This window comes from Notechis scutatus, chromosome Z, assembly GCF_049901735.1.
Source record: "Notechis scutatus isolate UNSWTSFEM ecotype Mainland chromosome Z, rNotScu1.2, whole genome shotgun sequence".
Lineage (NCBI taxonomy): Eukaryota > Metazoa > Chordata > Lepidosauria > Squamata > Elapidae > Notechis > Notechis scutatus.
In genome coordinates, this window is record NC_142025.1 from 18,333,807 (window position 1) to 18,477,985 (window position 144,179).

Consider the following 144,179-nt stretch of genomic DNA (forward strand, 5'->3'; position numbering starts at 1 on the left):
CCCTTGTGGCCATCTCATTCTTTCCCAAGCAGAAACCTCTCCTCTCCCCCCCACCCATCACCAGAAAAGCACTATCAGAAAGCAAAAAAACAGAAAAATCATCAGATAATACAAGAGTTTCTTTTTCACCACATCCTCTGGCCTCGACTGACTGACTGACTTTATTTTATTTTTATTATTTATTTAATTGTTGAACATCTATCAATAACACTGTATTCCCAGATGATCCAAATGAGAGGCGAAGAGGCTGTTGATGGTGCAGCTGCTGTGGCAGTAGCACCTCAAAAATGGCTGAGAAAGAGGTGCTCAGTCCCCACTTGTAGCTTATCCATTGCTGCCTCTTTCCTTTTGTACCACTAGACCTTGACAACTCCTGTGGAGATGCAACACCCCCCCTACACACAACAAAGTTTTTGGAGGCTCTCCAAAGTAGGAGCTCAGAGTCTCTTTACCTATGGATCCCATAGTGTCTATATCTCTCCCATTTGTATAACCAGTGTATTTCTTGTAAAAATATAACCTCAAACGTGGAGATAAGTATAACGCTCTATTCATAACTCGATAACCCATGATTAATTCTAGTTTGTTGTTTATCCCAGTTTCCTGATTTTGTACAACATAAACTAGCAACAGACTGGTTAGTACAATGCAATAAATGAAACAAACAAAATGTTTAAAAGTTATGATATTTGTGTAGTTACTTACCAAGAACCTCTAAATTACATTAAAGTAACCAAAATATCTTTACGGTCCCCAAGGCATCACAACTTTTGAGCACTTCTAATCTTTGGAAATTGAAAGCTGATAGATTTGAAATGCCCTAACATAGGCTACTGACTACCTTTAGGGTGTGGTCAGTCTTCTGAAGCAAGAGAACTGGGATAATATATTAGATCCTTGGGATAATATATTAGATTTTAATTAACCTATGTTATAGTTAAGCCTACGTTATGCTTAAATCTATGCTTCTGCATCACATAACACAGCAGCTAAATTTATAATTTTCGTCTTCCGCAGCCCCACCTAGGCAAAGGCCGAGTTACACCTTCTTTTTATGGTCAATGCTTTCCGAAAGATGTTCAACTGCCCAGGCGCCACATCTCCCCCTGGCCGCACTCCGATTTATCCAGCCGCCGCTTCGGGTGTCTTGCTGATGTTTCTTCTGAGGAAAAGGCCGTTGCCCCGAAGGAAGGAGAGCCGGCGAGTTTGCGAGCTGCGGCGAAGCTCGCGGCCTTTGCGTCATCAACTGTCATTTGTTCAGAACGAGAGCTTGAGTTTTCCGCCTGCAGAAGCGCTACGAGAGTTCCGCGGAGGGGGGCGCGGGGGGCGAGCTCGGTGTCTGGCTGAAGACGCGTTGTAATCTGTTAGCCTTAATCCAAAAGACTAGTATCTTTACTTAGGATCAGTTAAAATCCTAAGAAAATAGTCGACTGAGTCCGAAGCCTTTATTGGAGCGTACCGTAAACACACAAAAGAAAATTAAAATTGTTAGAGTGTGGAGGATGTTGGACAATATCTCACCAGCATCTCTTTTCCTAATTGCTTTCTTTCCATATCTTTTTCATTAAGTCTGATTCCTATCAGAAGCATTGAAAATCCGTTTTACATTATCTTTATCCCCCAGAAAATATGAGTGCAAATTGCTACCAATCATCAAATTCTCCTAATTCCCTAAATACCGGAAAGACTCAATAATAAGAATAAGAATAATAAAGAGTTCTCTTTTCATTTGATTTATTTTGGATCAGGTTATTTACAACAAGTCGATTGTTTTAACATGGTTGCCTGCAGGAAACCAGGATTTAATTTACCTTCTAGTGGAGCCCAAATTCAGCAAAATCAATCTGGTGGTAGAATCGGAAAGATCATATTGGAAAATTATGTATTCTGTCAAATTACCTATACATAGGTGGATTTTATTTGAAGAACTGCCTATCTCCCTTAGCTTCTTTCCACCAGTAAGATCAAGCAGAGTTGACATGTTTGGGTTTCCTTTAATCAAACAATACCATCAATGGAGAGCTAGGAAGCATGTCTTCTCTGTTTTGGCACTTGCCATCTCGCATCCCCTCTGCCCATGTCGTTCTAGTAGTCTACAGAAACGTGGCTCTTCTCCCAGGCTGCAAAGTTGGATGCTTGAGAAACATCATTGGTTATGTTTTCTGTTACAGGGAATAAGTTTGTACGTGTGGGGATTTTTTCCCTCTTTATAATGGATAAGCTGCCTGGTGTCATTGTGGAATCAGTGGACTTCTGAATCTGATAAAGCAATTTCATTGTATATATGTACAATGACAATAAAGATTATTAAATAAATAAAACTAGAAATAAAACAATGATAAACAGCTCGAACAATAAATGGAACAACCAAGGCCAACCATTACATATTCGATTCATACCTAGACAGCCTGATGCCATGTTCCCTCTCAGCAGTTGGACAGGTCCCCAACATTTTAGCCTTCTGGAAGACCATAAAGACCTGGTTCTTCACCCAGGCACTAGGGTAGAGTGATGAGAGTCTGTAGATCATGGATGTCCAACTTTTTGGCTTGCCTGGGCTGCCTTAAATGAAGAGGAATTATCTTGGGTGACATATAAAATATATAAAAAGGATAACTAATATGAATTGCATTATCCTCATCATTTTAGCCATTGTCTATCCACTGAAGGATGAAAGCCAACCAATATTGTCCTGAGCTTTCTTTTGCCAACTGGGCCTGCAATACTTGCTGATGTCATCGATCCATCATGTTTTAGGTCTCTTTCATGGACACTTTTTATGAAGTTGGATCCATTCTATGACTGCCTTGATCCATCTGTCATCATTTCTTCTTGCTATGTGACTTTTCCATGTTCATTTCAATTCTTTGACTCTCTCAATGATAAAGAAAATTTAACAGTGTGTTCAATTTGGTTGGCAGGCATTTGGCAAGCTAATTTTCAAGAAAAACCTCCCCGTATGCCTGAAGAGAAAAGTTTTCAATCAGTATGTGCTACCTGCTCTAACATATGCTGGTGAAACATGGACACTAAATTCACAATCAATACAAAAACTATGAGCAGTGCAAAGAGCCATAAAAAGATACATTTGGCATTTTAATACAAGATAGAAAGACCTGCACATGGATTAAAGAACAAGCAAAATATATCATATCATGAATTGCATAATAATGTTAAATGTTTATGATATTGTGTGGCTGCATTACTTGCCAAGGCTTGTGGGCTACATTGGACATGTCTGCTGTAGATGATTGTTGGGGTATTCTAAGGGGATGAATGAGGCACTTGCTTTTAGTTTTCATTTTTTATGGTTTTCTGATTTTGTAATTGTATTGTTGTTGTGAGCTGCCCATAGAGGTGCTTCCAAGATGGTTAGTCTTACAAATCTCTTAAATGATAAACACCTGGAGAGAAGAACCAAGTTTTCAGGATCCTATAGAAAACTAGGAGGATCAGATTATCTGAATCTCAGAAGAAATATCATTCCATAGAGCAGGTGCTGAAACAATGAAGGTACGTGTTCTGGAAGGTGCCAGATTACATTGTTTCATAAAAGTGATCAGAGTATTATACTTGGCCAGATCTCATGGGACAAGCAGAGATAATTTGAGATTGGAAATCCTACAAATAATTCAACCCTGTGTCATGAAAGGCTTTATAGATGATAACCAGCAACACGAAGGGCACCTGGGCCCATGAAATACTCATATTAATGTGATTCACTGAAGCGTACCTATAAGTATTTGCACTACTGCATTCTGGATCAATCTCCCTTACAGTTGGACATTAGAAGCCAGACCAAGGAAAGTGAGTAACATATAAAATTATTTTATTTTTTGAAAAGTTGTCTGTTTAAGTTTTTTTTTTCTTTGCATATATTCTCAATTTTTAAAAATTTCATTTCATCAACTGTAATTTTCTCCAGCATGGAGCTGCATGATTATGAAGAGCTCCATCGGATAAAGTTTTACCTTGTTGTACAGTTATTAAAGCATAGATGTACAGAAATGTTTAAATCATTCATACAGTTGTTATAGAGTTAGCTCATTGCAAATAGATTTGTCAAGTCTCCCTAATACAATTATTCTCCTGTGCAATAATCTTATATGCAGCTTTCTAAAGTACAAAATGCCATGTCAAGGAAAGCAACTCTTACATGTCTTTCACATATCAAACCTCTTTAAGGCGAAAAATGTCAGCTCTATTTACAGTGTAAAGACCCTTCAGGGATTAGCTGATTTCTGTTAACATTGGCTAGAATAAATACATATACCAAAAGACTACATTTGAAATTTTTTCACTGCAGTTTTGAAGAGCTTTTCCTAAAGGTGTCAGCAAGGTATAAATATTAATGTGATAAAAATATGAAATATGTGAGGATATTTATTAGTTATTTGATTATATAAAATATAATGAAATGAAAATGAAATTTGTTTTACATTTGTGCTTGAACTCTAAGATTTTAATCTTAAAATCATAGAATCATAGAGTTGGAAGGGACCTATGAGGTAATCATCTAATCCCCTATATACTTCAGAATTCCCTACATTATTCCTGCTATATTACTGTCTCATCTCCATCTGAAAACCTCCAGTGAAGAGGAAAAAATCACTCTATGGAGTAATCTGTTCTACTGATTGACAGCTGTCAATAAAAGAATGTCTAATCTATATGAACATCCTTGAGTTTCCATGCCATTCATCTTAATTTTACTCCCTGGAGAAAGCAAAAATAAGTCTGAATCTTCTACAATGTGACAATCTTTTAGATATTTGGAGAGCTGTCATGTGCCTTCTCAATCTTTTCTTCTGCAAGCAGAAGGTAAAGGCTATTTAAGGAGATGGGAAATGCTCTGTAGAAATTTAGCAGTAAGAAGAATTTCTGACAATGTTAGCATACTGCAGAGAATCCTATATTTATTTTATTTGTACTCATTAGGATGTTACCTATTCACAAAACTCTAAGAATTATCTTATATTTAATTTATATTCAAATAATAACACTTGGTGAATATTTACTTGATTTATTTCAAAGGAGAACACTTGCTAGGGAATTCTAGGAGTTGAAGTTGCCAAATTTGAAATACACTTGTCTGGATCATTAAGAAATAGAACTGAATAAGAATGAATGTTAGAAGATTCTATATTGGGTTTCTATTGGTCCAGGTTATAAAAGATGTAATCCCAGACATCACAAGGATACCATGTTGTTGATCCTCCTATTTTCCAAAACAGATTTATTATAAAATTATGTGTAAGTAGGGGTGTCAAACTCAAGGCCCATGGGCCAGATTTGGCCTACGGGGTGCTTAGATCTGGCCTGTGGGAATGAGGTGCTTCTGCCAGAAAAAACAGAGCTTGGGCGGCCCTCCAAGCCGTTGCAGCTGAAAATGGAGTACAGGAGCCCGTTTTCGCTGGCAGAGTACTCAGCCACTACAGGCGCCCCTCACACGAGTGATATCAAGCTGGGCATGCCCACCCTGGCCACATCCACCCCCCCACTGAGGTCAAATGCAACCTTGATGCGGACCTCAATGAAATCGAGTTTGACACCCCTGGTGTAAAAAAAAACACCAAATATTTGATTAACACAATTTTACAGTAGTGAATTAAATATTATGAGAATATATGAAAAGATTTTAGGGGAACTACTACTTAAATTAAAATTTAAAATTTGATAATCCAATCTGGAATAAAAATGAGAAGTATAGGCCACTGTTAAAGCTGCCTGTTTGATTGATGAGTCAGTAGTATTTCAAAGGATACATATTTCAGATCAATCTGTATCACACAAATCAGTTTAGTGGCATGTATCCCTCTAGCAATGCTAGGCTGAAAGAAAGAGAGGCCCCTTATTCAATGGAATATCACTTGATCAAATACAATGTCAGGAAGTTCTAATCTCTGCAGTATCCAAAAGAGAAATGGCCAGATGTACAGAGCTGGACAAAGTGATTTTCCTGCACTTTACCACGTTTCTTTAGGCTCCTCCTCCTTGCCTCATTGAATACAGGTTCAGGCTGCTTCAGTGGCAACACAGTGCAGAACTGAGAAAGAGGCTTGGTGATGAGAACCTGCCAACAAACGGCAAGCGGCCCACTTAAGCCCAGTGCAAGGAAAGTGTGAGAATGAGCCCTAAAATCAGGAATGTCAAGATGATGGGCACTTGTCAGGCGGGACTCAAAGTTGCTTAAATCATAGTGTGGGAACTAAATAAAGATATCTGTAGTTACATAGCAATTCTAACATTTAGGATTGGCTCTTTTTAAATGTCAAACTGCAAATAGAATGTGTACAGTAACATTTTAAAAAAATTCAATGATCAGTTATCTCTAACTCCGGAGTAGTAAATCACCCGCCTTGTAAAAAAAATTCTTTGAAAAAAAGTGAAAGGAGAAGATTGAATTTGTCGAATTTGCCACTTGGTTTTTCCTTTGTTAGACCAAGCATTTCGTTTCCTTTTTTTTTACCAGCTCCCACAGCAGCCGAGTACCTGACTGAGCTCACAAATCGAGACTCGGGTTATCAAATTTCCTAGCACTCTTAATTGAAAAGCCTGCCAACGTAGGTGAAAGACCTTATACATATGTAAAGCAGGAAGTTCAAATTACATCGCCTGTGGAATCTTAATGATTGACAGCTGTTTTTGAAGAAGGACTCTTTGCAGCTAGGGCAAGACTTTGTGGGAGTCCCTTGCCCTTCCGATGATAAGGGAAGTTCGAACGTCCATTATACTTCGGATTCTGATTTCTTTGGGCTTTCTGCCCTCTCGCAGAGGCCACCAGAAGGGCGTGTTCGTGTATTGGGGGAGGAACACAGTGGGAGGATCCAAAAGAACTCGGCGCCACAGCCATTTTGTTTGTGGGCAGCATGGTCGAATTCTGTCAGTCAGTATGAGGAGGGGTTTTTAAATAGTCTTTGTGGAAGAATGATGCCTTTACAAAGGATGTTTCTGTTGAAATGAATATCCTTAAGTCTCTATGACGGTAGGTATAGGACAACGATTGGCGAGGGGGGGGAAAGAAAAAAAAACCATTCTCAATATCAACTCTTTGATTTTGTTTCAAACCCACCAGATTGTGGCGTATGTTATTCCGAAGTATTTGTGGGTTCGCTTTATATTCCACCAGGCGCTTAGGCAACGTAATGGAGAACGGAAAAAGATTAATGAAAGCGTCTCTTAGTTGAACATAATAGGTAAATAAACCTTTAGGATGGGAAGAGAAAAACACCCAAATCTCCATATGGAAATTGGGAGGCTGTGGTGGGCGGATGCGCGCGTTTTTCTATCCTTACCCCCTCTCTCCCCCAAGTATTTCCCCACTCCCGCCCATCAAGGACAGTTGATCATGTGAAGGAGACTTAGAGAAGGTTTTGAGCTCTTGTTCGGTACAATCGCCCAAATATAAAGCCTTGGCATTTGGTGGTTGGTTGTGTTGGGGTGTGTTTTAAAAGACTGTATAAAATGGCACACTGCATTTCTGCATTTTTTTCCAGGCTGCAGAAGAGGGGGGCGGGGGATAGTGCAGACTGTGTAGGGACACTGCCCTCCTAACCAATCAGAACACGCTTGTTTGCCATTACAAAGTTGTTAACCCCAGAGTCTTCTGGCTCCTGCTGCCTTTGCTTTTAATCTTTGGATATTTCTCAGGTTTACTCGAATCCTCCCCACCTCGCCAGATATGGAGAAAAAACCTTCGGAAGCGGCTGCCGACCATGGGAAGGAGATTCTATTTTCATTTGCAAAGATTTTTAAAGATGTTGGATAATTCTTTCGCTGCCTGGAGCTGGTTGATTGCAAGTGAGAAACTATACACAGACTGCTTCGTTCCAGTCGGGAAAAGGCAGCTGGCTGCTTCCTTTCGAGGTAAGTTTTCTAATCCTTCTCACACATACGCACAAATATACACAAACATGCATAAAAGACGTCGAAATATTTCTTACGTATATGAATCAAATGTAGATTTGGTGGGGTTTTTTCTTTTAAAAAATGAAAGTATTTAATTATTATGACAAACGTTGGTTCATTATTTTGACCATTAGGAACAATTGTGTTACTGTCTTTATGGGGAATAAATTAGACCCCTGTACTTGAGTCGTTGATGGAACTGCCAACAACAGAGATCTTTTCAAGGTGGAGTTGGAGTCTCCAGGGAGGATAATTGTGTCCGGAGCACAACACACATTTTTACAAAAGAGGAACTAAGTACATTGCTAAAGAAATGTGCTTCAGTTTATTTGAGTTTGAGATTAGTTGGGAAAAGACGCCTTAAATTGGCTTGTTGAAAACTGCCCTTCATATAATGGAGGAGATTGCTACAGCAGGATTTACATTAAGTTATGTCTGTTACTAAACATTGGCCTTTTTATTCACCAATTGGCTCTTTTTTTGTAATTTGCTTTAAAACCTTTCTATAAAAATATGAATGATGGTACTGCATTAAAGTGTCCTGCTCTTTTGAGAAGATTCATTTATGAGACATTTTGTAATTTTGGGCATTTTTCTGGTGTTTTTTTTTCATTTGTATACAGTGGGAAATCTGTTTTGTATTGATCTGTGTTGGTGGCGCTGTGGTGCTCCTAAACAATTTATGTTTGTTTCACCAAGAAAAGAGGGGGGCAGAGAAAGGTGGGGCAAGATTTGATCTATTGTATCATAATTTCTTTTTTTCTTCTAACAAACCCAGCTTTAAATATTAATACAAGCGTTATAGTTTGGACCATGTATAATATATGCAATAATCGATATACTTGGAAGTTCGGTGTACAGCATAACAGACATGTCGTCACAGTCCTTTGTTGTTCTGTGAGACTAGAGGCAGGGTTTGGATTTTTGTTACTTAATTTTAAAAAATCTGAGGTATGTGAACTAATTCATTATTTAGTCATAGTTTTATCCTTTCTTAACAAAGATTTTCTAGTAGCTAAAACCAATTTCTCATTCTCTGTAGAAAGTGACTGTTTTTATTGTTCATTATCAGACTTGGCAGAGTCTTAAACCCTTTCTTTTTTGTTTAAAAAAGTAAACAAAAACATACCAAATAACAGTTTGGGATTGGCTTTATAAAAAACATTGTGTGTATTTTTAAAATGTTCTGTAGATAGTGTATGTTTTAATTAAGAGTAGAAATAAAGCTGAAAAAGACAAATATTATATACATTTTAAAATTAAGTAGTTTTTCATCTATTTTGAGTACAATACATATAAACCATATATACATGTTTAGATACATATATTAAGAATCAAATACCTCTTTCATGCAAACATTTGTTAATTTACACAGTCTAAACAAAAAGATATAAAAAAGCTGAAAAAATATATACATGAAGTAAAAGGATTTAAATTATATAATTTGAAATGATCACAATATCTGAGAAAATGCAACAGGTTAATAAATTTATTGAAGTATAGGGAAGGAAGGAATTTTTTTTCTTTTTAATTTCTTATTGTAGTTAATGTGAAGTTCTTTGAATAATTTATATGAGTTTTATAGAAGACACTTTTAAATAGAAGATGTGTATATAGAAAAATCCTAGCTGACATTAAACATGCCCTTTCAAAATAGTTCTTTCTTGAAACTGAAGCAATATTTATGATTAAAGGTACCTTGTAGAATGTATTGTGTTTCAGAGTCAGTTAAATCACATTATTCTTAGTTAAAACGTATAACTAAATTGTAACATAAGAATTTATATCGTTCTGTTACCTATTTAGCTTATTAAATCTATATAAGTATATGAATAACAATTATTTCTATTAAATAGAATATGCTTTCATTGATTATGGTCTCACTATATAATAACAATGGCTCTTTGAAAAGACCAATCATGGATGTTCTCTTACAGATCTAGGAATGCAACTCATGCAGCTTCCATCTCAATAAAATGTGGCAGTGCAGCATATGATTGCACCATACAGTGAACAGCTACCTTAATATATGGGTGTGCAGCCTCTATAGCAATTGCGGGAAGAAAAGGTGTTTAAATGTTTGGCTTTGGAAAATCAGTTGTTATCCAGGTTGAGGTAGAGACTTCTATTTACTCACCATCCTGTATGCATCCTGACACAAAAGATTGCATTCAGACATACAGTGCAAAAGGTAGAATTTTGCTTTGTGTTAAACCTATCACCACATACTTTTTAAATCTTCAGAGAATCCAGAACAATATACGAGAAAGATACATTTACTTGTAGATTGTTTTTTATGTTTTTAAATCACGAGGTAGTTTTAAGAGGTTTACTAACAGTTAATTCCTTAAAAATTATTAGCTCTTCAGATTGTAAAACATTTGGAATTGAGTCTTTTTAATGACTCTAGACAAGTACTGACTAGTAAGATGAAACAGCTTAATGTGGAATATGTTCATACATATGAATTCATATATAAATGAATTAAATCACATCTTAAGCTATTTCATTAAACTACAATTAACAGACCCTTGACTGATATAGTACTAACATTCTTTTTTTCAATGGAATAGTAGAAAAGCTATATTTACTAGCAAATACAACTGAATAAATACTTTGTCCAGTTTATTACTTCATAAATAAATCCTTGAGTTACTCTCTTGCATTGTTTTACATCATGTTAGGCTGAATTATATGATGTAGAGATAACTGATATGACAGCTACACTTGTGATGATAAAAAATGAAGAGGGGAAATTATTAAACTGACTCTGGATGGATAGTGGTGTAAGTTTGATAGGATGATGAATGAACAGATCAGAAAAAGTACTTAACACGGACAATTCTAATGTATAATTGTGGGTGTTTTTTTCAAAGAAAGATATGAATAAAATGGCATAATATAAATCAATTTGCAAAACTAAATAGTGAAATTACTGGAAAGTGAAAAACTATTGAAAAGGATTAGAAACTTAAAAAGCATTAAAAACTAGCTAACATAAAAATAAGAAAAGTGGTCTTTAAAAAGTTGTGTTAAACAATACTTCAAGGCAGTGTTTCTCAATCTGTGGCATGCAGACCTCTAGGAGGCCATGATGTCATCACGGGGCCCACAAAAACTTGAAGAAATGTTACAGTTTAAATATTGAGTTAATTCTTGGGAGTCTGTGGCCATGGTCCCTGACCACAAAAGGTATTTAAAGGGAAGTCTGTGCTGAAGAAAGGGGTTAAGAACCATTGGTTTAAAGTTTAAGTTATATATTCTAAAGATGGCAGGAAAAAAAATCCAGAAAGTAAAAGTTCTAGTTGGGCAGAATTTAATTTAAACTTTAGGTTTCCATAGTCCACATTTCATAACATTTTGGAATCAAGGTTTAGCTTTCCTTCTGAATAACCCACAAATAAATTTACACATGTCTGAAATTCCAGAACAGAATTTGTAATTTAAAAATATTTGACAATTTTATCTTGCTGCATTAATATTTTCACAGCAGGATCTAGACAGATTACAGTTTTTGAATTTTTAGTATGGTGAAATTCTAATTACCTTTGCTACTGTTCTTGAAGATACTTTTTTCTGAATAATGGTCAATGTTCATTTTCTGAACTGAATTGATAGAAGCCTTAATTATACTTGTATTGGAAAAATGAACAACTGATGCTGAAAAGGTGCCATTTTGTATTTGCTGTGAGACGTAGCATAATAAATAACAAAAAGTAGGTTATCCTAAATTGTCATTTCAAAATGACTAGTTATAGATATTTCAGTTTTGGGCAGAATGAAGGAAAATATCTACAAATGGATCCATCTAGCCATATCTCCTTCTGCATTATAATTAGAGAGTCAAAATGGCATTTCTGCCACTGAATTCTCATTTTGACTAATATTTTGGGTGATTTAAAACCAATAACTCATAATGCAGGTGATAAATTGTAGCCCTTTGTGTATTCAACTCATAGTTATAATTCTATTTTCATTATTAACTGAATCAAAAGCACCTGTTAGTGTAATTTTATATTTTCTCAGAAGATAGTTACATTGCATTCTACTTCCAAATAAGTATTTATGAAACAGTGGCTTCAGGTTCTCCATGCTGTTCAAAAGGAAATCTCTTGCCCCTTTTTGTACAGAGATGAGTAGAAAGATTAAAAAGGCTCTTATATACATATTTCCACTGAACTTATCTTTCTATTGTTCAATCGTGAAGAACATTTTAGTTCCTATCATTTTAATAATATGGGATCAGTCTATGACTATAATAAAACTCTAAATTACATTGTGGGGTTCAAAATGGTTATAGATGTAGTAGAGATACCTGAAGGAGCCTGTTTTGCTTGTTTTCTTATCTAAATATGTGTGAATTTGAGTGATAAACTCTGGTACATCTTATCTGAGTTATCAAATACTTTATGAGATGTTATACTAATTGGATCATTGTTTCAAAAATATAAAATTCTATTTTCAACAGTGGAATGTGAAAATGTGTATCTAAGAATCTCAACTTTTAGTCTCTTATATTGTTATGGAAAACAAAAAAAACTGCTAAGAAAAATATTGTTCAAATATTGTATGCCTATGCCAGTGGTTATCAAACATTTTGGTTTCAGACTCCCTTTACATTCTTAAAAGTGATTGACTCCAAATATCTGGTTTATGTGTGCTATATCTTTCAATATTTACTGTACAATATTAGAAATTAAAACTGAGAATTTAAAAAATATTTATTTGACTTTGCAAACCCCTGAAAGGATCTGGGGGATCTCCAGGTGTTCCCAGACTTCACTTTAAGAACTGCTGATCTTTGATATGTACTTTTCCCAGGTCTCTGCTTTTTTTTGTTTTTTTGTTTTTTGTTTTGCTTTATGTTGCATTGTATTCTCATTACTACTATTCTAGTTGGTCACCATCTTCTAAATCAGGGCCACGCAATTTTCCCAACATGCGACCTGAGAAATTAGGACTGTTGTGGAGGTACAAATCAATAGGCTGTGAAGTTGCGTATGCATGCACATATGTAAATTGAAAAAAATAGCAATGCATGCATGGTATATACTTATTTACCTATGATTTTTAATTTCTGCTTGACTTCATGTGATCCAGAGGAAGGGAAAGACTGGATGTTCCCTGAGGGTTGTAAAATGCCTAGGTCTGTTCTAAATAATATTAACTGTCTCAAAATGTATTTAGAAATTGAGAAACATTGATAACAATATAAGATTCTTAAAATAATTAGATAATTTTGTAGTACCCCAAAACAAGATTGGGATGAAGTGTTGAAAAAGCAATAGATTTTTATAATGGTGACCAGATAGATAATTATAGTTGGATGGTATCATTTTAGTATGTCTGCACAGAATACAGTACTTTTCAGCTTCCACCATCTAGGAGACAAAGCCTTTTATATTTTAGGTATGTATGTATGTATGTATATATGTGTGTGTATACACAAACACACACATATATATATATACATATACATACATACATACATACCAGTCTAAAATATATAAGGCTTTGTCTCCTAGATGGTGGAAGCTGGAAAGTACTGTATTCTGTGTATACACACACAAACACACACGTATGCAGGTCTTGGCGTCTTCGGGTCTTTTCCCGTGTAAGATTGAGAGTATCTTGGCGACGTTTGGACGAGGTCCCACTCGCCATCTTCAGGCTGGTGTTTTCGGCTTCGTGCTTGTGCAAGCAAAGTGTGATCAGAGCTGCCGTCTCTCTATAAATACTGGTGGGGAGGTTGGCTGTGTTGTTATTTCTTGATTGGTTGATGGAGTTGATGTTTGTAGATTGGCTGGCTTTTTCGTAAGAACATGTGTGGTTGAGGTATTGGCTATGTGTCTATCAGCCTCCTGTGTTGTGACGACCTGGGTAATGGGCTGTGTGATGACCTTCTGAGTTCTATTGTTGTGACATCCTGGTTTCTTGTGCTGTAATCTCCTGGGTCGTTGGCTGTGTTGTAACATCCTGAGGTTTTGTGGTGTAACCTCCTGAGTTCCGTGATGTGATATCCTGAGTGAGTGGCTGTTATGTGACATTCCGGGTTTTGGTTTGGCTCCGAGTTTGAGGCCTGGCTATGTGTTCATGGCATGTGTCAGTTTGCTTGGTTTGGGGGTTGGGGTGTGTGGCAGCTAGTGATGCAGCCGTGGTCTGGTTTCTGGACAGTGGAAACTAGCCCTTTTCAACAAACGAGTCCCAGCCACGAAAACCAACACCAGACCCAAAACAACACATGTCCCTCACTCAAACCCATCTCCCTCACTCAAACCCAAACCCATCCCATAGACGAAAGGCAGAAACCAGACCACGGCTGCATCACCAGCTGCCACACACCCCAACCCCCAAACCAAGCAAACTGACACATGCCATGAACACATAGCCAGGCCTCAAACTCGGAATCAAACCAAAACCTAGAACGTCATATCACAGCCACCCGCTCAGGATATCAAATCATGGAACTCAGGAGGTTATACCACAAAACCTCAGGATGTTACAACACAGCCAACGACCCAGGAGATTACAGCACAAGACCCAGGATGTCACAACAATAGAACTCAGAAGGTCATCACACAGCCCATTACCCAGGTCGTCACAACACAGGAGGCTGATAGACACACAGCCAATACCTCAGCCACATCTTCTTACGAAAAAGCCAACCAATCTGCAAACATCAATTCCATCAACCAATCAAGAAATAACAACACAGCCAACCTCCCCACCAGTATTTATAGAGAGACGGCAGCTCCGATCATGCTTTGCTTGCACAAGCACAAAGCCGAAAGCCTGAAGATGGCGAGTGGGACCTCGTCAAAACATCGCCAAGATACTCTCAATCTTACACAGGGAAAAACCCGAACACGCCAAGACCTGCATACCTGTACCCGTGAAAACATATATACATACATACATACATACATATATATATACATACATACATACACATACATATATACACGTATAAGTATACATATACATATACATACATACATACACGTATAAGTATACATATACATACACATACATACATGCATACATACATACATACATACATACATATATGGATCTTTGGTTATTCGGGTTTTCTCCCGCATAAGATTGGAAGTATCTAGGCAACGTTTCGATGAAGTCTCATTCATCATCTTCAGGCTTGTGCCAATCAGAACACGGCCAACCCTCCAACCAATGAGAACACACCCCCACCCAATCAGAACACAGCCAAGCCCCCACCCAATCAAGTCACATACCCACTAGCAGTTAAAAAGGAAGAAGCAGCTGCAAGCTCACATTACTCTGAGAAGCACAGAGCCGAAGACACAAGCCTGAAGATGATGAATGAGACTTCATCGAAACGTTGCCTAGATACTTCCAATCTTACGCGGGAGAAAACCCGAATTACCAAAGATCCACATACAAATACCCGCGAGAACCTCAGAATATATATATATATTATATCAAAGCTAACACATTCAAGGTAAAGGAGAGAGCTAGAGCAAAAATGTTTAGAATATTTCTGGATGTATCTGCCATGTTAGAAATAAGGAAATTTTTCTTCAAAAACATCTTAATTGTGACTATAACCAAGATTCTCTGGTTATCACTGAAACTTAAGTCATTGCATCTATATTATAGAAATTCACTTAAGATTTAAAATGAAAACTAGAAGGGGAAAATTATCACCCTTTTGCACCAATGTCTATGGAGATTCTCAGTAATCCAGGGTCATGATTGTCCAAAAGGTGTTTTTTCAAGAAGCCACTGGACTTTCTGGTTTTTCTTTGAAGACGTTTTGCTTCTTATCCAAGAAACTTCTTCAACTCAAGACTGGATGGTGGGGAATGGAAGGATTTATATTCCTTGCAGACCAGCTGGTCGTTTGCCTTCTCTTAGAGAGTCATTGAGGCCACTTGGAAGTTTGTCTGTTTCCTCAGGGTCACCTGAGTGCAAACGGGTGTGGAGCATTCTTGGAAATACTGAAAGGACTGTGTTGTAGAGCTCTGCTTTCTGCAGGATGTTTTCTGCCCTTTGTCCTTCAGTGTTGAATACAGGCGCAGGGTATCTGGGTTGAGTCTTGTGTTGTCTGCATCTCGAACTGAAATGCAAATGATTCTGCAGTTTTCCTGAAAATCCATTCATACTCCCTCATCATTTGAAGGACATCCATCTCAGAGTACATAGTTAAAATGTCTTTGGCATCCTGCAGAAAGCACAGCTCCATAACATAGTTCTTTCAGCAGTTCCAAGAAGCTTCACAGCCATTTGCACTACTCAGATGACCCTGAGGATACAGACAAACTTCCAAGTGGCCTTAACAACTCTATAAGAGAGTGCAAATGACCAGCTGTCTGCAAAAAATATAAATCCTTCTATTCCCCACCATCCATTCAAAGCAGAAGAAGCTTTTTAGATGAGAAGTGGAATGTTTTCAAAGAAAAACAAGAACATCCAGTTGCCTATTGAAAAAGCACCTTTGGGTCTCTTGCACGAATCTATACCACTCATACTGCTGGTGCCCTGTACTAACCAGAACTGATTTAATTGTATAACATTCTGATAACACAGAAAAATCACCATTGAAGCTGAGGCTTAGTTCTGCATTAGAAAAGATGGAACAAAAATAACAAAAGAACAAATCTGAATAGGAGCATATTTTCTTTGCTTTTTTTCAATTACAGGCAGTGGTCTTGACTAAAAATGTCAGTTCCAAAACAGATCTGTCTAATCAAGCATATAGTCAATAATAGACAACAAAGTTATAAATACGAAATTAATACATCCTGTATTCGGTTCATCTCAGCATTTTGCATTCAGAGATATAGCTTGTGCTTACAAATAGCATTCCTGAATAGGAACAAACCTTATTTGCTTTTGTAAGGAAGGGCACCCATGGGGAATATTAGGAAATAAAATGACAAGGGCCTAATTATACAATTGATATACTTGTGCGATTTGCATGACATCAGAACAGGACATTTTGACATCTTTGCAGTTTACTACTGAGTGCAGACACATTATTTTGATTCTTACTTATTTTAGCTAATTGTGCATTTGAGTGGGATCAAGTAGAAGGGCATACTCACTAATGCTTCTGAAGAATTGTCATTTAAGGTTTATAGGTTATTCCCATAATTTAATAATTTGCCTAAACTATAAATAATTGAGCAATGTCTATAATCGAGCTTTAAGTAAATATGACTATGAAATTTGATTAAAATATGAAATTTTGTTACATCTTTATTAAGAGAATTTTTTTTAATTTTTATGTTTGTGGCTAATAGATTTTTGATAGCATCTTTTTCATAACTGATATTTTAGGGGCATTTTTCTTCAGTTAAAATGCATCTGCTACTATAGCTGTAACACAAATTTATAAAACGGGGAAAAAATGAGTCAACGTAGCAAAAGTTTTTAAAAGGTTTTATAGGATTATGCAATATTTCTTCCCAATATCTTATAAAAAGTTTATACCAGCCCAGTATCGGCCATGAGAATATTTGATAGACTGGCCTGATTTATATATTATCTAATTTGGCTTGTTAGGTTTTGGTTGAGTATTTTGTCCTAATCCTAGCCATTTTAGCTTAGTTAATAAAAGATAGCTTAGAAAATTTGAGCCCAGTAAGTCTGTTAATTAACCTGCAAATATTGTCATTTTTCTTTCAAAAGCAATAATCATTTTTATCTGAAGCAAAAAATATAACATGGTAAATCTATTAAATATATTTACCGAGACAAGTTCAGAAGAATATGCAGAAGAAAAACTTATGACTTGGGGTCTATGGAGATTCTCAGTCATCCAAGTCATGGTTGCCCCATTTTGAGAAAGCAACTGGACTTTCTTGTTTTTTCTTTGAAGATATTTTGCTTCTCATCCAAGAAGCTTTGTCAGCTCTGACAAGATGGTGAAGGGACACAGGACAAAAAACATCCTGTAGCCAAGAAGGCTCCAAACTCACTTGCACTATTCAGGTGATCCTAAGGACACAGATAAACCACCAAGTGGTCTCAACTACTCTCTAAAAGAATGCACATGACCAGCTGTCTGCAAGGCATCCCACCATCCAATGATGAATAAGAAGCTGAATAAGCTTCTTGAATGAGAAGTGAAACATCTTCAAAGGAAAAACAAGAAATCCTGAAAAAGCACCCTTGGGACAATAATGATTGGGAAGGGGGAGGAGAGACAAGGAATGTGGATTCTATAAAAATGTATAGTTACAACAATTAAACGAGACTTTCACAATTGTTTTGCCACCATCTTCTCTCTTAAGTCTTTCTGAATTCTGATTTTTACAATCAGCCATATTTGATTTGCTTGTTCTTCTATTTTTGTTAACTAACTTGGATACTCTTTAAATGGAAAAATCTAATATACAATACTTGCAACTTATAGATTATCTTGAACCCTTTATATCCATTGTGCAATATTTATAAACATTGGGTTTTTATTAAATGAGAAGTATTTTTCATATAAGACTCCACAAGGAGTTGGAAATGTATAATGAAGTTATGAGTTTCTTGTCTTCATCTGTTCTAGAGTAAGAATCTCAGCAATATGGAGTGGCTCTGGATTTGAAGGCCTGGTGATTCCAATGAGTTACCATTTTTCCTCCCAACTAGGTAACCCATGAACCATATTGGGTCATTGTTTCAGAGATAATTTCTTACTTAAATCAATAAACAGCATGAACATGGATGGGCAAAAGAGCAATGAGAATTAATTCCTATTTTCTGCTGGCTTCCCCTTTAACTTTGCTTATGGGAAGCTGGTTAGGGAGTTTTGGAAATCATGATTACCTGGTTGCAGCAGCACTGCAGGGTCACGTGGTGGCGCTGCAGCACCTACAACTTTGCTAATACATCTGGTGTTAAGATCCTAATCTTAAATTTTCAGTGCCATAGGGATAATGGGCCCTTGATTTTTGGATGCATTTTTTGTTTGTTAGCCCACTTGAGAGAACTTGATTCCAAAATTGTTGCATTGTTTTGCCCAGTTGAAGTTACAAAAGAGTTTTAGCTGTATATAAATAGAATTACTGTTGCTCAAATATCTGGTTCATTTGGTTTGACAACTCATGCTCAAGATGGAAGCTGTGGGGATTCCTGAAAGTGGAATCCCCACTCGGAGGCCATAATCACTGTCTTACTCACATCCAAGACATCTCAGTTGTACTATTGCAGTGCAGTCCATGTGGGACAGCTTTCCAAAAGCATTTGGAGTTACAATTGGTCCAGAATACAATAGCTGTGGACCAAGTACAATGAATGAATGCATATATCTTGAGGCACCCATATACCACCTGTAATTCAAGAGCTGCACTGGTTTCTAGCTGGCTTCTGGATGCAATTCAAGGTGATGGCTGTCACCTTTAAATTCCTTTATGATTTAGGACCTGGATATCTATAGGATTGCATTCTCTTGATGACATTTGCTGTCCAATAAGATATAGCAAGGCAGCTCTTTCTGTATTCCCTTAATTAGAAATTGTCTCCTTTAGAGACAGAACAAATATAAGTTTTAAGTCACCTCCGTCCCAACTCTGCAATAGTATCAGATAAAATAACATCTCCTAGTTTTCAGTCAATGGCCAGCTGTCCTAATCAGGCCTAGGGGCAAGTTTTTAAGGCTATCCTTGCAAACAAACAATTTTCACTGTATTTTAAATAAACATCCTGTTTTAAATGATTAAAATGTTTTAGTATTAAATTTTTATTGTGTTTTCATCTCCAATTATGGTTTTGTGAAGACTATTGATCAATTAATTGAAAGGGATCGTAAATAAAAATAAGAACTACAATTGAATATGCTATAGGTGTGTGGTGTATGGTCTTTTAATGCTGAAATAGGCTGCAGCACAAGTTGCACCCAAGAAGCTTGCCTGAAGTTTATATATTTGTCCCCAAAAAACCTCCTGCTTCTTTTGGTAAGTGCCAATAGGATAAACCTAAAAGAGTGATAAGGAATCAAGAAATTCCTCAACCTCAGCACCTCAGTACTGATATAATACTGATGATATAATCATTTATTTTATAATGTATCTTATTTGAATAAACCGACAATCAACTTTTTCGGCTGGAAACTGTTAACTGTAAAATATCCAATATGCGGTTTCAAATAGTGTGTATAACAGATTTGCACTCCTCTCAGTTAATTCTATAGAATTTTTGATGTCACAGAGACCTGTCTTACAGAGGAGAGAACAAAGTGGCCTGGGAAGAAATGAAAATAGGATTTAGAGAATATTGAGCAGTCATCCTTTCCCTGCCGCAATACGTTTAAACGGAACCGGACCATACGCGTCAACTGTCTCCCTCTAGCAAGGGGCTCGGGCCTGAGGAGATGCTCCCGGTTTCCCGAGGACTGAGGCGTGTATTCTCTCCCATACCTTCTTCCTCCAGGCGGCAGTGATGCAATGGTCCCTCCTTCACTCGTTTCCCAGCGTGTGAAAGGGGTGGGGGTCGGTGCCTCAGCGCCACCCGAACAACTACAGTGCTTCGGGAAAGATAAGAGCTACTTCGGCCCTGCGAGAGTGTCAAAACCGCCGTTCTTTCGTGCCCGTTTCTCGTGCTCGCGCTGCGCGGTCTTTTAAGCAGCGCCGTGTCCGCGCTTTTGCGCGATGCAGTGTGGGAATGGCTGTGGAGCTGGGGTTGGCTGAAAGAGGCGGCCAGTCGAGATTTAATGTCCGCCATGTTGGCCGTGGCGTACTGAAGAGACCAGGAGCGGCGAGGAGAGAAACCGGCATTCTAGCCTGGCTGCGCCACCCGGCGCCGCTGGGACCCGCCTCGGAGCGAGCCCCGCCCCGCCGCGGGAGCCCCGGTTCCTCCATGAGAGCGCTTGGCGGGGTCCGGCTCTCAGCTCGGAGCGCTCTCGCTGCCTCCCCCCCCTTTGCCGCAGCAGCAGCAGCCGCCATAGCAGTTGCAGCCGCCGACGACTAACATGAGCAAACTGTCGTTCCGGGCCCGGGCGCTGGACGCGTCTAAGCCGCTTCCCGTCTTCCGCTGCGAGGACTTGCCCGACCTGGCCGAGTATGCCTCGATCAACCGGGCCGTGCCGCAGATGCCCACGGGCATGGAGAAGGAAGAGGAGTCGGTACGTGAGAGACCCCCTCCCGTCCCTACTCCGGCCGAGCCGGGCCCCGCCATCGCCCTGTACCCAAGCCCCCACCATCGCCTCTGCGCAAGCACAAAATGGCCGCCATTTTCTCCCCGCTTCCTCCCCCTTTCCTTCCCTCCCCTTAGGGAAGAGGGTGATGTTGAACGCTAATAGCCCCGTCTGCCTTCCTTGTGGATGCTCTCCTAAAATATCTGTATATGTCGACTCGAGTGCAAATGCCGCCTGCTGCGCTCCCCTCAGCCTCCCGAAAGGCACAAAGGGGTCACGTGATTCGGCGGGCACCCGCCATTTTATTATGCCTCTAGTTCGTTGGGCTGGGCCTTAATACCGCAGCGAGAATGCGAGCTGAAACGGCGCCGAGGTTCCGCTCATTGGACACTAGGTGGCGTCTTTGTATTCTAATTAGTGGTGAGGCTACAGGCCTGGATGGTTTTGACGTTCACCAGTCTGGGGTTTGGTCTGTCAGTTCTGTAATTACCAGTTAAGTTATGGGAAGGAAAATGTAGGCTCTTGAACTGCACGGGTAAGTGGTAAACAAGATGCGTGGTTCAGTTTACAAGAAGAACTTACACGAAATGGGATGAAAAACCTGATTACTGGCTGATGATATTTAATTGAAGAGCCCCCTGGAAATATATTGCTGTTTTCCCCAAATAAAATTGGCTTGTTGACTACTCAACTGATATGGAAAATCAGTTAAATTAGTCTGGTCATTTCACCAAGTTTTTTTTTTTAATTCACATGATTGGCACTAATTTAATTGTTTTGAGGTGACTAGCAATAAAAGCAGAAATGGTATTTAGGAGTCATAATGTTCACAGTAAAATACTCATATTTTAACATTCTAATGTAATAACATTAATCATGTTTACTAATGTACATAATATAATTTCTTTAGCATATAGGAAGTGCATAATCTCAAAAAAACCTGGATAAATCACATAAAGGGCACATTTTACTTAAGAAAAGTTAGTGTATTAATACATGCATCATATTTGATTGTATCACAGTATCCTTGGCATCAAATGTTTAAAGATTGAATTGTAACATGTTTGTCTCATTGACAGAGTGTTTAAATGAAGAAAAAGCATGTTCTACCTAATTCATATATGTAGTGCATATTCAAAATCTATTTTTTAGTAAAATGTGCTTAATATCAATTTGAAAAGACCTGGTGTTTCTCCTCTATTTGTTCTTTGAGATCCCTGGGTTAATAATAAATTTGGGAACTAACAATTAGGCTGGATTTCTTTTATCCTGAATTTGTGCAGTTGTCCACATTTAGATACATAGAGATGCACTGACTCAATAGACTTCAGGTCCTGCTGATAGGAATTAATAGATTGATAGTATATGTTTGCTGAGATGTTAAGAGTCTTAAATTCAGTAAGACTTTTTTATAAGGTAGATCATATGAAATTGCATTTTAAAATTCTGGACAAGATGTTCAGAAGGAAGTCAAAATTATAAGGGATAAAAAGAATGCAAGCATAAAAGGCTTTAAATGAATTCTGCATAGAATTCCTTATAAATCATGTAGAAAATTATAGACTGGGTATTCCTAAACCATTAGACTTTGCTAAGTCCTAAAATTATGATCATTTAGAGTCCTGAAGTTGTTGAAATCTTTGTGCAAAAGCAATCCTTCAAAATAAATTGAAATTAGGCAATAATGACTGCATAATAATTTGGAATGTGAAGTAAAGAAACTCCTGTTGATTGGCATATTTAAGAAAATGCTGTCTGTAAAAATTAAAACTTTTCTTAAATATATAAACTATATTTGACTTGCAATAGCTTGATACATATGGAACAATATTCGGATTAAAGAATTTTATTGAATAAAGTGAGAAATAAGACTTTAAATAAATAAACATACTAAGCTTAGGAGAAATTAAATAGAATATAACCAAATAGATAATAACACAAAACTTTTAGGAGCCATCAACATATTATTGCAGTAATGTCCACAAGAGACAAGTCCACAGACAAGAACATAGTAATCTTGGCCAAGCTACTTTGGGAGAGAAATTTGAAAATGGGAAAGGAATAAAATTTTCAGATAGTTATCACTGGAAGTAGTAGCCCACCAGGCACCTTACTTATACTCATTTTAATTTTAATTAAAAGTGGGAAAATTGATAGATTGTGAAGCATAAACATATAGTGCCATATTTATTTCCAAGAATACTTATTCTTAGCCAACTTAAAAGAAATAAATGCTGGCTGCAGTTTGAGTGCTTTTTTTAAGATAAGGTTATAGGCGAGGAGGAAGAAGAAGAAGAAAAAGAAGAAATAGAGCTGTGACAAAGACAGGTTTCAATAATTTGCCATGTTAATGAATGCAACAGTAAATACAAATACATCCACAAATAATTCGTTCATCATGGTCAAGACCATCTCCTTTTACATCACAGGCCTTCAAACTCGACAGCTTTAAGACTTGTGGACTTCAACTCCCAGAATTCGTCATCCAGTCATGTTCACTCAGGAATTCTGGGAGTTGAAATCCACAAGTTTTAAACTTGCCAAGTTTGAAGATCTTTGTTTTACATAATCAGCATAATCAACTCCTGAACATATAACTGTAATAGCAAAAAATATACCAGATTCTGAACTACATCCCCAAGTCTCACACATTCTTTCAACTACAATTGGAGGAATTGTTATTGTCCTGTCCTGCATGTATCTTTCAGGTTTTTTGGTTATTTACAGTAAATATTCTAACCACTGTTTGGTGTCTTTATTGTTTGAGAAAACCTATGTTTCTTTGACAAAAACAAATCAAGATCTTGAATTTAAATTTCATAGTATATTCTCTCCACCAGATTGATTTAATTTGTGATCAGGCTTTGTCTATTAGCATGCTACTTGTGCATAGTAATTTTGGATAGGATTACTATCCTGGGCTTATGTGCTAACATGACCTGTATACGTGAACCCCCCTTAACCATAGCCTGGCTAGATTTCTTTAGATCTTTGCTTGCTCGCTTTGTTAACTTATTGCCACATGTTTCCTGTATAGATCCAGTGATTAATATTCTATAGTACTGTATTTACAGTATGTTATAATGTATAGGTCTACATATTGCCAGATACCCATCTCACCTACATTTACTGCGGTAGGGAGTACATGAAATTCAATAGTTTTTCTGCTTTGTATAGAAAGTGTATCCAGGGTTAATATATTGGTCAGTATAAATGCAGCTTCATATTCACTTCTTAAGACTTAATCGTTTTATTAGATTATTCTCATCTTGTTTATAGCATTTATAAGTGAATACATTTGTGCTTGAGTATAAAGAGGATTGCTGCAAAGAATGAAATTACTAAGGTTTTAGTCGTGATGACGTGTCTAATTCAGATAAATAGTACCGTGTTTCTCCGACAATATGTTCCCCCCCAACAGGAAGGCCCAGCATGTTTTCTAGGCATAAGGTGAAATTAAGCCCCTCCCCCAAAATTCAGGCCTATTTAAACCATGCATTCCTCACCATTTCTCACATCGCTTGAACTATACGAGATGAAGAGAAATGGGGGGAAGGGCAGGGGGAAACTTGCCTTTAGGAGTCCCCCGCAGGTAGCCTCGGCTAGAGCACCCCATGGGCAGACTCACCTCTATCGGCCGATAGAAGCACCCTGTGGGCAGAATTGCCTCGCCATGAGGCCGCTTCTATTGGCTGATAGAAGCTCCCGAGGGCAGAGTCACCAGCCACTTTCATTGGCCAATAGAAGCGGCCTCATGGTGAGGTGCGGCTGCATGCGGGGCACTCCTAACGAGCGCTCCGCAGGCAGCCATGCCTCACCACTAGGCCGCTTCTGTTGGCCGATAGAAGCGCCCGAGGGCAGAGTCACCAGCCGCTTCTATCAACCGATAGAAGCGGCCTCGTGGTGAGGCATGGCTACACATCGGGTTCCAATTGCAAATTCAATCGCGTACATATACCGTTGTCAGAGTAAATATCAGACGATCTCAAGATTCCTGCTGCATTTCTGCTTCCCGAGCCAGCCGCTTTTCTTCGTCCCCTCAAATAGCCCTATTTCCTCCGCCCCCGATTTCCCACTGCAACCACTTGGACGGAATGGGTCACAGGAGGGTCGCTAAAGAAGCTGATTCCACCTATCACCTGCAATGGGCAGTTCTGGGCCCCTCCGCTTAGGCTGCCAACTAAGGGAACTCGCAGTTTACTCAATTGCTCAACTGGTTTCAGCCCACCTTTCTCCTGACTTCTTTTCGAGGTTTTGCTTGCAGCCTGACAGGTGGTGGAGTCCGGCTTCAACTCTCCCTTGAGTGCTTGGTGGGATATTTTGGCGTCTCTTTTTCAGACAGTACAAGGACGAGGGTAATCCACAAATATAGTTTTTTGGCTTCTGCACAGACATTGTGGTCTGTGGCGTGGATTGCGCAAATAACGGTACCTACCTCGCCCCGTTCCTGTAGTTTGCCCATAGAATAAGACGATACACATCTCTTAAATCCCCCATTCCTAGGTATTCCAGGACATTCAAATAACTTAAAAAAAGAGTGGCTAATGCTGCCAGTCAGAAACACAGTGCAATTATTTCACCCATTATTTTTTAGTGGATTTTTGTTATTGTAAAAAAAGATGTGTATTGTCTTATTCTAGAGGGAAACTATAGGAACGGGGTGAGGTAGGTACTGTATTTGCGCAAACCACACCACAGAGCACAATGTCTGTGCAGAAGCCAAAACTATCTTTGTGTATTACCCTCGTCCTTGTACTGTCTGAAAAAGAGACGCCAAAATATCCCACTAAGCACTCAAGGGAGAGCTGAAGCCAGACTCCACCACCTGTCAGTGGTTGGGCTGCAAGCAAAACCTCGAAAAGAAGGCAGGAGAAAGGCGGGCTGTTTAGCTCGCAGTTTACGGACAGCAATCTCCGCGTTCCCCCTCGAAGCATACCTTCCCCCTGGAAGATGCTAGTGGATGGCAAGGGGCACAAAGATCCCCCTGACCTCCCTTTGAAACCAGTTGAGCAATTGAGTAAACTGCGAGTTCCCTTAGTTGGCAGCCTAAGCGGAGGGGCCCAGAACTGCCCATTGCAGGTGATAGGTGGAATCAGCTTCTTTAGCAACCCTCCTGTGACCCATTCCATCCAAGTGGTTGCAGTGGGAAATCGGGGGTGGAGGAAATAGGGCTATCTGAGGGGACGAAGAAGAGCAGCTGGCTCGGGAAGCAGAAATGCAGCAGGAATCTTGAGATCGTCTGATATTTACTCTGACAACGGTATACATACGCGATTGAGTTTGCAGTTGGGAACCCGATGCGTAGCCATGCCTCGCCATGGGGCCGCTTCTATCGGCTGATAGAAGCAGCTGGTGACTCTGCTCTCGGGGCGCTTCAGCACCCTACGGGCAGCCATGCCTCACCACAAGGCCGCTTAGAAGCGGCCTTGTGGTGAGGCATGGCTGCCCGCAAGGCACTCCACAAGGCTGCTTCTATCAGCCAATAGAAGCAGCTGGTGACTCTGCCCTCGGGGCGCTTCTATCAGCCAATAGAAGCTGCCTCTTGGCGAGGTGAGTGTGTGTGGCGCTCTAGGTGAGGGTGTGCGTGAGAGAAGGAAATTAAGTCACCCCCGTAAAGACGGCCTAGCCGTTTTTTCGGCGCTCAGAAAAAAATTAGGCCCAGCCTTATTTTGTGAGAAACATGATATAAGATGTTCTCAATTGCCAATAGAATAATAGGGCTATTCTTGATGCTGTTTATTTGCAAAATTTACTATCAGTTTCAGCAATAGTCCAATTTTCCTATACTAGTATTACATTATAGAATGGAGAGAGTTATGAATATAATATGCAGAATTTGAATATGCAGAATAGCCTTGTGAATAAATGAGGCTTCTTGGATATGGAACACATAGCTCAATTGTTCTTTTTTGCAGTGCAGAATTTTTTCCCAATTGCATTAGTGTTTGGATTTTAATTCCTTATATCTCTTCCTTAAGTGCTTCCATCTAATTCTTCTTTTTGAAAGCTAGACAGAGTAAGCAAAGAAATAATGAACCAGTTTCCCCAATGATATGTTAAATTGAAGCTTTTCTCTATGTGACAATAATGATTGGTTTCACACATTAAACCATGCTTTGCTTAATTGACAAGATTAATATAACAGTGTCCAATCCAAATAGACTATGTCTTTTTTTTAATGATCAAACAGAATTGTATAATGGCATAAAATACTTAGAATTTTATATATTTAACAGCAAAGTTGAATTTCATTCATTAGCAAATTGGCAATCATTACAGTAGCTTTAGCAGTGAAAACAATAAATGCAAGTGTAAACAGCCCACGAAAAACTTAGCCACCACATTTTTAAGAACTATAACTGATCAAGTATCACAGAGTGCTCTAATAATCAAAATATGTTGAGTATTTATGAAAAACTAGCTAGATTATTTCTATCCAAGAGAAGATATGATCACTAAGATTGGTAATTGGTATTTCTGATCAAGGGGTCACTTAGGCTTTCAGTGACATTGATGATTCTAGCTCCAACTTTACATCTCTGTTCATTCTGATACAATGCAACCCATGTAGAACAGGCAAATGTATATACCCAGAAAGCACTAACCAACAAGAATCTCTGTTCACAAGATTCAGAATTTAAGTCCGCTATATAAGGGTTCACCAACCTTTCCTGCTTTGTGGACCTGTGGGTAGGGGAGAGGGGATGGTTCTGCACGAGCGGCCTGAAAGCGCATGCACAACTCCATGAATGGCAGGCACATAGGCCCACTGTTCATGCAAATGGATCACTCACACACTGCTTGCACAAGTGAGGATGCACACAGGCACTCACCCACCACTTCCACAGCCTGGTTCCAAAAGACTGAAAGCCCGCTAGTGGCCTGGGGCTTGGGGACCCCTGCCCTATCCAATCACTGCATTCAGTCATTGCTTCTGGACATGTATAGTCTCTCAAGTTAGATGTTACAAATAAATGAATATATCAACATATTGATGATATCCGGCCATGAAAATTCTGATAAGTGCCTGAATCAGTTTCATAAAGAGAATAAAGTATCCATTACATGTATGCTCAAAAACCTAGTATGCATCCCTTGTTCACTGACAGAATATCTTCTGGACTAAATGAGTTCCATCACTCTGAAAACTGCCTGCAATTGATAGAAAACATGACAACCCATCTACTACAAGGTGATAACTACCAAAGAGATGTACCTGTCCTTAAGTCCCTGTATTGACTATCAATAGGTTTCAGAGTGCTCCTATAAAAAGCCTTTATTATTTTGCCCTGTGTTATCTCCAGAATTCTATTCTCCAATGCACTTGTATATACATCTCAAGAAAAACAAAAGTCTTGAGGATCATGCATTTTGTGAGATTTGGAGGCTCCAACAAAAATGGTTTCTTTTTTATGTAATGGCTTCAATATTGTGGATCAGGCATAATCTTCCCACTCTCATAATGAGTTTTCTGAGAAACATTAAAAACTGGATTGTTTTGAAAGCCCTTTGACAATTGATGTCATCTTGCTGGTTGATTAATAGTCATGCAGTTCTCTCCTATATCATGTGTGATTCATATACTGATAATTATAATTGGGGGTTGGAGTTTTTCTTACTGTGAACATTTTAATATCTGTTATTTGATATTGTTTTATATTTAACCATGCATGTTTATTACTTACATACTATATTATACCATGGATGTTTTAATTTTGTTGTACAGAGTTGACGACATATAAACCCAATAAATAAATAAATGGAGGCCAATGAACATCAGACAATAAATTTCTTCCTTCTGTGTGCAGATTTGACATTTAGCCCCTTGTTTGTGGATTGATCTTACCATTTCATGTAACAATTTGAGGTATGTGTTAATAGTTACAGACAATAAAAACTTCTGTTGCTGTTTCAATCAAATGTGGATACTTTAAATAGTAACAGTTAATTTTGTAATAAAGGTGGCATTTTGTAAAATGTTTTATAACAAAATGAGTCATAACAATAAATAGGAAGAATTAGTTTATTACAGTGACAGTTTGCTCCTCATGCAACGTTTGTCATGTTGACTTAATCCAGCTATTGTGGGTTGTATGCCATGGTTTGTGACTTTGTTACAGAAAACCATCACTATTGACTTTTGCAATGCTCGGTGCAAAAGAAGAATACAAAATAGAGAGCAAAATAAATTAAAGAAAATAGATGTGTAAATAAATGGATGTGTAAATAAATGGAGCTATTCTTTTTCTGTCTTTGCAAACCATTCTTGCTTCTCTCACATCTTTAAACCACTTCATACATTGTCTTTTGTTAAGTTTTTCAGTCTCACTTTTTATGATTACATCTCCATTCATCTATGGAGATGTATGGATTCATCTCATTCTTTTTGCTATACAGTCATACTTCATATAATTGTTTTTGAATTCTGATTTTATTCTAACATCATTTATATTGATCACTCAGTTCTATCCCAAAGGTGCTTTTTCAAGAGGCAACCAGACTTTCTGGTTTTTCTTTAAAGACATTTCGGTTCTCATCCAAGAAGCTTCTTCAGCTCTAATTGGATAGTGGGGAATGGAAGGATTTATACTTGTAGACAACTGATCATTTGCATTCTTTTAGAGAGTCATTGAAGCCATTTGGAGGTTTATCTATGTTATCAGAGTCACCTGAGCAATGCAAATGGGTGTGGAGCATTCTTGGAAATGCTGAAAGGACTGTGTTGTAGATTGGAGATAGATGATGTCCTATCCCTCCCCCTCTGTTGAGAGGGGGGCTTCAATTTTGACATAGATGGCCTCTTAACCCCTCTTTCAAACCAGTGATCATCTCTGTCCTATATGGACTTTGTTATCTTTATAAGAGTGGCCTGTGTCTTCAATGTAGATGGACTGCTGAATCTAGTCCTGATGTGTTTGTTCTCCTATGTTGTGCCATGTGTATAGGAGAACAAATAGACTAGTGCTTTGAATTGTATTTAAAAGATGATGAGTCAATGCAGAGTCTAAAGGACCAAGTAAAAAGCTTTTATTGATATATGCCAGCTAACAGATAGGCTGCTGTATTCGGTATAAATTGTAGCTTCCAAATAATCTTCAAAGCAATCCATGGTGCACTGCACCAATCCAAGTGAATAGCGAAGAGGAAACAGTTGTGTCTTAAAGTTCTCCTGGCCACATCTTCTTTTGACATATCCATTTCTTACTTCTAAGAATTTACTAGGTAAATGTACCCTTTTAGGTCCTTTTGATAAACATCCCAAAAGAGGTAGTCTTTATTTAGCAACCACAATTGGAACTGGCAATTCTGTCACTAGGTAATACAATCACTAAATGAAAAATTGTATGATTATGACTGGGCTTATGATTTTATTTCAATTTTTCTCACTCCGCTGCCTTGAAATTCTCACCCCATGGCTGGGATAATTAAGACTGGAATTAATGTTTGTGAGTAAAGAGGCACACAATGGGCAATATACATGGAAAGGAAGATCTGGTGCCATTTATTTATACTGCTTGAATCTGGAAGCCACAAATGCACTAGGCTAACCACCAATATATTTCCCATTGCATACCTCACTCTGCCAGGCAGAAGAGAGAAAAGAGTCATGCATTGAATGACTCATGCTAACTGACTGTAATAGCAAACATTTCACAGAGATTGTTTGAGAAATAGTATGTTCATTGCAAAAATATTTTTCATCACTATTATTTCAAATTGTCATTGCACAAAGCATTCAATATGCAAGATCTACCCGTAAACTATACACTATTCATTACACTTTTACCAGCATTTGTACATCACAATATTTCTCTTATCAATTTTTCCATCTTTACAAGTTTTAAGCAAGAGTATCATCATTCTATCTGCAATTCTTCTTACCATTTATAATAATCATTCACTCCATTTTCCCAATTAAATACAATTAATTTGGTTTTTGAGCCAGTAATTTTAAAATGTATAGGTAGTCCTTGACTATCAGCCACAATTGAGCCAAAACTTCGGTTGCTAAGTGAGACAATTGTTAAATGAGTTTTGCTGCATTTTATGGCCTTTCTTGCCACAGTTATGTGAATCACCTCATTTGTTAAGTTAGTACAGTGGTACCTCAATACTCATGATTAATTGTGGGAGGTGCAACAAGTACTAAAAACAAGTACCAAACAAACCTCCATATCACATGACCTTTTGTTTCGGCTGGGAAGGACTTCATGTTTGTTTCTTTCCCTATGTCAGGGATGTTCCAGCATGGTTGCCTTTCGGTCTGCCCTCTGTGGCTGTCCCCTGCTTCCTTTTGCAGCAACGTTCCTGGCATGGCCAACTTCGTGTCCGTTTTCTGCAGCCAACTTCCTGTTCATTTTACATGGTTCTTCTTCCTATCGCAACATGTTGAGTACCCAAAAAATGATGCATACCAGGACAACATTTTTGTGTCAAAATTCATTGAGTATCAAATTCAACAAATTTTGAACTAGTTGAATACCACAATACCATTGTAACACAGTTGTTAAGTGAATCTGGCTTTGCCCTTGATTTTGCCTCTCAGAAACTCTTAAAAGGTAATCAAATGACTCCAGGATACTGTCATAATGGTCACAAATGGTCATAAATAGGACCATTTACCAAGCATCCACATTTTGATCATGTGCTCATGGGGATGCTGCAACCATCAAAACTGTGAAAAATGGTCACAAATCGCTTTTTTCAGTCTCTTTGTAACTTCGAACAGTCACTAAACAGATGATTATAAGTCGACGACTACTTATATTCAAAAATGTGACAGGTATAATAAACATCAAAGAGAGTATCAGATTAAGATCTAATTGTCTGAAATGATCATAGCAGTGATGATACCTAATTTGATAATGAAATGTCTGCAAGAAAACAGTCATGCTCAGAGAGCACCAAACCCCCTATTTGACGCTGAACTACAAATACTCTCTTCTATCTAAATATTCATATTTAGTCAAAGAGATCACACAGAATGACTTATCTGGACCAATTGAGTATTTCTTCCTTGCCACCAGAAGTTTTTAAATCTTTCCTGGAATGATGAGAATGATGATGTGTAAGGAAGATTATCTTACAAGTACCGGTAATCCTCAAGTTAACAATAATTGGGACTAGGATTGCCATCACTAAGCAATGCTATGATAAAGAGCAATGTCACATGGCAGCATTGCTTAGCAGTGGTAATCAGGAGTCCTGACTGTTATAATCCAAGATGTGGTTCCTTAAACAGGAGCTCCAGGTAAGAAACATGATGGTGCTGGTGTTGGTACTGGTTATGCACAAGTCAGGGAAGTGCAGCACACTTGCAGAGAAGGTCAACACAGGGTGCATGCGAACATGAGGTTAGGGAAGGAAGATGCAGCAGATATGTGAGCAAAAAGAAGGCTGAGAAAGGAGAGCACTTGTGGGTGGATAGATGGGTGTGTGTGTATGGAGATCCAGAAAAGGAGGATATGGTGCAGTGACAGGAAGGCAGACAGTTGGAACTTATCAGAGAAACTTCCTGCCAGCTTTTTAATATTTAATATTTCTGAATAAATATGGCCTTAAAATTTAGTTTGTTTTCTATGCAAGTCGTAAACTCAGATACAGACAACCCAATTAAGCAAGTGAGTCAAAAATACGTTCATTGGTTTATTGAGAAAAATGCTCAAAGCTACTTATTTGTGTGTGGGGAAAGCATGTAAACTTTGGGATTATAATTTACATTTTTTAATCAAAAGGATGATTATCAGGCATGGGAAAACTTGCCTCCAGAAAACAGTTGTTAATGTTTTGGAGGCTGTAAAAGATTGTAAAATTATTTTTAAAGAGTTTTGAAATAACAGTGACAATGTTGTGATTTGGACCTGCTACACTGCTTTTGGATTTGGGCTTGCCATCATTGATAGGAATTCTGAATTATACCAGCAAATTCTACAAGAAGGTGTTGAGGTATCTGCCTATGAATTGAAATTCACAGAAAGAAAGTAGATCATGCAGCAAGACAATGACCAGAAAATGTTAAAATAGAAGATAATTACTGTTTTGGAGTGGCTAAGTCAAAGTCCTGACCATAATCCTATAGAAAGGTTATGGAAAGACCTGAAGCAGATACTTCATGCAAGGGAGCCCACCATATCTCAGTGTTCTGTAGAAGAATGGGCTAGAATTCTTCCAAGCCAGTGTACAGTACTGATCAACAATTATTGAAAGTGTTTAGTTGCAATGATTGATGCCCAATCCCCAGTTACTGAAACCTAAAGTTATATACTTTTACACACAATATGTAGTTTTAGATCATTTTCCTCAATAAATCAATCAATATGCATAATTATGCATTTGAGTTCTCATCTAATTTTAGGACTTGTATGGAAAATAGACTACATTTTAGGTCTTGTTTATGCAGAAAAAAATTCATAGTTTTATATTTTATAATCATTAACATAAACAATGTTTATTCTTGAATTAATGTTATAGAAATTATCCCTTCAGCAGCTACAGCAATTATCCCTTTAATACTTTTAAAGGGAAAGTAGTTGCCCATATGTTATATAGAGGAGAAATATGAAGAATGGACAAATTCAATTACTGGTCCTCAATTTAAAACCATTCAGAGTAAAAGTGACTTACTTACAACTGGTCCTCAACCTTACAACACTGCAGCATGATCAGTATTGAGGCGCTTGACAATGGCATGTATTTATGATCTGATTGTTGTACCATCCAGGCATCATTTGATCATCATTTGCAAATTCAGTGAAGGAAATCACGTACGCTTAACAATTGTGTGGTTAACTTAAAAGACTAGCAAAAAGGGGGGGGGTCAAAATTGGGCATGACTCATTATTTAATGATGCAAGTCTCATTCCCAATAGTGCTTGCAAGTCTAGGATTAATCTGGAAACAATATAAAATAAATTTATAAAAATTACTTGCTCTTCCCCAATATTCCTACTGTTCTTGTGAGAGAAGTGTGGGTGACGTTAATTACCAATAGAGTGATAAAAACTATTTCTTTGTACTATAAAATACTGCTTTATATGCCTGATAGTAGATTGCAGGGAGTGGATGAGCTCAATCCTTTTGTTAGTATTTGAAATGACATTTGATACCTGAAGAATATGTGTACCGGTATCAAGTCAATTGTAAAGAAATTTTCTTAGGGATTAATTTCTGTGGACTCTTTACAGGACTGATAATCAGTATATCAGTCCTAATTTAACATCCACTCATTTAGTGATCAAAGTTATTACTGCTGAATGAGGAATCTTTCTGACAGGTACTTGTAGTTGTCGTCTGCAATCCCATTACTGCTGTTTGGGTGCTTGGTGACCAGCTTGCATTTATGAGAGTTGCAGCATCTCACAATCATATGATTGTCATTTGCAACCTTCACTGCCAGCTTCCATCTATCAAAGTCAATGGAGAAACAACTAGGAAGCAAATAGAAATTATGAGGGGTTCACAACAACAATAACAGCAGCAACTAGAACTGCTGTAGTAAGTTGATGGGGGTTGTGTGATATTATGCCTTAGAACAATGCCATTTAATGATGGATTTCCCATTCCTAATTACTATCAGTAAGCAAGTAACTACCTATACTACTTTTCAGCTTGTTTTGCTGTGAAATTCTGTAATGGATTGCGCCTACTCAATCCTTAACAAGCTACTTTTTATATAAATTTTCATAAACATTCTTTTTTTTTTTACTGTTCCTCCAGCATATGTGAAGAGGAGATACAAGAGGGTTCCTATACCATAGTGTTTTTGTATTTCTAAAATGCCTGTTCTGGAAGACTTGATTTTCTACGTGCTGCTCTGTAAATTGTATCCACCTTCCGGGACTCATATTTATCTACTCAGTTTTATAGTTATACTGGGCCCTACCTAACAAAATGAAATTCAGTGATGAGAAAAGTAAGGCTTCTACATTTAGGCAAGAAAAACCAACTGCACAGGTATAGAATAGATGGTACCTGGCTCAATAGTGGCAACTGCAAGAGGTATCTTGGAGTCCTAGTAAGACAATCACTTAAATATGAGCTGGCAGTGTGCCAAAAAAGCCAACACAGTTCTAGGCTGCATAAACAGAAGGATAGAATCAAGATCACGTGAGGTGTTAATACCATTTTATAATGCCTTGATAGGGCCACACTTGGAATACTGCATCCAATTTTGGCTGCCATGGCATAAAATTGATGTTGAGATTCTAGAAAAAGGCAGAGAAGAGCAACAAAAATGATTACGGGACTGGAGGTTAAAACATTCAAAGAACAATTGCAGGAGTTGGATATGTCTTGTTTAATCAAAAGAAGGACTCGTGTGACATAGCTGTGTTCCAATATTTCAGTAGAAAGGGTCAATCTATTCTCCAAAGTGCCTGGAGGCAGGACAAGAAGCAATGGATGGAAAGTAATTGAGGATAGTAGCAACATAGCACTAAGGAGAAATTTCCTGGCAGAACATTTAATCAGTAGAACGACTTGCCTCCAGAAGCCGTGGGTGCTCCAACGCTGGAGGTTTTAAGGAAGAGATTGGAGAACCATTTGTCTCAATGGGTTGGACTAGAACAGGGGTCCCTAACACCGAGCTGTGACCCAGTACAGGACCAGAGCCTATTCTGAACTGGGCTGGGGAAGCAGCAGGCAAGTGCCCATCACTTGCACAAACAGAGCTGCGTGTGGCTCACCCGCCGCTTGCATGGAACCATCTCTCTCACCCACAGATCCACAAAGCCAAAAAGGTTGGAAATGATGGACTAAAAGACCTCCAAAGTTCTTTCCAATTCTGTTATTCTATTATTGTGCATACAGAAATATAGTAATCACCCTTTAAGTCCACATATGCTTGGTGCAGAATATAAAAATATGATCTATAAAGTGTAGTGGGGCTAAAAAAAAAATCTTCTTTATCTACCACTCTATGAGCAATCCTATATCTGTACAGGTAGCCTTTGACTTACAGTCATTTGTCTAGTGACCATTCAAAGTTACAATGGCACTGAAAAAGTGACCATTTTTAACAACTGTTGCAGCATCCATGCAGTCACATGATCAAAATTCAGATGTTTGGCAACCAGCATGTATTTTTGACCGTTGCAGTGTCCTGGGGCCATGTGATCACCTTTTGTGACTTTCTGAAAAGCAAAGTCAAAGGGAAAGCCAGATTCACTTAACAATCATGTTACTGATTTAACTGAAGTAATTGACTTAACACTATGGCAAAAAAGATCATAAAATGAGGCAAAATTCAGTTAACTGTATTGCTTAGCAGTGAAAAATTGGGGCTCAATTGTAGTCTTTTAAGTCAAGGACTACCTGTATTTGTGCATTGTTCTCTCTAGTATAAAATTTTTGATTATTTTTACTATTTTACTACTTATTAGCAGTGAGAAAAGAAATAGCCAGTTTCTTATAAAGGTCAAGGTATCAGGCAACCAGGCAACCATGATTCCTCTCTTAGACACAGTCTGCTACATGATTTTGGCCTAGGAATTCTCTGTCAGCTCTAGGAAAGAAGTAGAGGCAAACCAATTCTGAAATCTTGTCAAGAAAATTCCAGGAATTTATCCAGGCACTCTTCAAGAGTCAATAATGACTTGAAGGTACACACAGAGAGAAAAAAGAGATCTTTGTATTTTATTTATATGAAATAGACATGTTTGCTTTTTATTCAATATCAAGATCATTTTGAGGATAGTAGTTCATTAAATGTGGTTTTCTGTTTCTGAAGTAAGCAAAAAACAACACAAAAACCAAATTTGGCTGATCAGAAGAACTTTAAAATTATTTTAAAATCCCAATTTCTATTTTTCTGCTTTTATTTCATTTATCTCTGATTGTCTTTTGGTTTGTTATAATGGTGATTAATTTGTCATACTGTAAGCTACTCAGAGATTGTATAAATATGCTATATAAATAAATAAAATTTATAAATATGCTAACGTATAAATCTTTTAGCACTTTAATAATCGTAAACACTTGAAGTTTTAATGTTTGGAAACATTCTGATAGTGCATGGCAATTGTTTCTCCGATACTCCATAAACTGAAATGCCTGGAACAGGTTGAAGTGCAGTTGTCACACAGGAATCGCTAACGTGATGATAGGCAATAATTTTTAGTGGTCTGTTAAATACCTGGAACCAGAATCAAAATATAGAAGTTAAACTGATAGCCTTATGCCTTTAACACAGGGGTGTCACACTGGCAGCCCACAGGCCGGATGCGTCACGTGGAGGCTACGCCCACCTCAGCTCCCCAAAGGGAAAAAATGTCACGATACATCACAAGATGGCAACATGATTTCGCGAGTTTGACACCCATACTTTAACACATTTGAGATTATTCAGAAAATTATTTTTAGATTGATTGGTGCTCAGTATTTACTATATTTGTTTTGGTCCAAAATAACAATGAATATGAATTATTAAAATATGTATGGGTCCATAAGATGATCTTTCTGACATGTTGCAAATGGTTCAGAAAATAGTAGTAAGGATGCAGAGTTGGTTCAGTCCTTGTAGTTTGGTGAATAATATCTCTTCTTTCCTCTTGCCTAGTTAGTCACATTTAGACTATTTGGAAACTATTGTTAGTTTAGCAGTAACATTAGATTCCATTCCTAAACAGTATTGGAATGATTCTGTATTTTAATCTGTTAGGATTAATACTTTGTTGATTACTGAAAATGTGATTGGACTTTGCATAGATTAAAGCATGCTGCTGTAATAATTGTAACTGTATCTTAATTACATGATATAGGAAAGGGTGATCAGCATTAAGCATATATCCTCTCATTTCATTAAGGGATAGTTTTATCCTTTAAAATGGTGAATATGATAGCTTGTAATTTCATATAATTAAAAGAGAACAGCAGATTTCCTTTAGGGGGTAGAAAGTTTTTTTTTTAATGACCTGAGAAATGCATAGATTTCTGAGTAAGCTGAATTACTCAGCTTAGTTGGTGCTCTGCATGCGTGATTACTAGAACTACTTATTTAATTTACATTATTTTATTAAAAGACCTTAGGAACAAGTAACAATCAGTGCTTAATTTGTTTCATTTTATTTTTATTGTCTCTAAATATATTTCAAACAACTACCATCATAGGCAAAAATGACAAATGCATTCTGAAATCTTTTGACAAATTTTTCAGTTATATGTTTATGATTTTGGCTTACTTTTACCAAGAATGAAAATCAATTAAAATGCCGTAATAAGTCCAGCAGAGGCTAAGAACCTATACAAAGTTCAATATATATAGACAAGAATACCTGGCTGAAACAAGTTAATATTAATTCAGTTGTTCTGTTTCCACATTAACATTATTTAGACACACACACATTCACATACAGAGTATGTATTTCATCTGTCGTTTTTTGTTAATGAACTGTAGGAACATCATCTCCAGCGGGCTATTTCAGCACAGCAAGTATATGGAGAGAAACGGGATAATATGGTTATACCAGTCCCAGAAGCAGAAAGTAATATTGCCTATTATGAATCAATATACCCTGGAGAATTTAAAATGCCAAAGCAGCTTATTCACATACAGCGTGAGTATATATTTATACTGAATATTTAAAATTAATTTGATTGGTTTTTTAAAATAAAAATAGTTTTGTAGACTCACAATCTCCTTTGGATGTGAAAAAAGATTAGGGCTAGGGTCATGTAAGTAAGTAATTGGATTTACTAAATAAACTTGTTGCACAAAAATATTGAGTTCAAAATAATTAAATTTTTGTTATGTGTGTGCTTTCTTATATAATAAAATATGATAATGTTTAAAGAATGAAGCACAGGTTGTCCTCAACTTACAACCAATCATTTAAAAACCCTTCAAACTTAGAATGGCTTGGAAAGCATCTTCTACATTCTAGAAAGCATTTCCAGCTGTCAAAAAAATGTTACGCTGTGTTCCTCACAGAGTTACATGATCACAATCTGAATTTTTGACAACCTGTTAACATTTAAGATTAGATGACAAGTGCCCCATGATCATGTAGTCACTATTTGCAGTCTGTTCCACCTTTTCCAGAAGACAGTGGGGAAGCTGGCAGGGAAGATTGCAAGATGCTGTCACCTGCCAAAGATTTCCTCTCCCCTCCATTTAATAGGAGCGGGAATCCTTGGGCAGGAGAAACAAAGCAGGGATATTCACAATCTCATCTTGTTTCTCCAACCCAGTACATGAGTTCCCTTCAGCTCATGGAGGGAAGAAAAAGTCTTCCAAAGGGCTGCAGAAATGGAGGTCTGATCCCAAAGATCTGAGCCCCATTCTTGTAGTCCCTCCAAGAAATTCCCCTCCTTGCATGGTGGGCAAGGGAAAATCAGCAGCAAGCTGCAGGAATAAGCTTGGATGTCAAAGATCAGAGGTTTGTTTCTGCCTGATGCAGGAGTTCTCTTCTGTGCATGGAAAGGAGCTACCTGTTCTCCTTTGGAAGGCAACACTTTCACTCTGTCAACTTAACGACTCGTGTGGTCATTTAACAACCAATTGGGAGAGCCATGAGGGTGTCATACTTTATTATTGCTTCACACAGTGACTAAGATTCCAGTCCCAATTGTGTTTATAAGTCAAGGACTGCCTGTACAGATTATAACACTTTTTGATATAATTAACATTGTATACAATGTCATGGTACTATTTAGTTGTAAATGTAGGCTAAGCTAATTTGTAATGTGTTCAGAGATAGCATGAACAAACTGAAAATTTTTGTACTCACCTCACTAACAAACTTACATCAAACTTTTAATGTCAGATAGTTTTGTTTTTTTTAATTTGGTCAAAGAAAATGAAATTGGAGAGGTACTACTGATACTTCTCAACTTACAACCACAATTGAGCCCAAAATTTGTATTGCTAAGTGAAATATTGTTAAGTAAGTTTTGCCCTATTTTACAACTTTCCTTGCTACAGTTGTTAAGTGAATCCCTGCAGTTGGTAAATTAGTAATCTGGTTGTTAAGTATATTCGGCTTCCCTGTTGACTTAGTTTGTCAGAAGGTCGCAAAAGGGAATCACGTGACCTCAGGACACTGCAACCATCATAAATTAGAACCAGTTGTCAAGCTTTTGAATTTTGATCACATGATCATGGGGATGTTGCAATGGTCATAAATGTGAAAAACAGTCATAAGTTGCTTTTTTCAGCGATGTTGTAACTTTGAATGGTCACTAAATGAACTGTTGTAAGTTGAGAACTGCCTGTATACAATGGAAAACAATTCGAATTTTATTTAGTCAATTAATATCCCACAGATTACAAATTGACATTTTTTTCTTTCACATGGAATATAGTACAACAAATGATGTTGTAAATAAATCAATAGAGCAACATTATAAGTGCTTGCCTAAAGAACTGCAGGATCAGGGCCATGATACCATCTTACAATATGGGGAATACCTTGGGCTGCTTGCATTGTGTGCAGGTGGATGCTGGCACTAGCACATTTCTTCCTCTGTGTATTCCCCATTGTGTGCCTGTGTATTTTGTTGTAATCCTTTTCTCTCCGATTTCTCAATTCTGCAGGGAATTGAGAACTTGCTGTAGGCAATCTTTCTGGCCAGTACCATTCCCATCTCCAAAGTGGAGAGTTTGAAGAGAAAGGGATTATGAAAAAATAAGCAGGCACACAGTGGTGAATATACTGGACGGTTTGCATGGCACACTCACAGCTGCTGGCACATTTCTCAGGGAGAAAATAAGTATAACAATAGGTTGGCTATTGGACATAACATTATTACGGCAATCATGTGAATGATTACCAGTGTAAAAGGTTGTAAAGGACATTGGTTGTAAAATTATTTTTCCAGCACCACTGTAACTTAGAACAAAGCAGTTAGTGAGCAAGAACTACAGGTAATGGAATAGATCTGTCAAGTATTCTTATTTATCCTGAAAACAATATATTTAAATAGCTCTTAATGAAAAATTGATTTATCCAGTGAAGGCTATCTTATAAATATTGACAATTATTCATTTGATAATATTTCAAACATATTTACATTCTGTCTTATCTAGATAGGATTAGCTACCCTAAATTGATATTTTCAGGATTTGTTAAGAAATATAATTTTATAATCAGTAGATTTTAAGATGGCAAGAATATATGTGCATATTTTTAAATTCTTCTAGTTTAAATATTGTATTAAACTCTATTAAAATATTAAAACACATTAAAATATTTTTCTCTTTTCAGCTTTTAGTTTGGATGCTGAGCAACCGGATTATGATTTGGATTCAGAAGATGAGGCCTTTGTGAATAAGCTGAAGAAAAAAATAGATATTTCTCCTTTGCAATTTGAAGAAATGATAGATCGACTTGAAAAAGGAAGTGGTCAACAGGTATAGTATTATTTCTAATTTGAAATTGTTTTAATAATATAAATATATAAAAATGACGTACTTGGATTTTACCTTTAGCCAGTCAGCCTGCAGGAAGCCAAACTACTCCTGAAGGAAGATGATGAATTGATTAGAGAAGTATATGAATATTGGATTAAAAAGAGAAAAAACTGCCGAGGCCCCTCTCTTATCTCAGCAGTGAAACAGGAGAAACGTGATGGGTCCAGCACAAATGATCCTTATGTTGCATTTAGAAGACGAACAGAAAAGATGCAGACTCGAAAAGTAAGTATGGACTTAATATTTTATTGCATTTATAGATCGCTGTCCAGAGCCCTTTATATAATGACCAAATTATTTTACAGAAAAAGGGAAGGGGAAAAACACTGTGACAATGTTAACAAAATTCTTTGTAGATAAAAATCACTTTTTTCACTTGGAATCGGACTAGTTGGACAGAGTCCAGAGAAGCGAAGCTCGTGTATTACAAGATTTCCTGGGAAAGTTTGAGCATATTAATAGCAATAGCACTTAGACTTATATACCGCTTTTCAGTGCTTTACAGCTATTTACAGAATCAGCATATTGCCCCCAACAATCTGGATCCTCATTTTATCAACTTCGAAAGAATGGCAGGCTGAGTCAATCTGGTGAGATTTGGACTGTAAAATTACAGGCAGCAGGCAGGCAGCAAAAGTAGTCTGCATTACTGCACCCTAACCACTGCACCCCGGTGGCTCATATTGATCCTGTATAATTGGGCAGTTTGGGATGAGATGAGTTGATCCTACCCCATTTGACTTGTGCACGCTACCAAGGAGAGGATAGGGGAAATGGAGCCAGCCATGGTACATGCCTTCTGGGATATCTTTGAAAGAGGCGTTGTACATCCTTCCCTTAAGAAGCTAACATTTAACCCTGCAGTAAACAGCTATCACACATTGTTCTTGGGAGGTTGGGAGAAGGTGATTGTTTGATATCTGTAGATGACTCAGAAAGAAATGGATTATCTGGACTCTCTTCTGTCAGGTTTTAAGCCTGGGAAATAGCATTGGTAATAATTATATATACTTTATAGTAGGAGTATAATCCTATAGTATCCCTCTAGATCAGGGGTGTCAAACTGGATTTCTTTGAGGTCTGGATCAATATTATAGTTCTTATGAGGGGGGGGAAGTGATGGACACCTGCAGCACACTGCCGGCCAAAACTGCATGGGGGGGCTTGTGCAGGCCCCTCCATGCCCCATTTTGACTGCAAGAGGCTCCAGTGGGCCAGTCCTTTGCTGTTTCCAGGCCAGTCCCACGGGCCAGATTTAAGCACTCATGGGTCAGATCCAGCCCACAGGCCTTGAGCTTGACACTCCTGCTCTAGATCATCTGAGTGTTAGCTGTGGTGTGGGCATTAGTTCATGGCTTTAGCTGATATGTATGGGAATAGTTGCAAGGACACTTTGTTATGGGATGTGTCAGGGTTCAATCCTTTCCCCCTTTTATAGGTATATTATTGTCAGTATGCAAGTTACTGTATAAACCTCCATATCAAATCAACTGGGAGATGGATGGGAGTCTTGCCTCAGTGGTGACTAAGAGTCTAGATGGGGAAAAAGAGGTTGAAACTCAACCAAGGCAAAGCAGAATGCCTGCTATTTCAGAAACTAATTGGTTCTAGGGTAACACCAATATAAGCTCTTGATGGGGTTGTGCTTCTCCAGAAGCAGCTGATTTGTCATCTCAGGGTCCTCCTGGACCTCTGGTTCCTGTTCGAACAGGAGGTGGCAGTTGTGGCCAGAAGAGCCTTTGCTCACTTTTTAGCTTGTAAATTAGTTGTTCTTGTTTCTAGAACTTACAGCTATCACTCCTCATGTTACTTCATATATAGAATACTGCAGTATGTACTATAGGGCACACTTTGAAAATATCTATAGGCTCTAATTATAGCAAAATGCAACAGTTCATGTATTAACATAAACAACTTGATTTTTCCATATAACAGCAAATACAGCAAGAACTGTTGGTTGCCAGTCTGCTTCTGTGCATAGTTCAAGATACTAGTGCCACTTTTAAAGTCCTACAGAGACTGCTTACTCCAATTAACATCTCTCTGCCCAAATTGTGCTTGCAAAAATGCCTAATGAGAATCCCATGAAGTTGATAAGAAGCCAGAATTTTCTCAGTTGTACGGGTCGGAGAATCCAAAGCGTGGGCTGTCTCCTGCTTCCTTGCTTAAAGATGGAGTCAATCTAAGTTTAGTTCAGCCCCCGTTCCACTGCACATGCCCAGTTTTTGACTCCGTCTTCATGCAAAGAGGACACGAGGAGAGAGTGCTCAGAAAGAAAGATAGAAAACATAGTGATAACGCTTTGGATTCTTCGAGAAAAAAGGGAAAGAGAAAGAGTGAAAGTCAACAAACTGAGTAAACGAAAGAGCAGGGATCTCGTACCAAGCTGGGAAAGCCCCACACAGCTGCTTGGTGCTTAAAAGGCAAGCAGCAGCAGCCTCAGTAAGAGCGAGCGGGCCCTTGATCGGCTAGCAGAGAAAGAGGGATAATTAACAAACGTTTGGCCATCCCATAGTCGTAAGGCGAAGAGGAAGTGGGGAGGACCGGCAGACTGTTGTAGAATGGCAAAGGGAGCTTTTAAACAGCCAGGAGCCACACAAAGTCTCCAGCACTCCCTTTAATAGGAGCAAACTCAATCAAGGCTGAGCGAGTTCCCAAAACAGCCACATAACCCTACCCAGGAGAAAGGGAAGCTAGAGTCCATATTCAGTCTAGGCTGAGCATACTCGTAAGCTGTTAAAAAGAGCAACCGCATTTTGCTGAACCCCAGCGAGGGTGAAGCTGCTGAAAAGAGCAAAGGGAGATGATATGGCTGAATTTTCTGAAACGGAGGCAGGTCCAGAGGAACAGGGATTCCCCTACCCCCCAGCCCGATCAGAAAGCAAAGCACAAAGGGACACAGAGAGGCTGGGAGAACTTCAGAAAGGCCTCTCAGCAGGGTGTCCAAGGCAGACAGAGAGAGAGGCGTTAAGGAGACAAAAGGCCATTGAGAAGTGCTTCTCGAGGGCTGAAAAGGAGGCGGAGAAGAATGGAAATTCCCGCACTCCGACAGGCAGACCAATGGCAGCGAAACACCAGGAAAAGAGCGCAACACCAGAGGGCACTGAAGAACAGTCTTTTCAGCCTGCTCTTTGTGTGGAAGAAGGAATGTGTGAATCAGAAAGACAATGCTCTCAGGAATGCAATGAGGATCCCTCCCCCAAGAGAAGAAGGCTATCAACAGAGGCAGCCTTACTCCCACTGTCAGAGAACAGTCCTTTAAAGAGGAAATGAGGGCCATGATGAGAGAAATGATGTCAGAATTCAGAGAGAGTCAGGGTAACAGACCCAGCCTGATACATAATGAGAGGAGGCAGGATGCTCATCATCCTACTCAGGCAGGAGAAATAAGGGAGGAACTGGGTTTCCAGAGAGACAGTTCCAGTAGATCATACACGCACACTGAGGCCTCTATATCAGGAGAGGATGACTACAGGGAGTCAGCCTTTTCAGATGGAGAGGTAAATGAAGCCGAGACCCCAGTGATCACAGGCCTATTCCGTCACAGCTGTTTAAGGTGCTGCTGGCGAAGGCTAAGATAGCAACAGGTCTGGGGAGAATCACAGGGACAGAGGGTACTGAGTTAGAACCATCTGATCCCAAGGATAGACTCTTTGCTAAGATTGAAAGGTTGAAAGTGAATCCATACCTTCACCTGAATTGTTCAGGGAAGTGATGGAAGGTCAGTTGGACAGACCAGTCATTTTCCCCACGTCAGAGGGGAATGAGAAGAGATTTTAAAGTAGACCTAATTCCAATTCCTACAATAGACAGCCCAGTGACAGCCTCCACGTCTGCTACAATACTGGCTAACGAAACTGAGGATGGTCTAAAAGGGGAGGATAAGAAAATGGAACAGACCCTACAAAAGGTACACCAGGCCGTGGCATGGTCCATAAAGGCAACATCCACGGCATCCTTTTTCAGCAGAGCAGTCCTGATATGGCTTGAGCGGATGCAGGAAAGCATACCACCTGGTGATTTTCGATTGCAACAGGACTTAAAAAAAAATAACTGCTGCAACAGAGTTCATAGCAGACGCCATTAATGGGGTCAAGTATGCAACCAAGGCTATAGCAGCTTCAGTGGCTACAAGGTGACTTGTTTGGCTCCATCACTGGCAGGTGGATCTGAAACATAAATGGAAACTGGCATCAACCCCAGGGGACAAACGGGGGCAAACTTTTCGGGGATGCCATTGAGCCATTATTGATAGAAACCAAGGACAAGAAGAAGGTCTTACTGAGGAAATTTGGTCAGGCAGATAAGTGATCTTTACCATATACACGGCAACAGTCCTTTCCTATCTTGGGGGGGTGGCTTCAGCCACTCCCAGTACCCACAGAGGCAATATACACAGAACCCTACTACACACTTGGACAGGTCAGGGTTTAGGGATGGGGTAGACAACGGTTCCAGGGAAGACACTCTTTCAGGAGTTCGACCAGCAGGGTCTTCCAGCATAGAAAGTGATGGCTGGAACAACGGGCCCATCAGCGGGAGACTGGGCCTATTCACAGCATAACAACGGACAAGTGGGCCTTAGACACAATAAGAAGAGGCCTAGTTCTGGAATTCCTCTCCATACCCCCGAGCTCATTCAGAAGATGCCCAACAGCAAGAGACAGAGTCAAAACGGTAATTATGGAAACAGCAGTTCAACATCTGCTGGACATTTGAGCTGTACAAGTGGTACCGGAGAACGAACAGGGACAAGGGTTCTATTCAAACCTGTTCGTTGTGCAGAAAAAGGTTTGGGGGGTTGGAGAACAATTTTGCATCTCAAATTACTAAACAGGCACATAGTATACAGGAGATTCAAGATGCAATCCGTGCAATCTATACTGGGGAACATCCAGGAAGGGGATGTCCTGACATCAGTAGACCTCACAGACGCATACCTACACATACCTATTACCAAGAAGCACCTAAAGTTCCTGCAGTTTTGCTACGCAGGAGGACATTACCAATACAGAGCTCTACCATTGGGCCTGTCCTCAGCACCAAGAATATTTACCAAGGTACTGGCAGCGGTAGCAGCCTTTCTCAGGACAAAGCCCATACAGGTCCAATGCTACTTGGATGACATATCAATAGAGTCAATATCGAATCTTAAGAGCAAAGAGTGATATAGAAACCATAATACAGACATTACAAGAGCATGGATTTTCGGTGAATTTCGAAAAGAGCCACTTAGAACCAACAAGGCATTTACAACACTTAGGAGTTGTAATAGACACCAACTCCTGCGAGGTTTACCTGTTACAGGAAAGACAGGACAGCATAAGGTCATCAATACATCAAGCGATCACAGCTCCAAGAGTGACCCTGGACTTGCTGTCACAAATATTGGGAAAGATGATATCATGCATCTTGATAGTACCTTGGGCCAGACTGCAAAGTCTTTGCACACAAGGACTTTGCAGTGGTTCCTATTACCTTACCAGAGAGCAGGCAAGGGTAATGAGAGAACCAAGGTACAAATGCCCCCCCCAGAGTGAAGCAGTCACTCCAGTGGTGGACATCACAGGCCGTGACAAGGGGATCTGGTTCAAGGAACCCATCCAACTGACTATCACAACAGATGCAAGTCTAATAGGCTGGGGGGGCCACTGTCAGAACCAGATTACACAGGATCAGTGGTCTCAGTCAGACCTCAAGAACAACATCAACTGGTTAAAGTTCAGGGCATCTCACCTGGCTCTAAGGTCCTTCAATTCAGTGATAGTGGGACAGCATGTGTTGATCCTGACGGACAATGTGACTGCCAAGGGTCATATCAACAGGCAGGGGGGTACTCACTCCCTAATGCTCATGCAAGAAGCAGAGCGATTGGGCCACTGGGCGGAGTCATACCTCCTATCGATCAGGGCAGAACACATATCAGGAGTGGAGAATGTTCAGGCAGATTGGCTCAGCAGAAGAACGGTCGACCACTCAGAATGGTGCCTACACCCGGACCTGTTCAGGGAACTGTCGCACAGATTTGGGAGAGCAGTCCTGGACCTGTTTGCAACTCCAGCAAATGCAGAACTCCCGAGATTCTACTCAAGATTTCCAACACAGGGAGTGGAAGGAACCTATGCGCTCCAAAGAGCATGGCCAAGGGGTGGGGTTAATCTATATGTTTCCCTCACTTCCATTGGTACCAAGGGTAATCAAGAAAGTGATAGATGGGGGGGGATTTTAATGGTAGCACCTCACTGGCCCAGGAGGTCTTGGTACACGGATCTGGTAGATCTGTTGGTATCCAGACCATGGAGAATTCCCCCAGGCGGTAGAGCTGAGTCAGGGAGCCATTCGACATCTGGAGCCACAATGGCTTCAACTAACCGTATCTCACCTGAGAGGGCCACGCTAAAGTGATTAGAGTGTTCAGCCAATGTAATACAGGCACTGCAGGCCTCCAGAAGGCCGGCAACCAACAGAATTTATGATGCTACCTGGAGAGCTTTTGGAACCTGGTGTTCCAAGAAACAAATAGATCAAATCACAGTATTAGTGACTCAAGTGTTGGACTTTCTCCAGGAAGGCCTGGAGAAGGGTTTAACTCCTAACACCTTATGGAGGCAGGTAGCAGCAATAACATCAGTGTTGGGTTGTGGAACCTCAGAGTCTCTCTCACGACATCCCCTAATCCACACATTCATCAGGGGAGCAACCAATCTAAGGCTACCAGTGATATACAGGTACCCCACTTGGGACTTGACAAGGGTGCTAAGGGCGCTCATGATTGAGCCCCTTGAACCACTGAGATCAGTAGGATTACCCTCACTCACCCTTAAGGTGGCCTTCCTAATAGCCATTTTGTCAGCTAGAAGAATATCAGAGTTGGCAGCATTATCCGTGAGGGAGGACCTCTGTATAGTCCACCAGTACAGGATAGTATTAAGATTAGATACGACCTTTATCCCAAAGATCAATTCTACATTCCATAGAGCACAGGAATTAGTACTACCAGACTTCTGCCCGGAACCAGTCCATAGCCTAGAAAGGAAGTGGCACTCCTTAGACGTAAGGAGGGCTTTATGCATTTATATTAAGAGAACAAGGCCCATTAAAAAAATGGAGGCATTGTTCATTCATTTAGACCGAGTTCTTTGGGACAAAAGGGTTCACCATCAACGATTGGCAGATGGATCAGGACATGTATCACAAAAGCTTATGAAAGCCAATCATTGCAGTTGCCAGGTAATATAACGGTACATTCAACCAGGAGTGCAGCCACATCAGCGCATGGAACACACAGGCCTCGAAGAGATCCGTAGGGCAGCAACGTGGTCATCACCATCTCCACTCATCAGAAATTATAAACTGAATACATTTGCATGAGCGAAAGCATCCTTTGGAAGAAGGGTGCTACAAAGAGTTCACATGAAGATGGGGGCTTAGGACAAGTAGTTGGTCCACCCTCAGGACAGTTAGCTTGGGTACATCCCACGCTTTGGATTCTCTGACCTGTACAACTGAGAAAGAGCATTGGTCTTACCTGAAATGCATCTTCTAGTTGTACGGGAAGAGAATCCAAATCCCACCCTTAGATAGTTAGTCCTGAGCACAGAACGGTCAAGAAAGAGCACCAAGAACTCTCCAATTCTCCTTCATCAAAAACTGGGCATACGCAGTGGAAAGGGGGCTGGACTAAACTTTGATTGACTCCGTCTTTAAGCAAGGAAGCAAGAGACAGCCCACGCTTTGGATTCTCCTCCTGTACAACTAGAAGATGCGTTTCAGGTAAGACCAATGCTCTTTCTATAGGAGTTCCTCTCTTATGGAATGGCTTTCACTAGAAATAAGATTTATATGCTCATTATGGATTTTATGAAGTCTTAAAAGCATGGCAATTCCAAAAAAAGATTTGTGGACTAAATAATTGTTACTTCATTATATCTGGGATTATTGTGAGCATTGTTAATAATTGTAAGTGTATTTCACAATTTCTAGATTGGCTATTGCATTTTTGTACTGTAATACTGCAGGTTTTGTTTTTTTTGTTTTGAACTCCTTAGAGTCATAGTAATTTATGTGGCACACATAAGTAGTATTTATTTATAAATAATATTTAATATTTGTGGTTGAAAAATAAATATTCACAACATTGAAGTTTGAAAATATTTAATATTTTGGTGTCTAAAATATGTTTCATTTGTACATTTACTACATTTTGCAGAATCGAAAGAATGATGAAACTTCTTATGAAAAAATGCTTAAACTGAGGCGGGATCTGAGTCGTGCAGTAACAATTCTAGAGATGATAAAGAGAAGAGAAAAAAGCAAGAGAGAGTTGCTGCATTTAACGTTGGAAATTGTGGAAAAGAGGTAAAACAGTTCAGTTCTGCTTGTGAATTATCATTATTAAATAAATAGTTGATTAAATTGGCACATAGATAATATTTTATGAAATTGTAATATATTTTTATGTGTTCCACATTTGTACATAGTTTATAGCCATATTCACCAAATATGTGGATGTAGGGATAAAAGCAGTATTTTAGATTATCAAACAAACACCTTCTTTGTTATTGTTAGCAAATCTTGCTATTTTGGAGAAAATGATTATTACGGTTTGACAAGTCATGACATTCAGTCCTGTTGAACATATTCTTCTCTTAAGTCCTTGTGAGGCAGTGGCAACTAGACCAGTGGTGGGATTCAAAAAAATTTACTACCGGTTCGTGTGTGGCTTGATGGGCGTGGCCATGTAACTGGGTGGACGTGGCGCTTTGTTTTTTTTTTTGCAGCCCCCACCCGGTTTTTGGGCCTTCTGGGCCTCAGATGAGCCTCGGGGAGGGGGGGGCGTTTTTGCTCCCCTAAGGCTCCCCTGGAGTTCAGGGAAGAAAAAACAGAGCATGGGAGGGGCCCATAGCACCCCTCCAAGCTCCATTTTGGGAGCTTCCTGGCCTCAGAAGAGCCTCGGGGGTTGCTCCCCTAAAGCTGCTCTGAAGCTCAGGAAGGCAAAAAAATGAGCCATTTTTGCCTTCCTGGGCCTCAGCAAGGGGAATTCTGGCACAGCTGATCTATGTACGGCTGATTGTCGGGAGGGGAGAAAAAAGAAAGAAATAGCTTAGGCGAACGTCAGGCGGGTGGGGTGAGTGAGCATCAGGTGGGAGGGCAACCAGGTCGGGGGTGTGGCCAGCCAGAACTTACTACCGGTTCAGCGACCAATGCCAAATCCTTGCTACCAGTTCACCCGATCACTGAACTAGACCCTGCCTTACTGCAGTAGCAGATAGATTAATCTGGTTTAGTATAAGTTAATATCACAGGAAGGATATCCTTTGCTATTTTGAAATTAAGGCAACTTTAGCCATCTACCTGCAATTATATATACATACATACATACATATACGTATACGTATATGTATATGTATATGTATATTATATATATATTAATTTGCAGGGAAAGGTGTTTTTCATTCTAAAGGGAACATGATGCTTGATATATTAAAAAAGTAGTCTCCAACCTCTGGTCATTGAACTTACACTCGTCCGCGGCATGCCAGAAACTGGTCCATGCAAATAAGCAAAGCCCCATCAATGGGAAGTAGGCAGCACACAAAACTATACTTCCTCCAGACCGCAGAAATAACTCTTTCCATGGAATTGGTCCCTGGTGCCCAAAAGGTTGGGGGCCACTGTATTAAAATATCTTTAAAATAGATTCCCTATTAGACAACGATGCTGAGAAAGATTCAATTTTATATTTATGAAATCCATGTAATATTGGAAATGATCAAAGTAAAGTAATCTGCTTTGCTTGAAATAATATCAGTAAAAATCTATTACACTTTTAAGTTGAAAATATTAAATATTCTATTATCTGAGGTATATAAAATCTTTAACACTATAAACACTGGTTGTTTCCACTTAGAATGCTTTTGTCAAGGTGAATGCAGCATTAGAACAATCATGAAGTCAGAGCAGCCCTTTGTGAAAGTGATATTTTTTCCCAACTGAAAAGAGAGATGTTAATTTCGGAACATTTCGAATTTGAAAGTCTGTGGAGATTCTCAGTCATCCAGGTCATAATCGTTGCAAAGATGCTTCTTTTTTTCTCAAAAGGAAACTGGAATTTCTTGTTTTTCTTTGAAGATGTTTTGTTTCTCATCCTTTTCAGAAAAAAAAGCACCTTTGGGATTTCAAATTTGAAAAATGTGCATTCCTACTGCAATCATCCTTTCAGAATGTATACTCTGAGTATTTCTGTAATGAAATGTTTTCTTCTTGAGTAAAACTTGGTGAAACACTCGCTTCTAGATCAGTACTTTTAGCATGGACAATTTCCGAGAACTTTGAACTCCTGAATTGTCAGCAATATCCATGCTGATGGGAAATTCTGGAAATAAATTTCTGGAAAAATTGCTCAAGTAAGGAAATGCTGAAGTAGGTCCTCAAGAGAATAAAGATATAAATATTAAGCCAACTATAGGAGGTGACCGGGCTGAGCCCATGGGTAGAGTCAAACACATCATCAGTTTGGAGTTGCTATGCTACCATCAGAGACTTCAAGTCCAGTGGACTCCATTTACTCTTATCTATCACTACTTTATCCTGGTGCTTTAATAGATCAGATTCTTGTGTTTAGGTAGCATGGAACAAATTTGTAGCACTTTTGAACTCTGTCCCGGTTCTTGATTTCTTGTATCTGACCGAAAGATTAGTTCTAGTAAATTCAAACTTTTTCTTTACTTTCCAGATATAAGTTGGGTGATTATAATGGAGAGATCATGTCTGAAATAATGGTACATCGACAGCCTATGAAGCCTACTTATACTATTCCTGTTGGAATAGTTCCTAATAGCACTCAATTTAAACATCAGGAAAATATGGAAATGAAGGAATTTAAAATAAACAAGGTGACTCTATCTATTATAGATATTACTCTTTTGGGGGGGGAAATGCTGTGTTGTAATTCTATGCTATAAATGTGCTTAAACCATGTAAGTTGTCCTTAATTTCATTCCAAAAAACTTCAAGATAACTCTAGGTAGCTACCTCTTGCCACTATGGTAAATAATTTTGATAGTCCATTATGTTGAAGCTTCCTATGAAATAATCCTGGTTGATCCTGAAAATCTAAGCAGAGACCTTGTCAGTATTTGAATGCGAGATCACCAGGAAATCACAGGTTGTTTTATGGTTTTGATTGTGAAGTTGGAAAAAAACCCAAAATAATTCTTATTAGAAATAATTCATAAAGTCAACCATGATTTACATCATTTTGAAAAAGAGCTTACCTGATTCGATATTAGTTAAGGAAAAATCCTTCTTTTCCTCTTGTTTATCACGATGCATTTTTTAAAAAATATTCTAAAACTTACATCTTCTCCTAACTGTTATAATGTATGCCACTACATAAAATTATTAATGTATTTTCTCTACATGCAGCAAGAGAAAGCTGATGCTATACGGCCGAAGAGAAAATACGAGAAGAAGCCCAAAATTGTACCTTCATCTGCTGCTATTGCTTCTCAGCAGACAATTCCTGCTCCACTGCCAATCTTTAATGCTAAAGATATGAATCAGTACGACTTTCCCAGCTCTGATGAAGATCCTCTTTCTCAAGTATGACATCTGCAGTTTCTTTGGTTCAGAGGGAAGAAATATTCTTGCCTCCTTTTTCTTACCTATTGCTTTCTTTTTAAAGATCTTTTCTGGCTCTTCTGAAGCTGAGGAAGAAAATGATCCTGATGGGCCATTTGCTTTCCGTAGGAAAACAGATTGTCAGTATTACGCTGTAAGTCTCAAATTTCTACAGTATTATATTGTTACACTATACTAATCAAATTCTTGTTTTAACTGTTTTCAAATATTTTTTTTCAAAGCCTCATTTAGACCAAACTGGTGACTGGCCTTGGAATACTCCTAAAGGGAGAACATTAGGAGATGAGCGTTATAGATATTGCTTGACCACCCTTACTAGGCCGCAAAAGTGCATTGGGTTTTCACGTAGACGGGTTGGACGTGGTGGAAGGTAGGCTTATTTATCTTAAAATTCACTACAATAATACCATATAATATATGCACATTGAAATGTAGTAAATGTTTGCTCAGTTACTTAATTTAGTACATAAATTTTAATTAGACATCTATATTCTTAATCTATATCTTTGACTTGATTATGATCTTCGCCCTTCTGTTTATAGAAAGTGTTATAGTGACTTTGTTCTTCTCTTTCCTCCTTGAATCCATGATTTTTAGAGGCAAGCATTAATCGTATTTTTTATGTCATTGCACTCTATAAGTTACCTGAAAATAATGGGGAGATCCTGAAAACCTGTGATAACAATAGTTCATGGGTATGATAGTTTAGGTATGATGGTTCATCCTTTTTGAGTATAGATTCTTCCCTGTAGATCTGTGCAACTTCTGCTTAAAGGTGTACATGCATTGAAAGTTTTCTAAGATCTTTGTTTATGTACATAACCAGAAGCTTCGAAGCAACTTGATTTCCATTGGTATAACTTTTTTCTAACTTTTTTCTGTATAAAAATCTACATTAAATTACATCAGTAATTTTTACGATAAAGATTCTGTGGTAAAATAGTAATTAATCTTGTATAGATTCGTTTGCAAAGAGTAAACTGTAACATATTGATTTTAGTATGTAATAAGTTATTTTTCTTAAAGAATATTATCCAGCTAATCTGGAATCTTCAGCAGTGTTTTATTTCATAAAAATTAGATGTAAAGGTATTTCACATTGCTACTAGTGCAGATGCACCACAACATGGAAGGTATACCGTATATACTCGAGTATAAGCCGAGTTTTTCAGCACATTTTTTGTGCTGAAAAAAAAAACCTCGGCTTATACTCGAGTGAGATTCCCATCTGAAAAAAAAATGGTGTGGAGCTCCGGAGCTGGGCAGCAGCTTCCCTGCTTCCGTGTTTCCTTTGCAACTTTTAAGCATGGGGGTAATCGGAAGCAGAAAAGTTCTTGCATGAGGATATAGTTTTTTCTTTTTTTAACTGTTTTTAGGGAGGGGGAAGACCCACCGCCATGTGAGAATGCTCAGACACGAAATCTATCCGCCCGAAAATAAGTGTGTGTGGGGGGGAATTTTAACAGAGGGAAGATGTAGGGAGAAGGCAAAAGCGACGGAAGATCCTTCAGGGGAAACTGAGGGGGAGAATCACCCTTGGTCCAGATGAGCCCCTTCCCCGCCCCTAAGGAAGCAGAGGCAGCCAGCAAGGGCAGGCAAGCCCCACTTCACGGACTCCGTCCGTCCTCGCTCCCACCCACCCAAAGCCATGAAGTCCCCCAATCACGCAGCCCAGAATCGCCCTCCCCTCAGGGGGCAGCAACGATGCCTGGTGTTTCCCGAGACAAGAAGCTCCACCGTGCAATGAAAGCGCCCTGGCTCTAGGCTCAGAAAACAACGCGAGCCGAGGTCGCTCGGCTCCGCTCAGCTTCGTTCCTCAGCCCCAGCTGCTTTCAGTCCGCTTGGGAGGAGGGAGGAGGTGGCGGCGGCTCGTGTTGTTTTCTGAGCTCTAGGCTCGCGGGCTCAGAAAACAACGCGAGCCGAGGTCGCTTCGGCTCCGCTCAGCTTCGTTTCCTCAGCCCCAGCTGCTTTCAGTCCGTTCGGGAGGAGGGGAGGAGATGGTGGCAGCGGCTCGCGTTGTTTTCTGAGCTCTAGGCTCTAGGCTCGGGGTCGGAAAACAACGTGAGCCGAGGTCGCTTCGGCTCTGCTCAGTTTCGTTTCCTCAGCCCCAGCTGCTTTCAGTCCGCTCGGGAGGAGTGGGAGGAGGTGGTGGCGGCGGCTCGCGTTGTTTTCTGAGCTCTAGGCTCAGAAAACAACGCAGTCACTACCACCACCACCTCCTCCTCCTCCTGAGCGGACTGAAAGCAGCTGGGGCTGAGGAAACGAAGTTGTTTTCTGAGCCCGCGAGCCTAGAGCCAGGGCACTTTCATTGCACGGCGGAGCTTCTTGTCTCGGGAAACACCGGGCGTCGTTGCTGCCCCCTGAGGGGAGGGCGATTCTGGGCTGCGCAATTGGGGGACTTCGTGGCTTTGGGTGGGTGGGAGCGAGGACGTTGACTTTAAGCGCTGCCGACCAAGTGTTTCACAAATACCAGTGGGACCTCCGTCCACCACCACCCCTCCCTCTTTTGCCTCCTTCCTTCTGATCAATCAGGTTTTCCCAGTATTTGCTCACAGCTGCGTTTTCTCTTCTGCCGTGCTAGGCGTTGAACGCAGGGATTTCTGATTCCCCTTACACGCACGTGGATATGCCGCGGGGCGTTTTCTTCCAAACGCCCCACGGGCAGAGAACACTGACTTTCATGATAGTGAGATCATTTCCCAAATTAATTGATTCACTAACTCAAAAGAAGAAGATGTTGATGACAGTGGGAGGCAGGAGTCACTCTCTCCCTTGCAAGAAAAAAGCAAGAGCCGTTCTTATGATCTCTCTCTCTGTCTCTGTCTCTGTCTCTCTCTCTCTCTCTCTCTCTCTGTCTCTCTCTGTCTCTCTCTGTCTCTCTCTCTCTCTCTCTGTCTCTCTCTCTCTCTCTCTCTCTCTCATAGCCTGTTCCTATGATGCCATTTTTGTTCACTGCAGTGTGAAAAGTGTGAAAAAACACACTTCTTTTTCTTCATCTTCTTGTTCCCTATTTACTGGTCTCTTTCAAAGAGGAAATTGTGAACATCAAACTTATTCTCAACTGTCCTAGTGAAAGTTTTTATTGGTATCTATTTTTATTTTTGAAATTTACCAGTAGCTGCTGCATTTCCCACCCTAGGCTTATACTCGAGTCAATAAGTTTTCCCAGTTTTTTGTGGTAAAATTAGGTGCCTCGGCTTATATTCGGGTCGACTTATACTCGAGTATATATGGTATTTTAATATTTTTGAGCCCAAAATTCGTATTACTAAGTGAGACAATTGTTACATTAATATTTTACGACGTTTCTTGCCGCAGTTGTTAAATGAATCACTGCACTTTTTGAGTTAGTTGTTAAGTGAATCTGGCTTCCACATTGACTGCTTATCAGAACGTCATAAAAGGTGATATCATGACTCTGATCCACTACAACCGTCACAATATTAGCCAGTTACCAAGTGTCTGAATTTTGTTCACATTACCATTGGGGTGCTGCAATGATCGCAAGACTGAAAAACTGTCATAACACACTTTTTCAGTGCTCGTAGCTTTGAATTATCACAATGAATGGTTATATCAGTTGAAGACTATCTGTATTTATATGTACTTTTTAAAGACTGGATTATTTTTATCTAAAAGGATGAGGATTCTTTTTTTATCTTAATTCAAATTAGATTTGGCAGAATATTCATTCTCTAATTATCTTAGGCTTTTGACCCCTGCAGCTACAGGTTGACACTATTAGGCCTAATTTATTTTATTTTATTTTTTATTTATTTATTTGATTTGTCAATTGTTTACAAGATAATAAGTACAAGTGTATACATAGTTGTGAATATATGAAATGGGTACATATAAGAAAAATAAAAGAATAAGAGAAACAATAGGACAGGGACGGTAGGCACGTTGGTGCGCTTATGCACGCCCCTACAGACCTCTTAGGAAAGGGGTGAGGTCAATAGTAGACAGTCTAAGGTTAAAGTTTTTGGGGTTTGGGGAAGAGACTACAGAGTCAGGTAGAGTATTCCAGACATTGACCACTCTATTGCTGAAGTCGTATTTCCTGCAATCAAGTTTGGTGCGGTTTACTTTGAGTTTGTATCTGTTGTGTGCTCTTGTGTTGTTATGGTTAAAGCTGAAGTATTCATTGACAGGTAGGACATTGCAATGTATGATTTTATGTACCATGCTTAAGTCGGACTGAAGACGGCGTAATTCGAGGTTTTCTAGTTTTAGAATTTCGAGTCTGGTGGCATAAGGTATTCTACAACGGGTAGAAGAGTGGAGAACTCTTCTTGTGAAATACTTCTGGACTTTCTCAATTGTGTTAATATCACATACGTAATAAGGATTCCAGACTGATGAACTGTATTCGAGTATTGGTCTAGCAAATGTTTTGTATGCTCTGGTTAGTAGTGAGATATTACCAGAGAAAAAGCAACGTAGGATTAGGTTAACAACTCTTAATGCCTTTTTGGCTATGTAGTTGCAGTGTGCTCTAGCACTTAGATCATTAGAGGTGAGTATTCCCAGGTCCTTTACAGAGCTTGGGTCATCAACAAGATCTTGACTATTCAGCTTGTATTTTATTTTCTGATTTTTTTTACCAATATGTAAGACAGAGCATTTATTTGTTGAGATTTGAAGTTGCCATATGTTAGACCATTCAGATACATAGTCTAGGTCTTTTTGTAGGGTAGTAGTATTGTCTGTGGTATTGAACAGCTTTACATCATCAGCGAAGAGAACGCAATTGCTCTTGATATGATCACAAAGGTCGTTTATGTAGATTATGTAATTATCATAATTATGTAATTATCACATGTTTTAAATTTGTTTGTGATCCTCAAAATATAAAATACTAACTTTCACAATAAAGTTCACGTAGTTTTAAAGGGAAAAAAAACTCATGTGACTCCTTAGTAAACTTTGCATGCGATTGAGCAATGAAAGTGCTTCTAGTATTCTGGTATCCTGTTTTAATAGTGACATCTATCCAGTCTGTTTTTTGGTTATGCTGTCCTAATCTATCCTAAGGTACAGTCAACCACTTATACGCTAATATCCATTTCTAGTGGTTTGACATTTAGTTCAAGTAAATAAATATTGTCCTGTTTCATTTCAGCTTGGAAATTAGCATTCATGTAGCAGGTTAAATTTGTCAACCTGAGGCTTTTAGTTAAAATGTCTTATGATCATTTTTCACACCTCTGACTGAATCCCTCTGGTTATAGGATCTAAATTTGGACACATTGCAACTGGTGTGTATTTATGAACGTTGCAAGATCCCAGGGTCATGTGATCACTTTTTGCAATATTGTGACAAGCAAAGTCAATGGGGAGATCAGATTTACTTAACTGCAGTGATTCAATTAACAACAAAAAGTTGTTTTTTGAAAAACTAAAAACTAAACCCATGCAAGACTGAGTGGTTCTGGGTTTGGGGTTCACTGGCTCAGGGAGAATTACCACCTTGGGTGGGGTGGCACTACCCGCAAACAGATTCTGTGTGTAATCTAGGGGTTTTCCTGGACTTGGGACTCCTGCTCAAAGATCAGGTGCTGGTCGTAGCCAGGAGGGCCTTTGCGCAACTACAGGTTGTGTACCAGTTAAGCCCTTTCCTGGACCAACAATCCCTACTCACAGTCACTCATGCCCTAGTCACTTCCCTTCTTCACTATTGCAACGCGCTCTACATGGGGCTGCCCTTGAAGAATATCCGGAAGCTCTAGTTGGTGCAAAATGCAGCGGCCCACATGATTTTGTGCAGACTCTGGTGCACACATGTATGACTTCTTCTGCGGGAACTGCATTGGTTGCTGATTTGCTTCCAGGTGCAATACAAGGTGCTGGTTGTCACCTTTAAAGCCCTTCATGGCTTGGGACCATCTCTTGCCAGTCACATTTACCCAACCCATCAAAACAGGGAGGCAGGGAATGTTGCGAGGCCCACCCCGAGGGAGACATATCTGGTGGGATCCAGAAGAAGGGCCTTTTCCATGGTGGCTCCCTCTCTGGAACATCATTCCTTCAGAGATTAGCCACCACTCTAACACTCTTCCAGAAGGCACTGAAGACCTGGTTCTGCCAGCAGGCCTGGGGAACCCAGAGCGGGATTGAGCCCATTAAATGGCTTGTGTGATCTGCCGTCATCGGGGTGGAGGTGGGAGTTTGGGGGTGATTTTGATTTTGTTATATTGTAATATAAATGTATTTTATTCTTTTTGTTAGTTTTTATTGTTTTAAATGTGGTTTTATATTCTGTAAGCCACCTGGAGTTGCCATGGGCGAATAGCCAGCTATATAAATTCAATAAATAAATAAACAAGAAAAGTTGCAAAATGGGGCAAAACTCACTTAACTGTCTTGACTAGCAAAAGAGGTTTTGAGCTCAATTGTGCTTGAAATCGTGGACTACCTGTATGTAGTTCTTAAATAGGGCTGAACTCGTTTAAAAATTATTTGGAAGAACTGTTTTTTATCTCACCCAAGCATAAAATATCTTTACCATATCTTTAAAAGGGTCAGGTTTCTTTCAGGTTTCCCCATAAGCTTATTATTAATTCCCATTAAGTAAATTCATTTTAATTAGACAATCCCTTAAGTACTAGCATCTTATTTCATGTTAATGTGGAAGCATGAAAAAAAGATGCCTTAATAAGTAGAAGGTCAATAGAGGGTTTTCATGGGGTGTTTACTGTTTCTTCCAAATAATTTTCAAATTGTATATAACCCTGTTGTAAATCTTTTTCCAATGCTTGAAACAATCAGTTTGAAAAATAAGTTCACACAGAATTTCCCTGCTATTTTTTCCTAACATTTTAAGAATAATTTTTGGATGAAAATGTCTGGAAATTCTCAGTCATCCAGGGTCATGGTTGTCCCATAGGTGCTTTTTCAAGAGGCAACTGGACTTTCTGATTTTTCTTTGAAGACATTTAGCTTCTCATCCAAGAAGCTTCTTCAGCTCTGGTTTTGGATGAAGATTGGGACAACACTTTGCTTGTATGGAATTAAAAACAATCTTCTTTCCATTTTAGGGTGCTCCTGGACCGAGCATATTCAGAGAACAACAGTGCATTTTGTCAGCTGGATTCAGAAACACCTTCCTCACAACTACACTCTTCAGTCAATCAAATTGTCAATACCTCAGAAACAAATACCTCGGACAGATATTTATCTAAAGACCTCAGTCAGATACTAGTTGATATCAAATCACGTAAATGGCGTCATTTTAGGCCTCGGACACCATCCCTACATGACAGTGACAATGATGAACTTTCATATAGGAAATTGCACAGAAGTGTTAATCGAGCAGGCACAGCACAACCTGGTACCCAGACATGCAGTACCTCTATTCAAAGTAAAGATAGCAGTGGTGCAGCACACTTTGGTATGTTGATTTTGACTAATATAATTCTAAAAGTATTCATGCTGAAAACCTAATTGTTATTTATTTTTTCTATATTTTCCTTAGTTGCTGATGTTTATGCTGCATGATTAAATTACATGCTAAAATGAAAGATTGATATAGTAGATTTGGTCCAGATTTAGTTTGAACTTTATTTCTAGCTAAATTGTAATTATAGCTGTATTGAATCCAATCTAGTTTTCAAATCTTTAGTAAAATTTTATAGAGTTCATTCCTTACAATTGTTAATTATTGACTTTTTGTTTTATTTATATTTTTCAGTTTTGACAGTATATAATTTGCTGTTAAGAATGCAAAATAAGGAAATGATTTGAAATGTTCAAAGCACCACCACTTAAAATCCAAAAGTAATATACATAACCGTGAAAAGTCCTGCTGGTTTAAAGGACCAACTTGTCAGTTATTTTAATAGGACAAAAAGTTTAGAGATTGCCACTGAAATCTCTGCAGCCTGTAGCCCCTTTGGCAGTGTATTTACATCTATATTACATCTTAAGGAGATGGTATAAATAAAAAACTTTTGTTTTTGGCAAGCCATTAATATGTTGAAAGGAAGCAATCCTGATTTCTTGTAAAAGGATCTTGTTTTTTTTTTAAATATATATTACATACATGATGTCTAAAAATGAGCATGAATATTATTTTGAGACTACAGTGAGAGAGATTTGGGAAGTTCAGAATTAAATTTCTGAACTGTAAACTTTGATGAGTCAAGCAGCCTGGGATACAGCTAAGAAGGATATGGCTTTTTGATTGAAGCACATTGCTATAGAATTACTAAGGAGTTACTAAGATTTGTGTTGGTTAAATATATAATTTGTAAATGTAAATCTTGAGAGTGTAATGTTTCAATTGTGGTCATCATCTTTTGTTATCTTCTGTAATTGATATAAACCCTTTTTAAATTATGTTGGAACAGTTCTGTAGCAATGGATATTTGTTTCTTAAATAAAAGACAAGGAAATTATCTCTGACATAGATGAATAAAAAGAATATATATAATGCCGTAGCAATTTTATTAAGACTTTTGGTCATTTCAATTGTCTAATCATTTTGTTTACTATAATTGCTATTCATGACTTGAATAATGGATCAAGTCTGTATAAGATTCAAAGCTTATTTTTATAACTAATTACAACAGTCTATTTGAATTACGTAATTGATTCCAGGCAGAAGTATGAGGATATTGAAATAGTATTTCATTTGATACCAAAATAAGTTAGAACTCTTGGCCCGTTTTGTCAGATTACTGCGTTTGCTTTACTACCAAGACAATGTTTCAAATTAAAAAAAAAATTCAATGGGTTATCCTGAAACATTTCTTTTAAAAAATTTCTTTTAAAAAATTTCAAGCTCAAAACAGAATATATCATATTTGGAACAAAGCTGTTTTAATGTCAGCACTTTCAAAATATTGGAAATAGTTAGTCCTGAACTTACTACAGTTCGCTTAGTGAATGCTCAAAGTTACAACAGCACTAAAAAAAAAGTGACATGGTTGTTTTTCACATTTACAAACATTGCAACATCCCCGTGGTTACATAATTAAGATTTGGATACTTGCCAACTGGCTTACAGTTATGATGGTTGCAGTGTTCCAGGATCATATGATCACCTTTGCGACCTTCTGACTAGCAATGTCAATGGGGAAGCCAAATTCACTTTACAACCATGTTACTAACTTAACAACTGCAGTAATTCACTTAAAAACTACAACTGCAATAGTTCACTTAACAATTGTGGCAAGTGAGATCATAAAATAGGGCAAATAATTGAACAACTGTCTTGCTTAGCAACGGAAATGTTGGACTCAATTGTGGTTGAAAGTTGAGGACTACTTGAACATATTTTAAAAAACCAAAACATTGTGTACCACAAGTCTGAAAAGTAAACATTTTTGTTGAGGACAAATTTCATGTATGATAGTTTGATTCAAATTATAATATGTTGAGATTAAAATATGTAGGTAAAAGATGGTTTTAATTGAAAGCCTTTTCTGAAAGGTGTACCAGTAATAGCTGAAAGATAAAATAGACCATAGGAAGAAAATTATTATAATAAGTTCCTAGAGTCATCAGTTTGAGATGGGTGACTATACAAATTGAATTAATACAATGTAAAACTATCATAATCAACTAATTGGGAACATTGCAATAGAGTTGCTGTGCACTGATCATTTCAGTTTGCATACTTCCAATCCTTAAAACATGAAAAGATGGGCATACCTGAGTGGACCCGTATTCCTAACTTTTTTTAGAATCAAGGATTTGAAAACTATTTTAAAATCCAGACATATACATTTAGAGGAAAAAATTCAAACAAAATTTATATTTGTGAATTTATATGAAAAAAACAAAGAAACTCCTACATATGCAATTGTTTTTTGGTTAGGGGAAAAATACCAGGTTTGTGTGTTCCATACAATTTTGGCTTGCACATCTCAAACCATTGTTTCATTTGTCACATGAAAAATCATTTTTAAAACCAATGAAGTTTTCAATAGAAATTTAATATAACAGAATCCGTTTATTTAAAATGAAAAAAATTCTAAGTATTCCTTAAAAACTCTGATATAGCCAATACAGTTATTCTATTACTTGCATTTTATGAGTCTATACAAGCTTTGAAATCAGATGAAGAAATACTACCAACAAGAACAGTGATATGAAATACCGCATAGGTATTTTTTGTTTGAAAGTTAATTTATATTAGATTTTGTTCAATAATAGCAATTAGACCTTAGACTTATATACAGCTTCACAGTGCTTTTACAGCCCCCTCTAAGCGGTTGACAGAGTCAGTATATTGCCTCCAACCATCTGGGTCCTCATTTTACTGACTTCAGAAGGATGGAAGGCTGAGTCAACCTTGAGCCTGGTGAGATTCAAACTGCCAAACTGCTGGCAATTGGCAGTCAGCAGAAGAAATATTTATGCTGTAGCTAACAAATACATTTTCTTACATATACATTGTTCATTGGAATGGAATTAAGAATGTCAGAATTAATATGAATATCTAATTATTATTCTGACTAAATTTTCTTCCACCACTGTTTCCTTAATAACATTTATGTATAGGACTTACTTTCATTTCCATATTCCAAAAGTCAATACCAAAAAGTTATATTGGCATAATCATTTGTTATACAATATATAAATTATTGACTTTACAGTACTATATTTTTCTCATAAGTGTATTAAGCACAAATGGACTCAAATTAAATAGATTGATATTACGGCTATATCCAGCCAAATCTGTTTCAAATTTAAATGTTTTTGCTGCAGTTTAAAGCCTAAAAGCCATCATTCCTTGGTATCTAGGGGCAAGAGAAAGGAAATAAAACTCAAAACTCTGACATTTTTCTACACTGGAACACACTGAAACCTCTAGTTAGGCAAAAGTACTATGAAGGTTTGTTTGGGATTGTAGTAATGAAGGTTATATTAATCAAAGGTGTATAGTGCACCAATAATTGTTTCTCAACCATCTCTTTTACTTCATTTTATGTGTACAGAATAAAATGATACATAAGTAATTTGTTTTTGAAACTTGGCATGTATCTATATTGTGCTGCCTTGTGCATGGAATTAAAGTAGATTATAAATTTTAATTTTCTGTCAGGAAGTTTAATCTAAAATAATAATACTTGATGAAGTGAAATGTCCAAACTTCCATATTTAAAATGAATTGAATTTTAAAAACTTGCCATCTTGTTCTAGAAACAAAGTTTATAATTTATTCTCTCTAAATTCATTTAAAAAGTTGGCATTAGGGAGATTTTCATTAAGATGCAGTGAAACAAAAATTGCAATAAAACTTCTTTTTACTATTTTTAGAATTCTCCATAGACAATAACAGTATAATATAGTGTTTCTTCATCCCTCTGTAAATCAGCATAATTAACTGTGTTCTTATTGACCAGATTTCCCCCCCTCCCCCCAAGGTGTTTGTAATAATTCATTACAATGTCACCATTATATTTACATATACGTACACAAATTCTCAGTTGAATATCAACATTATCAAAATTTAGGAACAAGGAACACATTTTAGCTGATGTATCAGTAATTCTGCTACTATGATGATCAAAATACGGCAATTTGCTGATCTATAACAACAATTCAAATGTTTAATCCTTCATGGTTTACAACTAAGCTTTATTTTGGAAGTGTAGTTAGTATGAGATCCCACTAGAACTGGAGTACTAAATAAATATACTGTGCTTTAAGATATGTGCATTTTTAGAATTTAAATTAGGGGATGCACATGTTAGGTCTACGTATTTTGATGCAGTATTCTCTCATTTTATATTTTGTTCAGCATTTACAGCCGAACAATACCAGCATCATCAACAACAAGTGGCACTAATGCAGAAGCAGCAGCTTGCACAAATTCATCAACAGCAAGCAAATAGTAATTCTTCTGCGAACGCTTCACAGGTGAGGGAATTGCCTGTATTATGATTCATTCCTCATTTTTTCCACCAGGGGTCATCTCTAATTCTCAACTGTTGCCATAACATCTTGCAACTAACCAACAGAAAAATGGCTTTCGCTTGAATCTTCATCTTAGCCATATGCTAGTGTATAGAAGCGATGCTACAGGTGAGTATAGATGGCACTACTGCTGTCGCTTGTAACAGAAAAAGAGGTGATTCCAATTTGTAAATATGCACCAGAAGAAAACAAGAATTGTCTGGCTGATGTCAACAACATCATAATATTGAATGTATATTCCAAGGAACAGAACTTGCATTACTCTAGCAAATCTGGATGGATACGACTATACATATATTCTAAAGAATTCTGGATAACTCATTAATTTACATTGCATACACTTGCTTTCCCTTCTACCCTCAAATAAATTTACAGATCAATCCCTATTTATGGCATATATTTTAAACTCTTCAGTGTTTTCAGAAAATAAAGCTTTTTATCTCTTATTAGTAAATAACTTACTATGGGTTAGAGCAGTAATCACAATATACATCATTTGGCTGAGTTTCTTGATTTATTCAAGTATTTAAAAACTAGAAGATGCTATAGTTTAAAATTCCAGTGAAAAGACTCTTTTTATTTAATCAGAAAATACCAATAATTAAGTTTATGGTTGTGTATATTTTTACCCATGCTAGTAATCAAGTATTTGCTTTAAAAATGAAATGGGGTTTTAAAGCAGATCTTTAGTGCATGCTTTTGTGACTCTTCTCTTAGGATTGTGAACTGTTTCTTCCCATACATATTATACTATATTCTATAGAGCAGTTTTGAATTTAAAAAAAAAACATTCCATACTTACTCTTAACAGAAACTTTTCTATTGTTGGGTTCAGCTGTATATTATTGTAGTGTGTGATAATAGTTTGATGTTATTTTTTTTCTCTAAAAGGGTTTTGGTTCCAAGACGTTGGATTCTGTCAGTGCTCAGTTTGCTGCTTCAGCCTTGGTTACATCAGAGCAGCTCATGGGATTCAAAATGAAGGATGATGTGGTGCTTGGAATTGGAATGAATGGCGTCCTTCAAGCCTCAGGTAAGAAGTGGTAATGATTGTAGTGTCAAAAAGTATAATTGCATGTGGGTGGCGGTAGTGTGAGAGAGAGATAAATCAATAACATTGTTTTCATTGGGTTGACATTTTTTTCTTATTTCACAGGAGTATATAAGGGCTTACACTTCAGTAATACTACGCCTACAGCACTTATACATACAAGCTCATCAACAGCAGGTTCAGCCTTGTTACAGCCTTCAAATATAACACAGACTTCAAGTTCCCACAGTGCACTGAGTCACCAAGTAACTGCTGCCAATTCTGCAACAACTCAGGTTCTGTTTGGGAACAACATTAGATTAACTGTACCCTCATCTGTTGGCACTGCAAACTCTATTAATACGCTCAATGCACGGCACATACCTAGGACTCTAAGTGCTGTTCCATCATCTGCCTTAAAGCTGGCTGCAGCAAACTGTCAGGTGCCCAAGGTGCCAGCCTCATCCTCTCTGGATACATTACCAAGGTAAGTTCTTTACTTTATCATGTTGAATTCTTAAAATTGAAAAAGAAAAATTTTATGGATGTCTAAGCAAAGTAGAACCAGAAAATTCTTCCAAACGGTCTCTTAATTTCTGCATTAAAGTCTTAGTGAAAATGGAAGTTCTACAATTAGAAATATTGAATAATTTCTGAGAAGTTTATATCAAAAGTGGGACAGACTGCTTTTGTAAAACTTGGTTTTCAAAAGAAAAAAGCCCTTTTTGGTGCTGCTGAACAGTAACCTAAAAAAGTCTAATTAATTCACAACTTCAAATTTTCATTGCTTTCATTTAGTAAAATTTGAACCTACTACTCATTTATTGTAAAGAATTAAAAAGATCACACTTTCTATGTTTTTGATCTTATTCTCTTTTGTTTTTCATTTTTCTATTTTTGTTGTAGATTTCGGTACCACAAGTATATTAATACTTCCAACTTTGAAATGTGTATATAGTAATGCTTGCAACATTAAGGGTTGATGTGCTCAAGCTCTGAAAATAATAATGCATGTGGTCAAATTACCACCTATCGTCCCCCCTCCAATCTTTTTTTATTTTCAACATTAAAATCTGTGCTGTAATCATTAATTTGTTGGAATAGCTCCAAAGAGATTCAGGCCATCCTTGGCCATGAGAGCTTTCTCAAATCAAACTACATGACATGCTGGGTTTTTTGCAGAAAAATGAGACCGGGGTGCTGTGGATACCGCCTTCAGCTCCTGAACAAAAGGCGGGATATAAATCTGACAAATGATTAAATAAGAAGATAGGGATACCTAGAAATAGGTATCCCTAGATAAGATACCTAGAAATTCCAAGGCTGTAGATAGGAACTCAAATGAAAAATTCCAGGTTTCTCCATTGATTTCTTCAAGAGATAGATATTCAGGATTCACTCAAAGAATCCTACATTTGTCTTTTTATCAGTTTTATTGATATTGTCATTGCTCCATTGAAAGGTTGGACGGAATGGTGTTGGATTAATTTACTTATATCCAATCCTTACTACATTACAACTGCAGGTAGTGTATTTTCTTTGGAGATGTTTAGGAATGTGTTGAATCAACCATCTAAAAATAGATTATTAAATATTTGTTTTAGATTAGTACATGGGTGTCAGACTCGATTTCATTGAGGGCCGCATCAGGGCTGTATTTACGGTGGGGGGCCAGGGTGGATGTGGCCAGCTTGACGTCATTCGTGACGGGCGCCTGTGGCAGCCCAAGCACTCTGCCAGCAAAAATGGGCTACTGAGCTCCAATTTTTGACAGTGGTGGCCTCCTGCAACCCTCTGCCAGGGAAAACATGCCTTGGGAAAGCCATGCTCCCAAGCTCCGTTTTCCCTGGCACCACGGGCCAATCCTTCAGTGTTTCCAGGGCGGGCCCACGGGCCAAATCTAACCACCCCGCAGGCCTGATGCGGCCCATGGTCCTTGAGTTTGACACCCCTGGATTAGTAGTATCTCAGTTTGAACTGTAAATGGTTTATTTTTCCACAGTGTTTCCATAAGTATGCAACAACACAAATTTGAAATTGGAAAAAAATACATTATTACATGACACTTTTCAAAGATGGAAAATAAGCACTTTTACCATGTTTTTTTAAGTATGGCTTTTTCCAATTTAGATACTCAACCATGTATTTGTATTCTCTCTGCTTTTATTTTTCAGGGAAAACCATGAAACAGAAAAGTCAGCACTGAACAATATAGCAGACAATACAGTAGCAATGGAGGTGACGTAGTTTCTGTAGTAACGAAACTTCAGTCTTCGGGAACTTGTTTAGGTGCTATGCATCAGTAGCAATTTGAATGCAAGGGATGATGAAATGCAGCACATTGTATTTCCATGGCAGCTGTAGGGACTTGACAGCAATGCACATCTCTCATGCTTTGGTTTTTCTATTCTTACTGTTAATAGGAGGAAAATCAATACCTGTAAATTAAGACAACAGCAATTATCTGTACAGTACTGTGTATTTGTAATACCCTTGTATATATGTTACTTGAATACAGAACCGTTCATTTGTGATGCTTTGCACTTGGGAGGGGGGGAGGGAGAATTGCAACAAAGTAAGAGTGTAAGAAGTGAAATTGTATAAAGATGAAGTGTCATGACATCATGTGCATGGTGCGGAACCTGCTGTTTTATCTATTTATTGTGCTGTGTTTACAGTTTTTGTACACTGTACCTTCATTGGTTCCTGTGCTGTAGTAAATGTGTTAGGTAGCTGTGGACTCCTTGGTATTTTGTAAATGATATTAACATAACTTGGTTCCCCCTCTGGGTCCTTGAGTTTTTTGTGTATCATGTGAAAACTGGTGACATACTTATAGAATTTTTTAAAAGGCATCAGTTTAAAAATGGGGAATGTACTACTAAATATGATCTTCCTGTTTTAAAATCACAAGGCAAGTAACAAGCTAAAAATGAAGTCTCATGGATTCTATTCAACTGACTAGCTCACAAGCATGTGTGCAGTTTCTGGTACTTAAAGCACTAAAGTTATGTTGCTGCTCTTCATATAGTCCCTTCTGTTGTCCCATTTTCTTATGCACCAAAATAGTGGTGTCAAATCAAGTATGCAAATGGAGTCCTTACAACTGGAGTTTTATGTTGTCTTGCCATTCTTTTGATCACAAATTATATTTTTTTATTGTGTAATTGTTATTAAAGACTTCATTCTTGTTCTTTTTTGGGGGGAAAGCTAAAAGGGAAAAGAATGCAGTAATTGCTGTACGTGTCTCATCATTCCAATTTCTGAAAACAGCCAGCTTTCCTTCCTCGGCCCTTTTTCTTTTAATATTCTCCAAAAGGCTGAAAGACCAGAACCACAACTCTCGGGTGCCTTGGAAATATTTGCTTTCTCTTCTGTGAAGAGAATGGTTCTTAGGACTCTACTACTAGTGCTTTCTCAGTACCAGTCTGAATGCCCATTCTGATGGCATACATTATCCTTAAGGTTTTTAATTCCACCTGGAATTGTGATAGAACTCTCACAAAATAAACCCAGGGCATTACATGTTGACAGAGAAAGTGTGTGGTGTGTTATACTAATTTCATTTTATGGATTTATTTATTCTGAGAGAATGTGATCCAAAACAGCTGAGCATGCTTGTTTTAAAATTAAAATATTTTAAAAGTAATGCAGTAAATGAATTAATGGGGCTCACTGATTAGTGGCTTCTACTATCCATAGAGACTGTTGAGAGTTGTTGAACAAAATAAAATGGGGCAAAGAACTTCGCTTCGAAGTGGAGTGAAGCATTGGGTGAATAATGCCTGCTACAAGAAGCCAAAGCAGAAAGAGATATTGTATATGCTCTTGCAAAAATTTCCAGAATCTTTCAAAGTTCACGTTCACAAAAACATAAAAATAAAGTTACAGATCATTGCAGAGAGAAATATCTCAGATGGACTATGGTTTCCATAAAAAATAAGGTTTCACTGAACAATTATTCAGCGCAAAATAATGAAAATTTCTGATTAAAAATCCATTTCAAGCTTTTCAGGCAGAATACATAATCCTTTACATTATTAATTTGCTTTTATCTGCCTAGTAATTATATCTGAGAATATAGACGTAAATTATGATTTGGGGGAGGTCTGGAGGAAAGCAGTATTTTCTGGAATTAGAGGGATTCTAACAATTATTGGCTCTGGGAACTCCAGCATTTTTAAGAGAATATCCCCATCATCTGACTAAGAAAGCAAGAGTAGTATGAGTTCTAGGTCCCTCTTTAGCCATGAAAGTGGGGTAGGTGACCTACCAGTCATTTTTGGCCCAACTCACCTCATGAGGTGGTGGTTCTGGGAAAAATAGGAGCGTGATACGTTGGATATGTTCCCAGTCTTGAGTTATTTACAGAAATAATAAAGGCAGGATACAAATAAATAAAAGTAAAATCAATGAATTTGTATTGGCATTTGAAATAACATGGTTCAATATACATTTGGTGCCCCTTTTTCACTAAAAGTACTAATGAATCTGTAAACATGACATTTTGATGTCTTTCCTTTACCAACTGTAGCAAAGAAACCTAGAGAGGATAAAATAATGGAATAGTTAGTTTTTAGAACTCTTCGGCATTTAGAAGGAGACAAAATAGTTTGAATTTCATTCACAGATACTTGAAGATTAAAAAATAATTCACCTAAATGGTGAATGTCAGATGCCAAAACTGAGAAACTAGAGAATTACCTTTTATTGTGGCCACAATTTTTGTGTTGTAGCTACTTCCATTTCATAAATGGATGTTCCTTTTGCACAGTGTATTTTTCCCTTAATACAACACAAATCTACATTCTTAGCAGAGCTGGAAAACAAAGTTGTAATTTCTTTAAAATAATTATAATCTTATCTAATTAATGTGTAAAACAATAGTCAAGCAACTGAAAATGACATCTTTTTTCAGCAAAATCACAAGCATAATTCAATTACTTGGGTTTTCAAATAGTTTATAATAGTTGAAAAAACTGGGTGCAAAGTTGCTGTTTGAAGCAGGGATTGGGAGAACTGTTAAAAGTTTGGTTTGAGCATTACACTTCTTGGCACATGGCTCATAAAAAAAGGTGCCTAGAGTTTTCCTAGTGGGTATGATTGCTGAATCTCTCTGGTTCTTTGTGCAACTAAAATTGCCTGTTTCCAAAAACTGGAAATACCTTAATATTGTATTTAGTACACGCATCTAAGCAACAAGTATGCTGAAGTGAAAAACAATAAATATCCTTGCTTTGATCTCTCCCAAGGAGAAGAGAGTATTCTGCATGGCCTCATAATTTACATAATCATGGTGTACTTAGTGTTCCTTTTTGAATATAGACATACTGAACCATAAGTTGTGATTCAAAGATCTATATAAATCAAGTGCAATAGATGTCTTTTCCTAATAGGCACAGACTGGCAGAATGTATGCAGAATCCTGATATATCCTTATATTAAGATTCCTTCATTTTAATCATATAAAGTGATACATTAGTGATCTTAGCTGTTTCCTGACTAGCCCTTAGATCTCTGCAGGAAGTTAACATGACAACTATTCTAAAATTTTATTTTTTGTTCCATAATTTTCAGAGGCTGCATAAGAAGGGTGTGTGCTCTTCCACAGCCTCTGGCACTTTGAAAGTCATACAGAAGGTGGCATGCTTTACATTGAGGAGTTTAAAAAAAAGTTCAGCTCAATAGGAAAAAGTAGACAGGGCACAACATATACAGCAAATGGCTGGGTCCTAAAAAAGAAGCAAAAAAATATCTCCAAGGACCCTGCTTCTGTCACAGCCAGCTGTTTGCTACATGTGTTATGCTCTGGTTATTTTTCCTACTGAGGTGAACTTTTTCTTCAACTTCTCAATTCAAACAAGCTGCAGAAATACCTTTTTTGCTTCCTTCCTTGCTTTTCTCTGTGTTTCAACCTGGCAGTCATTCATCAAGGTAAGTCACTTACACATTTGTCACCCTCCTTCCAGGCATGCAATAAATTTAGCAAATTAAGTGGTTGAAATGAATTGAGATGGAGACAGAACAAATCTGTCCCTCCCCACCAGCTTTTGTTTTTTCACTGAAGAAATGTGGATTTCTGGAAGGTAAGCAATAGAAAGGTTTGGAGAAGTGCCATCTTTGCATTCAGGTGGCTGATTTCCCCAATTCTAGCAAGAGCCAGGAGTAATTTGCAGTCTTCCAAGCAGAGCAAAAAGTTCTTCCCGAAGCTACCCCCTTTCCATGTAGGTGGCTGGCTTCCTTAAAACCCAACAAGAGTTAGGAGAAGTTTGCAGTCTCCTGACAGCCAGGTGATTAGGGCAGAAAGCTCTAAAAACAGCTGTAATTTCTGCAAGGAATTGTCCGAACACTGAAAATAGTTGCTTTTAAGAGACATGGAGAGTGGATCCAAGCACTGCGCATTCCCAGCAAGATGGGATGAGAATAGATGGTGCATCCCTGTGGTCATTCATAAGGGTAAATGACTATAAAGGCAGGGCAGCCACTTTGAAATGGGGTTGTATGTATTTGGGGAGAGGGGGTTCTGTTGTAATTTTGGCCATTAAGTAACAGGTTGTATCTTAAGGACTACCTGTAATCAATCTTACCTTAAATATATACTCTGTAATTTCTGTAGAAACCAGGAATACAAAGATAATGCCAACAGCTACAGATGGACAATGAGACATTTAAAATCAACAAGGAGAAAATTAAATTAGTTCAAGTATTTATCTTCCTTGGATCCACAATTGTTCACAATGGCAATTCTACTCCTGAAATCAAATGCAGGATAACCTTAGGCCGCACTGCAATGGTTAACATAAATAAAATCTGCAAAAGCAGAGATATTAATGTAAATATATAAAGCAGACTAGTTAGAGCAACTGTCTTTGTTATAACAATGTATGAGTATGAAAATTGACATGAAAAATGATTGAAGAACTTACACTTTTGAACTGTTTCTGGTGTAAATTACTGCATATACCATGGGCAGCTAGAGCAACCAACAGGTTTTAATCATATAAAACCAGACACATCATTGGAGGCTAAAATAAGACTACGTCTTGATTTATTTTGTCCATGTTATGCATAGAAATTCATTAGAGAAGGCAATGATGTTAGGAATAGTTGACGAAGAAAGAGCAAGCAAAGATCATGCTGACTTGATAATATCAAATTGACACAAAATTGAACATCCAACAATTGAAAGAAGATGTGTTTGACAGGATAGCATGGAGAGCATCTGCCTATAAAGTCACTCAGAGTTGAATATGATTAAATGGTTAAAAACAAACAATTCCTCTAAGCTTGTAAGAAAGACTTTTCTTTGTTAAAAGTTTCTTTCTTATTGCCTGATATTTCATCCAGTCTCTTTTTCCTGAAGACCTTGTTTTAAAAGTTGCTTGGATTTTTTTCACAATATTTCTTCCTTTTGCTCCTCAGGTTCACATAATAGCAACAGCACTTAGGCTTATATACCACTTCACAATGCTTTACAGCCATCACTAAGCAGTTTACATAGTCAGCAAATCGCCCCCAACAATCCTCATTTTACCAACCTCAGACGGATGGAAGGTTGAGTCAACCTTGAGCCAGTGAGACTTGAAGTGCCAAATTGCAGGCAGCCAGCAGAAGAGGTAGTCTTCAGTACTGCATTCTAACCACTGCTCGTAAGTTAATGTATGAAATCTTTATACTGATTTCATATTCTGACATATTTCTGGCATACTCTAGCTACCACTATTACCATCCTTCATTTTTTTTAATTTAACCTACTTGATACCATTAAATATCCTGGCAGTCTAGGTTGCTTTTCTCTACAATGCCTAATATATAATCTCTCTGATTTCAGTGCTGTCCGTCCACTTACAATATATGTCTATATGTAAAGTCTGCCTTTTGTATTATTTGAAATTTGTGTTATCACATTAGTAATAAATGAAAAATTTATTCTGCAAAACTATATAAATTTCCTATCTGCATTTTTGTAATACCCAATCAAGTTCTTCCTGTAATTCTTAGGTTACTATTATTTATCTTATTTATTTATTTTTCATTCCCACCTTCCATTTGTCACAATATCGCATTCAGCAGATTTTGCAGCTTGCCCAAAAAATTCATCAGTATTTTCCACCTTGGATCCACAGGAGAGACATAACTCCATATACATCACTGATGTTCACTGAGATCTGCTGATTCTGATAGATATGAGTTTATTGTTTATTTGGTTAAAGCAGAGCATATACTTAACAATATAATTTTTGAGTTATCACTGCCAATCTTCCTTCTTCTGTGTTGTACTTTGAATCATCATGTGACCATCTGATTTAAAGGTCTATCCATCTCTTTCATTTCTCTGTTTCTCAAAGTATCCAATGGAATCCTTTACCTTTTTGGATGATTTTAAGTTTTTTCTTTAATCTAATTCCCACCATGTCTCTAGAGAAGAAAATGAAAGCTTGTTTTCTGAAGCTTCTAATCATGGAATCACAGAGTTGGAAGGGATCTAAAGGTCATCAATTGCAATCTCTTGCACTATTCTATCTCTATCAGCTGATTAACCCAACATTGGAAAATCTCCAGGGAAAATAACTAATCCATGCAGATACTTAGTCCGCTGACTGACAACTCTTAACTCTCAAGAAATGATACCTAAAGTCTAATCTGTATCTACATCCTTGCAGTTTCATCCCCTTCATCCTCATCTTATCCTCTGGAGCAAACAAAAATAAGTCTCTCTTGCCTCTCTGCAATGTGTACTAGAGAACCCCCAAGTATTTGGAGAAAGCTCTCATGTTCCCCTCTTAATCTTCTCTTTTGCAAGCTAAACATATTTAGGTTTTCTATAGGGTTTGGAAAAGGAAGATATAAGACAATGCACAAACTACTGACATTAAGTTCATTACTCAAATTAAGTTTTAATTTATTGTGACATCTGCCCAGTCCCCTATAAGGATTCTAGCTCTGATTACTGCAAAGATGAGCAGACAAGCTAGCTTACACTTTCTGTACATCTTTTTAAAGTCGTTAGATTGTTAATGTTTTTATTTAAAATGAGGTAATTTGAGAGAGGGGGTAGAGACAATAGCCATCTTCAAAACCCCCAAATTAACACATTTTAATAATGTAAAAATTCTTGCAGAACTGTAATTATCAGTTATGCCCTCTTATTCACCTTTCCCCCTACCTTTACTAAGCATACTACTCTGTAAAAAAATCCTGAGCCACAAATCTGGAAAATGTGCACAACTCTGCCATCATGTGCTGGTACCAAACAATAGAACTGTTGGCAGATAAAGCATACAAGCTTATTTTACTGAGCACATTTTTAATTTATATTTCTAGCACTGTTCCAATGCTATTTTTAATGAGGGTGGTACCTCTGAGCATCCAATCTTCATTCAGCAAAAATAAACAAATATTAATGTAACATTAAAAGCATCAGGAAGCCAAATTTGTTTCTATTATATTAAAACTGTAATTGAAAATACTTTAAAGTATGGTAGAATAAATAAATTTTCAGCTCAGATAAATAGTTGTAGACAAGAGTTTCTCAGGATCAAAATGTCAACCCAAAGTTGCCTAACCCTTTGGGTGGAAAAAGCAAGACCAAACATTCATTAAATTGTAAGAAAGTTGGAGGAAATTAATGTTGTTAATAATCATGGTTATAAAAGGAATATCCATGTTGATAGAAGGCAATTAACACTTTAAAGGGGCTTTATTCCAGAATGCAATAAAGACTGTTATTGCCAACTGTTTAGGTAGCTTCCACAAAAATTGAATGTAGAAGCCCACAGTATGATTGTGCTATGTAAGAGAAAAGTTTTCTTCCTGTGAACAATGCATTTCCCCTATGTGTCTGTTAGCTGAAAGTGGAATTCCCTTTAAATAGATCATAAAGAAGAGTCTTTTGTCAGATATTCTCTTGAGAATGTGGAAAACATAATTGAGAAAGTGATGCTGGGGGACTACCTTAATTTAGTTTAGTTTAGTGTCATTGCACCTCGTACAATGAAATCAAACACCATCTTCAGTGCACATCATGACCATGAAAATAAATACAAACACACATCCTTCACACTCCACACATTGAACCGAAACCCTCAACACTGCACCAACACTGCACTATACAGTAGAATTCAAAAGAGACACTGCCCTGGGATAGAAGCTGTTTTTCAGCCTATTTGTCCTTGTTTTTATTATCCTGTACCGTCTGCCAGATGGTAATAGTTCAAAAAAAGGTTTCCCAGGATGAGATGGATCTTTGAGAATGTTTTGAACTTTCTTAAGGCAGCAGGAGCTATAAAGCTCTTCCAAAGAGGGGAGAAGGTAACCAATGATCTTCTGGGCAATAACATTAACCCTCTGGAGTGCTTTTCTATCTGCCACTATGCAAGTGGCAAACCATACAGAGGTGCAGTAAGTTAAAATACTCTCTATGGTGCAGCGGTAGAAGGTCACCAGCAATTTTTCATTCAGTTGTTGTTTCCTGAGAAGTCTCAGGTAATATAATCTCTGCTGGGCCCTTTTGACCAGGCCTGCAATGTGGGCACCCCAGGTCAGGTCCTCTTTTAGGGTAACACCCAGAAACTTAACACTGGCCACTTGCTCCGCTCGGTCTCCATTGATCCATTGGGCTGGATGTCTGATCTGTTCCTTCTATAGTCCACTGTAAGCTCTTTGGTCTTGTTGGTGTTGAGGAGCAAGTTATTTTCTCCACATCACAAAAGCAGACCAATTTCTCAAAGCACTTCATGATGATAGGAGTGAGTGCCACTGGTCTGTAATCATTGAGGTTATTGATAGGGAACTTCTTTGGCAGCGGAACAATGGTGGAAGCCTTCAAACAAGATGGAATAATGGACTGGGATAAAGACCGATTGAAGATCCTGGTAAAGACTCCAGCCAACTGACCAGCACAGTCTTTAAGCACTCGGCCAGAAATACCATCAGGACCGGCAGCCTTTCTAGGGTCCACAGCCCTCAGAATGCTCCTCACCTCCTGTTCCTCCACAATGAGGTGGGGGCTACAATTGGCTGGTGGTTGTATTTTATCTGTCTCTGATGTCTTCACTTCAAAGCGAGCAAAGAAATGATTCAGTTCCTCTACCAATGAAGCATCCCCTCAGCAGCGATGACATTGGTCAGTTGATGGTTTGTAATTTGTTGGTAATTAAGTCTTCTGGATGGAGAATCCCTTTCTGAGTATGAAAGATAACCACCTAACCATTGTTTGAGCCAGTTCATTATGAAAGACTAGCAAAGTACATGAATTACATTCTATAAGTTGAAGGGTTTAATGGAAGCAATAGGGGAGAAATGATGAAACATGCCTTGCAATATTATGACTCAAATTCCAGTTCTGACATACAGTATTTGCCTGTAATCAGGGGTGGGATTCAAATTTTTTAACAACTGGTCCTGTGGGCATGGCTTAGGTGGTGGGCGTGGCTTAGTGGTCATGTTATTGGCTGGGCATGGCCAAATCAATATCACTCACATTGAGGCATGCATCTCCTCACCTGGCCTCTCATGACTGTGGGGATGCTGCAACAGTCATAAGTGTGAAAAATGTCACTTTTTTCAGTGCCATTGTAACTTTGAATGGTCACTCCACACAAGCGAAGTACCATTAAAGGAGGGGGAAAAAACTCCAGAGACGTTCCTGAGACAGGAAGTCTAGTCCTGCCAAGAATGTAATAAGGGTTAACGGAGAGGCAGTTTCTATAAGCAACACCAGAATGTTTCCTTCCTGCCTTCCTTACAGGATTAGGCCAGTAATTTCTTCTAACAACTGGTTCTCCGAACTGCTTAGAATGTTAACAACCGGTTCTAGTGAATAGGTGCGAACTGGTAGAATCCCACCCCTGCTTGTAACATTTCAGTCTGAGTGTAAGAGGATGGAGTTTGTGTTAGGATATCATCATATATTTCAGTATTCAAACATCCTAGTGGTTAGGACTGTATGTCAATGAATGCTGGAACATCTATCATTTTCCCATTGTATCTGCATTTCTGATTAGCTTTAAAATTTGAGATTTGTCTCTTCATTTGAATTTCCATAGTATACTAATTTATGGAAAATTGAATTAATTCCATTAATTACATATGCACAACATACAGAACCATACATTAATCCCACTATCTGAGTTTTGTCACCTGTACATTAAGAGACAAACTAGCCAAGGTAGGTTTTAGCCTAGATAAATTCTGTAAATCCAACTTTTGATGGCTTCTGGATTTTGATTCAAACTCTAAATCAGAATTTAAAATTGTAAAGTTGTTGCGAAAAACAAATTAAGAGAAAATGCATTGTTAATCAAAGTTCATTTATTACCATCACTCAGTTTTGGATTGGATTGCCAGTTCATACTTCATAGTTTTTTATATTCTTCCCTAGTATAAAAAGAATTGATTTTGGTTGATGTTGGAACCACTGCAAATGAGATGAGTAAATGCTGATTTATGTCCCCTAACCCTTGGTGAAAAAAAATCAAAAGCAGCAGGCAGGCAGCAGCTAGAGTGACCCCAATTTGTTAATACAAGAGTGGTAGTCAATTCCCCCTCTAAAGTTTTGGGTGACTTGTGGAGCCATAAATTAGGCAAGTAATCCTACCATTAAAGATGGGCAAAGGTTCAAAGATAAACTTATGCCAAAGAAGTAAGCAAATCATACAGCTTAGTATGTAACTTTTTGAAAGCTAATTTTTAAGCTTGCAGCAGGCCAGGGAGCCAATTTTAAAATAGGACTTGAATCACAGCTGCCATAGATTTTAAGAAAATTAAAAATGTTGCTTTAATGGAATAGCACTGTACTTGTCAAATGAAGGGTAGATTACAATCCTTACAGTCAATAGCCAAAACTAATGAACAACTTTAAAATATGAACAACCAATTAAAGGAAAGTCCCCTAAACATGCAGCTCTCCAAGCAGGTTAAAAAGCTAATTCAAAGCTGGGTACTTTAGTTCTTACTTGGTATTTGGTACGTGTGATTGTGATATTGCAAAGCCCATTTTAAATGTGAATTTGAAGTAAATGGAAGTTCAGTTGGAAATTACTGGGTAAGAAGACTGGAATATATATAAATATATATAAAATATATACTGACTGTGAAATATACATTTATTGTAATCTTAGATTTTTAAGATATAAATGTATACTTTCGGTAGACGTTAGGATAAAGGTTCGAAAATTTAAAAGAAATAATCACTGAATGTAGAATTATTACAAGAAGGACTAGGGGTGACATGATAACAATGTTTTGTGGGAAGAAATGTCCATCTAGTTCAGTTCCAAGCCAGGAGAAAGACACTGGAAACATGAAAATCATTGGAAAGATAGTTTAATGATGAAGCAGAACCACATGGATTCTGGACAGCTGACCACATGAATGGGTGGCTTTTATACCTTCTCTTGGGCTTTGCACTTGAACTTCTGTTCCTGTGCAAGAACATTCTATTGGCTGTTGTCAAACTCCCATGGGGCCATGTAGGGATTATGTAGGGGTAATAGCTGGCTCTGTAGGTTGTATGAGCTCCCAGGTTTGGTTTAAGTTTCTGGGGTGATGCAATGAAGGGGCGTTGGGCAATTACTATTGCAACTGAGGGCAAATCCTACTTTTGTTGTGTTGGAAGAAAAATCCTTCTGGGTTCAGTTCCAAGTGGGGAAAAAGACACTGGAAACATGGAGGCTGTTTGGAAGGTGGTTTAATGATGGAGAGCAGGACCACATGGCTTGAAGTTCCAAAGAAGGATGATCACATGCTCCAAGGTGAAGGAAAAGAGAAGGAAGAGGTGATATGCTGAGAGTGCCTGGGTTTTATAACCTTTGTTGGGATTTGAATTGAAGCTTGTTTCTAATTGGTTCTCAGACTCCTATGGGGCCACGCAGGGGTAACTCTGTAGGCTGTCCTGAGTTCCAGGCTTGGTTGAGCCTTGCTGTATGATGATGCACTGAAAAGGGTTTTTGGCAATTGGTATAGCTTTACCTGGAGATCTTTGTTATATAAAGTATTCTGGCCCAGGCCTTAATGGCCCACCCATTAATAAAGGTGGGGGTGAGCTTCTACTTCTGAGGTGAGTTTCTGCTTCTGAGTTTCTACTCTTTTTAGAGGAAATATTCTGCCTTTTTAATATTTCTCAGGATATTTCATTTTTCTAGGAGAGGGGTGGGTGCTAACTTCCTACAGTTGGATCTTGGATGTGGGTTTTTGCTTATGAATAGAACTATTTATCTCTATCTCTTAAGTACTAACATCTTCTAAGGGCTATTAAGATAGATGGAAGCTACTTTCTGTCTTCAAGAGCATATTTGTCCCTTTAGGGAAATATAATATTCTGCCTTTTTAATATTTCCAAATATATTTCATTCTTTTAGGAAAGGGATGGGTGCAAACTTTCTACAGTTTCAAGATTTAAGAGGCTGCCACAAAGAAGAGGGAGCCAACCTATTCTCTAAAGCACCTGAAGGCAGGAATAGAAGCAATGGATTGAAGCCAAGCAAGGACAGAACCAATCTAAAATAAGGAGAAATATCAGAAAGTTAGAACAATTAATCAGTGGAACAGTTTGCCTTCAAAATTTGGAGGCGCCCTATCACTGGAGTTTTTAAGAAGAAATTGGACAATCAGATATTTGAAATGGTATAGGGTCTCCTGCCTGAGCAGGGGCTTGGACTAGAAGACCTTCAAAGTCCCTTGTACTTCTTTTTTTTATATAAAAAGTTTTTTTATAACAACAACAAAAATAAATTGTCAGCCTTCAATATCTTCCTCCTTTCCTTTGCTTCTTTCTGGCTGTCATGAGTAACAGGGGGTGGAAGGGGGAAATGTATGGGATGTAAGCTGCAAATGTTACTAACTAATATTGTATAAACTGGGGAGGGTTTCTCATTCCTGCTTAGCTTTCTCTGCTCTGCGCAATTGCAACCCTTTATCTGAGTAAGCCAAGGTCAACTAATCATCACCACCTGGAGATGTCTGCATGATGTAGTTCACAACTTTTAATTGGAAGAACCATTTGAACTGTTGGGGGTGGGAACATTTCACTCCCTTGATATATGTGATGTATTTACCCAGATTCAGAATTTTCTTGTTGCTACCACTGACTTCCAGTAAAAGACAACTTTTCTCTAATTACAAGAGTCTAAGTATTTCTTTCCTGGATTTTGAACAGAGCACCAACTGACATTATTCTGAATCTCAGTCTACCAGCCCACCCGGAGAGATAATACAATTTCTTCTGAGGGGGTCTGAACATCATGTCAACTCCAGCCAGCGACCAAGAAGACCTGGGTGCCATTGGAGGGCAAGACTCACTCCTGCTAGAGGAAGTAAGATAAGCTGACTTGTTAGCAGAGCTCAACCTTGGGGAAAAACCAGCTGTAAAACCCAAATGGTCATTGGGAGTAGGTTGGAAGGATCCTGAGGAGCCCCCACCCAGGAGTCACCATTACCCGTCGGCGTGGAAGAGAGGAGCCAAGGCAAGAGAGGGAAAGGAAAGACTTTTTACTAAATCAAGCCAGACGCCTCATAGATGAAGCCCTCAGAGAGCCTCACGCTGAACAAAGGTATGAGGGAGAGGAGGGGGAGGCAGCCCCAGCCAGAAGAAGCAGAGCAGCCATCCCCATAAATCAACCTGGGCTAGCGCAACAGCAAGCAGCAGCCCGGGGCCCTCAGGGGAAGGAGTAATTGCCAGAAGATGTAGAACTCCAAAATTGCCTCCGTTGGAAGTAAAATATAGGGGGGATCCCAAAGAGTCGGGATTTTTCCTAGCACAAGTTTGGAGCTATATGGAGGAATATGGAGGGGACTTTTCCTCAGAAGCAGCCAAGGTTAGTTGTGTTACCAGGGCTCTGGAGGGAACAGCTGCAAAATGGATGGTGACTTTGCATAATGATAATGCTCCCCAGCTGTTGAATTATAACCTGTTCATGACTGTGCTGAGGGCAAGATTTGAGGACCCACTGACGGAACGTAAGGCCAGGATTAAGATGAAGACCATAAATCGGGTGGAGATCAGTGGCCGACTACACCCAGGAATTTAGAGAGTTGGCGTGTCATATTCGAGGCTGGTCCCAAGTAGCCCTGATAGAAGTGTTCAAAGATGGGTTAAATGAAGATATATACCAGAGCTGCATTGCCAGAAGAGACCCCAATGATCTACAGATGTGGTATGTGCTGGCAGCAGAGGTGGAAATTGATTTAACCTGAAACAGACGCCGGGGAGGCTCTGGTTGGAGCAAGCCCTCCCCTGCACGTCCTCAAGAAGCCTTCAAACCCCAAAAGGGAGGGATGGCAGCAAAACTCAAGACTACTGTCTGCTTCCGATGTGGGAAGGAAGGTCACCGGGCTGCAGACTGCTGGGCCAAGTTGGAACCAAAGGAGACGCCAAGAGGAGAAAAAAAACCCAGAAAAACCTCAGCGAAGCATCGCGAAATGGCACTTAAGATGAGGGAGGTTGTAGAGGTCGCCCATCCAAAGGGAGACGGGCTGGGAACTCCGACCTCCTCTGAAGAGAGAGACGTCGATTCGGAAGACAACTCATTGGTAAGTCCAAACAAGGGCCCTATGACCATTCCAGTGCAGTTAACGGTACCCGTATCAGGGGCCAAGGGGGAAATGCCAGCCTTGCTAGACTCTGGGTGAACAAGATGTGTGATCAGCCCGGAAGTAGTACAGAAGATGGGCTTAAGACTAAGACCTTTAAAAATGCCCATAGCCTTTTGCCAATTGGATGGATCAGTGGCGGTGGGCGGTCCTGCACGTTTCATAACGGAACCCATAGAAATGACAATGGGGAAGCATAGCGAGATTCTGTGTTTTATTGTGGCCCCTGGGATGGAACAGCCACTAATACTGGGATTTCCCTGGCTCCGGAAATGTCAATTGGAGAAGAGAGTCATTGCGTATACGTACCGACCAGCGCCCGGAAGGGGAGGGGCGATCTCAACCAAAACTGCAGAATCCTATTGACCTAGCTTCCACAGGCACCAAGGAACTGAAGGAGGGGGAGAAAATTCCAGAGGAATATTGGGACTTAAAGGAAGTATTCAGTGAGAAGGCCTCGGATGAACTTCCCCCTCATCGTTCAACAGATTGTAGTATTGAATTTTTACCTGGGGTGAAACTCCCGAAGCCTAAGCTGTACTCGATGACACCGCGGGAATTAGAAGAGCTGCGGTCGTTTATCGATAAAAATTTGAAACGTGGTTTCATCCAGCCCGCTAGACCCTGGGTAGCGGCCCCAGTACTGTTCCGTGAAAAGAAAGATGGCTCCTTTCGCTTATGTGTTGATTACAGAAACCTGAACGCCATTTCCGTAGAAAACGTGTACCCCCCTCCCCCTGATGAAGGACATGCTGGCCCACCTGGCCAAGGGGAAGATTTTTACGAAGCTTGACTTGAGAGAAGCATATTACCAGGTTCGAATTAAGGAAGGGGACGAATGGAAAACCGCTTTTAACTGCCCAATAGGTTGTTTCCAGTTCCGTGTTCTTCCATTTGGCCTACAGGGGGCCCCAGCATTATTCATGCAGATGATTAATCAGGTTTTACATGAACATTTATACAAGGGTTTTTTGGTCTACCTTGATGATATCCTTATATACACAGAGACTTGGGATGAACATGTGAAACTGGTGTGGTCAGTCTTAAAGAAACTCCGAGACGCTAAGTTGTATGCTAAATTGTCCAAATGTGAGTTCCATCAGGAGAAAATTGACTATTTGGGGTATCGCATCTCACATGAGGGCATAGAAATGGATCCAGGGAAGGTGCGTGCTGTGTTGGAATGGGCCCCCCCACGCACCAGAAAACAACTTCAGAGTTTCTTGGGATTCGCCAATTTTTACTGACAATTTATCCCGGCTTTTGCAAAGATAGCACTGCCTATCATGAACCTCCTAAAAACCAAAGGGGAGGCGAAACCAAAACCTAGTAAGCCACTGGAGTGGTCCATGGAATGTCAAGCGGCCTTTGAAAAGCTGAAACGACTGTTTGCTGCTGAACCAATGCTGAAGCACCCGGACATGGATGCTCCTTTCATAATCCAGGCCGATGTGAGTGATGTGGCGGTGGGAGCTGTATTGCTGCAAATCAATGAGAAGGGGATTTTACAACCCTGTGCATATACCTCCCGTAAATTATCTGAAACCGAACGAAGGTGGGCAGTGTGGGAAAAAGAAGCGTTTGCAGTTCGTTGGGCCCTACTCACTTGGAGACATTTCTTGGAAGGAGTAAAACACCCGTTTGAGGTGTGGACCGACCATAAGAATTTAGAGGCCTTAAAAACACCTCGGAAGCTGTCCCCCAAACAAATTCGCTGGGCTCAGTACTTTAAACGGTTTAATTTTTCATTGAAGTACATTCCGGGGGGGAGGAACTTCATGGCAGATGCTCTATCTAGACTACCTCAATATAATAGTGCTTGCCAGGAAGTAGTACGGCCGATTGTTCCAATCGAACAGTTGGCAGCTCCAGTAGTTACTAGAGCCCAAAAGAAGAAAAAGGAAGTAGATCTATCGAATGATTTGACTGCGCAATTAAAGGATGCTCTAAAACTCGATGATTGGTTCCTGGCTCATTCGAATAACTGTACACTTAGAGATGGACTGGCCTGGGTGGGAGCCAAGTTGTATGTGCCAGAGAAACTGAGGAGCCAAATCTTACAAACAAGCTCATGATTCTAAAGCGGCTGGTCACTTTGGATTCGTGAAAACCTTACACCTAGTTAAGCGACAATTCTGGTGGCCTACTTTGAAGAAGGACATTGAAACTTATGTGGCTAGCTGTTCTATTTGTGCATCAGCCAAGATACCTCCTGGTAAGCCAGCACGGTTGTTACAAAATGTGGCTAGACCAACGGCTCCGTGGAAGGAAATTTCTATGGACTTTATAGTTGAATTACCCGAAAGCGGGGGAAACACAGTTATTTGGGTGGTAACTGATTTGTTTTCCAAGCAAGTACATTTCATACCTTGTTCGAAGATTCCATCTGCAAAAACATTGGCTGAACTGTTTATATTGCATATCTATAGATTACATGGGGTTCCTGAATGCATAATCTCTGACAGGGGTGTTCAATTTACCTCGAACTTTTGGAGGGAGTTCCTGAAATTATTGGGCTCCGCCCAGGGATTAAGCTCCGCCCACCATCCCCAAACCAATGGGGCCTGTGAGAGAACTAATGCCGTATTAGAGCAGTACCTTAGATGTTACATAAACTATCAGCAAGATAATTGGACTGACCATTTTATTACCATTTGCTGAAGTGGCATATAACAATTCTATCCATAGTAGTACTGGATTTACCCCCTTCAAGGTGGCATCGGGATAAGACTTTGTACCCATACCTGAACTCCCTCGTGAGAGGCCTAGTATTCAGTCATTAGATGAATAGATAACACAACTCCAGCTTAATTGGCCAGTCGCTCGTAAAGCATTGGATGATGCACATCGGGCTCATAAGAAATTTGCAGATAAAAAGAGGACTCCACAAAACCCATATCAAGTGGGCGATAAAGTCTTTCTGTCCACCAGATATCTACAAACCACTCAAAAGTCAAAGAAACTTGGTCCTAAGTATGTTGGTCCTTTCTCGATTGAACGAATTGTAAACCCTGTGGCAGTCCAATTGAAATTACCTAAAAGCTTTCGACGAATTCATCCGGTTTTCCACATAAGTTTGTTAAAACCTGAACATACTTCGGATATGAGACCGATCGAGACAGACCCTCCTGTGCCATTGCTTATTGACGGCGAACAACATTTTGAAGTTAAAGAAATTCTAGACTCTCGACGACGGAGGGGTCGGCTCCAATATTTGGTTGCTTGGAAGCATTTTCCTTCATCCCAGGCTGAATGGGTCAATGAAAAAGATGTTAGAGCCCCTAGGCTTGTCAGAGCATTTCGTTCTAATTATCCTGATAAACCCTAGATGCGTGTCTCTTTTATGTTAACTGGTTATTAAATCGTGCCTTTTATCTTTCCTTCTTTTACAGGACTAATGTTTTTTTTTCTAGGAGGGCCGAATGTCAGCCTTCAAGATCTTCCTCCTTTCCTTTGCTTCTTTCTGGCTGCCATGAGTAACGGGGGGTGGAAGGGGGAAATGTATGGGATGTAAGCTGCAAATGTTGCTAACTAATATTGTATAAACTGGGGAGGGTTTCTCATTCCTGCTTAGCTTTCTCTTCTCTGCGCAACTGCAACCCTTTATCTGAGTAAGCCAAGGTCAACTAATCATCACCACCTGGAGATGTCCGCATGATGTAGTTCACAACTTTTAATTGGAAGAACCGTTTGAACTGTTGGGGGGTGGGAACATTTCACTCCCTTGATATATGTGATGTGCGTGCCTATTTACCTAGATTCAGAATTTTCTTGTTGCTACCACTGACTTCCAGTAAAAGACATATTTTCTCTAATTACAAGAGTCTAAGTATTTCTTTCCTGGATTTTGAACGGAGCACCAGCTGACAGAAATAAATAAAACCTTTCTGTTCAACCGTGTGTCAGTTGGGTACATATACCTTTGTGCACATAATAACATTATCATACATATTTTACTTATATATGTTTATATTCTAATCAGTATTTTATATCAAATATATCACTTATTATATTATCCTTAACATTGTAATTATTGACTTTCAATGATATATTTCACATTCATTTTCTTACTCTATCTAACTCATTCATTTATCAGTAATGATATATTATACTGTAACATATTTCAATTTCTTACTCTTCTGTCCAGCCATTCATAAAACAAATTCCAAATTTTATAATAATCTTTTTCTTCTTGTTCTCTAATTGCCATTGTCAATCTACTCATTTCTGCACATTGTATTATTTTCTTAATTATTTCCTCATCCATCGGAATTTTCTCATTTTTCCAATTTTGTGCAAATATAATTCTAGCTATTGTTAATACATTGATAATCAAATACATTTACTCTTTATTGTAACCCTCGGCTTCAACAGCTGATGTGCGGCAATCTGCTGTGACACGCAAACCAGCTGTGCTTCAAAAGCAGGGAATAAAGGTCGGGGGGGCAACAGTAGCTCGTCAGAGAGGACCGGTTCGGTCTCCGCTGATCTTCAGCACTACTGGTACGCCAGAACCAGGCTGAACCGGTGGAATAGCACTATTGCTGTTACCTCAAAATTCTGAGGGCAGGAGTGCAGGTGTGATGATGCAACAGGGAACTACTTGAATGACTATTTAGCCTGCCTTGCACACAGTGTTATTGAGAAAATTGTTCCATATCTAGTCATGACCTGAATCCAGTTCATTTGGCTTCTGGATATAGAATGAGAGTAGAATATTTTGTTATCAGTAGAAAATTATAATGGATAGAGAAGAGCTGCTGAAAATTGCCTTAACAGTTCTGGCAATTTTTCAGTATTCTTCTGAATGGCTTTTCCACAATGAGGAGACACCTTTAAAAAGGGAAAACTTCTGACCTAGGTGCCCAAGCATTAAAACAGATTATATTTGGAATAAGACTACAGAAATTACAACAATATTTGATTTTGTAAAGCAACAGAATTATTATGAATTAGTTGTCTCTCTAAACTAGTCTGGATAATGGAAAATGTATTTTAATGCATCTAATGATAACAGATTGAGACAGTCAGGCAATATTTTGTTCCTTATATTTAATTGATGCAGCTCTTGGATGAAAAAAAAAACCTTTTAAAAATGGGTGACTTCTTCCTGAAGCCAGAAAAAAAAATTCTTATCCCTAAGCATATGTCAGATCTGAAGTATACCTCTGAGTACTTCATTAGAAAAATAAACGATGCTGCCATCACTAGCCTCAATTAGGCAACAGAGCTGGTTGCTACACAAAATGCTTCGCATAAGCCTCTCTAGAGGAAAAGACTGAAGAGAAAAAACAAAACAAAGCCCTACATTTTTCTGCTAGAGCAAATGTACTGTTGTCTTCAGTGGATTGGTCCAAGACATTTTGCTGTCTTAAGGAAGAAAATGAACGCCTCTGATAATTCCACATGAATAGATCAGCTTAATTGAGAGCAGACAGTTCTGGTAATTAGATAGGTCCTTGATCATGCTGAAGAGATCAGGCTAATTTAGGAACTATAAAGCAGATTGTGTGACAGAGGCATGGGGAGAATTTTAAAAAAGTCAAGATGGCAGCCAAAATAGTGCAATGGAAGCCATTTTGTTGTCCTTACCACACACCCCTGGTATTATACTACATGCTATAGAGCTTTCTCCCTCTCTCATCCCCATCCTCATTCTCCAAAACAATATGCGATAGATTCAGAAAGAATGGCTAGAGAATTATAAATGCTTCTCTTAGCATTTATTTCCTGATATCGTTATTTCATAACTCAGAACAGGTCTGAAAAGCTATCAATTCCATTAATAGGTGAGGTTTATCAAAGCTCCAGTTCTATCCACATGTACCTAAAAGATCAAATATACATTTTATAAATAAATCTATTATCTTGTTCAATAACAAAAGATTTCTGGACAATTGGTTATTTTAAAAGTATAAAATATAAAACAATAAGAATATTATCTAAAACAAAATTGAACAAAAATAAGAGTTTCTTTGTAATAAAATATGCTTGGAGTTAGGTATAAACAAGCTTAATACATATGTAATTGTTATTAGTTAGTTAGTTAGTTTAGTTAGTTTAATGCACCATATAAGCCAGGGGTCCCCAACCACCGGTCCGCGGACCAGTACCAGTCCGCGGAACAAGTCTTACCGGGCCGCTGGTTGCTGGGCGCCGCCATCTTTTTTGGTAAAAAGTGCTTCCGGTGAGCTTTTCCGGGTAGAAAGCTCACTGGAAGCACTTTTTCATCAAAAAGATGGCGGCGCGCATGCGCTCGGTGAGCTTTTCGGGTAGAAAGCCATTTCTACCCGAAAAGCTCACGGAGCGCTAAGCGCCGCCATCTTTTGGAAAAAGTGCTTCCGGTGAGGTCACCGGAAGCACTTTTCGTCAAAAAGATGGCGGCGCCCAGTTGATGCCGGTACCGGGCCGCAGCGCCCAGCTGATGCCAGTATCGGGCCGCGGCGTCAAAAAGGTTGGGGATCACTGATATAAGCCCTTAAAGTTATATTTCTCAAACATATGCTACATAAGGGCTGCGGTGCCTTGAAAAGCAAGTTTTAACATAGGCCCACTATTTAAAAAATAAATAAGCCCGTATCTTTACAATTCATTATCACTTTCTCGGTTGCCTCTTTTTAGTTACATGTCGAGGGGCAGAACTTGTAGATTTAATGCAGAATTCCTTACCCCTCCTACTTAATTTGAATATTTGACTAATCATACCCAAACTTTTAGGAAGAGTAAATGTAAAATAATTAGGTGGACTCTATTCCAAATTTGTAATTATTCATTTTCCTAAAAGTAATAAATGTTATATGAAATATCATAACAAATCAGCAGAGAGGTAAAATGAAGTATCTAATAACAGTTGTTCTGTTGCTTTCCATATAAATATTTTCAGTTTTACAGATAAACTGAATATGGTTGAATTCCAAGTTGCTTTGTATATCACTTACCACATAATGAGGTTACCATCTTCAAGATTGCCTTAATGCACTGATATGCACTCTATGGGAATATTTATTTATTTTATTATAACATCCTTTATAATGGACTGCAGTCAGCAGTAATGTTTCTGGAGTCTGAAAAATGAATACTGTCTTATTGGCAGGCTTACCGTTCAGCAAAATAACTTCCAAAGTGATTGTGCATTGCTTTTCTCTCAAATTAAAGTGTCCTCATTTTCAAAAGAAATGTGTCTTCTTGATACAAACTCAATGAAAATATGAAATAGCAACCTTTCCTAATTTGATGTCTTCCAAATGTTGTTGGCAATTGTTGGAAGAAATGTCCATCTGGGTCCATTTCCAAGTAGGGAGAAAGACATTGGAAACATGGAGACTGCTTGGAAAGATGGTTTAATGGTGGACAACAGGACCACATAATTCCAGATCCTGGGCAAAAAAAGCACATGGGTGAGAGAGGGAGGGAGATTTATACACTCTGTTGGGCTTTGAACTGTGATTGTCAGAATCCCATGGGGCCATACCGGAATAACTTTGTAGGTTGTCTTGAGTCCCAAGCTTGGTTGAATCTTGCTGGGTGATGTAATGAAGGGGCTATTATGGCTTACTGGCTTTGTTTTGTTTGGATCTAAGTGAGGGCTAATTCCATCATCCTGGAGCTGAAGGTCTTTTGTGTTGTAGATAAGATGCCTTTTGTCTTTCTGGGGCTATTAACAAAGGTTGGGGCTGCTTTCCAAGAGCATGTTTCTCCTTTTCTCATCCAGGGAGGTATTATATTCTGCCTTTCTTAATATTTCCTAGAATATTTCATTCTTCTAGGAGAGGGGTGGGTGCTAACTTTCTACATTATAATGGCTGAGTTGGAAATTACACACTTGAAAGCATCAGGTTGTATACTACATTATCTTGAATAGTGACCAGTCTGAATTTAATATAGGTAGTCCTTGAATGTTTATATTGCAAAGTGAAACATTTGTGAAATGAGTTTGTGTCATTTTATGACTTTTATGTCATTATGGCCAGTTGTCAAGCATCTGAATTTTGATTATGTGACAGAGGGTTGCTGCAATAGTCGTGTGAAAAATGGTCATAAGTGATTTATTTCAGTGCCATTGTAACTTTGAACGGTCACTAAATGAACTGTTATAATTCAAGGACTACCTGTTCAATATTCCCTAATCAAAGAAAAACAGACACAGAGCAAATTATACTTAGAGGGCTTACCCAATACATCTTGCTTGCCACAGTGTGTACATTTATGATATAGATGAAATGTATCATATAAAATAATAAAAAATAATAAAACATATATAACGGATATGTGGACATGACATCCCCTCTATTTCATTCCATTTCTTGAGTTTGTGCAAAGTCAGGTGTAAGTTTTCTGGCATGGGAATAGTGTTTTCTTTCTTGCCAGCACAAGGTGTCTTATGAGGACAACTTAAGACACAGAAAGATAAGCTTTATTTTGGCTTGAGATCATTTGAGGTCTGGCTTCTGCAACTGCCTTGTTTAGGGCATTTTATATAAAACTATCAACCTAGGTGCCTCAGAGCTACAGTTTATTTCATATATACATAAACCAAAACTATTTTCTTAAATTAAAATCTTAACTCTTCCATAACACCATAAATCTAGACAATCGCTAGATAGTAGCAGAGTTACAGAAAATTCTCTTTGCTTCCATCTAGTGCAGGGGTGTCCAACCTTTCACCTTCCCTGGGCCACATTAGAAGATGAAAATTTGGTTTGGGCCGCACATAATTAAATTAAATAATAAATTAAATTAAATTAAATTAAATTAATTAATAATAAAATAAAATAAAATAAAATTATTATTTATTATTTATTATTAATTATTTATTAAAAATTATTTATTTTTTATTTTATAATTTTCCGCCAAATTTTGTGGGGGGAAGAAAGCTCGCCTGCCTCACGCCTACCTCTCCTCCTGCAAATTATTTATTTTTATTAATTTTCCGGCCAAATTTTGCGGGGTGGGGGAGGGGGAAGAAAGCTCGCCCGCCTCACGCCTACCTCTCCTCCTGCAAATGCAGCAGCGGCGGCAGCGGTGGCAGGGGCAGAAGCAGCAGCGGCGGCGGCGGCGGGGGACAGAAGCAGCAGCGGCGGCGGGGGGGGGGCAGAAGCGGCGGCGGCGGTGGCAGGGGCAGAAGCAGCGGCGGCGGCGGGGGCGGTGGGGGCAGAAGCAGCAGCGGCGGGGGCAGAACAGCAGCGGTGGCGGCGGCAACAGCAGGAGGTGGCGGGGTGGGACTTTTGGGCTGCGGCTGCCCGCCTTTTCTGTTGCTCGCCTCGCCCCGCCTCGCGCCTGCCTCTCCTCCTCCTCCTCGCTGGATCTTTCATGAAGGTTGGGGTGGGTGTTGGGCCGCATTACGAGGTGACCTGGGCCGCATGCGGCCCGTGGGCCGCGGGTTGGACAAGCCTGATCTAGTGTTTCATAATTCAATAATCTTTGATGAAAAAAAAATAGGAAAAAATTGATTGGATGACATGCTGAGGTCATATGGGTACTGTCTGAATGAACAGAATTTTTCCAATGATTGCTGAAAATGATGAGGACTAGACTTTAAGCAGGAAGACCACTAATTGCTACCCTTTTTGCTCCAGATGGTAGAGCTGTATTGACAACTTTATTCTGGATGTGCATTGTGGACACACTATGAAGGCAAATGAATTTAACAGACATTGTTTTTTCCTGTTCCTGTTCCTCCTCCAGGAAAAAAAAAATAGCAAAACCAATGATTATTTTTAAATTGTTGAAAGTTTTATATCTTTCCATTATTCCTACTCAAAAATTGTAAATGTTCACAACATAAGTAAGTGACTGCCTGGAGAAACACAAACCTAAATTTTTATGCTTTAAATTTTCAAACTGTGCATTTCTAGAATCACAATTTACAGTCCCAACCTAGACATCTTTTGTAAACCTTCAGTGCATATGGAACTCCAAAACTGCAAAATTTGATCTGTTCAGTTTCATGTTTTTATGATGTATTATATGAGAGTCATATGTCAGACTCTTTCAAAGCACAGTGGCCATTTAAAGGCAATTCAAGGTGTTGGTCATTACCCTTAAAACTCTACTTAACATGGGTCCAGGCTACTTCAGGAACCATCTCAGTCTGATTGGACTGGCCCACACTACCCATGTCTGCAGAGGGAAAGAAATTTTGGCTGGCAGTCTTCAGAAGAAAAGCCTTCTCTGCTATGCCTCCTGCCCTCTGGAACACTTTACGCCCTGAGATGAGATTGGCTCCTAGCCTCCTGACATTTCAAAAGAGTCTCAAGACCTAACTCTGCCAGATGGCTTGGGGACTCAATGGGGGAGCTGCATCCTGGAGGTGATTGATTGATTAAAATCTAATCCTACCTCCTTACCCTCTGGGTATCCAGTTCCCGCCTTTCCTATCTGGTTTTAATGGTTTGTAATTGTTAATGATTTTATCTGCTGTGTCCAATGACCATTGATTTTAATGTCTTTTTTGCTTTAATGTTTTATGTTGCAAGCCACCCATAGTTGTTGGATATGAGATGGGTGGCAAATAGGTTTTCCATATAAATAAATAAATAAATAACCCTGCAAATAATTACTGACTGTAGCATTTCTGTGATCATGTAGCATAGCTTCTTTGGCCATGATTAGATAGAACATTCATTTAAGATTTATTGGCATTAGATAGGTAAGCTTGTTACAACATGATATTCATGGAGAGCTAAAAACTTGTTTTACTGCACTAAGTTGCTTTTAAGGAACCAAATTCCTAAATTAAACATACAAAGGTTGGGTTTTCACTCTATGCTAAGTCATAGTTTTTTTAAACAGTGATACATCCAAACATAATTGTAGGTAACCACAATACATCAAGTTATAACATAAAGATGGTGTAATGGAATGTAGAATGACATTGGGGAAAGAGGGAAAGAGATGCTGCCTGGGAAACAATCAGACAAACAAGAGAGGCAGGAACCCCCAGTGGTAAACTGTCAGAGAAAGAAACTTACAAATGATCCACCCTCACAGATCAGGCAATTAAAAATGGCAGCAGGAAGTTTGTACCTTTAAGTCTTGTAAAATTCATTTCAGTCCTCCCAGAGAAGCCAGAGAGGAAACATGACATGATGAACTAATTCTGCTTTATTGTAAGGCAACACTAACAGAACGTTACAAGGGCAGGTCCTTCTTAAATCATCACTAGCAAATTATTGAGTTGACATCACACTATTGGAGCGAGTGGAAAATGTTAATTGTTAAATTGAATCATTGACTTCATATTCTTTAAAAGGTTTGAATAGTAAACCGCACCAAACTTGATTGCAGGAAATACGACTTCAGCAATAGAGTGGTCAATGTCTGGAATACTCTACCCGACTCTGTAGTCTCTTCCCCAAACCCCAAAAACTTTAACCTTAGACTGTCTACTATTGACCTCACCCCTTTCCTAAGAGGCCTGTAGGGGCGTGCATAAGCGCACCAACGTGCCTACACAGTCCCTGTCCTATTGTTTCTCTTATTCTTCTTTTATTTTTCTTATATGTACCCATTTCATGTATTCACAACTATGTATACACTTATACTTATTATCTTGTAAACAATTGGCAAATCAAATAAATAAATAAATAAATAAAGTATTTGCAGATTTGAGATTAAAATGGAATAGTCAAAAATTCAATTTCAAGTGTACTGTATACCCAGGAGAATATACCTGAAAAATGGACATCAAATTTTATTGGAGATATCTTTATTGACTCATATGTATGATAAGATCCTGCAGATTTTTGATATTTTGTTGGGGACAGTATTTTAATGTATATTAATAAATCTATCATGGAATCTTTATATGCCTGTAGACAATGTAATGTTGAATTATATATTAAAGTTTGGGAGACTATGTATGAGGAATTATGCTGGTGCCCCCTTCCCCGCCCCTCTCTGTGTGCCTTTTTATTTATTTATTTATTTATTTATTTATTTATTTATTTATTTATTTATTTATTTATTTAGATTTGTCAATCGCTTACAAGATAACAGGTATAAGTATATACATACCATGTTTCTCACAAAATAAGGCCGGGCCTTTTTTTTTTTGACCCCTGAAAAAACGGCTAGGCCGTCTTTTCGGGGGTGACTTAATTCCCCCCACCTTGCATCCTCGGGTGGGCGGGCGGTGACAGCTTGGATGTTGACCTCGGCGTTGGTGGGGCACTTCGTATCTGGAGACCTTCCACCACCGTTGCCTTCCCTCCTCCCTTGCTGCCATGGCGTTTAGAGCAACGCCGTGGCGTTTGGCACAGCCACATGCGGCCAGCCAGGGCTCCTCCCTGCAACCAGAGCCCGGCGGAGACACTCCGCTTCAGGCGCTCCTGTCGCCGCCTTCCCTTTGCCTTCAAAGGTAAAGCCAATTATTTTAAAAATGACGCCCTACTACAACAAAGCTTCCCCTGCCCAAGAGGGCAGCCCAACCCCACGTAGGGAGGCGAATCTCCCGGGGCCGCAATGCAGGATCAGCCCACCTCGAGAGAAGTGCGCAGCTGCCATCCCTGCCTGGCGCCAGGCAGAGCGCGAAGAGCTTCTCCTGGGGTGCCCACGCAGCTGACAGGCAGGCCCTCCTGCCCGGCAGCAGAGCTCTCACCAAGGCAGTGAGCGCCTCCCCACCGGACCCTCTGCTCATCCCACCAGGGCCGCGCTGGAGCCGTGCAGGCTGGGCAGAGCACCCACCTGCCAAGCAAAAGAGCCGAGCCGACCTGAGCTTGGCTTCCTTCCCAAGTCCCTCCAGTATGAACCCGAAGGGGCCACCGGGAGAGGCTGCCCAAGGCAGTCATAGCGGCCACCCATCCGCGGACAGGGAAGCGAGGTGATGGCAGCACTACTTCCCTGGTCAGCAGAGAGAGCCCAAAGCTGCCCGTCCTTTCCACCCCTCGCCCAGCCCGTCCCTGTCCCCACACATCTCCAAATGCGCTGGCAGCTCCAAACACTGCAGCGGAACGGGCATCAGGCAGAGGCGCTGACTCAGCAGGGCTCAGCTCGGAGGAGGATGCGGCGCAGGCTGTCACCTTGCCTCCCTGTCCACGGATGGGTGGGTGCTATCACTGCCTCGGGCAGCCTCTCCCGGTGGCCCCTTCGGGTTCGGGCTGGAGGGACTTGGGAAGGAAGCCAAGCTTGGATCGGCCCGGCTCTTTCGCTTGGCAGGGGGGCGCGCACCTGTGGTTCGCTTTTTCAGCTCTTCCCAGCTCGCCCGGCTCCGGTGCGGCCCTGGTGGGATGAGCAGAGGGCCCGGCGGGGAGGCGCTTGCTGCCTTGGTGAGAGCTCTGCCGCCGGGCAGGAGGGCCCGCCTGTCAGCTGCGCTGGGTCCCCCAGGAGAAGCTCTTCGTGCTCTGCCCGGCGTCAGGCAGGGATGGCGGCTGGGTGCTTCTCCCAGGGTGGGCCAATCCTGCGCTGCGGCCCCAGGAGATTCGCCTGCCCACGTGGGGTTGGGCTGCTCTCTCGGGCAGGGGAGACTTTGTTGTAGTAGGGTGTCATTTTTAAAAGAATTGGCTTTACCTTCGAAGGCAAAGGGAAGGCGGCGACAGGAGCGCCTGAAGCCAAGTGTCTCCGCAGGGCTCCGGTTGCAGGGAGGAGCCCTGGCTGGCCGTGCATGGCTGCACCAAACACCGCGGCGTTGCTCTAAACGCCGCAGCAGCACGGGGAGAAGGTAAAGCAATGGTGGCGGAAGGTCTCCCGATACGAAGTGCCCCACCAACGCAGGCAGCACCATATCCAGGTATGCAGCCAAAGTACTTCCTAACGGCAAGCTCCCCTGCCATTCCCCCCCATTTCGCATGTTTAATATTGGCCTTAATTTGGGGGAGGGGCTTAATTTGATTTTATGCCAATAAAACATGCTGGGCCTTCCTATTTTGGTGGAGGCCGTATTGTTGGAGAAACACGGTAGTTATGAATACATGAAATGGGTACATATAAGAAAAATAAAAGAAACAATAGGGTACATATAAGAAAAATAAAAGAAACAATAGGACAGGCATGGTAGAAACGTTGGTGCGTTTATGCATGCCCCCTTACAGATCTCTTAGGAAAGGGGTGAGGTCAATAGTAGAGAGTCTAAGGTTAAAGTTTTTGGGGTTTGAGGAAGAAACCACAGAGTCAGGTAGAGTATTCCAGACATTGACTACTCTGTTGCTGAAGTCCTATTTCCTGCAATCAAGTTTGGTGCAGTTAACCTTGAGTTTATATCTATTGTGTGCTCTTGTGTTGTTATGGTTGAAGCTCTTTCACTCTTTTGAAGTGGGCGCCTGCGCATCAATCTCTTCGCTTTTCTGCTTGTCCGTCACGCGCGTTGTGGTCCAGTCCCGCCCCCGACCGGTGGAGTGCGCTGATTGAGTTGACGGCTCCCTTTGCTTCACTCTGAAAGAACACGAGCCGTTTCCGCGCCTGCGTAGAGTGAGAGGGCGAAGGAGATGTTGGCATCCCTGCAGAACATGACGTCACTCTTCCCAAGCCAGCTGTCAACTCCGCCCTCGTTTTAAATAAGGGGAGGTCTCGGTTTCGCCGGTGCCTCCATGGCTGCCATATTGGAAAGGAAGTGAGTGCAGGAGGTAGCGGTAGAGCAGGGACGGAAAGCCCTTCTTCATTCCTAGTGCGGAGGGAGACGTAGTTATTCCCCTTGACAAAGGAAAAGATAATTCGGCAGTGGATTCAGCAGCTGAGTGGCAGGGGAGCTTGACAGACAGCATCCCAGAGGGGAAAACGGTGGCTGCAGCGGGCGGCGGCGGCGCCTTTGGCCTAAGATGGCGGATCCGGCGGAGTGCAACATCAAAGTGATGTGTCGCTTCAGACCCCTCAATGATTCGGAAGTGATTCGAGGCGACAAGTACATTGCCAAGTTCCAGGGCGAAGATACCGTCGTCATCGCGGTGAGCGCGGAGAGAAAGGCGGGTGGGAAGAGGCCGGGTGGGAAGAAGGAGAAATGAAAGGAGTGGCAGCGAGGTCTTGGGGTCTCCCCAAAGGCTTGGGCATTGACTGGAAGGACCCGGGTTGTATTGATAGGGGTGGCAGCAGGTCAGGGTATTGGGATGGCTTGGTAATGGAAAACTGATCTTGGGGCCAAAAGCTGGGACAGCGCCCGGGATGAATGAGGGTGTGAGAGACCTGGAGGTGGGACTACCCGAGTGGAGTTGCGGGAGCCAGGAGGGAAGGGCTGAACGGAGCCTGGCATCCCACGGGAAGTGTTTGTTTAAGAGATTGGGCCCAAGCTGTGAGCTCTTCTCACATAATCGAGGAAGAATTCGAGCAGTTGTCAACTCTGGTGTAATTATCTCATGCACCTATCAGAAAAGGTACCGAAAAGCAGTTAGCTCCATGTTGTTCTAAGCCTTGTTGTGCAGAACAAGCATCAAAACAAAACCCACTGGTGAGACTTTTGTGTTCACAGAATATCGAAAAGCTCCCTTGTGGGGCTGTAAAATCTGTAGTAAGTGCATGTTAGGAGCAGTGGTGTGATTATCTAACTTACTGTTTTCCAGCAAGTTAACTGATAGCAACTGACACATTTGTACTAAAGATAGATTTTTATCCCAGCAAATTCTTACAGATCATTGGGTAGCAAACTTAAACTTGCAATGGGGAACATTAATTCGCAAATTGTCAAACGATATTGTATAAGTAGAATTGAAGCACAACTTGAATTCCATTACTAATGTGGTGTTTGCAGAAAAGCATTTCATAATTTAGTGCTTAAACTATGCACATGTGGGGTAGAAATGTTACTGCTGAGATTGGTATGGTTTTATGCTAGACTCTTAATGCTTCTGGATTTGGCATTCTGGAATATCTAACCTCATTTTGCAGATTTTCTTCAAACAAACATGAACGGTTAAATATGGAAGATGAGCTTTATACTATTATTGGACTGTAGCTGATGCTGAGCTGTGTCAGCAGCTACTTTATAAAAAGTTAATTTAGAACTGAAAAGGAGAATGGTTTGGAAAAACCGATTGGTTTAACTGTTCACTTTACAATAGCTCTGTAATAAGTACTATTAACAATTTTTTCTTGATAAGAATTTGTAATTCAAAACTACTTTCACTTAAAAACCACATGAGCCTTATTAATATTCAAACAAATTGTAACAAACAACATCTGGAAATCCTTTTTAAAATTTTGTCTAAATAGCTTATTCTAATTAATTTACTATAGTGAAGTTTTATGAAAATGTCACTTTTTATGAAAAGCTGATAACTGCAAGTTAACTAGATTGTTCTTCCTATTTAAATAAAACTTGTGTGAGTAACTTGCATGGCTTAAAATAATATGAGCATTTTAAAAGTTCCTTAGAAATCTAAGGAAATATGAAAAAAGGAGTATTAGGCCCAGGAGATCTCCCAGGAAGAGCATTTCAGAGATGCATTTCTGGTGAAGCTACTGAAAAGATTTTCCTTTGAGTTTATTTTATTCAATTCAGATTTACTCAGTTGCCAGGTATGACTCATCATTTCTTTATGGCAACCTTCCCTAACCTAAATGGTTTTATTTGTTGTAAATTTACCTCCATTGTAATAATTACTCCTCATTCCTACTGAGCAGTAGCTGGGGCTGAAATACACAAATATTTAAAGACATGTTGCAGAATTTGTTTTAATTCTTACTTCTCTCTTATTTCTTGGAGAAGTAATAAGATTGTTTTGGTATCTTTGTCCTAAGCTTTAAAAGATTTTGAAAACTGATATCATTTTGAACTGTGCTTAGAAATGGTGGAGGAGGAACTACAGATTCTTTAAGAAATGAAGATATGCTGTAAATCATAAACAGAGCTTTGGAGACCTTGGGGAAATAAGGAGAAATAATGGAAAACCTTATTTTTCTCAAGTGGTTTGAAAAAAAGTATTCTGTTTTCTTCCATATTTTCCTGGTTTTTCTTAATTATGATCTTAGTCTATAAATATCAAAATTATACTTTGAATTAATTCTTTGTCAGTCTTCAGAAGTAGCCTTGTGTACATTGCATTACCAGATCTTACTTTGGAGCTACAAGAATTGAATAATTTGAGGTATGCCATCTTTGTCTAGAATTGGCTATATTTGGCCCAATAGACAAAAAACAACTTGGCCATATGTGTTTTGTAAAAAAAAATAGAGAACTTTTTGTGATATATAAAACTTGCAAGTATCACAGAATTATACGTATTAGGACATCTTTTCCTCTAAGGCTCAATATTTATACCATGCATACTAAAAATAGTCATAGAAGGGAGTTATGATAGAAGCTTAGGAAAAAATGGTTAGAATTATATGAAGATTGTAATCGATATCTAAAATGTTTTCAATTTTTTTCTAACTCCTTTGTCTTTTTTCTAATTTCTTTTTTTATTTTTCACATTTACTATTTTTTACTGTAGTTCTTGTATATTTAAAATCTTTTAATAAAAACTGTTTTGAAAATATAGCATGTATATTAATTTCCCAGCGAGGTTTTCTATTTGTTTGTTTTAGAAATTTGATTTGGCTTATCACATTTTTTTCTTTATTGGTGCAGTCTACTCTGGTTTCATTGTGAATAAACTACAATTGTACTGGAGAGGAGTTAAGGAAGTAAAAATTAGCTTCAGTCCTTACTGAGACCTAACTTGCTGTGTAGAATGAGGTTGCTTTGAGGGCTGTTGAAATATAGACTACCTGTTGCAAGCAAGCAGTTTACTAAGGAGCGCATATCTATATTTCCCTAATAAATTTCTGTGTTTAATATAAAATACAAAACTTAACTTTAAAAGCAAATTTTACATACTAAAATTTACTGAAGTTATAGAAGCAGAATGTTTCTATGATATATACATTTTGCTAATACTTGTCATGTTTGTTCTAAAAAGCTAATTCAGATATGTAACATTTGTGATGGGTTCAACAATGAAATGTTTCCAATTTCTCTGTTGGTGAATACTTTTTAAAGCATTTAGACTGCTAATTATTTTGCACAGCACATTTTTTTTAGATTTTTAAAAATCCCTTTATTATTTTTATAAATAACTCAAGGCAGCAAATAAACACCAGTGATTGTCCCAAAATCATCCAGCCAGCTTTCATGTTTAAGGTGGGACACATTACTTGTGCTTTATGTGCAATGCATGCATATCAGGCACACCCGAAGAGATAAAGTTTTCTGATAAACAGGCAGAAGGATTTGTATGAACTTGCCTTCAGAATTGTTTAAAATTGGGTGCATGGACCTTTTTATTTCATAATTTATGGAGAGGCACGTTTTTTATTTGACCTTATAATGAACAATTATTTTTGATGCCACACGCTTAAGTCTTCTGGCAGATACCACGCTGTTTTTTGTTTTGTTTTTTTGTGGCTGCTTTTCAGCTATTCCAAAATCTGATGTGATGAATGGATTTTTTTCATGAGATCTCTGCAAAACATGGACACATGCTGCATGCTGGGTAAATCAGCTGAAAAGTTTGTCATTATTGTGCAAATTCAATTTGTCAGAATAACCCAGGTAGTTCCTAAAATAATGAAATCGTGTTTGTTCTGATTAAAGGCTGCAACCCAATATTGTCTCAAAACAGCTAACCAAATACCTAAGGAAAGTCTGTAAACAGAATATGTGAACAGTTATACTTTCCCATTTGTTCCTTACAACTGGTGTGAAAGTTAATCTGATGCCGGAAGAAATTACAGCACTCAGGATTAATAATCAGGAAACATTTGATTGTCAACTCCCTTGATGTCATTAGATTAGGAAATGTATATCATAAGCAAATTTTACTTCATAATTTTAATAAAGTTTAATGTAAGTTAAATAAATTCCAGAGTTATGCAAACATTGGAATGTTAAAGAACTTACTCTGTATATTATATGAGCATAGCACCTCTTTAATGAACAAATGAGTACTTAGCTTGTAAAGTGTTTTAATTAAAAACAAAACAGAAATTCTTGTTTATAAATTTGTAATGATTAGAAATTTATAAATTTGTAATGATTTTCTCTAGAAATTGGAAAGCTCTTAATATAACAGGAGATAACTAATTTATATTAAAAAAAATCAATAAACTTTTCAGAATTAATGCTACTTGTTTTTGCTATTGTGTACTAGTATGAAACAGATTTCAGTACTTTTTAAGAATATGGGTTTTTTGTGTGAAATCAGCTTTGTAGAGACTTTGTAGAGACATTTAACAAAGTTAATAAAAGAATTAGTGTATTCTTAATATGTGAGAAGAATATTAAAAAAATACTATAGTTTGAACCAAAAGCTATGTGGCTGTTAAACTTACCTTTTCTTACCAGGTTGGAAACCAGTTTCTGAAAGTATTACCATATTTCTTGAATCAGCCTATTGAAATCAGTCCTAGTTAGTACTTGATAGAATTATGAAACATCATTTCATATCTCTTTGATTAACTCTTCAGGAGTGTTGAGTATACTGACAGTCTTTAGACATTAAAAACAGATGATTCTGATTTGTTCTTAATTTAAAATTAGCATAGTGTATTACAATTCTTAAAAGTTCTTGTTTTATCAGTTAATATACTTTGGATTACTATTTTATAGTCTTTAGACTGTTTATTACTTTAGCATCCAGTACTTTTATATTTCAATCTAGTAAGGGAAGCACAATCTAATATTTCAACTAGAAAATATTTCTAGAAACTATAAAATATATGTTTATCATTTCAGTATTTTATTTGTTCCTTTCAATGGAAGAAAAATTAATAAGAGCTGCATTGCATTTGAAAAGCCTTGATAAACACAGGGAAAATCATATTTATTTATATCCCGCCTTTATTATTTTTACAAATAAGGCAGTGAACATAGTCAATGCACTTTCTTCCTCCTTTTTTCTCTACTACAACAACAATCCTGTGAGGTGAGTTGGGCTGAAAGAATGTGACTGATCCAAGGTCATCCGTCTGGCTTTCGGGACTTGAACTTATGGTCTTCTGTTTTCTAACCTGGTGTTAACCACTAGGCAAAAGCTGGCTGTCATCAAAATGAGATGAAATAATCAAATTATTCAAAGTTAAAATTAATTTAGTTTCAGGTTATATTGGATCCCTGTATCTTTTCTAACATTTTCAAAAGACATGTTAGACCCGTTTTAATGGTTAAATCATTGCTTTCAATGTTGTCTGAAAAATCTGGTGGACAGTCATGCGTATATATTTATTAAAACTAACATACTCTCAAGCATTGGATAAAATTAACCTTGAAAATTACCTCCTCTTTTGCTGGCATTTTTTAAAATCAGTTTCAGTATCATTAAATTGACCAGATGGGTGATATAGAAGTCTAATAATAAAATAAATGTGTAACTTAAAATAAAATTAGTCTTTTCAAGGAACTGTATGAGGTTTAGCAAAAAAATATTTTTGTTAATAAACATTAGAGGGATACAATGTAACCTATGATCCAAAATTAATTGGAATACCAAAGGATTGTTCTAAATTTATAACTTTACTTATGTTTATTTTTTCCAGTCTAAGCCTTATGCATTTGACCATGTATTCCAGTCACACACATCACAAGAACAAGTATATAATGATTGTGCTAAAAAGATTGTTAAAGGTAAGAGGAGACAATTTTACTTAAATAATAATAAAATATGTGAGTCACAGGTGTAGTTTTATAGCCCTATAACCTGTTTTGCCTTTTAAAACATTAATTTAGTAGCAAGACCAAGCAACGTAGTTTGGGTTCAAAAATTAATTTGTTTTTAAAATCTGATACAGAGTTACAATTCAGTTTAATGTCTGAAGGGGGAGATGTTTTTTTCATATAACTTTCAGAAATATGCCAAGAGACCCAGTCCAAAATTTATGAAATAAACTGAAATTTATAATAGTAATTAAACAGGTACTGATTCACACTAATTTTTCTCATTGTATAGATTCTTGTAAAATAAATATATCTACCTTCACCTATAAAATAAACTATTTTTTTAGAATTAATTGCCCTATTAATTTTTTTCCTCATGCATTGCAATTGGCTATTAGATAGAAAACTATATGCACATTTTTCTTATTTCCACATACTGCAGACTTGCACTCTCTCTCTTCCTCCCAGTTATCCTTAGATCATTAAAAATAAACAACTCTTATCTATTCTTTCTCCTATGTTCTCTATTAACTGTCTTAAACTCACAATGTGGGAAGCATTGTGCTTGCTGCTGAAAGAATAATCATAAAGACAATATGGCAATATGAGCAAACAAAATGGAAATGAGAGACAGGTGAGGTGAATGAAAACTCAGAATGCATAGGATTGTTTCCTTCTTGCACTAAAGATTATATTGGTAGTGAATAAGAACAAATTAAAATCATGTAAGAAAGCAGTAGCAGCAGCAAGTACGCAAGGCCAATATTACAAAGATTTTGTACAGTAGTTTCTTTTTATGGAACAACATATGGAACCATAATTCAGCCATATAGTCTCTGGCACCTTATGAAAGCTTAAGAATGGGCTTAAGTATACACCTTTCTTAATGCGTAGATTAAATAATAGAACTCTGGTAGGGAGATACCATAATATGCACTGAAACTCCTGATCTGCCAAGAAGTTAAATATTTGCCCAGATCAAATAACTGTTCTTTCTTTTTTCCACAATTGTCTTGCTTTATTAGATATTTTTATTGCATATAAGTGTACTGAACTCTCTGGAGCAAAACTTAATGAATCTTCCAAAGAAGAGCATTGATTTCAAAGTACAATGCTTCCTATGAAGCTACTATGGAATCTATTATTAATGTATATTCTTTCTACTGTAGATGTACTTGAAGGATATAATGGTACAATATTTGCTTATGGACAAACATCATCTGGGAAAACTCACACTATGGAGGTAAGATATTGTTAAATATGTTACTTGATGCATGCTTCTCTATACACATCAAACTATTTAGTGAATAAGACTCAAATGAAGACAAACTGTAGAAATAAATGAAAATGGTTATAGCTCAGCAAGGTATTTCTTAATAAAATTATGTAGCAGAAAATTCATAGACAATTGTAAGCATTAATGTAATTATTTCTAGGTAATAATATTTCTATCAAGGTATCAATAGTATATATTACATTTTAGGTAAGTAATTAGTAAGTGTATTGATGTAACCATAGGTTACAACATAGCAATCCATAAAATACAACAAAAAAGTAATATTGTAAAATGTGATAATAAAAAGAGGATTAGATGTAAAAAGATCCAACAAAATAAGGTTAGAACTAAAACAGAATTTAAATGTTTACTTCTAAATTTAAATGATAGCAAAGCAAAAATAGTAGCTTAGTTGCTGGTAGTTGGGAAGACAATGAAAGATATAGGTAGTTAATGTCTTCTTGTTCAGCAGTTGTTCAAAGTTACAGTGGCAAAGTTACAGTATTACTTAGTTATACTTTCCACAAGTCCTTGAAGTACTGGCCATCTTAGCTCTCTCCCCCCCGCCACATGATCAGCACAGGCAACTAGCTCACACTTAAACAGTTGCAGTGCCCTGTGGTCACATGATTGTGTCAGAAGTTGTTCCTGTAAGTTATTCCCACCACTTTCCCATGTGCTCTGCTGCACTCTTCAGAACTTACCTCCTGGCCACACTTGTGCCAGTCTGAAGCAACTACTTGTTTGGTTCACCCAGTATCTTGCATTGGATTGCACCAACTGTCTGCATGTTTTCCCATCCTTCAGAGTATCCACTCTGCATCTGTGTACATTCCCACCAACTGGAGAACCTAGCACCTAGTCATGCTGACACTGCAACAGCCATTTACCTGCCTACTTGTAAGCTGCCTGGGACTTCCTCCTAGCTTCCCCACTGACTTTGGTTTTTGGAAGCTAGCAGATCCTTGTCACAAGCTGATCCTTGCTTAATGATCCTTGATCCTCACTTAACAATGGCAACAGGGATTGCCAGGATTGTGACCATGAAGTGATGTCATTATGTGACATCATATTTTATAATCTCATCATTTAGCAACAGAAATTATTGTCCCAATTACTGTTAAGCAAGGATTATCTCTATATGGTATAATGATCATTTGTAAATTGTATTACATTCAGGGATGGGATACGACAGGGTTAACTACCGGTTTGGGGTATACCAGCTTTCCTGCACAGCTGTGAGCCGCTCACTTGTAAATCGTCATCAGCATGCTGCATGCAGAGAAGCAGCCTTTGAAACAGCCCTCTTTTCCTGCTTTTTAAACTGCAGCTGTGCCTCGTTCAGCAGCTGAAGTTGAAAAATCAGGAAATAAAGATCAGGTAAGAGCCCAGGTGGGCGGGTGGGCAAAAACATCAGCAGGCATAGAACCAGTAGAAACCCACCCCTGATTACATTCCATCAATGTCGGTGGAAAAAATAAAACAGTTATTTCTCAGAGTTGAAATTAATGGATAAGTGATTAGATTTAGCTGGATCATGCCTATACATTTTTCTTATAACAGCAATTAATAACTTATTAAATTTATATGTGTGCTGATGATTGGTTACTCTGTGTGGTTTACATATTGTTAAAAATTTTTTCAAAGCAAGGAAGTGACAACAAAAAAAGAGAAAATGACAAAGCAGATAGAAATAAAGAAAAAACAAGCCCAATAATCCAAAGAGGTTTCAAAGAACCATGAGTAGACTGGGGCTGTTTAAACATCATTCTAGAGTGCAAATGCTGTGTGTTTCCCGTCACAAAATGTCAATGTTTAATAGAAGGCATTCAGAGATCAGATGGGATCAGCCAGGCGGTCCCTCAAGTAAGCAGGCCCTATGCCACATAGGACTTTATAGCTAGCAATCAGCAACTTGAATCACAGTGGAAACGAACTAGCAACTACACAAGTAGTGAAGCAGATGTGTTACATGGACACATCAAAGCATGCTTATCACTGCCTGTTGCTGAATTCTGCATTCTGGATTAGTTGAAGTTTTCAAGGGCAATCCCATGTAGAATATATTGCAGTAGTCAAGTTATGAGGAGACCAGCGAATTAGTGACTATCTGAATTTTGAATTATAAGCTGATCGTGAGTATAGTTTTTCAAAAATCCTATTCATTGTTTTCAGACTAAATATGCAGTCATGGCAATAATTAAATTTATCTTTATTTCAAGGGGAAGTTGCATGATCCAGATGGAATGGGGATTATTCCACGAATAGTGCAAGATATCTTTAATTATATTTATTCCATGGATGAAAATTTGGAATTTCATATTAAGGTAATTTATTCATTCATTTTGTTTATATCAATGTATACCTGGCAATATAAAACTGGATGGCTAGCATATTGTAACAACAGATAAAAGCCATGAAAATAAAAATTAAAGAAACATCACATCTGAGGCCACTCATATATTTTCACAATTCAATGGGTTCAAAGAGTGCCCTGGCCTAGGGCCTTAGGGAATAAGCAAATCTTTAATGTATTATTTCATAATCTAGATTATAATTAAATATCTCTGCCCTCCAAACACCCAACTGGAACCCCAGCCCCACAGAAAGAAAGGACCATCCCAACACTTCTAAATCCCTAAGCTGGTCCAGAAGTCCACTATGATTGCTGGTATTGAAAACTGTTGAGAGACTAACAATCCCAATTCTTTTAGAGGCAATTTGTAAGTGTGACTAGTGCTGTGTCAGCACTATAAAGTGATCTGGAGAAATTGATAATCCACTTCCTCCATTGCCCAAAGCTGAATCTAACCATGTTCACAACAGCTTTCCCTCCAAAAAGGGAAGATTGGAGACCTAATGAAAATTGTCCATTAATAATATGTCCAGCAATGGCTTCTTGAGAAGGGGACGCACCATCTCCTTAATCACAGATGGAACCACTCTTTATCAAAGAATGAATTTACTATAGCTATGGCCAGTTAGAAGGACATAATCTAATACAGTGGTTCCCAAACTTTTTCAGTCCATCACCCCCTTGGTGCTACAAACTCATCCTCAATGCCCCCTAATTTGGCCTAATTTGTGGGTGTGGCTTGGTCATGTGACTGGATGGGTATGGCTTGCTGATCACATGACCAGATGAGCGTGGTTTGGTGGTCATGTGACTGGATGGGCATGGCCAGGTGGCCATGTGACTAGCAAACCTAATATAAGTGGTCCTCGCTTAATGGCCAGTTGCTTAGTAAGTGTTCTAATTTATGACTGATCTCCCCAGAGCTACTTGACCTGTTTTTGGAGTTTTGACAGCCATGCGCACACACACATGCACACTCCCTTCTAACCCTGCTGGAGCAGATGATTGGACTAAATATCTCATTCACTTTCTCCTCCCTCCATCTCTCTCTCTCTCTCTCTCTTTCTTTCTTTTTTCTTTTTCTTTCTGTCCCTTTCTTCGATCCCCCTCTTTCTTTTTCTTTCTTTCTCCCTTTTTCTTTCCCCTTTCTCTTTCTTTTCTTTCTTGTCTCTTCCTTTTATCTCTTTTCCTCTCTTTCTCTCTCTCCCTCCCTCCATTCACTTTCTTCTTCCTCCCTCCCTCTCTTTCTTTCTCTCATTCCCCCTCTCTCTTTTTCTCTCTTTCTTTCTCTTTCCCTCTCTATCTTTTTCTGTACCCTCCTTCCAACCCCCTCTTTCTTTGTCTATCCTTTTCTTCCTTTCTCTTCCTTTCTCTCTCCCCTTTTTTTACTTTCTTGTCTGTTCCTTCTCTCTTTCCCTCTTTCTCTCTCTCTCTTTCCCTCTCTGTCTTTCTTTTTTCTCTTTTTCTCTCTCTTTCTCTCTCTTTTCTCTTTCTCCTTCTCTCATTCCCTCTCTTTCCCTGTCTCTCTATCCCTTCCTTAACCTATCTACCTATTTTCTGCCCAGGCAGGTGTGGCCTAATCTTTCAAAGGCCTGGGCAAATCCTGCATCACCCCATTTTCCCTTTCAGAAGCCCCAGCCCTTAATCTCCCCATTTCCTCCCCCATGACTGCCTCTTTTGTCGTCCCACGGTTGTGACTTTACCTTCTTCCCGTGGCTGGCTGCCAGGGAAGGCAAGCCAGAGCTGAGCCATTGTTGTCACTGGGCTCCCCGCCAGCCCACATCGCCCTTGTCACGAATGCCTGCAGCCACCACGTGTTTTTTGGTGCGGCTGGACTGCAGCCGTACCGGAAAAAACATGCGGCGGCTGGAGGTTTTTTGCAGCAAAAATTACCGACCTCCAGCTTTTCTCTGCTTTTCCAACGTGCCACTGCAGCCACATTCTAGGCGCCGGCCCCGCAGATCCACACCATTGAGCCCACTGCAGTGGAGAGACTTGCCCAAGCAAGTCTGAGCGGAGTGGTGCAGCAGTCAATGGGGGTGAGCCTCCATGGCCGGTGCCTAGAACACAGCGGCGGTGGCACGTTGGAGAAGTAGAGCAAAGCCGAAGGTCGGTAATTTTCGCTGCAAAAAGCCTCCAGACGCCACATGTTTTTTTCAGTGCATCTGGACTCCAGCTGTACCAAATAAAAACGCGGCATCTGGATGCTTTTTGCAGCGAAAATTACTGACCTCCAGCTTTGCTTGCTCCGCTTCTCTAACATGCTGCTGTGGCCGTCAGTGATTGTTACGCATGCACGCGATGTCATGCATGCGCAATAAGGACTGACTGGGCAGGGAACAGAGGAGTGGGCAGAGAGGAGCAGGGCCTGCTAGGGGCCCATTTTACCAGTTCTCCAAACTACTGGGAATGGTAATGAACCAGTAGAATCCCACCCATGAATTGTGCCCTGCGAGGGGCCCACCTCCAGTGCCCCCCTGCCACCTCTTAGTGCCCCCCTGCTGGCCACCTTGCCTCTTAGCGCCCTCCAAGGAATCCCACCACCCCCTAAGGGGCAGTACCGCCCACTTGGGAACCACTGATCTAATACATGGGCAGCCTTTACAGGCCCAGTGACGCTGTCCACTACATTGAGAGCAGCAGGGTCAAACTCTCCCCAAACTGCCATATCAGAGTATGCCTCAATCAAGTTCATAAGAACTTTATAATTTTAAACTTTAAGAATGATTAGATTGGCTCAGAGCATATATTTTTAGATGCATTGAATAGTCCTCTCAGTGACCCTTTAGATGGATAGCAAGAATAAAGAGAATCCAGAGTTGCTTTTGAGAGGTTGAGATCCCCTCTGAAATAATTTGGAGGTATTTAGAGCACAGGAAATTTCCTGTTGTAAGAGCAATCCAAATTCCCATTGTGCAAACTGTAAAGTCCTTTAGAAATTAGATACAGGCCAGAGTTTACTTTCTTACTACGCTTTACTAAACTTTACTAAAGCAAGCACATTATTAAAAGCCAATCAGAAAGTATTCTTGGGTGTAAGAATGAAAGATCAATTCTATCTTCCAAAAATTGATGACTGCTTGCCTTAAAACAGTATATTTGATACTTGGGTAAATACACTTGGGTAAGATTAGTCTTCACACTTTCTAATTTCTATAGTTTGAAATACCATAGAGATTTGAGAATAGTACTTCTTTACTGCAAAGATTACATATTTTGTGTTTGAAGGGTTATAGTGATGTTATTTATACATATTATCACACATAATATTGCAATTTTAGGAAGAGAATTATTGTTTTTCACATGTACTTGAGTTCACAAATTTTGAATAACCCAGTGATTCTAACTTTAGTGACATTTTTACTAAGATGCAGCTTCATTTTTGATTTTCTAAGTTTCAGGTCTTATTGTCACAGATCCACTTCTTGAAAATTGTGCCATTTTAAATTTTTAACATTTGTAATTTATATAACACTCTGCTAAAATGGTTCAGAATATTGTATTCATGTTTATAATTTAATCATAGGTACATTATTTTAATATATATTCATTTTTGCATAAGTGAAAAGTTACAGTTTTCTTATGCCACATTCTTTTAGGTATCATATTTTGAAATTTATTTGGATAAAATAAGGGACCTTTTGGATGGTGAGTATATTCTTTGTTTTGAAGATGAATAGATGTAGTTTTCTTGTAAACGAACATAAATGAACTTGCTCTTAAATGTATTGTCTATTAGTGCAGTTGAGAATTGTTTGGAGATTCTAATGAGGAAGTAAGACATTGATGTGCATGTATAATAGGATGAGGATGGACGAATTAAAGAAGTAGCAGATAAAGGAAATTATATCTTATTAAAATTCATGATTAGTGGCAAAATGCCTAGGAGTTTAGTGTTACATTTTATAAGGTAATATTGTTTTGTACAGGTAGTCCTTAATTAATGACTTTCATGTTTAGCAATTGTTTGAACTTAATAACAGTACTGGAAAAGTAGTTTTATGACTGGTTCTTAAGCTTAGATGGCAGCAGTTCCCACAGTCAGGCAATTTCCATTTGCAAGTTTCACAGCTGGATTCCGACAAGCAAAGTCAGTGGAGAAGCTGGAGCAGTAATTGGCAAATCACTGTCATAATAATCGTGTGGGATTAGCTTAATGATTACAGCAGAACTGATTGCAAGTCCAATGTGGTTACCTGATGTTTCACTTTACAACTTCATTGTTTAGTAATGGAGTTGTCAGTCCCAGTTGTTAAGCAAAAACTATCTCGGGGCTGAACACAAAAGACTTGTAATGAAAGCTAAAACAGATCAGAATTTTGAAGAGAATAGGCTAGCCTGTGTTGTGAATACTGTAATGCTATTGTATAAATTATAAAGTTGCAGTTTGAATAATTGTCACTTCATCTTAGCAATGCGATTAGAAGAAAGTATGAAATGTAAAATTGATGTAAATACAGTATTTTTCCTAGGAAAGAAAGCTAAGGTATTTAAAACTTAGTGGGGGGAAACAATAATGGACCTAAATTTTAATAGCAAATTTTACAAATGTCAAGTTTATAACTAATTAAATGGAGCTCTACTTCTTTTGTCTAATAAAGGAATAATTACATTATGGAATAATTGCTACAAAACAACATTAAGGTAGTATTAAATATATCCAGTATTTGTGGAGAATTACCTTTGTACAACAGTTATTAATATGAGAATAGCTTATATCCCCAGTTATAAGTAAGTATGTCCAAGTAGTAAAAAGAAATGGCTTTTATTGTCGTACTCTCATCAAAAGTATCTCCACTATCACAGTTAAAAACAAAATATGCTTAGTCCTAGGCATCTATTTAATGAGTAAATATCAACTATTGTAATTTTTTCCTTTTTAGTCTCAAAGACCAATCTTTCCGTTCATGAGGACAAAAACCGAGTACCTTATGTGAAGGTGAGTATAAGATTTGAGTATGTGTCTTGCATTCTTTAGATGTATTTTTTAAAATTATTGATTGTTTTAAAATATATTTTCACAGGGCTGCACTGAACGGTTTGTATGTAGTCCAGATGAAGTTATGGATACCATAGATGAAGGAAAATCAAACAGGCATGTAGCAGTTACAAGTAAGTGATTTGTTTTAGCTTAATTTTTTAAATATTCAAATTACTCTAAGAATTAGCATTTTTTCCAGTGGGTAAAGATAAAATATAAAAAAAGAAAGTGAAAAGGAAAAAAATGAGGGAAAGGAATGTGCAAGGAATAAGAAAAAAGGAAAGGCAAATAAAAATGTCATGAAATCCACAAATTAATTTCATTTCTTTCAGGTTCAAGTAGAAAGTCCAAGATTAGTCTCCACATAGAAACAAAGCTAGACAAGTTCTTTGCTTTAATCATAGGAGTTAGCTTCGCCATCTCAGCCAGATCCATTAACTTCACCACCCATGCTTCAATTGTGGGAATCTGGACCCTGCTACCGTGTTTCTCCAACAGTACGGCCCAGCATGTTTTATTGGCATAAAATCAAATTAAGACCCTCCCCCCAAATTAAGGCCTATATTAAACATGCGAAATGGGGGGGAATGGCGGGGGGGGGCTTGCCGTTAGGAAGTACTTTTGCTGCATACCCGGATATGGTGCTGCCGGCGTTGGTGGGGCACTTCGTATCGGGAGACCTTCTGCACCATTGCTTTACCTTCTCCCCGTGCTGCCGCGGCGTTTAGAGCAACGCTGCAGCGTTTGGTGAAGCCATGTGCGGCCAGCCAGGGCTCCTCCCTGCAACTGGAGCCCTGCAGAGACACTCCTGTCGCCGCCTTCCCTTTGTCTTCGAAGGTAAAGCCAATTCTTTTAAAAATGACACCCTACTACAACAAAGCCTCCCCTGCCCAAGAGGGCAGCCCAACCTACGTGGGGAGGCGAATCTCCTGGGGCCGCAGCGCAGGATCGGCCCACCCTGGGAGAAGCACCCAGCCGCCATCCCTGCCTGGCGCCGGGCAGAGCGTGAAGAGCTTCTCCTGGGGGACCCAGCGCAGCTTGACAGGTGGGCCCTCCTGCCCGGCGGCAAAGCTCTTGCCAAGGCACCGAGCGTCTCCCCGCCGGGCCCTCCGCTCATCCCACCAGGGCCGCGCTGGCGCCATGCGGGCTGGGCAGAGCTGGGAAAGCGAGCCACGGGACGTGCCCGCCTGCCAGCGAAAGAGCCGGGCAGACCCAAGCTTGGATTCCTTCCCAAGTCCCTCCAACCCGAAGGGAGCCACGGGAGAGGCTGCCGAGGCAGTGATAGCGCCCACCCATCCATGGACAGGGAGGCAAGGCACGGCCTGCGCCACGTCCTCCCGAGCTGAGCCCCCGCCGAGTCAGCGCCTCTGCCTGATGCCCGTTCTGCTGCAGCGTTTGGAGCTGCCAGCACATTTGGAGATGCGTGGGGACAGGGACGGGCTGGGCGAGGGGTGGAAAGGACGGGCGGCTTCGGGCGCTGCCATCACCTCGCCTCCCTGTCCACGGACAGGTGGGCACTATCACTGCCTCGGGCAGCCTCTCCCGGTGGCCCCTTCGGGTTCACGCTGGAGGGACTTGGGAAGGAAGCCAAGCTCAGGTCGGCCTGGCTCTTTTTGCTTGGCAGGCAGACACGCACCGCGGCTCACTTTCCTGGCTCTGCCCAGCCCACACGGCTGTGACGCGGCCCTGGCGGGATGAGCGGAGGGTCCGGCGGGGAGGCGCCGCTGCCTTGGTGAGAGCTCTGCTGCTGGGAAGGCGGGCCGCCTGTCAGCAGCGCTGGGCGCCCAGGCAAAGCTCTTCGTGCTCTGCCCGGCGCCCAGGCAGGGATGGTGGCTGGGTGCTTCTCCCAGGGTGGGCCGATCCTGCGCTGCGGCCCCAGGAGATTCGCCTCCCCACGTGGGGTTGGGCTGCCCTCTCGGGCAGGAGGCTTTGTTATAGTAGGGCGTTGTTTTTAAAATAATTGGCTTTACCTTCGAAGGCAAAGGGAAGGCGGCGATAGGAGCGCCTGAAGCCAAGTGTCTCCGCCGGGCTCCGGTTGCAGGGAGGAGCCCTGGCTGGCCGCACGTGGCTGCGCCAAATGCCGCAGCGTTGCTCCTAAACGCCGCGGCAGCAAGGGAGAAGGGAAAGCGGAAGGTCTCCTGATACAAAGTGCCCCACCAACGCCGAGGTCAGCATCCAAGCTGTCGCCGCCTGCCCACCCGAGGATGCAAGGGGGGGAATTAAGTTACCTCCGAAAAGACGGCCTAGCCGTTTTTTCAGGGGTCAAAAAAAATAAGGCCCGGCCTCACTTTGTGAGAAACACGGTATTTCTATGCCTATAAAAGTCTCCCTGCTTTTACCATATACAGAAACAAAGTCCTGTGTTTTTTTTTAAGCGCTCATCCATCAAATCTAAAAGAAAAAGCTATGATTTCAATTGCACATTTGTTTTAAAAATTCTCTGAATGAAAACACAACTGATCTCAATAATTCAGATAACTACTTAAACGATAAATACATACAATAGAAATAAAATTAATTCGGTTTTAAATGTTGGCCTAAATTTTATCTTTTCCCATGTTTCTCTTCCATGTCAGGGATAACTTGTTTTCCTGAATGAAATGGGGGATGAAAATATATTAGCAATATATTACAATCCATTTTCTGCTGGTTGCTAGTGACAGAAAAAAGGCTGTTTTGGCTTTTTTTCCCATGCTGATGGAAATCTTTTCCTTCAAGGAAAAGTCATTCTTTGCAACATTTTCAGTAACTTAAGTAGCAGTAATTTTCTATTTTTTAACTAGAAAGTTCAGGGCTATGATTCTTTTATATATACAGGTTATAAATTGTCATATATAATCCAATATATTGAAGGACACCAGGATGGGAAAGACAGTTTAAGAATTTTACAACTGAATCCTTCCTTTTTGGGGGGTGGGGGTGGGGGGAGCCATTTCTTTGGTGTTGTCCAGATAGTTACAAGGAATCAAGTTAACTTAAGACTATCTAGGTTTTTTATATACTTCCTTATTGCAATGACAAATAAATATGGCTTTAAAAATAAAAGATTCAATTTTGTAGATTTGATACAGTTCTTTTTGATGAAGGGATATATTGTTTTTGTTACATGTATTGATTTATTCTGTTTTGATTTATGAGACACTTATAGTTCAATTATTAAGTATAGGCTGTTGACAGAATGGACATTTATAAAGCCTTAAAACTGTTCTTTTACAGATATGAATGAACATAGCTCTCGAAGTCATAGCATCTTTCTCATTAATGTAAAGCAAGAAAACACTCAAACAGAACAGAAATTGAGTGGAAAACTTTATCTTGTAGACTTGGCAGGTAGTGAAAAGGTAATAGTTTACTGTTTTAAAAAAACATGAAAATAATCTATCATTTCCCTCTTTCAACATTAGCGCTCTCATTCTGCCTTGAATATATTAGAGAAAAGTGCACCTAAGGTATTCAGTATTTCTTCTCCCATTCTCTAAGGCAAGGAAGTTTTTTTCATTTGAGGATAGGAGGCAATTCACAAAAGGCACGATTGTTTAGAATTATGTAGTGATAAGAACATGCAGTGCACCAGCAGTACCATTATATATTATGTTATCTAGCTCTTTGAAGAACTACCACCATACCTGAGAAATGCTGTCAAGAGTATGTCTATGTTTATAATGATTCTTTTTATTTCTGATTATATGGATTTTCATGTTGATTGGGTACTACATAAGCAGACCTTAAATGTTATAATATTATAAGATTCTGTATTGCTGTTAGATTTAGATACACAACTACCTGTATGATGGGATTATTTATAACATTTACTTGGAAAACTGGGAGAAATACAAAAGTGCTCGACTTATGACCAAATTGGGATCCGAATCTTGGTTGCTGAACAAAATAGTTTTTAAGTGAGATGTCATGCTTGGCTCAACAATTGCAATCCTGGTACTCCCAATTGTTAAGTAATTGTATGGGCTGTTAAATGGATGAAGTCTCAGGTAAGGAACAAGGAGTGATTCAGGAGGGTCAGGAAGACCCTGCGATGTTTTATTCAGGAGCTGAAAATCGTCCCTGCCAAAATTGAAGCAAAATTTTCAGCTCGAGTGAAGGGGCACTCTTATGCAGCCTGTGCTGAACCATCTCCACCCATCTCAGTCACCCCACTCTTCTTACTTTAACCATGCTGACTCTCCATCTCTGAGGGCTGCCTAAAAGAGCTGCCTGTCAAAGGAATTCAGCTCCTCTCTTTGTAAAAAAGGGAACTTTCATGGTGTGCAGGAGAAAGGGCAAAATCATCAGGATTCCAGATACACACTTCTGCAACCCATTGAAGGAGCTCAGATCCTCTCAGGAGGCAACCAACTCCCAGAGATGAGAGGGAGTCTTCTTGGTAATGGCCACAGCTTGCAACTTTCTGGGGAAGCTGGTGGAGAAGATTGCAAGTGGCAATCACATCATTTCAGGGTAGTTGATAAAGTATGAACACATTGTCAAGGACTTAGATCTCAATCATATGACAAGGGAACTGCAACATTTTCAGATGGCTGGAAATGCTTTATGGGCTGTAAAGTACTGTTTATGAGGCCATCATAATTTTTGACCATTGTTAAAAGAGCAGTCATAAGATTACCTGTAAATAGCTGTTTCATTTTGCATTTTTTATAATTTTTATAATACATTTCTAGATTCTTTGTTGATTCATTTTATAATTTTAACACTGCATATTAATATGGGCTACATGTACTTGCAGTATTCCTCTTCTAAACACTTGCTAGAGCTTTTAAAAGGGCAAGTGACTTACTTATAGATCCGGCAGATTCTCCATAATTTTGAAAAACTATCAGGAACATATTTGGGATGAGGATACATGGAAAGAAATGTCATAGTGGCAATTATTATATTACATTTGTCTAACTACAATGCAAAAATTGTAAAATATAGGTTGATTAGCCTTACAATTTTTACATTATTTTAGGTTAGTAAAACTGGAGCAGAAGGTGCAGTATTGGATGAGGCTAAAAATATCAACAAATCTCTATCAGCTCTTGGAAATGTCATTTCTGCTTTAGCTGAAAATAGTGTAAGTATATCTGATTTGCAAATGCTTGATGCAAATTGTTTTAATTTCAGCTAGGAAATGTGTTGTCCTCATGTTAATTCCCTTTATTGCTTTAGTATGTATTGAATATTTTAATAACTTTAATATGCTCAATTACACTATGCATAATTATAGCACTATGCAAAATTACATAGAAGAACTTCCTGTTGAAAATACCATACCAAACTTAAATGATTCTTGGTTTGGGAAAATACAAAATATTCTCAACCTATAATAGGTTCAAGTGTTGTTGTTTTTTTAAAAAAACTTCTTTCTTATTTGCAGGCATATGTTCCATATCGAGATAGTAAAATGACCAGAATTTTACAAGATTCTTTAGGAGGCAATTGTAGAACCACAATTGTTATTTGCTGCTCCCCATCATCTTACAATGAATCTGAAACAAAGTCTACACTGTTATTTGGTCAGAGGTGAGTGAACAATCTTAAGTGTGAGATTGTAAAAGCAGAATGATTGCATTGAAACAGACTTTAAATTGCCACAAAGACTGAATAATCAAGTTTTGAGCTGTCATGTACATATAAAATATACATGTACAAATATTTTTGCCTAATAACTTGTTTCACTAAAGTATTTTTAGTAAAGCTTATTAGTATTTGATTCTCTAAGTTCCTTGTCAATTATTATAATCAGAAAGTTAGACCTTTGGGTATACATTTCTGATTGATGTATTTTTGAGATACAAAAATACAAATTGATGTATATTTGGGGTACAAAGTTATATGTAAATAGATTTATTTTTACTTGGCTTATTTTGCCACACTTCTATTTGCAAGTAGTGTTATTTTCTGTTATATGGTTGTCTTGAGCTTTTCATAATCATACAAAAGATGAACTAGATACAATGTGCCATACTGTGAAGATGATAAAACTATGTACATATTGTTTTAATTATTCAAAAAATGGATTAGGGTTGAAAATTAACATTTAAATCTTCTATCAGTTTAAACAATCCTATATTTAGTTAACCTTGAATCTGCCTTTATAGAGCCAAGACTATCAAGAATACAGTGTGTGTTAATGTAGAATTAACTGCAGAACAGTGGAAGAAAAAATATGAAAAAGAAAAGGAGAAAAATAAAACACTACGTAACACTATCCAGTGGCTTGAAAATGAGCTCAGTAGATGGCGCAATGGTGAGTTACTCACAGCCTTCTATTCTGAGATCACTTTTTATTAAATGTGAAATGTCATTATCATGGCTTTTGCTTAAAAATAACTCATATACTGTAATAGGATTTGCAAGGCATTCCAACCTTTTACAGTTATCTTGGTCTTATCAGGGCCTTTTTTCAGTATAGCATTGAAATTAAGTAAAATTCACTACAGTGTTGCAGCTAAATATTCTATATATTTGTTGATCAGGCAGAAGTCTTATGAAGAGATCAGAGTATCAGTGACATGCTCTAATACTAAATTGTTTTAAATTTCATCTGTGCCAGTGGTGGGATTCAATTTTTTTTACTACTGGTTCTGTGGGAGTAGCTTGGTGGGCGTGGCAGGGGAAGGATACTGTAAAATCTCCAGTCAGAGGTGGTATTTGCCGGTTCTCCTAACTACTCAAAATTTCCACTACCGGTTCTCCAGAACTGGTCAGAACCTGCTGAATACCACCTCTAATCTGTGCATATATCAACATTCTGAATTCAGTCCAGAAAGGTAGTATTTTTATATATCTAGATGGCTTTTATAAATATGAATAATGGAATTTCAATAAAAGTTCATGAAATAAATGCTTGTCTAAAGTCAAGTCACTTTTTAACATTTTCTTCCTGAAAGTAATTATATCCTGGGGAATTTCTGTTTTAAAGGAGAGACTGTACCTCTTGAGGAACAGTTTGACAAAGAAAAAGCTAATTTGGAAGCATTTGCTGTGGATAAAGATATTACGGTTATTAATGATACCCCAACTCCTACTATTGGAGTGATTGGCAATTTTACTGATGCTGAAAGGAGGAAGTGTGAAGAAGAAATGGCTAAAGTGTATAAACAGTTAGATGACAAGGTATGAATTACAAGCTATATATAATGCATGTATATATATGAATGAATTGCTTGTGTAATTTACATATTTCTTTAAAACATTTATATAGCTATCTATCTGCCAGTCAACTCTAGGTAGTCCCCAAACAGAAGTTAAAACAATATATAAAATGATACTAAAAGTTTAAAACTGAACAGATTAAAACATTAAAAACAAGAAAGAACTGGTACCAGGTCTATCTTCTAATGTGCAATTATCCAATCTTATCCTACTGTTTGGGAGATAAGTCATATGTTCAAGGCTTTACAGAAGACTAAGAGAGTAAAGACCTGCTAAACTTCAAGGGGCAAGTTGTACCAGCAGGCCGAGATTACCATGTAAAGGCATGCTTCTTACTTCCCATCAGATGGTAATATTTAGGGGAAGGACTATGAGTGTGCCCATCATAAAGTTAGATATATTGATTGAGGGCTGTATGTTTGTATGTAAATTATTCTTTTTTTTTTTGCTGAGAACCAAAACTATTTTGGATGAATGCTAGATTGTATGATGCGGTGAGAACTATGGATCTGGAAATTAATATATCAAAGACCAAATTGTGTTTGGCAGAGAAAATGGAATGAATAATTGCAAGTTATTGATCACTCAAATTAATTTGATTCAATTTATTCCGTGCATGCTGTTTTTGTAAATTGACGGTCCCATCTTATTGCCATTGATACAATCAAAGGAGGTGCTGATCTAAGAGGGAAATATATATACTTACATGTTTTTCAAATAAGCATTCATATTCTGAAAATCTGACATGATCTAAAGAACTTCTCTGAGCATCTTCAAAGTTTGGGTCAGATCTAGGTTATAATTATTATTTCTATTAAGACAAAACAAATGTGATAGAATTGCTTCCATCCTATCTTATAAATTACATTGAAAAGTCCTTTTAGATTTGAAAGAGGGAACTTCCTGGCATTAGGAACACTTCTGAAGTTCACTTAAATGTTAATAAAAGCTACCTGACATGTAGAACATCTGACTATGCTTTTTAGATACTGATTGTTTTCTTGATATTAAATAGGATTAATTAATGCTTATTTAATGTTACATTGAATAATTATCTTTCTCCTTTTTTGTTCAGGATGAAGAAATTAATCAACAAAGCCAATTAGTAGAAAAACTAAAAACTCAGATGTTGGATCAGGAAGAGGTGACTATTACTACTGTTTACATACTGTGAACAGAATAAAAAAAAGCATAATGGTGCAAAATAAATACATTGCTTATTGTTAAAAAGTGATTTCTGTTACTAAAGTAGGAGAAATATAGCTCATGGTATCAATACTTTACAAAAGAAGATTCAACATTTTTTATTAGAATAATGGTTTCTGTGGACCTATGTTACAAATTACTGAATGGAGGTCTGTAAATATCTAGAGCCCAACAAGATTTAAAATAGTGAGCAATGTCGTTATAGAGCCTTAAAATAAATTGTGTAGGTACATTTTACCCTGGCAATCAATTACCCTAAGCTTATATTCATTGTTGCTTAAGAAACAGCTATTAAAAATATTTACTAGTGGTCTTTTTTTTATAGCTTCTAGCATCTACCAGACGGGACCAAGACAATATGCAAGCTGAACTGAATCGCCTTCAAGCTGAAAATGATGCTTCTAAAGAAGAAGTAAAAGAAGTTCTCCAGGCCCTTGAGGAACTTGCTGTCAACTATGATCAAAAGTCACAAGAAGTTGAAGACAAGGCAAAGGAGTATGAAATACTAAGTGAGGAATTGAATCAGAAATCGGTAAGATAATAGGAGTTTCTTCAATAAACCAATTTTGGTTGTCAGGTGGACGCTGTATTGACTACTAACTGAAAACCTCTCCTACCTGGGTCTTTTTCCAAATACTGTTTAACATTAAGTTTACTTATTAAATGTATTGTATTTAAATGTTTTAACCTTTTAATTATTTTACAGTTATTTATAGCATTGTAAGCTATCCAGGAGGGGATGCAGTGGCTCAGTGGTAAGATGCTGAACTTGTTGATCAGAAAGGTTGACTGCTTGGCGGTTGGAATCCCTAGCACTGCATAACGGAGTGAGGTCCCGTAACTTGTCCTAGCTTCTGCCAATCTAGCGGTTTGAAAGCATATAAAAATGCAAGTAGAAAAATAAGGACTACCTCAATGGGAAGGTAACAGCGTTCCATGCACCTTCGGTGTTTAGTCATGCCAGCCACATGATCACAGAATCATCATCAAACAGCGCTGGCTCTTTAGCTTAGAAATGGAGATGAGCACTATCCCCTAGAGTTGGGAATGACTAGCATATATGTGCGAGGAGAATCTTTACCTTTAAGCTATCCAGAGTTGCTTGATAATGAAAATGAGATGGGCTGCCTAGGAATGAAATAAATAAGCTGTCCAGCTTACTATAATAGTGATTCTGGGTGGCTATGTTAACTATATATACTATTATTCAAATCCATATGTGGATTAAATTATAAAAATAGATATGTTGGACACCTGATGTTCAAATTAAATGATTAAAAATGATAGGAACATTTCTTTAGCTTGCACTAATATAGCTTCAGGAAAGTACTTCTAAATGCCTTCCTAATAGGAAAAAAGCAGTATAATATAACTTTAGAGAGGTCAAAATATGTTTGTACTTACAACACTGTGAAGAATATCAGAAGCTGCTTCTTTATATTTTCTTTTTTTCCCTTAATTTGTTCTTTTTTGTGCACTTTTCACTTTCTTTTATTTAATTTTCTTCTTCCCTTATTTTATATTACTTTTATATTAGCTTTTATCTTGTTTAAAAGTTTTGATAAAAATTATATATAATTAAATGTCTTTTTATTAATAATATAATTCAACTGGACCCTACAATTATGCTCTAGGTATGCAGTATCACCAACTGCTCTAATTAATTGGTAGTATTGTTACTAGAACAAATTTATGTTTACTTCTTTCAGAGATACAACCTTTTTGAGAACAATTGAAAATTTGAGGCAGTATAATGTTATAATACCTTCATTCTTTTTCACTGTATTTAATATATGTTTCATAGAAGGTATATTCCAGTTAATGTTAGTGACACACTTTAATATTAATGAGAAATTGAATAAAAGGCAGAAATTGGGTCCCAAACATTAGATTGCACATTGCTTATTTCAAAATACAAGCAAACCAATGCTGTCAGAAAAATAGCATGCAGCCTCTGTATGTTTGTATTATTTGTTAAAAATATGTATGGATCTGTACAATCACTTGCAGTAGTACCTTTCCACATTGCTTTGGGTCTTACTATATTGCATACAATTTTGTATATCAAAGAATTTGGTTCTGATAACATGGATTCATAAAGGTAATTTGTATACTTGACCAACTTTGTGTACTATTCATCGTTTGAAACATCTTATATAAAGATCCCCATATGGATTGTATCTAGGATACACAACTTCCCAGAGGGCTCTATTTAATTATATGCCTTATGTCATGGGCTTGCTGCATCTTGTCTGATTTTCACTGACATGTTAAGAAACTTCAAACAGAAACTTGTATTTGGGAGTATAAGGTTCTGCATACCCATTTTTAAAATGTAACTTATTCTCAATTTTGTATTTTAAAATGATTGCCTTCATACACATTGAAATGTAAAATATTTGAGGATCATCATAAGTCAGTTGCAGCTTCTAGGCTATAGAACTTTTTCATCTGGTTATAAATTAGGTTTAAATGCCAAAGATAAATAGGTGCAGAGGCAAGAGTTAAATGCAGGAATTCCATTTTCTGCTTCTAATAGTTCTGAGATTATATTTTTCTTGAACAGCATTGTCCAAAGGCTTTAGCAATCAGAGAAAGGAAAGAAATAAAAAAAAGCAACCAATACTTCGTGGTTTATGGGAGTTGGCAGTTGTTTGTACTTTCAATAGCTTGACGGAATAATTGTGCCCAATGGCTTTAATGATGACTGACAGCGAGGCAGAATCTTTCATGATCATGCCAATCTTTTGGAGTAAAATGAGAATAATTCTAGAGACTCACGGAACTTAGAAAGAATGTTCCCTTAGGAAACAAACTATGACTACTTGAATGAAAATTGGAGTTCTTGGAATTAAGACAGAACTCTAATTGATTTTTGGCTGCTAATAATGTTATCTGGGTAACATTTTTTTCCTGTTCCAGATAACATTAGCTAGTATAGATGGAGAACTTCAAAAACTTAAAGAAATGACCAATCATCAGAAAAAACGTGCAACTGAAATGATGGCATCTCTGTTAAAAGATCTTGCAGAAATAGGAATTGCAGTTGGAAACAACGATGTAAAGGTAAGCCATCTAATGAACCATTAAGATTCCAAATCCTTCCTGTCCCTGAGTGGCACATCCCTATCATTTTATGTCTTCTCTTTTCATTATTAATTTATCATTAAAAATACTCATTACAAAATTTATGCATGAGAAATATTGCATAAATGTACATTTCTTTTAAGACAACTTTAAAAGTATGCTTGCCATTTCCCATGAGAGCATCTGTTATTTTGATGGCAATATAGCAACTATCAATAACCATAGTTTATAAGAAATCAACTGTAAATAGTTAGTGTTAAATCAGAATGCCCAAAATCTGGAAATGGAGTTAGATATAGTTTGTATGTTGCTTTTGCTACAATCTTATTTAAAATAGAATTTCATAATTAAGAATGTGTTTTATACTTTAATAGGAAGGAAATCGTCTAATGTTAAATAATATATGAACTTCAAATTTTTGGAGCTAAACATTCTTTCTTAGCAGCCAGAAGGAACTGGTATGATAGATGAGGAATTCACAGTTGCAAGACTCTACATCAGTAAAATGAAATCTGAAGTAAAGACTATGGTAAAACGATGTAAGCAATTAGAAAGTACACAAATAGAAAGCAATAAGAAAATGGAAGAAAATGAAAAGGAACTAGCAGCCTGTCAGCTTCGTATTTCACAGGTAAATTTGATTTTATTGCATTTGTTAAAATATTTTGTAACAACCTTGTCCAATATAATGTTCTTCAATAGTCATCTTACCTGAGAATTTGAGGATCTTATTTAGTATAATACAAGAGCTTAGGAGAACAGGATTAGGGTACCCCAATTTTAAAATGGCTATTAGTGAGGGTATCATTCATTTTCCATCCTATCTTCTCTTCCTGTAGAGAAGAGAAAGTTAGTATTCTGTTATCAGTTAATGTGCTGAGTCCTTATTGGACTTGAAAATATTTTAAAATACTTTTTCTGAATGCTTGAAAATCTTGGGATTCCTCTACATCACTGATACTTTTTGTGTGCTCATTATGCCATTTCTGGTACAAAAATAGTTGGATATGTGGGTATACATTGGAAATGGAACAACTGTTTCTAAACTATGAATATTAGATGTTATTTGCTTGAACATTATAACTGAAATTGAGCTTGAGAGCAGTTTTTGGTGGGTTTGAATTTTGGTGGGTTTTTTACACAATTAGTATACAAAATCTCAGCAATTATGATATTTTATAGCTTAGGTTACAGCTCTTAGTATGTCTAAGCTACAGTTGTAATAAAAGTGTATCTTCTTCTTGGCATCTGTAGGTTCAAGTTTTCCTTCTAAACTACAGAGAAATTGTAATTACCATATTCAAAGGAAAAAGCTGTGTCCAATGCTGGCTACTCCCAATGCTATCTGAAAGTATGCAAGGAATCCAGATGAATGGATTGTTTTTTATTAGGGCAGCAATGGTTTTTTTTTCCTTTCCCAGGATGGCATTAAAATCCTAATCAAACACTTAGCAAGCATCTTTAATGTAGAAAGGAAATGTATTTATCCCCATTTGGATAACACAAATTATTTTTATAATGGAGCAGTTTAAAAACCACAAGGGATTTAGTAGACTTCCATATTCTTGGACTTTTTCAAGTGTAATTCTCATGTTCCTATTTTACATCTTGATGTATCATTAGTGTTTCTTGAATAAAATTTCCTCCTATAATTCAGTAATAGAGTAAGGAAAGTAAAGATATTAAAGATTGATAAAATTGAATTATTTGAAAAAGGACACATGTGGCTTTGCATAATACATATGATATAGAAAGTATTCTTCAACTTAGTCTTCAAATATTCTGGAAATTGTTCAATAAATGTGTGTTTTGATATTTTATTTAAACTATCAGTTTTCTAAATCTCTGATATATATCTCTAATTCACTGAAATATCAATCCTGCTTTCATCTTGAAGCATGAAGCCAAGATCAAATCACTTACAGAATATCTTCAGAATGTGGAACAGAAGAAAAGACAGCTTGAAGAGTCTGTGGATTCTCTTAACGATGAGCTAGTTGAGCTCCACGCCCAAAGTATGTATTGTTTTATATTGTTGTTTTTATGTGGATGGTTAAGAACATGATTCATAAGCTGAGAAGTTGAAGTTTTAAGTTATGTTAACTGATACATTTCTGCAATAAGGGAATGGTAATGTATTTGCTAGTAAGCATATTTTAATCGCACATGTAAGAGGGTATATTTATATTAGAGTGATAGATTTAGACTAGAAAGACAAGTTCAAGGCCCCAGTTGGCTATATAAGCTCTATGAATTAATCACTCTCTTAGCATACTTCACCTCACAGGATGATTTCATTAGAACAGGATGATTTCATTAGAAGAGTTGGGGGGAGTTATGCTTTCAGGTTGTAAAGGAAATAGCAATAGGGCTTAGACTTATATAGTGCTTCACCGTGCTTTACAGCCCTCTCTAAGCAGTTTACGGAGTCACCATTTGTTCAGTGACAAAGTTATAAGGGGGCTGAACAAATAGTACTTCCACCCAATCCCTGAAGTTGCAGCAATTGCAGCATTCCCACATTCACATGATTAAGATTTGGGGGCAGTGCACCCAAATTTACTACCAGAGGGTTTCAACTTTCTCCATTTGCTTATCTACCCTCCTATCTCTGTCCTTTTGACTGCATTACACAGCAATACTCCTCAGTGGTGATGCCGCCAGGGCAGATGTAGAGGCCTGGGGCCTTCAGCAGTCTCAGCTGGCTTCCACCATCCTTCAGCCTTTACTTTAGTCCCATTGGTGCTGCCGCCAAGGAGTGCTCCTCTGTCACCACAACATGGTGAGCCAGAGTGCAGAGCTCTAGCAGCCTCTGTCGCCTTGCTTCACAGGCCTGCTATATGCATTTGACCAACATAGTCTTCCGCTATTGCTCATGTGTGCTTCCTGGTCTTGTGCAAAGCAATTGCTGGCCAGGCTAGGACTTCTTCAAAGTCTATTCATGTTGTTCCTCAAACAGCACATGCCATTCTCATGATGCTTTGGAAGACTTGGAGAAAATTAAAAAGGTAGAGGAGGCAGCCCCTTACTTTACCAAGGCTCAGGGAAGAAAGGAAGCCGGGAATGGCTTGTATTGGGTTTGGCCCAAGCCTAACAACCACTGGGATTCTGATAATAATGCTAATGGGGACTGCGGTGTCTAAGTCACATAAAGTCATGCTTTATGATTGCTTCACTTAGTGATTGAAATTCTGGTTTAATTTCTCTCATAATTGAAGGACTATCCGTAAGTCCAGTGAATAAATGTGTGTGAAAGACAAGTTGACTAGTGAATTTCTCAGAGATGTCTGCTGAAACAGAATATTTACTGGGTTGCCTGCTAGTTTTATCATTCAAGATACTTGTATTTATGTAAGATACAAGTATTAAAGGACTTTTTATACTGAGCATGTGTTTTAAAGATGAATTTCCCCCCCCCTTCTTCACTAGGAAAAGTTCATGAAATGGAGAAGGAACATCTGAACAAAGTTCAAACTGCGAATGAGGTCAAGGCAAGTCAACCTCCATTTTAATAATTCTTTAAAATGAATTAACTAAGTACATTGTTTATCCTTATGCTGTAAAATAACCAGAACGTTTGGTTCTTTAGCAAGCAGTTGAACAGCAAATCCAAAGTCACCGTGAGACTCATCAGAAGCAGATTAGCAGCTTGAGAGATGAAATTGAGGCAAAAGAAAAATTAATTACTGATTTGCAAGAGTAAGTTTTGCACAGTGCTTTGTCAAAATGAGTGGGTTTGGTGGGAATAACTTATTTTTGCTTATGAAATAGATTTTTAAGTGCACCATTTTCTTTGATTTTTACATACTTACATGTCAGCCTTTTTTTAGGAGGTGGATAAAACTTTGGTGACCACAATGGCCAGAAATATTTTTACTACATTCATTTTTTTCAGTTTTGCAATTCCCCCCCACCCCAAAAAAATTAAAAAGCACATTAGAAATAAAATAAAAGCGTCCACTTCAAAGAAACGATGGTATTCTTCATGTCTAGGTAATAGAATGGGTTCTGGTTCCAGAACTAGATCTACTCCATCTCTTTACCTGATTTGATTAAAAAATTTGGAACCAGTTATGGAACATAATTCATCTGCAGGAGGTGATAATAAATACTCTGTATCCATTGGCATGGAGAACAAAAGCTAAATGTAAGATGAAGTAGAAACCATCACTTTTGTTTTCACCTTGCACAATGAATTTCCCTGTTGGAGGGAAGCATGACTGATAAAGTGGCAGGAGCTGCTGTACAATTTCCCACTAAGAGAAAGTGTGAAACAGCAGCTAAAGATTTCTTCCTTCTGCTTTTTTTGTGATGAGAGAAGGCATACAGCAAATGAATTGGCTGAAGCCATATTGTGAACTGAAGACATCAGTGCTGTCTGTGTTATCTTGTCCCATTGGAAAGGGTATAAGATTTTAAAGGAAAGTCTGCAGGAGTGGCTTTCCCAAGCTTAATTATTCCACTTCAATACTCTTTTCTGCCTTGCCAGCTTGCATTTTTCCCAGTTAACCTTATAGGGTCTTTCAATTGTTTGATTGATTTCAAGAATGGTTGTACTTGATTTATACCACTTTATGTCTTTTGGCCAAGATGTGAACAAGCCCAACAGCCTTGTTTGGAAATACTGGATTTGAGGTACAGATCTTGCTGCAGATAACATAGAGGAGGCTTTGGGTATAAGGGCTTGATAAGTTAGAATGGGCATTAATTTCCACATTCCTACTAAATATAAACAATTTTTATGTAAAATCAACTAAGTTCATCTGGTAGCACAGAGCTGTGGGGAATTAAACCAGTTATCAGTTGGTTCCATAATAAGTGTTAGGGCCTGTATAGTTAATTGTCATCTTGGTTTTGAGATATCAAAATTAGTAATCAATTTAATATGTCACAGAGCACATAATCACAATTGCTTACTTCACTTAATTTTCATTCATGTGTTCAGTCAAAATCAGAAGATAATACTAGAGCAGGAACGGCTGAGACTTGAGCATGATAAGCTGAAAAATGTGGATCAGGAAAAAAGCAAAAAATTGCATGAACTTACGTAAGTAAAGACAATTTATATTTAGATATATTATATAATACAAATCAGTTGATTGTATTTATTTTGGTCTACTTTTTAAAAAATTAGCTTCTAGGCCTGTGAATTCTGATTTTGAGATACTGTGTTCTTTTACTGTCTTATATTTTCCTACAAATGGTTGTTGATTAGGAAATATCATTTTCAAAATAATTTAAAAGCTTCTGTTCTTAGAAGTTATGGAACTTATTTAGAACAGGATTTTAGTAAATATTAATTTTAAAAATGTTCATTATTTTTCTTTTAGAAAGATAGGGGAGATATAGTTTGTCCTTAATAATTGCTAGTATGCCAGGTTTATGGTTTTTTTTTTTTAGTTGTTCTGAGATGGAAGATGGATGCAATTAGAGCTTTGGCAGGTGGTTGGTTGTGATATTCTTTGAACAATATAATTGCTTTAAAGATGGATTACTTTGCATTAGTTCCATTACGTTTCATGCAATATACATGCATGCTTCTGCAATATTTATTGCAAGTGCATATAATAAAGAATATAGATAAAATGCGAAATAATTTCATTTGTTTGAGGGATAGCTTCCAAAGTGTTGCAGAATTCCATCTGTATAAATTTGCATAGGGTCGTCATTGTTTTTTAATCAATATTTTTCTTATATAATTCAATGTTAAAAATGTGGAACCTATTTATGTGATTTATTAGTTTAGGTTTTATTTTTCGTATTATTTCAAAATCCCCAGAGACTTGAGTACTAAAAGTTTAAGGAATTTTAATTTTTATGATTTCAGTGTTATGCAAGATAGAAGAGAGCAAGCAAGGCAAGACCTAAAAGGTTTAGAGGAGACTGTGGTAAGCTGTATATTCTGGGGAGAGGGAGGTGGAATCTTTGAAATTCTTGAACTACTTTACTAAGAGAAGTCTTAATTCTAATACTCTTATGCTGTTAGGCCAAAGAACTTCAGACTCTGCATAATCTCAGAAAACTCTTTGTTCAAGATTTGGCCACCAGGGTTAAGAAGGTAATCATACTTGGTTCTTTATTTTAAAATGAATTTAATATTTTGGATTTTCATTCTGCAAGAATCTGAACTGCAATTATATCTTTTTTTATCAAAGAGTGCAGAGATTGATTCAGATGATACTGGTGGCAGTGCTGCTCAGAAACAGAAGATTTCTTTTCTAGAGAACAATCTTGAGCAGCTCACAAAAGTCCACAAACAGGTAAAACCATAAAAATCTTATACTTTTGTTTGCATCATTTAAAAAAGCTACATTAACAATAGTTTTATAAAGTTTTATAGCTTTGTTCTATAATAACAAAATACTTACCTATCTTCCTAAGTAACCCCAAAGCTCAGTAACAAAGGAAAATAGATACATGGATCTATCAAATGTCATAAACAAATACTCAGCATTAGAGGATTAGCTCCACATAATGTTCTGCCCATCACATGGCAATCAATCAACATCTACATAAACTGGAGTTACCTCCTTTTGAACAACAACCAACAAATAAAAAGCAACTAGAGCGCAATTATTGGAGAAAGAGAAACACACCCTCCCAATAAGCCACAAGCTGTCAACAAAGAAAAAGAAACCCCACTTTATCGGTCAAATGATCTACCAACAACAAGGCATCAATCACTTGCATATGAGTATCTACTTAAAAGGATCATCCCATTTAAGGACCTGCAAAGTTAGACAAGATAATTGGATAAATAGTGCCTACTAACCAAGAAAATTTATTTCTTCAAAACTCCTGCACCAATTAATCAGTTTGATCTAGTCTGTGATTGTGATACCATGCTAGAAAACAGGAGAGAGTTACTATGGAAATTCATCCAGGTCATGGTTATCCCAAAGGTGCTTTTTTCAAGAGGCAACTGGACTTGCTTTTTTTTTTAGAAGACTTTTCGTTTCTTAGATGAGAAGCAAAATGTCTTTTTTTAAAAAAGGAAGTCTTGTCTCTTGAAAAAAGTACTTTTGGGGCAGAAGAGTGAGTTTTAGTCCCATTTTAGGCATGAAAGCCAGTTGGATCATTTTGGCCAGTCATACACCCTTAGCCCAACTCACCACACAGGGTGGTGGTTATGGGAAAAATAGGGGGAGTGAGGAATATTTGCTTTGAGTTATTTATAAAAAATAAGAAAGGGAAAATATAAATAAACAAAAGCCAAGTTTGCAGAAAATTAATAATGTGATAAGCCAACCCTGAGCTACATGGATTTGCTGCCATCGCAGCCAATATTGTATCCATGTTAAGAGTTGGAGTTCGTCATTACTGATTACTAAGTATAGTTAGTAAGGCATCACCAGCCATCAGTAAGTTTTTCTGTTTCTATTATGACATTTACATGATCTAAGACTTTGACAATGTATTCATTTTCTAAGCTGTCAGTTTGGGTTAGTAGATAGTATAGATGTACATCCTTCAGAATCAATTTGGATAATGTGGTTTGAGATTTGTGGGGGCTGCAACTTAAGACTTAAGCAGCTACATCTTTTTTTCAGGATGATGCAGCTGGAGAGAAGATAGATTATACTGTCACATATTCATATGCTCTGAAGAACCTCTTCTAAATTGTACCTAAAACATTTCATTCACTTAGATGATGCCGTTCAGAAATATCATTTATTTTTAATTTATAAAAGAGTTACAGGTGGGAGGGGGCTTAGATGAGTAAGTTCTTCAAAATATTTTATAGGAATTAAATGGAAAAATCAATAATATTGTTTATGGTTGATTCAATTTTGTGGTTTAATTAGAAAGTTGAACACTTACTTTGTGTAATAGAAGTGTTTTATTGCATACTTATTAGAAATTGACAAATTCTAAAAAAAATTGTTGCACAAATTCACACACATTATTGTATGTCCAGTTGGTACGTGATAATGCAGATCTTCGTTGTGAACTTCCGAAACTGGAGAAACGGCTTAGAGCTACAGCTGAAAGAGTTAAAGCTTTGGAATCGGCATTAAAAGAAGCAAAAGAGAATGCTTCCCGAGATCGTAAGCGATACCAGCAAGAAGTAGACCGAATTAAAGAAGCAGTGAGATCAAAGAACATGATCAGAAAGGCACATTCAGCACAGATTGGTAAGTAGAACAAATGAAGTATAAACATGATGTGTTTACACACAGAGATTTTAAAATAATGGAATATAATTAATATGCACACTGTTAAGACTGCTAATCCCTTAATTTTATTGTTGTGGGGGATTTTTTGAAATCCTTCCTCCTCAAAATCTGTTTTGTGTATAGCAATAATTAAAATATAGCAAGTATTTTTACAGTACAAAGAAATGACTTGTACTTGCAGTTAAAAGTATACCAAAAAGGAAAGTGAAATGGAAGAGGAGAGAAAAGCACTAATTCTGTTACTACCATCCTGTAGTAATATTGCTGGAACGAAAACCACAACAGAGAACCTGGTGGCCTTTGGCACAGTTGAGGGAATGGGACTTTCAGGGAAAATTGAATCCATCGGCATGGAAAATCTATGATTGCCTGAAAAATTAGCAGCTGGACCTCTTGGAATTCACATTTTCACATCTTGCTACAAACAAACATTCTTTAATATTTATGGATTGTAAAGAACAGAATGTTTCCCTTCTCTCACCCACCTTTTGTATGACTGAAGTAGAGAAAATAAGAAATCCCACTTCAGAAAACAACCTCACACCCCTTGAAAATAGTATGGCATGCAGCACATGGAGATTAGGCCTGCCAGTGGAAAGAAGAGCTAATGTAAAAAGATCGTCCTTCCCTCAGCAAATAGCAGGGCTCTGGGCCATTTCTTTCCCATGCCCTTTGAAAGGAGCATTTTAGGTTGGTTGCTGAAGCTAGTTCAGGATTCCTTTACTCATCTGTACACCTATGTATATAAATACATATAATTCAGCTTTCCAGGATACCAATTCTTCCAAGGGAAATGGATTTCATTGATAAAATTATGTTATGTTTCATAATCTACTAAGAAATTAGGATCTTTCCCACAAGACAGCCATCATTTATTGGCCTTTTCAGTGGGCATTCAGATGAACTGGAACAAGTGCTGAGTGCTCTTTAACTATACTTCTATAAACATGAATTCTCAATTACAGGCCGTTTATATTCAGATATTTATATATATAGCAGTTGCTGTTTTATCTACCAAAATCTGATAGTGTGCAGACTTTTTTTTGGTTGTATAGTTTGCTATTGAAGCACTCATATAAAAATATTTGTTTAATATCCTACATTTTAAAAAAATTACAATGTACCTTAGAATAATGTCATTACACATTAAATATAAACATAAGTATAATTTAATTTTAAAACCCTCATTGTTTTGTGACACATCAAGATCTGTTTTTCTGGTCTAGCATTCCCTACATTAGCTATATTAGCCCATAGCAATGTAACCTGAAAATCTCTTAGTTCATTGGACGAAGAAACCTGTAATAGGAAAAACAAAGCAAAAATTAGTTAATTACAAATGTTCAAGTAATTGTAAGGAGCCATTTTCAACTGAAATATGTTGAAATACTTTTTGGAACTTAAATATTTCTTGCTTCCATTTAATCTATCATATTGATCACATTTTAATTTGTCACATGCCCTTGCCTTATGTTTTATACTTTTTTTTCCCATATAGCTAAGCCTATTCGTCCTGGTCAACATCCAGCTGCTTCTCCAACTCATCCAAATGCAATTCGTGGTGGAACTGCTTTTACCCAAAATAGTCAGCCAGTTGCCGTACGTGGAGGTGGGGCTCGGCAAGAGAAAGCATGAATTTTGATGATCAAGGTTGGTTGATTACTTTAAACTGGTAATTTACTGCACATGCAAGAAATTTGAAAACTTCTTCAATACAAAAAAAGAATGAATTAAAAACATACCAGAATTTACACTAGAATTAAAATCATCTAATTATTACTGACATAATGGAGACTGTATATTTAATGAATAAATGTATATAGTCATGAATATTTGTGTAAAGTTACACTTTGGAGAGTAAGAACTGTAAGCACGTTTCATTTATGCATGTCCTTTTGGTTATTTCTAGATGGTGAGAAGTACACACAACATGATCAGAATTGGATATTGCGCAATGAGAGTCACTCCTTGAAAATTAGAAAATTGTATAAATTTGTACCATCTGTACAGCTCTCTTCATTTTTGGATTTGGCTAATTGAGTCCCAGCAATTTAGATTTTTTTTCTTTGGAAAATTATAAATTAAAATGTAGGTCTCATTACATGATCTGTCGTTCACGTCTTAAATTTAGTCTGCACTGTGCCAAGTTGAATGTATGTTAAGCAACATATTAAAATATCCTAGTTTAATTTATGTATATTTAATGGTCTTAGGAAGTATGGAGCTATGTTGAAATAAACTTTACCACTTTAATTACACTACTTGATCCACTCATGAATTAGTAACAACACTGTACATTAATTTTGCCTATACGGCTGAACATTAATTTTGCCTATGTGGCTGTATAGAGACTAAGACTAAAATTATTTGTACAGTATGAAATTACTGGGATGCGTTTATGACGACTTGCCTTTAGGCACTGAACTCTCAAAAACATAGAACTAAGGAAGTGTTTTTGTAAGGCTATGTAACTGTTTAGTTAAATATCTCTTACTGGGTTATTGAGTTAATACTGTGTATAGCAAGTAGTAAATATAGAATGATATGAAAAGATTTGGCAATGACTAATTTGTCCTATTCCTGACTATACACAGAATAGCATGATGAGAGATGAAAACATTCTGCTTCCTCTTGATGAGCCTATCAATCATCAGAGCTGTATAAATTTGGAGGAGAAATTGGGAATTTGCATTTGTGTTTCTTACTGTAATAAACTTTATTCTACAAATAAACTCTATAATGTTCTATAAATGATAGTCTAGAGTAGTCTGCAAACTACAGATTTGGTTTAAAACTTGAGAATAAGAATGGATTAATTAATTTTCATCAAACTGAAAAACAGAAGCAAAGTTAAAGACTAGAAATGTTGGGTGACTATGGAAATTGAGCTATACTGAACCTTCACTGTAATTAACTAGATTTCTGTAAATGTGTTTCCAGATATCTTGTCAAACAAATTAGTCTTCTGTTTGTTTTTGCAAAAAGTCCCAAGCCATGTTTTTTTTCTTCTTAAATGAGTGTTTTGCCCTTTAGAATGGCACTTCAGGAAGTTCAAATAATGCCTTTGATAGGGACTTCCTGCATGATAAATTCTAAAGGATTTAGAAGGCTTTCTCATAACAATTGTAAGGTTTGTAGGAGTAGAAGAATAAACTGCAGCAATGGAAATGCTAAATAATCGCTTTCCTGGAATTTTGTATCTTATTACAGTAAGTTCACAAGCACTTGGGGATAAAGATTTTCTGTAGATTTTTATGACTAACTTTTTTACAAATTAAAGTATTTGTATTATGAAGCTTAATGATAGAAAAATTAGGCTTTTTCCCAATAACTTTTTATTTGTGGTTTTTAAAATAATTTTTAGAGTCTGGGCTTTTTTTTTTCATCAGCCAAGCTGTTGATAGTTTTGAAATTGACCTAACACAGTTCTGTGTATAAAATAAACCCTCCAGACATAAAATGAAAAGACCTCTGCAACATAAGAGGGGACTTGGAAATGGGTATTTAAGTAATAATTCTTAGTGTTTTCAGTTGCCTATGTCACTTTCTCAACAGTAACAATATTGTTCTAATCCCAATTCAGTTTGCACAGTTCAATTTGGTTTCTTGGCAGAATATTCAAATGAAGCAGGATATTTTCTCACGGCTGTTTATGGTAGTTTCATTCCTGTAAGTAATGTATCACAAGTTTTGGTGCTGATATGGCTGTGTAAATTAAATAAACTGTACTTAGCATGTACCTGAGAATGTACATTTTTTAAATACCCAGAAGGTTTTTTTTTTCAATTTGATCCAATATGAATTACTAAGAATTGCAACTTAGACTTTCAAAACAACTCCCTTTTAATTCTTTGGATCACCTATGGTATGTTGCATGACAGGACGGTTGATGGTTTTGCAAATTTAAAATCATCAGTCTACATTAGAATTGTTAAATGCAAGTTTCAATTTATGGTCCTTGAGTCTTCTGTTCCGCTAGTTCATTTTTTAAAAATGGCTTAGAATAAGAGTTGAGTAACATGGAAGACATTATTTATGGAGATGAGCTAAATAAATAATCTACCTAACATTACTGATACAATTATCTTTAACTTAGAAATGAATGAAAGAGTTAGCACATTGGTACATTGGTTTATTCTCAATATATGAGGATAAATAAATGATTTGGAGAGGTTAGCTAACTACTTGCATGCTGTAAATGTTTTGTATTTCAAATAAAGAAAATCTTTGAATTCTAATGAAATTCATTGAGATGTAATTTAATTCACAAGTAGAATCTCTCATGGCATTATATTAATATATAATGCACTAAAGTTTCATATTTACTACAACAAATAATCTGCTAAGATTAATTTTCTGGGAAGAATCTTCAATAGGAAGCATATAAAATAAAATAAGCAGAATTCATATTTAATACTGTCACATAAATGTATGTAGATACTTGTCAGGCATAAGTAGCTAGAAGCAATCTGTGTAGGCCCAAATATTGGTAAACTCAGATGGTTCCATCCCAAACAGACTCCAAGCTGAAATGCTTTTCTATTTTCCCTAAAAAGGATCTCTCTCTTTTCAATTGATAATTCCGCCACAGTACCAAAGACCAAGAAGCATATATATTCAATAGTGTCTTCATTCATTTGAACATGGTCTTAATCATTCAAACCTCTATAGTAGTCCTTGATTTACGACTATTCATTTAACAACTATTCAAAGTTACAAACACACTGAAAAAAAATGACCTATGACCGGTTTTCATTTGCATGGTCACACAATCAAGATGCAGGTGCTTGGCAACTGGAATGTATTTATGACAGTTGCACTGTCATTAGATCACCATTTTTAACCTATCCAGCCAGCTTCCAACAAGCAAAGTCAATGGGGGAAACCAGTTTTTTTAAAAAAACAGCCACATGATTCACTTAACCACTGCAGTGTTTTACTTAAGTGTGTCAAAAAAAGGTTGTAAAATGGGGCAAAACTCACTTAACAACTGTCTTGCTTAGCAATGGAAATTTTGAACTCAATTGTGATTGTAAGTTGAGGACTACCTGTACAAAAGTATACAGTTTTCATAGATTTTGCATTCAGATATGAACATGTATCAATCTCTGCTCAAAAATGATGTTCATATGCCCTGATACAATTCATACCCAAACATTAATTATCAAATTTCCATGAGATTTATAAACCTTCCCATAAATCTGCTTTACTCTTCCAAGAAAAAGTGTATAAAGCCAACTTGTCATGTTGGTGCTAGGCTCTTTCTGAAAAATTGTCCCTGGTGCAAGAGGTAAGTGGCCCTTAGACTGCCCTTCAGGGAAATGGCATGCTAAAAGCTAGATGACTTTCCCAGAATGAGCCCCATGGTTTCACTCAGAATTAGGAACTCTCTTGATGTAGAAGGTGAAAAAAAAAAGAGAAAAGGAGTGAAAATGCTTCCTGAAGAGGGTGATCTCAGCTGCTACTAAGTCCAGCATCACCTATTAGCATACATATGGAAAAAAATTTACACAGCCCAGATTTCAATTCATACAGTAAAGTAGATCTTCACTTCTGGGTCTTGTTCTCTAAATTAATGCAGCATTTCCAGTCAGTTCTGGGTGGAGCTTTTTGCTTTGCCTGGCAAATAACACAAAATGAGTCTGCCCTCTCCTCTGATAGAAGCCCACCTACAAGAGGAAACATTACCCTTGTTTACTCCTGAGTGCCTGGTTTTGCCAGGCTTCAGTTTTCTCTGCCCGTTATCTTGATGGCCCTTGCATCATCTGGCCTTCTCGCACAAAATTTCTTCACATTCCTCAAAATCTTTTTTAAACCTTCACACTTCCAGGATCTGCAGAAGACTTTAGATTACTGTTAAAGGTATTTGCTCAAATATCTTAAAGGGAAATAACTTGGCTAGATATGTATCATAAATTACTGATGCATCCTATACTTGGAACTGTGGCCCTTTCTTGTTTGGACAGAGATATGAATATGTTGCCACTTTTAACAATTGTGTCTCAATGTTCAATTTACAGTAATTTTCATTCGTACTAACACCACTTTGATTACACATAAATTAAACATTCCTTAATATTTGGTGAGGTTCCTGGTAGCATTGATTAAATGGACAGCTTTCACCAGGCTAGCACAAAGGAGTTAAGTTGAAGATATTGGCCACCAGAGGGAGCAGCAATCCTTTTGTTCTACAGTACATCTTTGTCATTTTGAAAAGTTCAGGAATTTTTTTTGAAAAGCATAGGAAATCTTTTCCATCAGTTAATGTTACCTATATTCTGGATCACATGACATGGGAAAGAGAGGAGGCTCAGAATGGAGAAGTTGATAACATTTTGACCTGCTGCCCTTTGACTCCTATAATGTGGTCTGCTTTTAAAATTTTCTGCCACTGATTTTCTATGCAGTTTCCAGATAATCATTCTGGTGACAATGTTCTGTTTCCTTTTAACCTAATTTTTCCCACTATTCCATTGTTTTGGAAAGAATAAAAATAAAGCTGGTTCAAAGTATTTTATTTTGTAATTTTTAAAAGAACGGTCAAAGAAATGCTTTTACAAAGCAATAAAAGTTATACAAGTTTCAGATTGGGGGGTGGTGGAAATATTTCCCCAGAGAGACCCTAGTGTTTATCTGGTAGTTCTGGACTCACGACTCCTACCTAAGGAGCAGGTGGCAGTCGTGGCCAGGTGGGCCTTTCTGCAACTGTAAATTGTGTACCACATATCCTTTTATGCAGGGATCCCCAACCTTTTCGACGCCGCGGCCCGGTTCCGGCGTCAGCTGGCGCCGCCATCTTTTTGACGAAAAATCACTTCCGGTGATGTCACGAGTGATTTTCGTCAAATCGAGCGGGCTAGCGCTTCTGGTGAGCTTTTTCGGGTAGAAATGGCTTTCTACCGGAAAAGCTCACCCAGCGCTGCGCCGCCATCTTTTTGACGAAAAATTGCTTTTTTACCAAAAAAGATGGCGCCCAGCAACCAGCGGCCCGGTAAGGCTTGGGGACCCCTGCTTTTATGGACCAATAATCCTTGCTCACAATCACTGACACTCTACTCACCTCCATCTTAATTATTGCAACTTGATCTACACGGGCTGTCCTTGAAAAGCACCCAGAAGCTCCAATTGGTTCAGAATGCAATGGTCCACGTGGTTTTTTCAAACCCAAAGGTACATATGTGTTACCTCTCCTGTGGGAGCTCCATTGGCTGTCAATTTGCTTCTCGGTACAATTCAAGGTGCTGGTTGCCACCTTTAAAGACCTGGCTTGGAACAAAAGAGTTTTCAATGTGGGTCCCTTTGGAACATCACCCCTATGGAAATTAAACTGGCCTTCAGTTTTCGCAAAGCCTTGAAGACCTGGTATTGCCAATGGGTGTGGGGAACCCTGAGTGGGATGGAGCGCATCAAATGGCCTCTTTGATTGATTGCTATTGCCAGGGGAGAAGGTATTTTTTGCTTTTAATGTTTGAGGTTTTTTTTAATCTGTCCAGAATCATTGACATTGAGTGGATGGCTACATACATTCTCCAAATACATACATACATACATACATACATACATACATACATACATACATACATACATACATACATCAGATGTCTGATAAAACTAGGATAGTAGAAAACATTTAAAAGTGTTGAAAATAAAGATGTGCAATTTTTGGTACTTACAGATTTCATTGCTGACCTTTTCAGGAAAAAAAAGGGGCTGGTTAACTAGTTAACTAGCCTGACAAACTACTGGTAGCGGCCCATGGGCTGAATATATCATGCACAATCCATGCTCACCCTAGTTCTGCAAAGGCAAAAACCGTCACGATATGTCACGATCTGGCCCGTGACGCGATCCAGTTTGACACCCATGAGTTAAGTGAAAGACTTGTTAGTTTTCCTGAGATCTACTCAACAATATTTTTAAGTATCCTAGGAAGCAGAAGACAATTAAGAATTAGGTATAAATGAAAATACCTCAGTTGCAGCTCGTATGGGTAATTTAAAGAAAGTGATGGGGAAATAGCTAGAAATGGCTGACAAGAACCAAACTTCACTTGAATACATTAAAAATGAAAGAGCAATGATGGGACTGCTTGTCATAAGTAATAGGAATATTCCCTACTTCATATATTTCAGAATATTTCATATCATCGCAGGTCATTTTGGTCATAGAAAGTTGTGATTTTATAAAGACTTGGCTGGTTTCCTCTGCTTTATAAATCACAATTTTAAAACCACAACAGTTGGATTTACACGTACTAAACCAAAACCAAGCAAACCACATTTTAGCTTACCCGTGATGTATAAGCCTAAACAGTTCCTGTTTCTGAGACCCTTTAGTGTTAAAACAGTGTTATTGTAACCTTTTCAAGAACACAAAACACCTAGTTATTTCTTATTAATGCTGAGCTTTCCTGTTAATTTCAGCAAAAAAACCAATATTGAAATAAATATGTTTTAATGGTTATTAAATAATTATGGAATTCAATGAAGTATATACTTGCATGATGACATATTTAACCAGTGCTTGAAGTAAGATTTGTTAAGTCTTTAAACGGGCATATTTCATTTCAGTAACTCATCTTAGCATCCCCAGTAAATGATGAAAACCCAAGTTTCACAAAGGTAGTTAAAAGAAAAGACGGTAAGCCACTCAACTCCTTTTTAAAACTGTTCATATTTCTTGAACTTTCATCCCAAACCTCTAGTTGGCCTTTTTTCGAAACAGCTTTGCTGTTATATCTAAGGATAAAAGCTATCGAGTCTTTTCTTTCATGGTTCTTGTTTGAATAGTGAAATAATCCAAATCGATAGAGTTGGTAGAATAGTTTTGTTTTGGTTTTTTGAAAAATGTTGATGTTGCACGGTGGGAAACAATGGTTCAAAGGATATAAGGGGGGGAAAAAATGAAAGATTGAGGGAAGTAAGAAACAACCAAACACCTGCTGTAGTTCCCACAACTTGTTAATAAAGAATAGACTTGAGTTGGAAGCAACTGAAAGAGATAAGCCAAAAGCTTTGGTTCTCTCACTGAAACTTACAAACTGTTCCTGCTTCTCTTCTTAACAGCTGCCTGCTAGAATTGGCAGCTGAAGATGGGAGGAACCTGGTGAAGAAAGCTTTTTAACATTGCCGAAGATTAGCTAATATGCTTGAGCTTAACAGTATCTAGCATGTTTTATTGCTTATAGTCTGTTCCAGCAGATCTTTATAACTGTAAAAAGATTTTTTTTAATGAAAGAGGTATCTTTAGGAAAAGTAGACTAAAGACGTACAGGCTACTAAATGATTGAAGAACTACAATACATTTCTTTCATGGCTGCCTTTCCTAATTGGGCATGATTAATAATGAATTGGAACAACACACTGAGCCTTACACATTCTTAAATTGCCTGTGAGAGCCTTACTTATGATGAATCCTTAGATTGTACTAGGCTCAAATTCCCTTTCCCCATCCTAGGGCACTCGTGTTTTCTGCTTGTCATACAGCTGTTGATCAAACAGCTGTGAAGAGATTTGCCTTTTGCAACAGGGATGAGAGAAATATTTCTACTGCCTGATATATAATCTGAGGTTCACTAATTTGTCCATCTTAGCTTAGAAAGGTTATATGTTCTTCTTCACTTGATAGCTACCATAAAGAACAAAAGCAGTTATTTAGTTATACTCTATTTTCTAATCATATCTGCCCTCTGATGATAATTGTTTGAATGGACTGCTCTTTGAAATAAAAGATTCACCTGTTTAAAAGTCCATACATTGAGAGCATATGCACCAAAGACAAATTCCTTGCGAGTCCAATCAAACTTGGCCAATAAAGAATTCTATTGTATTCTAATAAAAAAATCATAGCATGATTTGCCTGGAAATAATCTTCCCCTCCAAAAAAAACTAAAACTTAAAATCAAATATTGATTGCTAATCTTAGTATATTGATTAATATCCTGGTTCTGTTAATTCAACTTTTTCTGCTACAATGACAGAACCTATTTAGCCAAATACATTTTTTTTAAATATTTATTGTGATCAAAAGGAAGCAAAAATATAACTGGTTCTCTCCAAAGCAGTGCTGATCCAAACATGCTCATGAAATTTGATAGGTATATTGGAGTAAAACACATATTTTCATTTTTATTCCTCTTCTCTGTGAAATAAATACATTATTTCCCATTTATTACATATTCAAATTGTAAAGTTGTTTGCCAAGAAAACCAGTAATTTGTCAGACCCACACATCTTTGTACTATGCAAGTAGTACTCGACTTACAGTTTCCATTGCTAAGCAAGCCAGTCATTAAATGAATTTTGCCTCATTTCATGATCCTTCTTCCCACAGGAAGTAAGTGAACCACTGCAGCTGTTAACTTAGTAAGATGGTTATTAAGTAAATCAGGATTCCCCAATGACTTTCTTCAGAAAGTCACAAAAGATGATCCCATGAACTGGGACACTGCAATCGTCATAAATATGAATCAGTTGCTAAGCATCCGAATGTTGATCATATGATTATGGGGATGCTGCAACAATTGTGTAAGTTTAAGTGTAAAAAAAAAAAAGGTCATAAGTCACTTTTTTCTCTATACTGCAGGATACTGTATAAATGTTCGGATGTCTCACATCTTTACGTGTGATTCAATAGGCATCTTTGTAGTCCACTCTTTTATCCAAAGGCTTTATTCTAGGTGGTGGTCCCCAACCTTTTGGGCACCAGAGACTGATTCCGTGGAGAGAGGTTTTCTGGAGGGTGCATGGGTTCATGTGCTGCCTGCATCTCGTGAATGGGGCTTTGCTTGTTTGCGCAGCCCAATTTCTAGTATGCTGTGGACAGGTGCCGGACCATCAACCAGGAGTTGGGGATCCCTGTTCTAGGTCTATCAGGAAAAATGACATTGTGATGCTTGCTTGCTTTTATCATCTCTATTTGGCTATTTTATTATATTGAGGTATTATATTGGTAGTACTATTTAAGAGGTCAGTTTTGGCTTCTGTGCATTTTTGATCTATTGATAACAGAATAACAGAGTTCGGAGGGACCTAGGAGGTCCAGTCCAAGCCCTGCTGAAGCAGGAAACCCTGTACCATTTCAGACAAATGGTTGTCCAGTCCCTTCTTAAAAACCTCCAGTGATGAAGAACCCAAACCTCTGAAGACAAGCCATTCCACTGATTAATTGTTCTAACCAGGGGTAGGATTCAAATTTCTTAACAACCAGTTCTGTGGGTGTGGCCTAATTTGTGGATGTGGCTTGGTGGTCATGTGACTGGGGTGGACGTGGCTTGCTGACTGGGCATGGCTAGGTGGTCATGTGACGGGTGGGGTGTAGCTTGGTGGTCATGTGACTGGGGTGGGCATGGCCAGGTGGTCATGTGACTGGCAAACCAAATGTAAGTGGTCCTTTTTTAATGACCAGGTCCTCGCTTAATGGCCAGGTTAGCAAGTGTTCTAATTTACAACTGACCTCCACAGAACTACTTGGCCTGTTTTTGGTGTTTTGACAGACAGACAGACACACACACACACACTTATGACCAGTTACAAGTCTTGTGATGGAGGTTTTCTGTTTTTTGTCAGTTTCCAAGGCCTGGACTGTCAGGAAATTTTTACTTATTTCTAGGTTCATTCTCTCTGTGATTAGTTTCTGTCCATTGCTTCTTGTTTTTCCTTCAGGTGCTTTGGAGAATAGGTTGACTCCTCTTCTTTGAAGCATTTCCTTAGATATTGGAACGCTGCTATCATGACTTTATACCTTTTTTCATTAAACTAGACATACCCAATTCCTGCAGCTATTCTTCATGTTTTACCTTACAGTTCCCTAATCATTTGTTGCTGTTCTTTGCACTGTCTCTAGAATATTAACATCTATTTTATATCTTAGCAACCAAAACGTGATGCGATATTCCACGTGTGGTCTTACCAAAGCATTATAAAATGGTACCAACACATCATATGATCTTTATTCTATCCCTCTGTAAATGCAGGCTAGAAGAGCTCTAGGATAACATCCCATGGCCAATTCGCTGTAGCCGATTGCCGCAGGGGAACTTGCCATGGGATAATTCATCATTGTATTTATCATTTCATTCAGTTACTTTTATTATTAATGACGATGTTTTTATCATTTATGATAAATTGGCAAATTGGCCATGGAGAGTTGGCTGTGGAGAGTTGGCATCAATAAGTTGTGCCATTCTACCTAGGACTGCACTGACATTTTTGGAAACTGCAGCACACTACCAGCTCATATTTAAATGATTGTCTAGAGGATTCCAAGATCTCTCTCACAGTTACTACTACTGAGTAGGAGGGGTACTCAATAGTACCAAGATTTTTTTTTACTGATTATTTTTGTTTTTACATGAAGTTACGTGGTTAAGCAGGTTGCCCATATTAATTTGCAAAAAATGAATGATAAAAATAGGACACCATAGTACAAGACTCTGTCATCTATAAATCCTTTATCATCAACTACTACAATTAAGAGTTTTCTTTACTATATACTTTATAGGTTTATAGAGAACCACAGCATTTTTTTCTACTCTTTAATTCACAGAATTCCCATTAGAACTTAAAAAGGCGTAAAACAAGACAATCACTAACTACAGGTTTACAAAGGATGCAAAAAAGGTAATGGAAAATTAGAATATGTAAGCAAGTGCTAATTTTAAATACAAAAATAGAAATATAAATTCAGCCTTAAGAGCTGCTAGAGAGTAGAAGACTAAAGTATCTCTAGAGAGAGTAGAACACTAAAATATCTCTAGATATGCACTTGAT

At 38.2% G+C, this 144,179-nt stretch overlaps 2 protein-coding genes and 1 long non-coding RNA gene across 9 annotated transcripts; all 3 read left to right on the forward strand.

Annotated features, from left to right (window-relative positions):
• The first annotated feature begins 6,845 nt into the window (after nt 1-6,845).
• EPC1 (enhancer of polycomb 1) lies at nt 6,846-69,673 on the forward strand. Of its 5 annotated transcripts, XM_087946235.1 has the most exons (16): nt 6,846-6,985; nt 7,076-7,196; nt 7,651-7,866; nt 38,409-38,568; nt 41,218-41,363; nt 41,442-41,648; nt 49,633-49,781; nt 52,159-52,318; nt 52,851-53,027; nt 53,110-53,199; nt 53,288-53,436; nt 60,107-60,459; nt 64,819-64,937; nt 65,886-66,027; nt 66,151-66,511; nt 68,199-69,673. In XM_087946235.1, exons 4-16 carry the CDS (start codon nt 38,469-38,471, stop codon nt 68,269-68,271), a joined length of 2,226 nt encoding a protein of 741 aa, XP_087802361.1. In that variant the 5' UTR covers nt 6,846-6,985; nt 7,076-7,196; nt 7,651-7,866; nt 38,409-38,468; the 3' UTR covers nt 68,272-69,673. The 5 variants fall into 5 exon arrangements, with proteins under 5 accessions (XP_087802361.1, XP_087802360.1, XP_026528004.1 ...); XM_087946234.1 differs by lacking the exon at nt 38,409-38,568; XM_026672219.2 differs by lacking the exons at nt 6,846-6,985; nt 7,076-7,196; nt 7,651-7,866 and adding exons at nt 20,527-21,004; nt 28,743-28,883.
• On the forward strand, nt 9,996-18,621 carry LOC148128773 (uncharacterized). Its single transcript, XR_015745770.1, has 2 exons — nt 9,996-10,099; nt 18,452-18,621. It is a non-coding gene; the product is annotated as an uncharacterized LOC148128773 (long non-coding RNA).
• A 27,457-nt stretch (nt 69,674-97,130) lies between the features above and the next one.
• KIF5B (kinesin family member 5B) lies at nt 97,131-135,148 on the forward strand. 3 transcript variants are annotated; one of them, XM_087945542.1, is made up of 26 exons: nt 97,131-97,490; nt 103,054-103,141; nt 104,341-104,414; nt 106,670-106,774; nt 110,403-110,451; nt 111,687-111,742; nt 111,828-111,915; nt 115,001-115,125; nt 116,751-116,855; nt 117,159-117,304; nt 117,883-118,031; nt 118,707-118,900; nt 120,015-120,083; nt 120,471-120,677; nt 123,068-123,211; nt 123,675-123,863; nt 125,130-125,247; nt 126,662-126,727; nt 126,826-126,931; nt 128,178-128,279; nt 129,060-129,120; nt 129,219-129,290; nt 129,388-129,492; nt 131,151-131,367; nt 132,908-133,059; nt 133,319-135,148. In XM_087945542.1, exons 1-25 carry the CDS (start codon nt 97,365-97,367, stop codon nt 133,042-133,044), a joined length of 2,898 nt encoding a protein of 965 aa, XP_087801668.1. In that variant the 5' UTR covers nt 97,131-97,364; the 3' UTR covers nt 133,045-133,059; nt 133,319-135,148. The 3 variants fall into 3 exon arrangements, with proteins under 3 accessions (XP_087801668.1, XP_087801669.1, XP_087801670.1); XM_087945543.1 differs by having other exon boundaries at nt 123,678-123,863; XM_087945544.1 differs by lacking the exon at nt 97,131-97,490 and adding an exon at nt 97,734-97,913.
• The last annotated feature ends 9,031 nt before the right edge of the window (nt 135,149-144,179 follow it).

Coding starts and splice junctions, on each gene's coding strand:
- EPC1 (XM_026672215.2), top strand. CDS start 20,852: ATGAGCAAACTGTCGTTCCGGGCCCGGGCGCTGGACGCGTCTAAGCCG. Junction 52,319..52,850: donor AGGAATTTAAAATAAACAAG/GTGACTCTATCT, acceptor CTCTACATGCAG/CAAGAGAAAGCTGATGCTAT. Junction 60,460..64,818: donor CAGTGGTGCAGCACACTTTG/GTATGTTGATTT, acceptor TATTTTGTTCAG/CATTTACAGCCGAACAATAC.
- KIF5B (XM_087945542.1), top strand. CDS start 97,365: ATGGCGGATCCGGCGGAGTGCAACATCAAAGTGATGTGTCGCTTCAGA. Junction 115,126..116,750: donor ACTTGGCAGGTAGTGAAAAG/GTAATAGTTTAC, acceptor ACATTATTTTAG/GTTAGTAAAACTGGAGCAGA. Junction 131,368..132,907: donor GGCACATTCAGCACAGATTG/GTAAGTAGAACA, acceptor TTTCCCATATAG/CTAAGCCTATTCGTCCTGGT.